The sequence below is a fragment of the Dufourea novaeangliae genome, unplaced genomic scaffold, assembly GCF_001272555.1.
Source record: "Dufourea novaeangliae isolate 0120121106 unplaced genomic scaffold, ASM127255v1 scaffold108, whole genome shotgun sequence".
Lineage (NCBI taxonomy): Eukaryota > Metazoa > Arthropoda > Insecta > Hymenoptera > Halictidae > Dufourea > Dufourea novaeangliae.
This window is the reverse complement of record NW_015374014.1, coordinates 2,945,098-3,078,507: the sequence shown is the minus strand read 5'-3', so window position 1 is coordinate 3,078,507 and position 133,410 is coordinate 2,945,098. Positions and strand designations below refer to the sequence as shown.

Below are 133,410 nucleotides of genomic sequence, written 5' to 3'. Positions count from 1 at the left end.
TTTAACTTACAGTAACTTAACGCAGTGGTAAACGCTTCGAGGATGTAGACGTTGATCGATGTCTTCTTTCGATGGAATAACTGCTTGGAAAAATATTTCTCATTATACAATACACATAGAATACATAATATGCACAGTAAATAAATCACAGTACATAAGAAGATAAATATCGAAGCCAATGGTTCTCGAACATCTGTAACATACAAGGGATTAGTAACAAGAGAGGGGACACAACAATATGCACAGTGAATAGATTAATAATATGCACAGTAAATAAATTGATGGTTGTCGAATGCCTGCAACAAACAATGGGTTAGTAACAAAAGAAAGGACGAGTACGAGACGCGCGCCCACCCTCCGCGACGGCTCACGAGAAAGTGAGGAAGCTAACGTGGTTAAATCCCTAAGACCGTTATTTATTATTCATTTCATATCGTTAAATTCGATTTTTCTCACAGGATACCGATTTCTATTACAGTATCACAAAATAATTGCAAATATGAAACTTTTTTACCTCTTCTTGAACATTCTAATTTCATAGCCCTAAACTGGGTACCTGAAAGTATTTCATTGAATTTGTGTAAAAGATTTTACTACTTCCTAAAAGATTCCGTGTGATATTTGATAGCATAAAAAACAATGTGCCGATACAGGGTTTCGATTTATTTACGAAACTAATCTGACCAGTTGCTGCATTCTTTGACACTAATTTTCAAGAAAATAAAACTTCTGTATTTCACTTAATTTGAGAGACACGTAGCTGAATATTAACATACGTTCATTATTTAATTACTTGCAATAAATAAAATTTTTGTAAGTAAATAACGTGTAAGTAAATTCATATGTAAAAATTTACCAATTGCCAGAAAGTAATTATTCGTGCGTATTAAGATTCTTACAATAGGCAGTAAAACTATTCATACTCCCATATAAATTATAAATATTTAAATGTTAATAAAAGCGGTGTATATATTCTCCCACATGTAGATTTGATAAACTATTTATGAAACTACATCTATTCTGAATTTATCTGTTACAAATATACAAATGTAAGGCAAGATATAAAAACGAATAAAACAAGAACATGTAAAAAGTAACATTAATAAAATGTCCATTAACGATGCATTTAGATTAAATTGTCTTGTAGTTAAGTGAAAAAATATATATTTTTCCGTTTCATGTTTCATGACTGTCATATTTATCCCTTAACCTTACACCGAAGCATCGGATATTTTTATTCCCGTCAAATCATATAGATACACGCAATATGAATGGAATATATAACACTTCATTTGTGCTAATAATACTCAGAATTGATGCTTTATCGGTAACCTCGGATATTGACACTAAAATGGTAGGGGGCTTCTGACGCCCTCGAAGCATGGGACAGAAAATTACATTGCATGTTAGGTCTATTCATATATCTCGTCTGTAGACTCTGGCGCCTCCACCGGGGGTTCTGTGACCCCACTTCTCACCTTACGGGGTCTCTAGCGCCTCCACCGGGGGTTCTATGACCTACACTTCAACACACGGGGTCGCTTGTACATGCCTGGGGTGCTATGACCCCACTTTTTCACACATACGGGGTCTCTTACCACACTGAACGCACAGTTTCATCTATTTAGAAGTATGTGACAATTTCAGAAAGAATTGCTATTTCTTAAAGGATTGCATAAAAATAATCAAATTACATATAACTTGAATTTTTGTTTTGATGTAGTTAATATAAAATATATAGATTATGTGTCGCGTGTAAAGAACTGTTAGGTTTCTCCACCAATCAGAAACGATCACGAGAAATCACGAATCACTGTGAAAAATCACCGTGATTGGGAACGAAGTGATCGAATCACGAGTGATTCACAAGTAGCAGTTCACGCTATCTCTACTGGGAATACCCCTTGCTCATTCGTAATTCTCACATATGTGCGCGTACCCCATCCTATCGTCCAGCAAGGAAACGAATGGATATACATATACGGTGTCGCGTTTAACTCGCATATTTTTCGTCACGGAATGTGTGGTATATATAATATTGTTTTAATAAAAGGTTTCATTACCAAATAATTTAGTTTAAATTTGATGTCTCTTTCCGCCCTAATACTTGATCAATTAGTAGAGGATTGTATGTCTTTTATGTTCTCGGAAATAAAGATTGAAGTTAGTAGAAAACAGTCTGTCGTTCATTGGTATATTTAATATCCGGTGTAAACGAATACACAAACTTCGAAGAAACACTAAACACCGTAATTATCTTTTCGGTGCTTTTGCTATAAAAAAATGTTTATTTCTTTGTAATACATAAATACAAGTAAAATATTGCAAATTTAAAAATTACTTTTTCGAGATTGTATGGAAAATCTAAACTTAAAAATACAAAAGTAGTACTTCTAACGCTTTTAAAACGAAATGTAAGTCTGAGTTACAGATTGTTTTCATTTCCTTCTTTTATATTTATGTTGGTTCACAACCTTTTACAATTAACATTAATTTGTTATATATTCCCAACCATGTTTAAACTTAATAATTGTTATTTAGTTAAAATATTATTCAATCATTATTTGTTTATGACTAGAATTGTGGATTTAATGCATTTACAGAATGCACAACTCAGTATGATACAATGAATTAAAGTAGTTTTACAAAGATCAATTAAACGACTACTTTATTTTTAATTCAATAAGGCTTTAAAGATGGAAGTGCAAAGTTTATTAAGGTGTAAACTGCAATCACCTGTAGTTTATTTCCGGATCGTGTGATGGTGAAATTATTATCAACACAATCAATAAAAATGGCAGATTTTGCCATCTTCTCGAATGTACATAGTTGTAATTTTTCTATTTACGCCTGTGGCAAGCTTATATAACAATAACGGCATAGGAAAATCGTAAAAATTTTGTACATTTCGCATTGCACGGTTCGAGTTAGCATTTAATTGGAATTTACTCAATGATAAATTAAGAGATAAGACCGTAAGCTTTGTTGTAGGTACAATGTGCTGAAGACGAAATATCTCCCCTCGAACGTCCTTGATTCTGTTTTAATAGCTGCTTCGGGAGTTCGGCAAATCTTTACATACGCTTGTCGAAACATAGTTGTTGTTCGGAAGATAATAAAAAGCAAGTGGTTATTGTCTGATGCGTTTAGTACCGAGATGGGTGCGATGAAGTTGTCACTCGCTTCACTTTTCCTGGGACTCGTGGTCTTGTCATTACAGAACCAGGAAGCGCCGAGAGTTAAGACACCTTTCGGAGCGATTCGTGGGGAGTACCGGAAGTCCCAGCATGGCCGCACGTACGAGGCCTACGAGGGCATCCCTTACGCGGAACCACCTCTTGGAAGACTTCGGTTCCAAGTATGTGTACAAAATATACAATACCCGAAAAATCAACGCTATTTATATAGAAATAGATTCTTAAGCGAAAAAACAGCTTTTTATTAGGTCAACATTGGTATGTTATGGCAGTTGTGTTAAAATGAATCCAACACTGCGGATCTTAGATTCAGATTTTTTTTAGATTGTTATATACAAATGGGAATTATACAGAAATTTAATTCTGTTTTAGATTTGGACTAGTTGAAATTAAAATGAGAATCGCAGGCCGCAAACACTAGAACTACCAATCAAGTCAAAATGACTTGTTAGTATACTTTTATAACGATGATTAAAATGGTACAATACAGTTTCTTGAACCCTTTGCAATGTTATTACGATATGAAATTGAAGGAATTAGTTAATTTATCAATTTGTGAACTTCAAAAGTTTGTCATGTTTATCGACCAATGGAAATAGACACGTTTATCGTCGGTAGTTCTAGTGTTTAAAAAACTATGTTATATAACATAGTTTTTACATATACATTTGCGAATACTATAAAAACATAAAATTTGCGGCCTGGTGATAAAATAGTTTAAATAACAAATTCTTAATGTTTTTCAAAGGCGAGTGAATCTTATAGAAGTAACCCATCTTTAGGTTTCCTACAAAATAAATATAAAGTTTGATAGATTGTTGCCTTGCTTATTGTTGCATGAAATACACGTAACTCTAGAATGTTATATGTATTTAGACTGCAGATGTTTATAGGAGTTCTAATTATTCTATATTTCCTCTAATAGTACTCTTTTATTATTTTTGCTGCTGTAATTTATTTGTAATAAAGACATATTACTATTATTATTATGTTTTATTCAGTTACATCTATCATGCATAGAATCTGCAGTCTATTTAGTTATGATTCTTTATTTTAAATATAATTTTTTAAATAGTGTTCACTATAATTCATTATAATTCTACCAAGTCATAATCTTCATTATCTTGCAAAAACGGTTGAAAAAATGCTGCCCATCTTACAATTACAATATTTATGCAACTTTATTTGTTTCTCGTTAAATTAAGAATTTATTGTAATGAATTCAAAGGTAAGTTCAATAGCAATTTCTTATAAGGTATAACAAGCAGTGTTTTACTAGTTCCTTTAAATAAAATTTAATATATATTTTTAACAAAATTAAACATACACGCTGTCGTAATAATACATTGTTGTTGTCCAATGCTTACGCCAGTTCTATTAAGGGTGGAGAAATACTAACAATAAGTTGTTGCACAATCTTTTTGAATTGTAGAGTTTTAACGATTAGAACTTATCTTAGAAAGATGATTTTTAATTGCAGCAAGATCCATCTGGATCGAGATATTCTCGTGAATAAGTTACAAGATTCTTGATCTCATATCTAACGATTTTCAAATTAAAATATTGGATATTCAGATAAAAATATTCAGATAAATTATATTGTCACTTTATTAGATACTTAAAAAAGAAAGTACTAATAAACATTGTACTGTGCTATACAGCTATATTACTGCTACTATCATTCTAATTGATAGCCACCTAAACCAGTAAAAAAATGGTTGTACGAACTACCCGCGACGAAGAAGGGTTCGATTTGTACACAATTCCTGATGTCACCACTGAACGGAGACAGAGTCACAGGTTGCGAGGATTGCTTGTACCTAAACATTTATGTTCCGTCTCGAACTGACAATAAAACGTTACCAGTGATATTCTGGATCCATGGCGGTGCTTTCCAGTTCTCTACCTTTAACGAAGTGAACGAGACGCGATTGATGGATCGTAAAGTCATATTAATCACTTCTAACTACCGCTTGGGTCCTTTCGGTGAGTTTACTGCCGACAGTACCAATTAATGCAATAATTAGAAGTAGGGTGTCCCAGAAAACATTGTAAGACCTTGGGGGGCAAAGCGAGACTCAGAAAGTGAGAGTACAACTCGTGATCTTCGCGATCAACCATTACAGTTATGCAGCTCTTCCGTTTTTACTATCAGGTTATTTCAGAAGTCTGAGAACAGAGAAATAAGTTTAATCATTAATGTAATTTTTTTCTCTGCAACAATTTCTTTTAATATACTTGGTATATTATTGGAAGGGAAAACTAACAGTTTCGGAAAACTACGAAAGTAAAATTATTTATGCTTATCTAATTTGTCAGAATAGAAGTATTCTGATTGCTCAATAACCGTGATTATTTTTGTTGCCTACACAAGCGTTAAAATTAAAGTCACCATTACGGAATCACGAAAACCAATGTATATTGGCAGTTCATCACTTTCACTACATTTTGGCCGTAAACTTTCTTAATATTTTTATTCTTAGTTTTCTGTGTAACACCGATCGCGGTACTAGACTCCTGTCGATTATCGTCTGTAGTGTTCTATACGATTATTGTCCAGGCGCGGATCCGAGTTCGGGACAATAATCGAGAGGAGTCTGTAATGTCGTTTACACACATTCTGTGGCGGAGTTGCCCGTACATCGGTACAGCCCTATAGCCAGTTTCCGACGGAGTTAAATGGTTAAACATGTAAAAATCGTACCTATTGTTAATACATTTATGAATAAATATGATTGGTAAATGACAGTTTTAATCAAGCTTCTTTTTTTCTTAATGAAGCTCTCTGTTTCTAGTCTTTCCTTATTTATCAATTATTATTCTGTTAGTTTGTCGATTAGTGGAGGAATCGGCTGATTTATAGCGGGATAGACTTCTGAATTCGCGGAAAAACCGGACAGTTCCGGAGCTAACTGGTTTTTACGCTTAAAAGACTCCATTATATCAATATTTAATTTTCAGAACTGTCTGTTTTTTACGGCTAACGATGCGGAATGTCGTCAGTATTACATCTATATGAAAAGTCAGTTTTCGCCAAAAAAAAGTGGAGCTGGCTGGTTTTTGCACCGAACCCCTCAATTTCTCTTGTATTATAATTTGATGGACAAAACTTTTGCATACGCAATATTTTCTGGGACATCATTGTATCCTGTAGATTATTGAAATAATCTGATATCCCTATACGTTTGTTATAACAAAATTTCTTTAAGGTTTCCTTAGTACTGGCGATCGTGTGGTACCCGGAAACATGGGCCTGAAGGATCAGAGCACGGCTCTACTATGGGTGTCGGAGAATATCATACATTTTGGTGGAAATTCCAAAAATATTACTCTTATTGGGCTGAGTGCTGGAGGCGCAAGCGTCCATTTCCATTATATGTCACCTCTTAGTGCTGGGCTCTTCCAAAGTATATTGATATACAATATCTGTTTAGGAGTCTTGTGATCATTTTTAATTCATAATTATTATTTCGATCGTGAAGGAGGAATATCGATAAGTGGTGTAGCACTCGATTCCTGGGTACAAACAGAACGTGCGCCCGACAAGGCAAAGAAGTTGGGTGCTCTTATGGGATGTCCCACGAACAGCACATACAGAATGGTGGACTGTTTGCGTCACCGACCAGCGCGACTTATATCACAAGCTGTTGGCGAATTTATGGTAAGTTTCATTAAAATTTTCTTATTCTTTTATTTTTAATTATTACGTTTTCTATATCAGGCTATTTCATAAAACACTGCATATTTTATTGTGTAAAGTTTTCAACGTGATAGGTCCATCTCGTTAAAATGCAAACTCCGTCTGTACATATAATTTACAATCGGTATAATTTATTTAAAAATAAACCGAAGGAATGATTACACCAAGTAGTGTGTATTTTAACGAAAGAAACCATATTATACAAGCTACTGTAAATATCAAGAAAGTTCTTTTAATATATAATGTTAGTATGTAGCTTCTAATAATTTTAGGGTGAGTGAGATGAACATTCAGTGAATAATGATTAATGAATAATGATAAATAATTCGTAAATTCAACGATTATTGATAAACGTAATAATAATGAAAAATATACAGTAGATAAAAGACATCTGTTAATTGTTTCTGATGGAAAGAAACGTGAAACGTTTATTTGAACAAAATTAGTTATTGTCGAGAAAGTGAAAATACTTCGGAAATTATGTAATACCTATGTACGCTATATTGCAGGCTAAAACTTTGGAATTATTCGATGAATTACTTACCGCAAATTATGAGCTATAAATATTAGATCTATCGGAAAGTTCTGTTGTGTTCCCCAGTCATGTCTATATTAAAAAGAAGATTTTAATGAACAAGGAGTTGAGCGACAGTCATATTGCAAGTTAAAGAAAAAAGTAAACACATTATAGCATAAGTTAAATAAAGAGAAGACCTTCCCGACAGATGTATTAAATTAGGAGACAAATGTTTCCATAATCATTCTGAAACACATGAACTTAGTGTTAGAAGAACATTTCTGAACTACGTAGTTTTCTTAAGAATTGCCGAATTATTAAAAAATGTTGGCCTCTAGTGCACATAGTGAAAATGTTACTTGAATCGTAGTTTTGGTTATACAACCCTTTCACACCGTTCGGGACAGTGATCGAACATCAAAAGTGTCCAAAACCCTTTATCACTGACAGTCCAATCGAGCTCATACGTCAAGGCAAGTTGATGGACGTGCCATGGATATCCGGAGTCGTTTCCGAGGAAGGCTTGTATCCAGCGGCAGGTATTTTATCTCTCAGAAGAATCTCGAATCTTATCTTTCATTCGTTGTAAACGAGAAGTATTATTTGTGCAGAATTCGTAGCCGACGACAAACTTCTAAAGCACCTGAATGATAATTGGGATGATATTGCGCCATATTTGCTCGACTATAACAATACCATACCGCTCAGCCAGCACAAAGACGTGGCGGAAAAAGCCCGGAAGCATTATCTGGGATCGAAAGAGATCTCTAGACATACGACGAGACAGTTGATACACATGATCGGTGATCGATTGTTTTCTTCCGACTTTGAGAAAGCTGTCAGACTGCAGGCCGCAGTTAACAAGAGCCCAGTCTGGGCTTACTATTACACATATAGAGCCACGCACAGCTTAAGCGAATTTTTGAGCAACTCCGATAGAAATTTCGGTATTTTTTTCAGAATTTTCTGCTTTTCTTTTATATATAAAACTTTATTGATTCCCTTAGGGGGATTTTCTCCTACTTTCCTCGCTCCTTAAGAACTTCGCTTACCCTACGCACTTACAGTTTCTATTTTCTTATATCTACCCCCGCATGTCCACACACACACACCCCCTTTCCCTATCTTGGACCTCCGCTTCCGCTCGTCTCACCTATTACTCTCATTTCTTCTATGCTTTTATTTTAGACGGTGTAGATATTTCAATTTGTACTTTATAGACGTACATTCTGTATTTGTAGAGTTATCATGTTTTACATATTGTGGGCGTCTTTTGAGTATTTCTTAGATATCTTTATGCTAGTTACTCTAATAGATAAAATTATCTAAAGAAGGTAGTAATTATTGCTAATGAACTTATAATTTTCATTAGGTGTCAGTCATGCCGATGACGCATTTCTCATCTTTAATACGCAGATAGCGAACACTACAAAGCCTGAGGACTTAAGGATGCAAAAGCTTCTAGTCGATTTCTATATTTCGTTCGCTATTAACGGGTAAGCATCAGATAAAATTATTTATTTCTCCGTTTTCGAGGTTCTGTAATAGTTATAAATTTTAATAACTTCATACCACATTGTCATTTTCCAAGGAGGTGGTAATTTGTTTCTATTAAAACCATTTAGTTTATATTCAATTTTTTATAATTGTGTATTCTTGAAATGTTTTTATAATAAACAATTTTTACAAATGCTATAGGAAACCAAAAATTGGGCATGCTAAATGGAAGGCATTGAACCATGAGGACGAAAGGTTCCGTTTTTTGAGGATAGCAGGCCCAAGGAATATAAGCATGACATGTAGCAACAACTTTGCTGAAAAGAAATTCTGGAATACAATTAACTTTGACGAGAATACAATTAACTATAACATTGCTGAAATGTCTTCTATCGTTGAGTCAGAATAAATAATCGAGAACTGAACTATTAAGTATTTAAGAATACTGTAATTATTTAGAAAGAATAGAAGAAGCGTATGCTTCTGACTAAACGATTCCTTTTATATTTACGAAACACTACCTTAAAATAATGGAAGTGAAATATTATTTCTCTTTTATGTGTTTATCGAATTAAACATTAATTAGTGAGGTAAGTAACAATGAAAGGGAAAAAATTTATCGAAATCACTGTGATAAATAATTATTCATTGTCATCAATTATCGAATTTGAATGTCATCTTGTAAGTTCTTCAAAAATTGTTCATACGAATCGCATCGCCGAAAAGTGAAATCATATTTGAAAAACAATTGTTAACTTGAATAATTTATATCGTTGTATCTACGAGGATGGGTCACAGAAGGTAGAAAAAGCTTGACATACAAAATCGTTTATTCATATAAAAGGACACTTTATACTAGCACGTACTGTCAAAAAACTAGTCTACTTCCGTACATTCGGTACCGCCGAGAATATTCCCGGCACGCTCGTTTCTTCGTGTATCACATATTATTATTATACGCGGCATACGATAACGGATTATGTTGAGAACAAAAAACGGAATAATTGTTACTGGTGGTCATAGATCGAGTATTAAAAGCAAAAAAAGAAAAAGAAAATGGAAGAAAGAAACGTCCGAAACAATCCATTACGAGCATCGAGTATATTTGCGTACTGAGCGCCATATTGGATTCTATATTCACTGCATGATCAATTTTAATCCTCTCAGCTCTCATTCAGTATTAAATTATTAATCGAAGGACACTGTTGCTCGAAGACTATTGGCACCAGATGAAAATTGGTCATTCTGTGCATAAATATTATATAGGTTTATGTGTGTATATATAAAGTCTCGTGGATCGTCGTGGTTGACAAGAGGCGCGTCATTTCATCAACACTGGGCCCCAGCATCATCCGTTATTAATTACATGCATCCTATGCGTTCACCATAATTAATACATCTTACGTTAGTGTTACATGTATACCTATCATATAAAACGTACCGGCGTAACATACGGATACTCGATTACTTTCAGTACACTATCGCTATGAGTGGTGCTGGATATTTAAGATAAATATTAGGCTCGACTAATTGCTAGCATCGTTTTGCCTGGGAAGAACCGATGCTATTAAATAAGTACCTAATCACGATCAGTCGATCGAATGGAAGTATACGTTTAATGGTGTTCGTGCTTATTCACGTATCAAGGAAGCCCTTTTTGTGTTGGTAACTTGAATGACTGTAAAGATGCGTGACGTGTCTCGTAAAAAAGTGATTATTTGTGCGCTTCAAAGATCGAGATTGTATTTTCTTTTTTGCCATTTACAAGTCTCTCCAACCGAGCTTATTTGTGCGTGTGACCATTCGACTGTGTGAAATGTACATTATAAACGTCAGTTAATCCGGGCGTTTGAGGGATCTAAACTGACTGTATCGATCGTACAAAGTAGACTATAAATGTTGCAGGATTGTCCCGCGAATCTTTATCGATCGGATGTCTCGGATCACCGACCGTTTGACTGAACACGAGCGTCTATTAAACTGTTACTCGTTTGAAAGAGTGGGAGATTTTCTTTTGAATTTATGTAGCAAACAACAAATACACGGGGCTAACATGCATTCTATTTGGAAGAAATGTTTCAGCTTTAGTATCGACGATGTGTATACAGGGTGTAACAAAAATGTTGTCCGACCCGGAAATGGGGTACTCGGGGGGTGAATTGGAACAAGTTTTTCCTTAGCAACAATGTAATCTGAGGCTTCGTTACCGAGATATTAACGAAAAACCCCGACCAATCAGAGCGCGAGTTTGCCAGCCAAGTTCCCGCCTTAGCGGTGGCTATGCGCTGCGACTCGTAGGCAGCGTTACCGTGGGAACTCGGCTGGCAAACTCGCGCTCTGATTGGTCGGGGTTTTTCGTTAATATCTCTGTAACTAAGCCTCAGATTAAATTGTTGCTAAGGAAAAACTTGTTCCAATTCAACCCCCGAGTATCCCCTGTCCGGGTCGGACAACATTTTTGTTACACCCTGTATATGCAAACGCGTGAATCCTCGGGACAGTGGCGGTAACAGTATGGCCGCTTGTATCACGATCGGGAGAGTTACCGTTGGGAAGCACACCGCGGTCGCGTCCTCTTCGAATTCAATTGACACAGTTTCGTTTATCGTTTCCACGTGTAGAAACACATTTATTCCATACGTATTCTCGCGACAATATTCTTCCACAGAGACGAGCTAAATCAACGAACGCGTACAAAAATGAGAAGAAGGGGGAGAGATAACTCGCGGTTCTTCTCCTTTTCGCTGATACCAGGAAGACAGGCGTTTGGCGTTGTCGTCTTCACACGAATCATAAATACAGAGACAGTATGCACAGTATTCTGTGTGACGATAGTAGCGCTCGATTCAAAATTACGCCTAAAATAGTTCCAGGTCCCGGAGTCTCGAAGCGTGACGTTACCCATTATGTACGTTCGGTTGCCCCCTCCCGTGTACGTATTCAGCACGGTGGATCTCGTATCAGATTTAATTGACTGTATACCGATAATATCGCGGCTGTCAACTTGGAGTAACTTGAATCCAAGCGGAGTATATTAGCGATCACGCGACACTTTGAGACTGGAGGAACGTGGAACGAAAATCGTTCGCCGTGGATAATTATACTTTCGTACAAATGTATAGAAACATCGTTTAAGTAATTAATTATTAGGAGGGTACAGTGCATACAAAGAATCGTATAAATGTATATATTTATATTTATATTTATATTTATATATATATTTGTATGTATATATATATGACGCCAGCTCGCCGGAGAAGCAAATTCTCGCGATCGGTCCTCCGCGCGAGCCGCTGTTTGAGCTTTGAGATACGCGTACCATTCGTCGTGTCTTTCTTTCATCATTTTTTTTTTCTCTTTTTCTTTTCTCCTCTCCTCTCTCAACATATAAATGTACCATGCACAAACACGCACTCACGCACATATGTAGACGTACGGCGCACTCGAACGCGATCGTTTTATTGCACGGATGTTCGGCCCGCGATAACAGCGACTCTTCCGTCAGGCGAGCGAAACAAGAAATACGGCCCCGTTAAGCTTCGTGGATCCGCGCCACGCAAAAGATAGATACTTAGTTTCGTGGAAGCGACGTAGTTTGCGACGGTGTTTTTGGATTTTAACCGATCGCGTCCGAGCGCGCTTGAAACGCCAGCAGACGTGAGCAAATGTGGACTGATCGTTGGCGCACAACACGTGCTAGCCAAGGGAACGATTTGGATCTGCATCGATCGCGCGTAGGATCATCGTCGTTCTAGTTTCAAACAGTGGCATTACAAGAGCAACGTGTACAGGGGCGCTTTGATACGCTCGATCGTACGAGGGACACCGGAGAGTTGTATTTTCTTCGTAAGGATAAAAGAAGAATGACGCAAAAGTTTTTTTTTGTTTTGTTTAAACAAACAACTCCTCCGGTTGTCTCGCGTACTATCCTCGATTGCTGTTACAATGTCACTGTGTGTATAAGAAATCGTGTTCGACCTGTACCAATATGATCGCATTTTCTTTTTTTTTTCATTTTTTGTTCGCTTAGTCACGTTCACCGTAACGCATTTATCGTTTGTTTTTCCCGTCACCGATTTTGTTTTCATTTTTTCGAAGTCCTAATAACAATTCCCCGAGGCGTAAAGCTCTAACGACGATGATCGTGGCCGAAGTCGGACGCGGTTTGGCTGCCACGAAATGAAAGTAGTGCCGCTGGTTTTCAGCACTGACGAAGGCACAGTCATAAGTCTCGTACGTTCGGCAACATTTTTCCCATAATCTCCTCTCTTCTTCCGCAATCGTCGTTTCTACTCGTACAAAAAATGGCGTGGAACAGCGGAACTATCACGAAATAATTCTCCACTGTCCCGTTTCTTGTTCCACCGGTTCCTTCGTTCCGTCTCACGTTTGGCACACCAGAAAACAAACCTTGTAGCTAAATTCCATTCTCGCCTTTTCTTTTTTTTTTTTAAATCGTTTAATGTCCATTTTTCGTTTCACCGTCCCGATCGGTCTATTTCTCTCGTGCTCTATCCTTATTTCCTATCTCTCTTTCCTCCTGCTTCTTTTTTTAATTCTCCTCTCTTTATATAACATAGTATAATATTATAATATAAACGTTTACGTTTTGGCCACTCAGTTCGTGTACGCCGAAGCACATTATTGTCTGTGTTCTGCGACATTTAGATAGTTTAGAATATTTCTTTTAAATTCACTTTTATACAACACTGATCCTCCTCTAGGCTTCCTCGTGTCTATTCCTCTTCAGCGGATCCCCGGGATCATGTTGGCCGGCTCATCTCCTCCTTCTCGCCGTGGCCGCCGCGATCATCTGCCTCAGCATAGGCTCCGGGCTACACACTCGTGGATCACACTTCATGTTACCATCGCCTCCGCATCTGAAAGTTAATATTCAATCGATTTATTTAATGATAATGTTTCAGAGAAATGTAGAAAAAGGGTGTTCCAATCATAACACCCAATACTACATGGATCGACAACCAGATTTTGAGACTGATCCATTATACACGTTTGTCATATCATGGTAATAAAAGTGTACTTGTGTTTTAAGGGGATAAACACAATTCTTAAGGGTATCTAAATTTTTCTAACCGTCCTCTTTGAAGTGTTAAAAACTTCAGACGAGCAAAGACTAAACGTAAGAAACCAAATCATTACCGTAAAGATCACACAGACGCAAACTCGAATGGTGAAATATTGTGAAGTCCCATACTCAAAGGTTAACTTACGTGCACTGAAGGCAAGGTCCTGATGCGGATCTAATGACTTCTCCAACGCGGTACGCTTGACCGCGGATCTGGCAGCCGCTTCGTTTCGCGGCTCCTTTGTACGCGTGAGCGTGGAAGTGTGGAGGTAACGTGGTCGTGGTTGTTGTTGTGGTCGTGGTGATGTTCAGTGACGTGGCCATCGAGACAGGACACTCGTATCTAGGACAGCAGAAGCCACTGATCGGTTCCTCGTGACAGCCTCGAATCGGTGGCGGACAGCTCTGTTGGAGGCAAATGATGTCGCTTCTGAAGCAGAAGCAGAAGTCGCATGGATCGTCCCTTGGTATCTGTTGCGCCGATACGTAAACCTTGCCGCCATATCGACAAGTGCCTGGACCGTAGATAGCTTGATCGTCTTCGTCGTAATCTTCGTCAGGGTTCAGGTAACTACCGCCATGCGGTGGGAAATGAGGATTATCCTCTCCGGACACTGGTTGATCAGGATATTCGGGTGTCAAGGTACTCGATGGTTGTTCAGGAATGGCAGGTTCTGCTGGTTCTTCGGTAGCTTCATACGTGTGATTTACTGGTTGAAGGTAATCGTCGACTCCGACTGGTAATTGACCCTCGACATCTTCCGCCTTTTCAGTCGTTGGAGCAATTTCTGATAAAGTAGGTTCGTCGGTGTGTGGTAAACCTTCACCGGGTTGTTCTTGTCCTTCTTCCGTTGATTCCGTAAGTGTTGGTTCCGTTGGAAGTTTATCAACTTTTGTTACATGTTCCTCAACGGATGGTTCAGTTGATGGATGAACTTCTTCAGGTTTCGTTGTAACATCCTCTTCTTCGTGATCTACAGGGAGTACTGATTCCACGGTACTCTTTTCTTCAGGCTTTTCCGTCGACATTTGAATTGGATGTTCTGGGGTCTCCTCTGTTTCCGGTGCTTTTTCTGCTTTCGTTGATGTCTCGACTACGGGTTCTGTGCTAGATTCCTCGACTGGCTGGCTTGGAACAGTTTCTTGCGTTGTAAGTTCGTCCTTGGGTACTACAGGAATTTCTGAACCTTCGGTCGATGATGCTTGGTCTTCGTGAGAAGTTGCTTCTTCGGCTGCACTTGCCGGTGTACTTGATTGAACTAATTCGTCTTCAGTAACTGGAGCCTCGGTCGACTTTACTTCTACTTCAGTAGGTGTGGTTGCACTGGGTATAGCTCCCTTAATAAGAACACCCTCTGTAGTCTGTGGAGTCTCTTCTTCGGATGGTAGTGTTTGCTGTTCACCTTCTACAGGTTTCTGCTCTCCAGGAACAGCTACCTCTGGTGCTTCAGAAGCTTTCTCTGGTTCTTCAGAAGATTTCTCTGGTTCTTCAGAAGATTTCTCTGGTTCTTCAGAAGATTTTTCTGGTTCTTCAGTAGCTTTCTCTGGTTCTTCAGAAGCTTTCTCCGGTTCTTCAGAAGATTTTTCTGGTTCCTCAGTAGTTTTCTCCGGTTCTTCAGAAGGTTTCGCAGGAACAGTTTCCTGTGGTACGTCAGTAGGCACCTCTTCTTCAGGTTGAATCCTTTCAGTTACTGCAACAGGTTCAATCTTTTCCGGGGCTTGGGTGGACAGTCCACTTTCAGGTGTCTCACTAGGAAGTTCTTTTTCTGGCAGTTCTGTTGTAACTTTTTCTACTAGACCTGGAAGTTCCTTATCCGGAAGTCCTTCAGCAGGAGTTATCTTCTCAGGAGCCTCGGTTGACGGTCTTTCTTCAGGCACTTCGGTTGGAGTCTCTTTTTCTGGTACTTCAGCAAGGACTGGTGTTTCTTTCTCAGGAATTTCAGTAGTCTTCACTGGCACCTCAGTTGCAGCTTCTACTTCTGGTTCCCCTGGAAGCTCTTGTTTTGGCGCTTCGGTTGGTGTTTCTTTCTCTGGTATTTCGGTCGAACTAACTCCAGGTGCCTTTGACGTAGCTTCTGTTATTCCTTGAGTCTCAGTAACCGGAATTGTCTGTCCTTCTTCCTTCTCTGTTTCCATCGCAGGTTTATCTGTTGCTTTCTCCACTGATGGCTCCTCAGTTTGTTGAGTCACTTCTGGCATGCCTTCTGATGGTTTCACTCCCATCGTAGATTCTTCAGTCGAACTAACTTCGCCTGGAGTAGCGGTAGTAATTGGTGCCTTTTCTTCCGTCACACCTTCAGACTCGGTGACAGGTTTCTGTGCTTCCATTCCTTGTTCAGGATGCATCGAAGAACCTTCAGGTGCCAATGTTGAACCAGCTACTACTGTCGGCGAAGTGGATTCGCTAGGTTGCTCTTCACCTGCCTTAGTAATTCCTTCACTTTCTGAAACAATTTCAGTCGGCTCAGTAGGTGTTACACCCTCGTCTACACTCGGTTTCTGGGTTCCCTCTTCAGGTTTTTGTTCTCCTCCAGCAGTCACTGGTCCTGTAGTTTCTTGTTCAGTTGGTGCTTCCGTTCCTTCTTTGACAGAAATACCTGGAGCTTCTGTCATTGGTTGCTCTGGAACCTGTTCTGGGGCCGATGGTTTCTCACCTCCTTGTTCAGGTGGTGTTTCGCCTTCAACTGGAGTAGTAGCTAGTTCAGTCGTTGGTTGCTCTGGACCAGGCTGTTTCTTAGTTTCTTCGGTAACAGCTTCCTCAGTTGGCATTATTGGTTCCTTTTCAGTTGGTTGCTCACTTCCTTCTTCAGGCTGAACAGGCTCGGAAACTGTTTTCACAGTGGTAGCTTCAGGAGTTGCTGTGATTTCTTCCTGAGACACCATTGATGGCGTACTTCCTTCTTCAGCTGGCGACACAGACTCAGGAGTCTGTTCTTCCACGGACGGTGTTTTCTCAGGCTGCTGTTCCTCGAGTCCAGGCTGTGAAGCAGCTTCTGCAGGCTTCATATGAATCGCAGTAGCCTGTTCTTCCGTAACTCCTTCCTGCTCTGTCGTTCCTTTGGGTTCAATTGATTGTTCAGTTACAACTTCAGCAATCTCGGTAGAACTTGGCAGTTGTTCTTCAGGCAGTTTCTCAGATTGTTGCGTGGAAACCTGAGTGACATCTTCTATACCTTCTGTAGTTCCCTTAACTACATCCTTAGTCACAGGCGTTTCTTTGGTTTGTTCTTCGTCAGAAGGTACCGAAGGTTGTGCAATTTCAACAGGTACAGTTTGTCCTTCTTCAGAAGGAACTGGTTTTTCGCTAGTTTGAGTTTCAGCCGATGGTGTCATTGCCTCTTCCGTGGGTGCTTCAGTACCACTTGGTTCTTCTTTGCCCGTACCAGGAACAGTAACTTCTCCAGACACTGGCGCTTCTGTGGTTCCCATTCCTTCAGTAACTGGTTTGCCTTCTGCAGGTTCTTTTTCTACTGGTGTTGTTTCTTCTTCCCCAACTTTAACAGCCACTTCTGGAGTAGATACTTCTACACCCGGAGACGGCACTTCAGTTACAGCTTCTCCCGGTTTAGCAGTTTGTAATTCTCCTTCTGATGGTTGTTGTTCAGTTGGTTTAGGTTCTACTTCTTCAGCAGGTTCTTCAGGTTGTTTTTCCGATATAGGAGTAGTTCCTTCCGTTTCCTCTGGTGTTTGGCCTTCAGTGACTGGCCGTTGATCTTCTACCGAAGGAGTCGATAATTCAGGCTCTTTACTCACACCTTCTGCAAGAATTGCTGGAGAAACGGTTGCCTCTTCACCCATCACAGGCATCTGCTGCTTGTCAGTTGTTTCTTCAGCCATTGGTTTTGCAGTAGTGGGCGCCGCCGCTTCTTTTCCAATTTCGGTGGAGGTTTGCTCTTCCTGACCTGTCTCTGTCGTCATAACAGTTGGTTCTTCACTTGGACTTTGTTCGCCTAGAGTTTGTCCTTCAGATGGTTGCTCAGTGGATGGAGCCTTCGTTACTTCCTGTTCTTCGGTGCTAGGTACTTCTGGTGTTTCCTTCGGTACCTCTGAAGGCATTTGACTTGAAGTCTCTACCTTTGGAGTAATAGAACTGACAGTATGTTCTTCAGGTTGTTTAGTAGATTCGGCTACGGTGGTTGGTTGTGCAGCTTCAGGCTCAACTGATTTCGGTGTTGTTTGAAGCTCTCCGGCGAATTCAGGTGCAACTGTTTCTTCGGGTCCTTTGACACCCTCGACGGGCGCCTCCGTGGCCTGTTGAGGTGGAACCTCCGCTAGAACCGGCGATACAGTCTTCTGCTCTTCCTTCGTTTCGTATTTAGGAGTTCCGTGTTCGATCATGTGGTTATCGGATTCTAATACCGCAGTAGGCGTTGAATCACATGTATACATTGGGCAGCAAGCATCTTTGCTGGTGTGGATCGGCATGCAGTTGGACAATTGGGCCGGGGGCGGAGGACACTCAACAAGATCACACTGGATGATACTACTAACGCAAAGGCACCGAAGTTGACACGGATTCGCAGGAGGAACGGCGGAGTTGTTACTGTACGACTGTCCTTCGACGAGACAGTTGCCTTCTCCTGGAATTGCCGGTGGTCGAGGAGATGGGTATTCTGATGTTGATTCTTCTTGTGGCATTTCGGCCGCCATTGTAGATTGCTCAGCTTGTTCGCTTGTTCCTTTTGGTGCCATTTCTGCTTGTGGTGTAGTTTCTGGATGTGGTTCGACCTCCTTAGTTGGTTCCATAGTGGATATTTCTGGAACTTTTTCTTCGACCGAAGGTTCTGTTTCTTTTTCTGTTGGAAGTTGTGTCGTAGCGGGTTCTTTCGATGGAATTTCTTCCGTCTGAGCTCCTTCAGGAAGCGAGGCCTTGTGTTCTTCTTCTGGACCTGCAGAAGTTTCGCTAGATGTTTCAGAAATTGGTGCGGTGGTAGATACTGCAGGTGTCTCTGTACTAATACCTTCCTCTGGTGCTTTAACATCACTTGTTTCTTCCGGAAGAACAGCCTCTGTTACAGCTTCGGTTGGTAATTCTGGTTTCTCAGTGCCTTCTTCAGGTAATTTCTCTCCTTCGTGTTCTGGAATTGCTTTAGTGGGTTCAGTAGGTACTTCTTCATGAGAAGTAGGAGCTTCAGTAGGTTTCTCTTGTGGTGCAGCCTCTGTCTGATATTTTTCAGTGGGTAAAATTTCTTCACCAGCAACGGTTGTGGGAGCCTCAGGTATTTCTTTCAAGGTCTCAGTCGATGTTTCTGGTTCTTTAGCTCCAGGTGTACTACCAGATTCTTCACCGCCAGGAATTTCAGTAGGCGCTTGCTCAGCACCTTCAGATGGTTTCTCTTCAACCATTGGACCTTGTGTGGGAATTTCCTCAGACACTGGTATCTGGCTTACACTTTCTTGAGGAGTTGTGGCCTCAGCTGGTTGCCCTTCAATAGGCTGTTCGGTGGGTTTCTCTTCCTCAGAGGGCTTCTCAGATGGTTCTTGTTCCGCAGCTGGTTTTTCTTCTTCAGCAGGTTTTTCAGTTGGTTTTCCTTCTTCAATTGGCTTTTCAGTTGGTTCTTCTTTATTACCAAGCTTTTCTTCTTCAAGAGAACCTTCAGTTGGCTTGTTCTCTTCTAAATCTTTCTCAGTCGCCTCTGCTTCTTCACTAGGGACTTTACCAGTTCCTTCAGTTGGTTTTTCTTCGGCCGTAGGCATTTCAGTTGTTACTTGAATAGGTTTTTGTTCCTCAACAGGTTCTTCTATTAGTGTTTCCTCCGGAGACTTTTCAGTTGGTTTCTGTTCTTCTACAACAGGTGCCTCGGTTGGTTTTTCCTCTTTAGTAGGTAATTCAGTTGATTTTTCCTCTACAGCAGGCATTTCTTCTACCATAGGTTCTTCAGATGATATCTCTTCTTCAGAAGGTTTTCCTTCTTTTACCGTAGGTGCTTCAGTCGATTGTGTTACTGATTCGTCGGTTGCTTTTTCTTCCTTGAGTGGTTCTTCATCTTTGGTTGGTTTGGTTGTCTCCACAGGCTGTTCAGATGGTTTTTCTTCCTGAATGGGTCTTTCAGTTGGTATTTCTTCTGCCATGGGTACTTCACTCGATATTCCTTCTTCAGCAGTTGATTCAGTGGGTTTTGCTTCTTGTGCAGGTTCTTCTGTTGGCATGGCTTCCTCACCAGGTCCTTCGGTTGACTTTTCTACCTCAGCAGGCCCTTCAGTTGGCTTTTCTATTTCACTTGGTTTTTCTGCTTCAGCTGGTTCTTCAGTCGGCTCTTTTATTTCACCTGATCCTTCAGTTGGCTTTTCTACTTCACTTGGTATTTCTGTTCCAGCAAATCCTTCAATTGGCTTTTCTATCTCAGCCGGTCCTTCCGTGGGCTTTTCTTCCACAGCGGGTTTTTCGGTGGATTTTGGTACCTCAGCAGGTTTTTCAGTGGGTTTTTCAACTTCCATAACTCCTTCCGTTGGTTGTTCGACTTCATCAGGTCTTTCGGTTGGTTTTTCCGCCTCAGCAAATCCTTCAGTCGGTTTTTCAACTTCAGTAGGTGCTTCGCTTGGTTTTTCTTCCTCAATAGGGGCTTCGGTTGACTTTCCTTCGTCACCAAGTCCTTCGGTAGGCTTTACTTCATCAACAGGTCTTTCAGTTGGTTTGTCTTGCGCAGCAGGTCCTTCGGTTGGTTTTCCTTCCTCGGCAGGTCTTTCGGTTGGTTGTGCTTCCTGGGCAGTTTCTTCAGTGGGCTTTCCTTCTTCAGTAGGTTTTTCAGCTGGCTTTTCCTCCCCAACAGGTTCTTCGGTTGCCTTATCTTCTTCAGCAGGCTTTTCTTCCTCCACAGGTCCTACGGTTGGCTTACCTTCTTCAGCAGGTTCTTCAGCTGGCTTTTCTTCTCCAACAGGTCCTTCTGTTGGCTTACCTTCTTCAACAGGTTCTTCTGTTGGCTCACCTTCTTCAACAGGCTCTTTGACTGGCTTTTCTTCTTCAACAGGTCCTTCTGTTGGCTTTTCTTCTTCAACAGGTTTTTTGGTAGGCTTCTCTTCTTCAACAGGTCCTTCGGTTGGCTTACCTTCTTCAACAGGTTTTTCGGTAGGCTTCTCTTCTTCAACAGGTCCTTCGGTTGGCGTACCTTCTTCAACAGGTTTTTCGGTTGGCTTTCCTTCTTCACCGAGTTTCACTTCTATTGTAGGTGCTTCAGTCGATTTTCCTTCTTCAATAGAACCTTCGGTTGGTTTTTCCACCTCAGCAGGTTTCATTTCTTCCACAGAACCCTCAGTTGGTTTTTCCTTCTCGACAGGTTCTTCTTCACCAGGTTGTTCAGTCTTTCCTTCTTCCGTAGGTTTCTCTCCTCCCGCCATTATATCGGGTACAGCTTGCTCTTCCGTAGGCTTTTCAGTTGGCTTCTCTTCTTCAAGAGATGGTTTCTGAGTGCCTTGTGGTCCCTCTTTCTGTTCTTCTTCTGGTTGTTTCACCACACCTTCTTCATCTTCTTTTCTTTCAGTAATAGGAGGTTTCGTTGGTTTCTGTTCCTCAAGTGGAGCCTGAGTCTCTTGTTTCTCTACTTCTCCTTCAGTAACTGACTTCTCAGTCGGTGGCACTTCAGGCATTGAGGCTTCAGTTTGAGCTTCTTCTTTCATCGGTTCTTCCGTCTTTTGTTCCTCTTGAACGGTTTCAGTGGATGGTTCTTTGGTCATCGGTCCTTCAGTCTGTTCAACAGGAGTTTCTTCAGAGGATTCCATTTCTATAGGCTTCATTTCTTGAACCGGAACGACTGTTGGATGAACTTCTACCATTAAAGTGCCCTCCGTTGGTTTCTCACCCTCTTTCGTCTCTTCAGTAACTGGTGAACTTTCGATTTCCGGAGCACTTGTTCCTTTCGGAATTTCTTCTGTAACAGGCTTCTCACTTGCTTCTTCACTAACTGGCATTTGCGATGTAGTTCCCTCTCCACCTTCGACTGCCTTAACAGTAGTAGGAGCTTGTTCCTCAGAAATTGGTTTTCCTGTTACTTGTTCTCCAGATGCTTCCCCACCTACCTTCTCACCGAGTTGATCCGGTGCTGTTGTACCTTGTTCTACCGGTGTTTCTCCTTCACTCACAGGTTTCTCTTCTGCAGTTACACCAGCTTCCGTGGATACTTCAGCATGTGGAGTTTCGGTGGATTGACCTGACGTACTTTCAGTAGCTTCCTTGCTTTCCGTACTTCCTTCTTCTACGGTTGGTTGCTCGGTTTGCTGTACTTCAGGAACAGGTGTCTGACCCGGTTTTTCAGAGGGATGTTCTATAGGTTCCATTTCTTCCTCGCTCGATTCGCCCTTGGACGGCTGTACTTCCTCACTGACTTCCTCAGACGATGTTTCTCCAGATTCATCTATGGCAAGTCCCTTCGTTGGTAACTCTTCAACTGAAGTTTCTTTTATTGATGGAACCTCGGCGGATGTAGTCTCCACGCTACCTTCTTCTGGGACCACTGGTTTCTCAGTCTGTTGCTGTTCCTGTGGGGCCTGTTGCGTTGAAGCTTCTAAACTGGGGCTCACCTCAGTACTCTGAGGAGCACCTTCAGTTACCTCTTTTTCACCCAGACCGGCTTCAGTGGCCGATGGAATCTCAGTCTTCTCCTGTTCTTCAATTGCTGGAACTTCAGTAGCCGCTTTTTCTGGTACCTGGTTTACAGTTGTCGTTCCTTCCTCACTAGATACCGTTTTGTGTTCTTCCTGAGCGACTGTTGTTTCTCGTGAAGGTGGCAAGTATGTGGTTGGAACCTTCTCAGGAGCTTCAGTGACAAGACTACCAGGTACGTGGTATTCTGGCGGTTTCATGGGGACATAACCTTCCGTTACTTGGACCTCAGTAACAGATTCTTTGTCCTCTGCCTTGCTTTCAGGTACTCGCTCGGTGACAGAAATACCGGTTGGACCCTGTGCTGGAATTTCTGGGGCTCCTTCCTCTTCGACGTGCTTTTCTGTTGCAGCAGGCTCCTGGACCATAGGCATTTCAGTGGGAATCATATCCTCCTTCTTAGGAACCACTCCAGGTAGTTCTTCAGGAGCCTTGTGATCATACACTTCCAATTCTGGTTTCTTTTCAGTTGTTCCTTCTGTAACTTGTTCTTCACCATGTTCGGGAGAGATGCTTGTTTCTGTGGGCTGTGGTTCAGAGCTGACTTCTGGTCGCACTGTCTCTTGTCCCTCTTCGCTAGGTACTACTTCAGTGCTTGGAACTCCCTGTACAGGTTTCTCAGTAGGCATTTCTGCCTTTGGAGTAGCGATTTCGTCAGGTTTACCTTCGATCGTTGCCACTGTACTCATTTTCTGTTCCGGTTCGGAAACCGCAGGAGCGTCCGTCCTCTCAGCTGTTTCTGTCACTTGTTCTTCACCAAGGCTCTTAACCGTAGACATTTCAGGGGCTATATCAGATGATGTTGTCTTCTCTTCACTTGGTATTTCCGGTGCTTCGGTAGATTTTTCAGCTGCTTCGGTTGCCTGGCCTTCTTCAGGAATAACAGCTTCAGTGACACTTGGCTCGTGTTCCAAACTTTCTTCTTCCGTCGGTTTCACTTCTTCTGCAGACTTTTCAGTACTTGGCACCTCGGTAGATTTTTCCTTTAGCGTGCCTTCAGTGTATTCCATCTCTGGGACAGCTGCTTCGGTAACTGGACTTTGTTCCTCTACCGCGGTTGTTGCTTCTTTAGGTTGCTCTTCCGCTGTTGATGCAGACGATTCTGTTTGTCCTTGAGGAATTGAAGCTTCCGTTAGTCCTTGAGTTGCCTCCTCTGCTGGCTTACCAGTCACTTCTTGAATCCTTTCCTCTATAAGAGGAGTTTCCGTTTTTTCACTTTCAACTTTCTGAGCAGGTTCAGTAGATGCGGCTACTGGAGTCGTTTCCGTTGCAGAAAGGGGACCTTCGGTACTGTATTCCTCCGAAGCAGCTTTCACAGTTGTTTCAGACACTGGAGCAGCTCCTTCAAGCGATGTGGTCTCTTCTGGTGTTTCTTTCTTGGGTTCTTCAGTACTCGGTGCAGCTTCGGTGCTTACTTCTTTATGAACCTCCGGAATTACGTTATCATAGCCAGGGAAAGATTCCACGGTCGTTTGAGGAGTTTCCTCTTCCTTTTCAGTTTCCTTTATGCTCGGTACCGTTGTTTGTAGAACGGGTTCCTCGGTAGATTGCTCATTTTCTGAGAATGTGACCAGCTCACTTTGACCATCTTCATCTATAAGATAAATGTTAACGTAAATTGAATTTCATGGACAATTAATTTTATTACTTAAAGCGGATGAAATGACGAAGACTCTTACCGCATTCGTACGTCTCCGGACAACATTTTCCTTCCGGCGGTGGTAAAGCAGTGCAATTCTTTCCGTGCGTTTCCATGGGAGTTCCACAATGTTGTACAGCGCAAGCGATAGCACCTCGGAAGCAGTAGCAAAATTGGCATGGCTGCGTCGAATGGGTCAGGTCTCCGTCTTCGTAAACCTTGCCTTCGTGGTAACATTGGGTCGATGCTCCAGGTGGCAATGTGGTGGTCATCATGAGGCCAGGCGTTGGTTCAACCGTCGTTGCAAGTTCCTCGTCGTATTCTGTTCAAGCATAAAAATTCCATAATGTCGTTGCATACTTTATGACGACCCATTACCACGCTAATTTATTTGAAATAATATTCCTTTATAATTTCTTCTTCATTCATCTACACAAAGCTTTCAATTAAACCGAATCTTCCTGCGATCCAGAGTTTTCAAAATAGTCTACTTTTTATCCCCAATGTATTTATGATTTTACAGTTTAACACCTAACTACAGACGACTCGTTTCAGAGATGAATAATCCGACACAATGAGTACTTTGTAATACTTTCAATAACCAGCTGAATGTTATTTTTCCTTACCATTTTGGAAATAGTGTGCCACTAACTGTCAATTGAAGATACTCGAACGCTAGAGCTGCCCAAATTCTCCACAAGGTTGTGACAGTCAATTTAAAATTCAGCCCTATCTCAAAGACTCGTGGTCTGTAGTTAAGGGTTAAAATCGCGAACAGTAAAATTATCTTTCTGAAATAATCCTCCTCGCTGTGCAATGTGTAGTGAGAAATTTAAAGTAATTAATTATTTCAATTATAATTTAAATTGAAAATTACTGATACAAGGAAACATTGCAAAACTTTTGACGCGTAAACTCCATTAAAATTTGTAAAATGCATCATTCGATTTGCAACGGTTTAATAAACAATTATTCAGGGTACCCACCGCAATTGTATTTGACCGGACAACACACGCCGGGTTGGTAGATTGGCCTACACCCAGCCACACGCAGTGTGCACTCCTGCATGACACAAGTGGTCCTGTTTCTGATGCAATAACACAATTCGCATGGATTCTGGGGATCGGTCGGTAATTGAGCACCGTCCGCGTAGAATCGGTCGTTGACGTTGCAACCATAATTATCGTGGAAGCCGACCGCGGTGGAACCGGAAGTCGCTGGCACGGTGGTCGTAGATGTCAACAGTTGTACTGGCACCTCCGGACAGGTAATCAAGGGACAACATTGGTCGGGACGCTTCTCGACTTTGCAATCCTGACCGATCGCTTTCGTGAAGGGACAGACCCTCAGGTAACACATCAACATTTGATTGTGACACGTGCAGTTCAGGCATGGTTCGTTCGTGATAATTCTGTCGCCTTCGTCGTATCGTTGGTAGTTGTAGTAGCATCCGGCTGGGGCTGTGAGTTTAAAAATGTGAGTTGATACAATCAAGTTTAAATAACAGCAAACAATTAGTGCAGCGATATGGTGAGAAATAGTAAAATGTGAATAATCTGCTTCTTTGTGTACTACCTTCAATTTGTATGTGATTAGGATGAGGAACTGCGTGATTAAGACGGACGTGGTTTTCATGCTTTTGTATTATGTTAGCGAATTGTAAGTGTAATACTGAAGCGCAGTTTATGCAATATAGTGTACTTCTAACATAGCCACCAATTCTTTTAATAACAAGATCTTTATAGTATACGTTTCGAAATTAATGGCCTCGAAAACACTGGTGTAGTACATTTATGTTTTGAAGAAGAAAAACAGGCTAATACTTTTACTTTTAGTATGAATAGATAGAAAATTAGAAATGACGTCACTAACGTATACAACAGTAAGATTTAGCCTTTCTCCGGATAGTCTAAAAATTTAGTCATTTATACAAATATAACAATAATAGAGCATCGGTTATCCGAACTAAAAGGAAAACAAATCCGTTCGGATAAATGGTTTTTTGAATAATCACTTCAGGAGAACCAAAGTCTAATATACATTATAAAACGATTTATTAGAAATAAAGTAAATTTGAAAGATGGTTATTCATTGCATGAAAGGTCGCATAATAGTACAAATAAATATGTCAACAGTACCAGACCACCATTTGTCCAGCTTTATCATTACATATTTTCTTCAACAAGAATAAATGAAACATATCATCTTCGTCTACAATTTTATATCTTAGACTATTTTTACTTTAAATTCGTTTAAGAGTAATGGATGTTACGTATCTTTTCCATTGCTCGTTTTAAACTAATTCTTTCAAAAAACAGTCGTGACTGGTTCTATGTTCTGATAATCGTCATTCGGGTAATCGGTGTTCTATGGTATTAGAGAATAAGCAGTACTAATATGTAAATTAATATGAACTTAATACAGTAATTTACGCGAATCTTAATAAATGGATTATCCGGCAAGTTCAACAATTCAATACGACGTGAACGCGTTCCACTAATGTAATTACTATGACACGATAATCAGCTTCCGTTGACGATGTATTTAATATTCATCGAAAGGATTGATTGAATCGCTTGTAAGTAAGGTCGAGGCGGCACGTGCCGTTCGATACAATTAACATCACGTCGGTGGCGTGCGTGTGAATTGACTAGGTGCAATAAAAGTCGGTGGACCGTGCGTACCTCCATCGTATTCCGCTACTTGCGTGGTATCCTGGTCGTATACTGGGGCTGCAACAGAAAAGAAATAAAATCTGTTATTAAACTGTATCACGTGTAACGTATTAGCGTATAACGATTTTATCCGAATCGGATCTTGAGCATAAATTATAGTAGCTTCTCAAGGTATACTTTGTTAATCATAGAAACATTGAAAAAGAAGCTTGGAAATGTTTGTTTTTTGTTTTTTGTCTTTTGTTTTTATAATCCAACGTTTCTATACTCAATCTCATTGTTTTCAATCGAATTCGTTGCTGCTCGCTATGTTACGGGACAAATTTCATCGTTGATCGATCAACGACTAAAGCTTCTATTCAATTTTTGAAACTGGAAGTCCTAATCGGGTAACAGAATGACAATACTTTTATAACTTTATTGCTGAAGAGTGTGGATAATTAATTGAGAAAACAAAAACGTGTACTGTTTTACAGTTTCATCATTTTTAGGATCATAGTGTGTATACATATATGTATGTATGTATGTATATGATAATATAAAATTAATATGTAGATAATATAAATTTTACAATAGGGTGAGAATAGAAATAGGAGACTTTTAAACAGTCTTGCAAGAATATTTATGGAAGAAAAGTTTTTGGAGTCCAATACGCAATGAGTTTTAGGATTGTGCACAAGAATAGAGGTAAGCTATAAGAATTTGATTTTATATTTCGTAATTTTAGTCTACTTACATAAAATTTCTTCTTTGTACATAAAATTCTCCCACGTGTATATACACATTTTTATGTTCTGTCCTCTCTCAAGGAAACAATCTTGTCCAAATTTATTTTATTTTCCTAATATTTCTATCTTTTGTTCATGCAATAAACGTACAATCAATCGTATTAATAAGTTTGGTCCGCCAAATATTCCATCCATCAGATCACTTTGTTCACAGATGCACGGGGAAATGAAATATCCGCCACCGGATAGGTTAACGAGCTGATTCACGCGATTCGTCGTAAGCATCGGGCTAACTCAATTTGTCAAATAGAATCGTGGTCCCCTTACCATTTCATTGTTAGACAAGCCTAGACCGATCCCTCTGCCGGAATGGCGGTCGTTGTTGCACGGCGAAACTAAACCGAGGAACTCTATTTCCAATGAAATTCGTAGGGAAACCAGTCATCGTGTCTCTGTTGGTGTATGCAGTTTATCATAGTAATTACCGGCGGGATGCGTTTGTCCGGAGGGTGAACCGGCTTTAACAACGGAGGTGAGTCAAAGCGTCATATGGCGCGAGCGTACGTGGGCGAATTCTCGTTAACACCCTCGCCCCCAGTCGAACGAATTGTATGCCGAGTGCACACGGAATACAGAATTCTCTCCTGTTCTCCGTCTCCCGCGTTCCCTCTTTACCCCGTAGACACGATACACGCGGCCCCGTAAAAACGCTCGCAGACGACGACGGGCATCCAGGCTCTCGTCCATTCTGGGGCTCTTTTCTTACGCCAGGCGTTTTTGCAATTTCTTTGGGATTGAAAGTGCTCGAGAGTGAGAATGAGAGAGAGAGAGAGAGTTCGATTGTTCCAGAAACGCAACACACGCCAGCCACCCTCCCGCGATATCAACCATTCTTTTGGCATGGACAGTAAGCTTCACTGTTCGCCGATTGGATCCTCGACCCCCCTTTGCCGTCGAGAATTTTTTTTCGACGTTTCTTTAATAAACGTAATCGTACTGGATCTGTGTATACGCATACACGGTCTTTCATTAGGGCGAGCTTTTTTCATCTTTATAGAAAACATCGAATTTACGAGAAAGCTTTTCGTTCATTTACTATAAATTAAAGTTGAATGTACGGCGATTATATATGATGTATAATTGCACAAGCTAGGCCGTGATTCGTGGTGAAACGGGGAAAGGGACGAGTGTTTATTTGAAAATGAAATAGTGTGTGAAATAGATTTTTTACAAATATTCTGTTGCTTCATTGCAGATTAGGTTTACTTCACTTGATGCCTATATTATTTTGACAGTGGTATGGTATTATTTTCCATTATAATTTTATATGTATAGATTGATGTGTGAAACGATAGGATCCATAGAGAACTGTACACAAGGTTAATAAAACTTATGTTAACACTTATGTGAAAAGAACATAGGTGAATATCGAAACCTATGTAACTGTATCGTACAGTCCTTAATTAGCGTTAAAATAAGAATACCGCATTGAATACTTTTGATAATTGAATAATTTTGCGTGTATAAGAATGTAGTAGTCCCTTTTAATATCTGCTATAGTTTTGAGAAATATTTGCTAACAATCTTTGGCAGCATTTATCTCATTAAACATTGGTTAGTGACGTTAATGTGTGTAGAACTCTTTTTGATTTTGCGTTCTCAAGCATCTTACTTAGCAAATACTCGAACACCCTGTACGTATACGATGAAAATGGAATTTGAATGTGAAAAGGGTGGGTGGTCTTCTTTCTGAAAAATTTTTACTTCAATTGTTCTTCGAAATCCGACCAGGAACTCCTTGAAATGCGCAAAATGTTTTCGTACGCGGATACGTGCACTGCGAGGCGCAGTTTTCACATGTTCAGTGTAATCTTTTCAATGAATGGACATACCTGGCAGATTTATTACAAGCCAGCGAAGATGCTTGACAAATATTTTTCTGGCTTTCATAACAAGGTTTTTCAGAAGCTTGTGAATCCTGTTTTTTTAATCAAATGGCGATAGTTTCGATTTTATTTATATTATAGTTTATATTTAGATTATATTTATAGTTTCATTTTATCATCATATACTCCAATAATAGAACATTTTTACTCGTCTTGGTTTTTTCAAATCTTATACGATTTATATCTTTCAATAGTTTCTACCTACTTGCAGTATAATATAATATTAAAGTTATAATTTTATAATAACTATCACGAAATTTCAAAACTGTGCACTACATATATAATATATTACGAAGTGCTATTGTAGGTGCATATACATATACTTGTTGAATATACATAGTTCGATTTCTGTAATTAAACAAGAGTTTGGATCCTTCCAGATAAGGAACAGCGTCTATACAAAGCAGTGCACCTTCTTTTTAAACTGTTTGCTAAAAAACATAGATTGCGTGTATGTTCAAAGCAAAAGATTCCCGAAGGAAATGAAGAAACAACCTTCTATCGCAATACAAACGACAGAATGTCTTGAAGTTACTTAATCGTTCAACACGATCACACATTACAATAAAATCCATTATTTTCAGATTGTAAAAACTTTTAATTTTTACAATCTTTAATTACTTTTATTTTACTTTTATTTTTTTTACATAATGATTCTTGTATTTTACTGTACCGTAATACTTGTTATGTTATAATATTATATTTTGTAATAGATTCATGTTTATTGCGACAAAATTTTCCCCACGTATGTATTATTCTTTAATCATCCGGTGGGCGTAACGTGTAGGTACTAACAGTGAGTGCAAGAGGATTCGTCGTCACCATGTGTCTGGATTCGTATAACTACAGTCACCTCAGAAAATGAGTTAACGACCAACCGCAATATTTCGTCAATATGCTACTGCAATAAATGCTGAACACGCTATTGAATCTCCAAAAACGTAGAATGAAACACAAAAACGTCACGTTTCACAGCAATACAACGTTTATCATTGTTCCCGAATTAAAAGAATTAGTAGGAGTGGTAACTTACTTCCTGAGGCACCTTTTTATCAAAATATCGCTACTAGTATTTAATATTCTGTGTTGTATATGTTAGACGTTAATACAAATATTTCACAATTACTTAAAAATTTAATCCAAAATAACAATACGATTATACCACGTGTACGGAATTACCCACTCGTGTAAGCCTAGAAGACGCGCCCATCGAAGGGTTAATTACGTCTGCATAAGCATGACTCCAAACCAAAACGGTACTCACTCGCCTCAAAAAAACATAATTTTTAATAAGAACACAAATAGCGTACCGTACCCTTACGTTATCAAAATATAGGCATAACAATTCTTCAAGAATTGAACTCAAAGACGCTATAGTTTTTAGTCGCCAGATGGAAAATTCTAATTGCCACTGCAATGATGAATGTGTGCATGATTGAAAATTCGTCTGACCAACAGTTGAAAGAAGGGCACATTTAGGGCCACTTTGACCAACTTCGAATAACTCTAATCAACAATTCAATTACCTACACTGCTTCTGGAGTTAACCGTTAATTAAAGTTAACCAAGGTTGTTCGAAGTGGTCCTTGGATAAAGAATGCATTGTATTATAGATAAGAATCTTCCGAATCTCTAGATACACGCTAGAAAATAATTCTGCCGATGTCCACTGTTGCGAATTTATAACTAAATTCTTTCTTGTCCCCTGTTTCGGTCAATCCATTTAAGGAATTTATCCTGGAATAGGGACTTCGATGGTGTAGGAAGAAATAAATGTTAAGAGATTTCTCGATACTAAAATCTTTACTGATTTGTATTAAATGTTTAAAATACCCGTTCGCATGACTGGTATTATAACGAGGTGACTCGACGACTGACTGTCTAAAACTGGCACCGAGCTCTCCAGCACAAACTTTTTTAAGATGCCCGTTTCCACCCCCTGTCCTCGGGGTTTTCCATGTGAAAATCCAATGCCGAACGTGTCCGGATAATTTCCCACCACTACCACGTGCTGAGCCAATTCCAGGCACCGCGCGATTTCTCCAACGTGAGAAAACGCCGGAGACATAGTCCAGACGCAACACCCCGCGATGTTCAGAAATCTTCGAAGGACAAGTCCTCGAAGATCTCTGCATTTCGAGTGGTACGTCTCGACTCGTACTTAATTTATTACGGTGACCCAAGTATGCACAGTGTGGAAACGTCCGGCTAACGTTCGGGGACAATTACTGGGTTTTCTCAACCACTCTAACAGTTTAATAATTTATCCCCGGGGACAGGAGATGGTCGTAGCGATTCCTTACGGACGTAACACCACCCAATAATAGGACCAGGTCCGAATTGTGGAGCCCATTAGCCAGCCAATCGGAAGTCGGTCCGCGACTCATAGGCGCGAGGTTGAAATGCGCGGCGCGTGCGTTTCCGCAAGGTGCTCCCGGCCAACGCGACATTCGTTTCCGTACGTGTGTTGCAGCGAGCCAAGGTATATTCGCGAATCAGCATTCCACGCCGCGGAGCACGCAGCCAGTGGCGGCGGTGGTTTCCAGCGAATTGAATTGTACTGGGAAGCACAGCCGGAGTCCGTGAATGGAAGGGCCCTGTCGTGTCTCTCCTGCGAGAGGGTCCCACGACGAACGGGGTCCCAGCCGCGTGCCTCCACGTTACACGGGCCCAGCACGTACGTGTGCAACGCTCCACCGAGACGATTCTTGTCTTGCGCGGTGCCTGCGCTAAATTATTGCGCCCGTTCGGCCAACAGGCCAGGGGCTTTATTGAGGTGTCGACGTGTCACGCGTGATTACAATCTCGGATGACTCTTCGTGTCCGGTTGGGATTAACGGCGTATACGCAAATTCACGCGAGCCGAGATCCTCCAGGATTCTGTCGGATTCTGGATTATTCGGTGCGCTTTTTTGCCCCGGGCCCGTTACATTGTCCCCGGTGCAGCGCGCAACAGGTGCGACGAAACACCTACAATTTTGTTTTTTCCTTTTCTCGTCGTTCAACTCGATCATTCGCCGTCCCCCCACCGGGGCCGGTTTCTCGGTCATCCCCGTTTTTTGCGTTACGAGAAAACTGTAATCCGTTCTTCCAGTGCATTTCCGATCGATGAATTAAACCGAAGAAATTGACAGGTGTAACGGTACCCATTCCTGTTGAACCGAGCCGAGCACTTAAACACAGTCCCGACGTACCTACAGGCTTTTAAATCGTTGGATTCCAGAGGCAATTAATCAGGGACGAGAAACCGGCCCCCTTATCGCCGCCTAACAATGAACGCGATCTCGCCTCGAGGGTACGGTAAAAATCCGTGCAATTTGCATGAACGATAATCGAGGTCAAGTCGCTTGGTACTCGCGGGGGGATTCATTATGTAAGTCAATGTGTTCCTCGATTACGCTGCCCTTTCTTCGTCTCGTTCGGCCTTCGTCGGTGAGCCGTCTTTCTCTTTCGAGACTGCACCATTGCGCTTCGCCGGTGGAGGGGGATCGAGATTCACGTCGGCGGAAAGGAGACGGTCGAGGCGAGCGGGAGCAAAGGCATCGCGTTATGAAATCATCCCCGACGGCCTTGCCACCGCGAAAGTTCATTACCATCAACCGTACACGCTCCGAAGAGCAGCTGGCTCCCGGCTTCGTGGCGCGTATCGCGTGCACGAAATTCTGCACTACCGAGAGTCCTCCAAGGTCGCGGTTTACCCCGGCGACCGCAACCACCGTGAAGGAATCCGCCGTGACGGCGATGAAAAACTTGATGGAATAATTTCGTCTCTCGTTGCGCCCAATGAAAAGGCTCATTACGACGGAATGACGAAATTGCGAGGAACTCGCAACCTCAGGAGGCGAGCCTCTAGTCATTCAAAATGGCGGACGCCTTGCGTTCTTAAACGGTGACGAGCGAATTCCTTCTCGTTGCATTTTTCTTTTTTCGAGATACTGGCGGAAGGCATGTTCAATTACTTTAGGCAACTAATTGGAGTTTCATTAGCTTTACTAATAAGTAATCCCCAGTCGTTCAAAGTGATGGGAGTCTTGCGTTCTTAAACGATGACGAGGGAATTTCTTTTCTTTTTCTTTTTACGAGAAACTGGCGGAAGGCATCTTTAATGTTTTAGTTAATTAATTGGATTTTACCAATAAGTAATCCTTTATTTCTTGACGAAATTAGTTTTTGTGAAAATCGAAGATCTTTAGTGCTTCGTGCACATTAATAATGGGTCTTCAACGTCGTACACCATCTTTAGTCGGTGAATGGTCAGGAGGATATTATTGACGTAAAGCATATCGCGTTGTAATTTAAAGGAATAGTGGATTACTTATTGATATATCTAATATACGAACAGTTATCTCCTAAACAATCTTCTCTTGTCGTTTTTTTATTCGATTTATCTGTGTCTTGAATGATACGTGACGGAAAAATTTGGAATAATTGGGTATAAAGAACTGATAAAAGACATTACAATGGATTGTAGTTTCTACGTGTATTGAGTTTTAATACGTAATAAAGAAGTAAAACACTGTGAATGTACGATCGTAAGGTCGTTTTTATGTTAAATTCAATTGAAAAATTGGTATACTTTACGATTGTTTTAAAATCGACAGACCGTTTGAAATATTTTTCTAATAACTGAAACAAACATATTTTTTCAGCTTACAAAATCAAACGCATCAAAGTAATTCTGAAATGTTGCTCATCCAATAACAATCGAAACTGAAATACTTATTATATTCAGGAAGATAACAATAGAAAAAATTGTACACAGCTAAAACAGAAATGACAACTTTATGGTGGATAGTAATTCTAGTTTTTCTAATATAAAAACGATATACATAATTCTTCTTTAAACCCGATTGCGAAAATATCGTTTCCCGTGTCGTTCCCGTGCATTTCACGACCATGCTCAACTATGTTATCTACTACTGCTGATTCAAGATACCATTCCAAAGCATATTTACACTTTTTAAATGACAATGATTGCGGGAATGATAAACGGTTATTGTCAAGTTGGGCGTGGAGAATTGAACTGCTCGTCGAAGGTAGGAAGGTATCGCCGTTCATGGACTACCAGAAGTCAATGTCAATGTCAGTGGTATCGAGGCAAGTTACGTAGAAGTCGGTCGACCGGTTCTGGCGTAATACGCCTGCAAACGCCACCAGTGTTTCGAGGACAATCATAAATTAATTTCTATTTCCAATCGAGTTCATTGCCGCCCGCTATGTTACGGGACAACTTTCAGCGTTGATTTATCAACGACTGGAGTTGCTGTTCAACTTCTGATGACAACTGGATGTCCTTATTGGGTAACGGAATGACAATGCTTTTACAACTTTATTGCTGAAGAATGTGGACAATTAATTCAGAAAATGAAAACATTTAACATTTTACAGTTGTATCAACTTCAGGATTATAATGCAAATACGTATGTGACAATATGAATTAGATATAAAATAGACAGCATAAAGTGCACTTTTCTAAGTGAAGTTAGAGTAGGAATAGAAGAGCTTCGAACAGATTTGGAATACTTATGAGTTCCATTTGGGGATCCCGCGTTTTTAATGCTAGAACTTCTTTTGTTTTTGTTCTTTTTAATCTATCAAGTTACATGCAAATTTCCGAAAAAAAGTTGGTAGTTTATAGGTTAGGGGCGTAGTCTGGCCTTTGAAAATTAAAAATAATTTGTCTTCGTTTTACCGTGTACTCTTAACGCATTCAGCGGTTGCCTGATCCGTCAGTGATACCCTGTACAATGCTTTCACACGGTGATGTAACCCACAGATAAATCATCCGACTGCAATCAATAATAATTTGCGTAGACAGTTTGACTCATTGATGTGTCATGTCGTCATAATCATTGAATACGCATATAAAAGGTTAACACACCTGTACCCATCATATCATACTCAATAAAAAAATTCTTGTATGGAATATGATCTACCTACAGACTATGTATATACCTATACAGGGTGTTCCATTTCAATCGATCCCTGCGAATATCTCTGAAATTATTTGTGACATCGGAAAGTATTTGAAACAAAAATTGAATGGTATCGAGGGGGATATAATTTGATGTCAATGATTTTTTTTGCGCATAAGTGGAAGCGTAGAGGACATATGGAGGTCAATTTTATTTTTTTAAATGGAATTATATATTTTTTAATACATACATTGATCAATGCAGCTCGTCACACTCTGTAAAAAATTATTAACCCATTTACATCGAGAAACCATTAGTTTAGGAGATATTTTAATTTCAAAATTACATGCGACATCTATGGACGTACTTATGAACCTCGACTTTGTGACCGTAAACATCGTGTCACTCGTAGCACTGCGCCAATTTTTGAATTAAAATATCTCTTAAACTAGTGGTTTCTCGGTATAAATCGTAACACTTTCCGGCATCATAAATAATTTCAGAGATATTCGAAGGGATCAATTTAAACGGGACACCCTGTTTATACCTATGACGATTAATAAAAGTTCTCGAAGCCCATCTCTCCTGTTGATCATGTTTGTGTTAGCAAAGCATACCATAAGCTATCACTAATGAATACAGATAAGCTACATAATATGTATTAACAATAAAAATGTAAGTATTTTTGCAGTCAGTTATCCACCATCCACTGTTTAAATATAAGCTTCGCATTTTCGAATCAAAAGTATATACTACTTTTGTCGCATAACTGTGCATCGTGTGCCACACTGAAAAGACGAGGATCGGTTTTCTCAGGATGGGAAGCTGGGATTCCGGGCTTGCGCAATGCCTGCCACGAATTAACACGATTATTTAAACCGTGTCACGGTGGAGTTGCACCCACGCGTTCCGTTATACCCTTCGTCGAATGACCGCCGCTGACCTCGCCACCTCTGTAAGTAGTCTCGAAAGCGAAGAGACGGATGGAGAAGAAAGGAGGGATAGAGGGAACACGCGAGTCCTCTCGCCGGGTACATACATAGTACCAGTCGCAACGGGTCCTTTCTGCAACCTCCCTGGCTTTACGAGGATTTCTATCCCATTTCGCCGTGTATCCTCGTTTACCGGCGACTTCCCTCGTTAACTGTATTCCCACGTGCGATAGATGCATAGGGTACGGGAAGGTAAACTTGTTACGAGACCACTCGAAGTGTCTGATATTTTGTTTCATGGAATATACCGATTCTTTACTTATGTCCTATCATAATTTTAAGAATTGAAAATCCAAAATGGAGATTTATGGTTCTTACAAACGAATACGGGAATATGAATTTCCTTTAAAACACACTATTCGAAGTGTCTAATATTTCTTGTCTTTAAATATACTTCGCTTTTCTACTTCGAAAGTACAACTAACCAAAAACTTATGGTTTGCTGTTACAAATTATATAACCGTTATACATGTGTAGATATAAATTACATACTAGGAAAATATGATATCATGAAGATGAGTAAATTGGGCATTATTTTTTAGCGCTCATGACTTCTTTCCAAAGAAATCACCCCTGCGTTCTTAATGACATTTTTAGTTTATTTTCACTATTCTTTTACTCATACCGGTATATTTCACAAGTAGGCTCTCTTAATAAAGTTTCTATTCTGAGAGTGAAGGATAAAACAAATTTTAATTTTAATGTCTCTAAGAACCAATAACTATTAACCCACGGGCCCAGAATGTCTCTTCTTGTAGTCTCTATAATCTAACATTTCCGTCTACCACATATAAATAAAAAAAATGATGTAACTTATCCTCGTTTCAAGTAGTATGTTTATGCTTATTGTCACAACTCTGTGTCTCAAGGAAACGAATCTAAGGACACTACAATCATGTCGCCTGTTAGTGAGATCCTCGAGCGTGACATAGGGGGAAGTCAAGCCGCGAATCTTCCATGTTGTTTCAAGGTTCCCGCGGTGACAAAGAAAATAATGATTCGAATGTACTAAATCGTTACGACCGGTAGGCTTGATTCAAGTCAATGTCCCTCATTTCTGTCGGTTCTCCGAGCGTATTCTCGGGCCACGTTATGTAACGCACGAAAAAAATAAGGCGTTAGGAGAACCAGCTAATTCTGCGGGAGTGTCTGCACAACCCATGGTGCCTGTGTACCTTTGCTAATGGTGCTCGAACCGCTACGTTTACTTTACCACTCGTTTACACGGTTCGAATTTTAAGCACCATCTGAATTCGGCGTCCACACGCGTGGCTGACGGACGACGGGACCACGAATGGCACTCGTCGGACTCGCGAAACGACGTTAGGCAACGCGGTAGTCAATTATTGCGATAATTAGCGATCATGAGTATGTGCAAACACGAGATTCGAGACGCTCCACACGAGCAAATAAACGGTACGCGTTTTCAGAAGTGTCGTTCGCCAGACAAATGTACATAATGCAAATGAAGCCCGGTAATTAAACCGATTTTAATTACTTGGAACCAGTGTTTGTAATTGATTTTGTATTATTGTTGATGGTTGAATGGTAAATATTGCAACATGTTTCAATATTAGCCTGTCGGAGTTTACCGATGGTGAATCGATACTCCATTATTTTTAAATTTACACAATAATTTAAATAACGCGGAGTTGGTGACTTTTAATGTTATATGGAACGGTGACCTGTTATTGAAGTATTACTGTATTTGAAAGTTAGCTAAATAATGTAGATACGATAAGAGTAGTGTCTTCTAGCCTTCGGGTTATCCGAATAAAATGGTCCAGAATTGTGATCTACTATGGAGGCATTAATGTATCTAAAATTTATCTACAAGATAATCTGGGCTGAATATTTAATTTAATTTAATTTAATTCATACGGGTGAGGACCCATTTTCACAATATTTGCTTCGAAATGTTACGGCACACAAATACAATGGTGTAACAATGAGGTATAATAAGATATAACAATTATAAGAATAGGATTCAGACAGATATAAAAAATACGATTGTACTCAACCTAATAATGATAATAATTATGTTACCATATCGTAGAGAACACTGTGCAATATAATAACATCGATACATTACCCCATGAAAATGACTGAATATAAAGCAAGTGGTCCAGAATATTGATCTAAAATCAAAGCATTACTGCATTCGAAATTTGTCTAATTCTCGATATATCCTTCCATAAATATAAAATATTCTTGTCCGTTGCTTCACAGTCACGATCTTAAATTCTCGCCACCGAGACATTATCATACTGTATATGTCCCTTAACCAATCTAATCTCAACAACTTTTATAGGCATTTGTATTTTACAGGTAATAAAAATTCAAAACGACTATGAGGAAGAGAGTCTGAAATTCCAGCGAGAATTTAAGACACTGGTTGGCCCCGTTAACTTAACTCGACATACCAAGAAACAACGCTCGAGTGCTGTCGAGGGAGGCTGCACGCTTCTCGGCCGGCTCAACGACACTCGAAGATAACGACACTTTGGTCGGCATTAAGACATAAATATGGAACGTCCCGGGGGTCAGGTGCGACGGCATGGACCGTAAGTGGGCAACGGTGAGGTAATCGGTCAGTGACATCCCGACAGGCAGGCCATCTCTTCAGGGGCTTACAGGTTTGACCAGAATTCACAACATCACGTGGATGCGATGCAGGTAAGTACAGGAACCGCTATTCGTGCAGCTGTGTGCCGGTGACGTGGATTTTTTTCCCCCCTCCGATCACCCCGTTCCGTAGATCGCTTCTGCGAGAATTTCGAAATCTGGTTCTGTCGCGCCAAAGAAATCAATTGTCTGTCAGCTTTTTGTCGGATTCGCGTCGGCTTCCGCAGTCTCGATTGGGAATCGACGAGCGGACGATTTAAGAACGGTCATTGAATTGACGCTCGAAATGGATTCAGTTCATCGAATTTAATGTTTCCTGGATTTTGGGAAGATATACAAGCTTGCTCCAGAAGCGAATGATCAATCTTTCGGAACTTGTTTTGCTGATTTCACGGACGAGGAAGAAGTCAGATGGTCATCTGTCCAGAAACATGCTGCTTCTGAATTTCAACATTTTTTGAGTACAGTACTGTTTGATAAGAATGTCTGGAAACTTTGTACAAGATTTCAAAACATCGCCATATATTCATTTGTTTAGGAAGAATATGACGAACTATAATGGAATTAATTCACTCGATGATACGATACTTCGACGAAGTTTGGAATGTAATGTCGGTTCTAAAAATATTAAGAATATCGTGAAATATTTTCCAAAGGTACAAGTAAAACTTCAAGCAACGAGTTTAAATAACAATGCATTTCAACGATGCAACAACGAAAGCGATTCTTCGCTGCAGGAATTACACAAAACGGTTTCGTCTCTCGATCAGAATCATTCCAAACTCGTTCCCCGATTGTGTTTTCTGCCATGGCGGGAATAATTTCAAGTGAATCGTCGAACGATAAAAAACGTTCAAGAGGACAATGTCCGCGTGCTTGCGAAGCGAACAAAACTCGCCGGTTTTTCTGAACGACGCTCAGAGTCGGCGATATGTAGGGAATATCGATCCGTTCCCCGAATGCAGACGTTTAAATCCGAACGTCGAAGAAAATCGCGCGCCAGGTGGATCGATGCGATCGAGGTGCGTCGATCTTGAATCGCACTGTTGCTCGAAAGGGAAACTCCTAGTGCAAGAAGAACGGACCGCAGTTCGCGCGAGGGACAAGATCGCCTGTCGATCCGGCTGAAAAAAGGAGGCACGAACTCGAAGAATTCAACTGTGCTCGAACCGTTTATCCACACCTGCTGTTCGGTGAATTAGCCGCGGCCAATTGTCGAGAGGGGGGAGGGGATAGAACGTGGTAAAAACGGTGCATCTCCAATGAGATCTCATTGACGATGCGACGTTTTTGCACGTTGTCGCTTTCGAGGTAGCAGACGTTGTTCCAGGAATGATCCTCGCCCCGTACGCGCCGCGGGAAAACAGGATCGATTCTCTGTGCTGGCGTTGATGGATCGTGAGAGGGATGGCCAAGGTCCAGGAAGCAATTACCAAGCTCGATATCTCTCGAAGAATTTCACATCGTGCGGTAACTCCAAGCGATACGCCGACATATATTTATATTTATAAGAAGCCCAGGCCGATTCGTATGGATTCTAAATTGGTTCCACGGTTTCGATTGAAATTCGTCCCGAGGACGTATTAACGTCATTTGACAAGCGGAATGGGAATGACTGGATCCATATCAGAAATCCGATCGTGTCGAGTGTCGAATGTCAATTTTGTGTTTTACCGTTTCGCGATTGGAACCTGAGGAAATTTGTTAACGTGAAAGATCAGAGAAGCATGTTTCTCAGGAACTTGACCTCCGGGACTCGTGTGACGTAATTTGTGACGCAGGTGAAAGTAGAGTCGGCTGTTTTCGAGCGATTTCCGATGCAACGCGTCCCGTTCACGCGGGAACGACTAATCGATACCGATGGAATACTGTCGATCGATCGGTGAAAGAACGACGATTCGTATACACGTAATTCGAAACCAGCTCGACGTGAACGGAAGAGGCTTCCATGATGCCTTGAAGAGCGTGACTCGTGATGGAGAGAAGACGGCCGCAACGGGACGACCCGAGAGCCTGAGACCCGTCAAAGAACGAATATGGTGTGCTAGATCCATGGGAAAGCACCTTGGGCCCCCGAGGATGCCAAAGGTGAGAGCATTATGAGGTAAGACCATTATTTTGTTAGGCGGGAAGGGAGAGACGAGGATAGGTTCGATGTCCTGACAGAACCCGGCTGTCTCATTCAGATATCGACTGACTCCGTGAGTCATCGTGGTAGCTTCAGACGAAATATTTTTCGAAGAATTTTGTATATCTATGTTGTACGGTAAATAATGTTGTTTAAACTGCAGAATACTTGTTAAAAGATGTCATTTAAACTGTGAAATTAAATTTATATTGTCCTATCTTTTAAAATATATTGAACGATATGTTTAGGCTTCACATTTTCATTTATATTGACTAATTGGACGATATGAAAATAGTAGTAAAATATTGTATAATAAAACTGTATACAATCTTTATTCTTTTATTTTGTATTTATCAGTATTTTAATATTTCCGGAACTGTGTCCCTTGGAGATTTCAATGACGGCACAAAACGGGTCGTCTGACGGTCAGCATTAACGTTCTAATCATATTATGTATAACCCACATAAGTGTATTTATATATATAATGTGTGATTATGTTTTGCAGTTATATTAAAACTTTTAAAGAAAGAATCTAATTTCTTGTTGAACCTATAGATTGGGGATACCAATTACTCGGCCCTGTATGTTTGTCTATTCCCTATCATAAACTTTAAACTTTCACATTTATATATCTATAAATTCTTATGCTTTAACCCATAATAATATTTGTATCATTAATCATTATTAATTACATTACACTCGCGTCGATTTCATGTCGAAACACAATGAATTATTTCCTTCAATATTAATCTGTACGTATAATAATTGAGCAGATAAAAATTATACTAATTTTTCGCGTATATAAAGTATAAATAAATTGTACGCTTGAAAATTTTCCGCGGTCTACAACTGAAAATTTGTTAACTTTGGGCAGACATTGCTCGGATTAGAAATTGAAATTTGTTAAAGCGAGGGCATTGTGATGCCAGCAGGATCGTAGAATTGTTTTTTCGAGACGAACGTACGGAGAATGGGAAGTCTAGCCGAGAGGAACGTTCTTCCTCGTCGAGACTACTTTTTCATGCTATCTCACGTACACCTGTTCGCTGCCAAATGAGTTACGTTTCGACGCGTCGGGCGTGTTAGAGGCGTCGAAGCAAGACCAAGAAGAAGATAAAAGTCTCGCGGTGGGAAACAGGTTCCTATCAGAGGGAAGTTTATCGACGGATTCGCCGGAGAACTCACCAGAATTAGATTGCGATGCCAGTAGAACAGTCAGACATAGTATAATCCCGGGTCGACAAGGCCCGGCGCTCAAGGCCGACATGTCGGCGCACTTCTTCCGTTTCCTGAAACCACGAAAAATATGCCGTTAGTTGATTTCACTTAACCGTATCATTTTATGTCCGCGTCTGTACTATTTTCAACGTGAAACTTCTAATAATAACATCTCGGACCAGACAAACTTCCACGAAAGTATATTTCAGACGACATATGTGTTGCTGAACAAATTATTTTCTTAAAATTAATATACTATTCATTTCTACAGCGTGTAACTATTGTTTTATTTTCTCAACTATATTATGTTTCCGTGAAATGAAAAATATTACCGAGTTTTAACCTTTTCGTTCTCAGTATTGCCATATGGCTACGTATTCGAAATTATGAAATAATATATTAGTAATAGTTTCCTCTAATCTTGTATAGATGGTATAGCATAAATTTGAATGTGCATTTAAAAGCTTATCGGTAGAATAAAACATTAATGGTTCTTTATCTCATTTTATGGTATTCACGTGTTGAGCATTGTTATAAATACAATAGAAACTTACAAAACTTTTATTTTCTTTCAAATATGTCGAGAAGATTTATTGATCAAAAGTAAGAACAAAATGGAGTTTTATTATATATAATAACATTATAATGAGAATTATTACACGTAACTGTGATAAAAGTAAAAATGTTGTCAAATGACAACAAACCAAAAATGGCCTTATACAGTTTCAAAATGTTAACATGTTCTTGTTAAATGTGAATCCATTGTATGTAATATAATATACACAAAAATACGACAAAATATTTCTTTGGTAATTTTTAAATAACTTGAGAATGAAAGGTTTAACGCACATAATACACGACATGTGAATTATAAATTTTTTAATTAATACAAATAACTGGATTTTTGAAAGTAGTATGGTCGAAAACCTGAAGTATTCGGTTACGTTTAAAATACGCGAATTATAAACGATATACCTTCCTTATAAATTATCAATTTCTTAAATTGCATTCTTTTCGGTATTGGGTGTAAAATTTCCAACTATGATTAAAAATATGTATGCTAAATTAATATTCGATTTACCATTTATTTCACTACCTGGAATAAATTTACCAAGTGCTGGAAGACTTTCCTTCTACGCCATTTTTTCCCCTAGTGGAAGCCGAGTTTGCTCATCGGTGTACACACATACTCTGATTTCTGCATAAAAATGTAACTGAAGAATTACTAACACAAATTACTAATCGTATTTATAAATACTATATAATATTCTTAAATCATCTAGTTCTGATATTTTCGCACTGAGCAAGATATGCTGGCGATCGTTTGAAGAGTAATCAGAAAAGAATTCCCGCGAAACGGAAGTCAGAGATCTTGGCCATCGATTAGTCATGTTTTCTATTATTATCGTCGAGCCCATGAACTCGCAAAGTGTAACACAAGCCGTTGCACGTTCTCCTCCGTTTAATGTTAAGGTCGCGTTTATCCTGTCACGTGGCATTCTAGTGTAACAGTCTATCCGACAGCTGGACGTGCGGGTAACTACGGTCTGGACGCGAGCCAATCGCATACCTTCGCACTTTGACCGGCTAGTTCTCGCGATATTCGTTCACGGTATGCAGATCAGCGTGTCTGGTGAATAAGCACGAGTGTTTCGCTGTTAAACGAGACGTGAAAATACACAGACACGGATCGTTCCTCCAGTTCGCCGAGTGAAACGGACGGACAGATCGCTTAATAGAAGTCCCTGAATACGTGTAAATTTATTAGAAGTGGGCGCGTGGGAACACGTCGCTCTGCTCGTGTGATTTCCGGTTGCTCGGAGTTCTATGGCGTGCATGTAAAGAAATTTCTGTCCTTTCAAGATTCGTCTTTCAGATCGCACGAAACTGTAGATATCCTAATGGCTTCCATTATGGACCTCGACTAACGTCCCTTTCGTTCGAAATGTATCTTCACGGGTCGTGACGCGATCTTTTTTCTTGTAACTAATAAAATAATACGAAACCGCAGAAATTCTACAAATTTTCCGTTGGAATTCATTTCACCGACCCCATGAATTTTGACAGACTCACCTTTGTCGAGACCACGACCAACGCACGAGGAAACTTTTTCATCCTTCGGCTGACACGCAGTCATCCACGGGCTCACCGAGCAAGAATTCGACAAAGGGTGAATCGCCGATCGAAGAAAGAGAAACCGTTGGAGGAACGAATTACGTATGTTAGAAACGAAACTTCATAGATCTATCGGGTGGAGGGATGAGGGGGGAAGGTGAGTCGAGGAGCAAAAAGAGGGATCGACAGGAAGGAGAAGGTGGACTTCGGTGAAGCCGGCGCATACCAGTTGCGACAGCGGCTTAATACAAAGGGCCACCGAGATAAAACAGCGTGGGTAGTTTCTCTTCTACCCGTCGACTTCATCTTTCCCCGGTCGTCCCGTGCTTCCTCCAGCGGCGGCTCATTGCGATCGAGTGGAAGGAACGTGGCTCGTGACACCTAAGCTCGCCTGTTCCCCCGTTCAAATCGCTGGCACGCCACTTGCCGTAGGATCGTGTAATGGATCCCTTCGTCCTCCCTCCCTGTAACCCCTTGGGACGAATCCCTCTCCCCCTCCCACTCGTGTTTTCGCTGCGCGAGATGGACGAGCGCCGCGGGAAGGATGGTATCACGGTTCTCGAACCGGCGAAACCTACGTGTCATTGCGTATTCAGGATACGGCCCATTGAACCGAGGAATTCGGTGAATGGATATGAACGCGCATTGACAAGTGCGCACGCCTCGGCGACTCGCTCAAGTATTCGTTGGCGAAGAGCACTTGGTACTCGACGTCGCGCGGAGGCGGTTGAATTCGCGGGATATGAAGGTCAAGCTTCTGGAATTCGATTCTCGAGGTAGTCCTGTCGCTTTGGCACGTTGTCCGGTGACGGACCGATTGAGAATGGTATGCTACGTAGGGAAATTATTGATTGGATCTCGGCGAAAGAAATGGCGGATTATTTCGATTAAAATTGGTATCGTAACTTTAACCCCCATGCACTGCTCCGGTCAATTTGAACTAAACTTAAGCTTTAACTGTATTGTTTATCGGAGAAACTTGTAAATTAAATTGGCATACCAGTGGTTTATATGCATAATCATCATGCAATAGATAAGTATATTATCTTAATTAGATTTTAACTTATAAGACCAAGTTTAATTGAAGGAAGAGTAACGCAACGATTTACTGAATAATGTACGAAGGTTAAATGAATTCAGGTTTTGCCCTTTGTATCAATTATTTTGTAATATATTATAATACGTTACTATGTTAACTACTATCTTTCTTGAATAATTTCATTATTGAACAGCAATTTTGAATCGGAGACATTAGTGAAGTTCTGAGTAAGTCTTCTTTTTGCAATAACTTCTTAACACTATACTGACCGGTAACCTATTAATAGACTTTTGAATTTCAGTACTTATGTGGTAGATAAGAAGCCTATTAATTTACCCTCAGATCATGGTTACAGAAAAATTGTTACGGTATTATATGAGAGTTCTTGTTATTCTCCACGAACGTAATGTGCTACTGTGATTAAACTGTTCAATACTAATTCCTTGGCTGTTGGTCATTGGATCTACTAAAGCTATTAAATAACAGCCAGTATGTAATACGTTAAGAAATCAATTACTATTTGCTGTGTACATAAAATTCACGTCTCAGTTCCATTAAAGAATCTCGAGACACACTTCTGACATCGTATAAAACGATAGAATGACCCAGAAAACGGAATAAAACACACTGACGTGTGGGTACCTGGGAATAAAACGGTAAAACCTAAGAACGCATACGAAGTCACGGAAGTTATACAACGAGCGGGCATGACCTACAAACAAATCCAATTAATATGATCGTTCAATACTGTCCGAAGAGTCAATTACATCCTTTCCACTGACTCTGAAGATGTTCAGTACCCTCTCAACATACGTTGCGGTTGAAATTCAATAATTAAAAGGGCCGCCAATATCTACTCGTGCCTATTTCCCTTCGACATTCAATGAATCCCCGTGCTATTATCGCATTCTCACGGGCCTCTGTGTTCGTTAACAGAACCGTGAACGCCGTTACGCTGTAACAAGTAAGAAAGGACACACCCACGCGTTGACGCGTCGTGAATAGAGAATGCGAATGGCGTTGTTTTAAGCGGAGGCGAGTATCGGCCACGCTTCGATCCGTTTCCCTTTTTTTCCCCCCTTCTCGGGGCCGATGTTTCCCTTTCTTCGGGATCCAACGGGCATCAACCGGTGCTTGATTCACCCTGATTCGTCGCGAGTCGCGTTACTTTCGTTCTTCGCTTCGGGACCCGGTTGTGGCCGCACTCGTCGAACCGCGACTAATTTCACTTGCGCTCTCGATACGGCCGTTCCGCAAACTTAAGGCCGATTTCACGAGGCGATATGGAAGATCGCCACGGAACGGGTAGCCGGCCGCGCTGCGGGCGTAATGACGCGTGATGAACGAAACACGGGTGGCGGCGGCCGGGTGAAATGGTATATTCGACCGGTTAATCGGGAATCACGGCTGATTTCACGTGTCGGAATTAAATCCTCCCCGGGTTTTATCGCATGTAACGTAGTTACACGGTTACGACCCTGGCCGGCGAAATTGAATTCTGATTCGATCGCGAACCGGCGGAGCCCCGTGGTTCCGCGCAGTTAACTGCCGCCGGCAGATGCTTCAGCCACTTAGGGCGATAGCTGAAACGAGGTTTAGACGATATGGTGTCTTGTATTAAAGGAAATATAGGTACCCGGAAAGTTAAATCAATTATTACGACTAGCCGACGTTCTCGAAGAGTTTGGAAGGAAATTTGTTACTTGGTCATTTTCGTTTCTTAAATTTGTTTTATAATGGTTTTTCGGTAACTGTGAAGTTTAATGAGATCATGGGTGTACGTAGGGTCTCCAAATTGTTCAAAAGTTTGAATGTAGTTTAAAGAGATTGAGAATGTACTTATTTCTGATTCATTTGAAATTTATGAACATTAATGAACTGGGGGTAATAAATTCTTTATACTCAGATAATCTAATAATATCTTGTCACTAATATAAGATAACGATGCTATAAATTTTGTTAGATTTATTAACCTTTCACGATGAATCAATGTTAATATGAATCAGAAACCTGAGAACGGTTTAATTTCCATAAATCAGTCGGTCAGTATGGCTTATGCTCGTTTAGAACTACGTCTTTAATTAATATCTGTGTATATTAACTACCTTATACTAGAGCCTGCGACAGGCATGTATTTATTTGAAGGGAATCCAAAGAAAACGAAAATAAATTTAACGTTCCCGTTATTGTTATTTCGTAGTAAATCAAGAAATATGTTGAAGCCATCTGTTAGATATTAGAAATATTCTAAACTGCTCATCTTTCTTCCCGTACAGGCCATTATGCTATTACCATTATCCTCTCATAAACCCTAAGACTGGGCTGATTACAAAATATACTTTCACAACGTTATTATATTCATCTCTTAAACTGTTTTTTAGACCACCACCGTATCGCCAGGTATACTGCAGGCTAATCGCGGAATTTATATTAACCAATAGGATAAGAGGACAGCTAGAAACCGCAGTTAGAAACACAACAGTCTGATAACGATCGTCGAACCGCTCCTACTCAGGATAACAGCTGTTCGCGCGATAATTGCAGCCGCATAGGAGTTTGACTCGAGTATAAGGTGCAGGTAGGTGCACCCACAGGTCCGATGAAATGGGGTGCTGGTGCCAGAGGTTCCGTTAGAGCCCGGAGGCTGCGTTCGTTCACCATTACCGTGGAACGCGGAATATGATTACCTTCACCTGGGAACAGACTGCCGGTATCCCCTCCGGAGTAAGAGACCGTGGGCGAAGTTTCCACCGCGGATACGGTGTCCCGATTCGTCGTTGATACTTGGCGATGTTTCGCGATTAGCTAAAAGACTCGAGCCTCCCCCCCTTCTTCCCCAATCCCTTGCTTCAACGGGGCCCGTTGTCTCAGTGTCAGCGGGCCGTGAGATCGGGACCGGCGAATCGAAGCGAGAAGAGGCTTCGCGTTAACGACAAACGAGCCAATATACCCGGAGGGGGCGAGGCAAGGGGGGCCCATTTACGCGTCCAGCTAATTCGATTTCACGTTGCGTGCTATGCAAATCGGTGATTCGAGGGAAGCGACTTGCGACGAGCCGACTTGCGTGCGTGCAACACACGACGCGTCTAAGGAACTGGTCGGGAAATGTTGCGCGATAAAACGCTCCTCCAGCGTTTCGTATCTACTAATTGGAACACCTTCAGTTCGGGTCCCCTCAGGACGCCGAGCATTTTTTGTCGAGCTGTTATCGTGCGGGGAACGTATAACGGTCGGTATTTCGTATAAAGTGCTTTAAACAGTGCCACGGGGACCGGTGACACGACTCGATGCGGTTACTTCCGACATGGTAATACTCCAGTCGGGTATCGTACCCGATCGGCCAATCACTAACGGACCCCGTCCGCCTCACCTAAAAGGCAGAACGGACCCGACCTGTGTCGACGCGGTGCTTCATCTTCCCGGAGGACGACGCGAGATTCCACGACCTGGGGACTCGATAATTGACAACCAGGATTATCTTAAATCCTACATGCTTGTAACTGGATGCTCGGCTTCGGTGGTGCCCATAATACGTCCTTGGGAACCTGCTTGATCAGCCGTGTTTCCTACATTAGCCGAGAAACCGGGATGGTAATTATTCACTCCGGATCGGATCGTAATTGCTACCAAAAGTGTCTTCGGATAAGATCGTTGATGGAATCTCTATTTCGAAACATCGTTATTTTAAGAACAGGCGTTTAGTATTCAACGGCGTGACTATTATAAGACGGAAGTGATATTACAGGTACTTGGGGAAAGATGTATCGAATTAACGGTGGTTTCGAAAACGTCGCGGAAAAGTAAAGTTCTTGAAGATAAATTTATCCACCGATTCTTCTCAAAAGTGATGGCAACATCGATTATCAACGAAGCGTATAGTCTAGATGTTACAGTCACTCGACAAATCTCAATGCTAACTTTCGTGTTACAACAGTATAATACAAAATACTTTGACGTTTCTATAGGGAAATCATTATGTACCCAGAATAAAAACTTTAAGAGTCTGAAACAACCGAGCTCGTGAACGGTAAAGAAGAATCTCTGTCTAATAAACGATCGAGTCGAATGTAAGAGCGGTCGTGATCCGCACGTTTCAGTTTATGGGTGCAAACGGGTTCAAAGATCACGGGATCAACATGAAGGTGGACACTCGCAGTGTAGGTGAATCGCCGGCAAATGACGTTATGTAAATTGGTGTGCAAACTGCGGTGTCCCGTGACCCTGCTACCATTAGCCTTTCCAGCCACAGATACCTCTCCGGTCTTCTTGTCCTGGGAACTATCCGTGTTATTATTTGTGGGAATTAGCATTATGAGCGCCCCCTTCCATCCGTTTCGCTTCTTCTGGACCTTGCGTGTCCCGTGAAGGAGTTTGGCCCGGAGAAAAAGACTTGTCTCACCCTTGGACGAAGGACTTCCGCATGCCGGTTACTGAACACATCCAGCCTAGTCCCCGCGGCCACCCGACAGGTTGACGGCCAGCGGCTCGTTACGCGATCATCAGCAGACAATCTCCGCACGAAAGGAGTTGCGTTTGGCCCGTTTCGAGTGATTCGAAACTGATCTGTGCCAAGAAGTTACGCGATTGAAAATTAAGCCTGGAGGGACACGCAGTGGAAGATTCTTCGCAGTACCGTTTCGATATACACTTGACTTTAACGTTTTCCGATGGTCTTCTCGTACCAGATGATAGTTATTCTGTTAATAGAAATGTATACCTAATCGTTCAAAAGAATTAGTCTTTTGTGATATTTTCTTGCAAGATTTTATGTTCAAGCAAGAACATCCAAAAGCTTCCTTTTCTATGTTTTCTTTCTATATATACTTAATTGAAAAAATATGGTAATTTAGTCGGATCAGTTAAATAGTTTTCTAACTGTTCGTTCAATGCGCTATATGATAGTGCTATTTTGTTATAGTTACTCTGACCGAGTGTGTCTGCCAACTGTGTAATGTTTTTACTAATATCAACATTTTCATTTCTGTTCTGTTGTTTGTGGAGATGTTTACATCGTTTATGAGTTACTCTTGATTGTTTAATAAAACAATTCGTTTGATAAAAACAATTACGATAAATCAATTTAGTGAAAGAATATAATTTTTATCGAAGTACTCCATCTTACCTGCAAAATGCTGATTTTTTATTGATTAAAGACAGAAAAAAAAATTTACCGATTCAGACTCGCGCTCTGATTGGTAGGGGTTTTTCGTTAATATCTCGTTAACAAAGCCTCGGGTAACATTTTCGCTAAGGAAAAAGTTTCAAATCCTCCCAAGAACCCCTCATTTCCGGGCGTCCACAAAATTTTGGGACACCCTGTATACTTAATATTACATTATATACATGTTTACAGAAATTGTTCAGATATTAACGCACGGTCACGATCGGAGAACCCCATAAATTCCTGTGCGTGCCATTTCGTGGTTAATCTAAAACGACACAATTATTCAGCTCGCAAAATGATGCGTGTAATCCTGCAGAGATTCGCAATTATCGTGCAGCAACAAGATTGAGCAATTTATATGTCTCATTTTCGATCTTTCCAAACGAGGATCGCGAGCGACCGAAGCTGAGACTGAGAGAACACTTAATAGAGTCGATAACGTTCTTTCCTCCTGCGAACGTGGTTTATGGGACCGCATTAGCCAATGACGTTGTCAAACGGATGAAATTCATACGGGGGAACGTCTTCGTGAATTCCGTGGAACCGACGGGTGTTTCAGGGAGCGTGGAGAAAAGAAAAAAAAAATGCAGAACCGGTCGATCGGTCGGGGCGAATTCCAGGGAAGCACCGAGTTGAAACGCGATTTGCGCGGCGCGAACGAACCAAATATGGCGAAGGGTAGACGCACTCGCGGCGCTGCCCCGCTGGATTCAGGTGAAGACGAGGAGTCGGGAGGTTTATCCTCGACCCCACGTAATTCTAGCTCAGGTAGATCTATAAATAGAGGGCCCCGTGTACATGATGCCGACCTGTTGCTCGAGCACCCTCGTGTGAACGCCGAGGCCCTGAGTAATCGAACCCCGTTGTTCCGACGGGTATCTTCTGCGCGCCGTGCCGCCTCACGTTCCATCGTTCCATCGTGCCCAAAAGCACTCGCCGCTTCGAGAGGTCATTAGGCGTAATGAATACCCGATAGCCCCCTTAACCAGCAATATAATCGCCACGCGGAGTTCTAAACACCGTCGGTGCGCTCGCCTCTCCTCTTCTTCTTCTTCCACGGCTTCGTCCGTGCTAATGATTCCAGCCGGCAATACTCCGCGTATCTTCGCGTTTCAAAGTTACGACTATTTTCGACGTTATTGCAAACTTCACGGATTTTTCGGAGAAGTTACTTTTAACCTGGGAGAAATCATTGAAACGATAAGTTACACGAGTACCAGAACGTGAAGAATAGTAGAGCTCGTTTAATCGAAAACTTTCAGGGGATAGGACTGGTCAGATAATTTTGATGATCAAGTAATAGGAGTTATTTGTATAACAGAAGGGACAGTATCATTAGAGAGTCACTATGATGATGTACTAGAATTGTTATTTGGTGTACACTGACGTGCAAACTCGGCTTCCGCTAGCGGAAAGTGGCGTAGAAGAAAAGTCTGTTACTACTTAGTAAATTTATTTCAAGTACTGAAATAAATGTTAAACCGAATGCTAGTTTGGCATAAATTTCAGTATCTCTCGAGATCAAGTGATAGGAGGCCCTTCCCCTACGGCACTTTTTGCTAGCGAGGGTACCTACACGTAGTTTAGATAATAGAAGTTCAGCCATAAGTTCGATCGACCGGTTATTTAAGAAATTTTCGTTCGAATAAATGGACTATTACTTGTGTTTAATCGAACTACCATACAGGTACGTTGTTCAAAGTTATTTCGAAAGGTAAACTACTGTACTAGACAAATGTGTGTACAAGATCTACCAATTTCGAGGTGTAGACACTAAACACGGCGACAAATCACTCTTACACGTTACTTTGTAGTAAAAAGAAGAAGATATCATCGTATTAATAATACATATCATGAGTCGTTATTATTAATTTTATGCCTTACACATGAGGGCTACAAAATCGTAAGTTCGTTGAACAGGAGAGGCAATGACACATTATGTAAAGTACGCGAATCAAGTGGGGCTCAATTTGTGGCAAGCTTAATCGTTTTTCCCGTAACGGCTACCATCATCCGATTTTTCTTATAGCGAACCGTTCGACTATATTGTACGAGGCTGAAGAAGTCCATCAGGGTATTCAAAGTCCCCATTTATCGTGCCCATCCTCCGAGTGATGCGTCGCGATTGAAACGTCCCCTCTGTGTCGATCGATCGCTCAGCAGCACGTAATAACAAGTATTACCGCAAGATGCGGCGATTCCCCTGGTATTATAATATCTTGTTGGAAGATCGCATCGGGCCGGGTGCCCAGAGCCTCGAGATGAGAGATACTCATCCCTTTCCTCTCCTTTACCGATCATCGAACGTTGCTCGCGTTCGCTGTATGGAAACACTTTTTTCAAACGGACACGAGCGTGAAAAATCCGCGTAATGTTACTGCCATTAAAGCACAGCGTGGTACATTCATTATGGTGATTATTAAATTCGAGCAATTTGCTCGTGGCGCGTATCATTTCTTTTAAGAACGCGGCGTTTCATCTTTCGAGCGTGCGTTCAGTTTTCTGTTCGTAACACGTTCGTTTTCATTGGGCTGAAGGGAAATCTTTTCTTCTATCTTTTAATATAAATTTAGTCATTTAACACTAGAACTACCGACAATAAACGCATATTTGCTTCGATCGGTGGATAAACGTGAAAAACTTTTGAATATTTAGAGATTTAGAAATTTACTAATTTCTTCACTTTCATATCGTAATAAAAGGTGCAAAAGATCTAAGAAAATGTATTGTCGTAATATATTAATCGTTGTTGTAAGAGTGTATTAACAAGTTATTTTGACTTGCTTGGTAGTTCTAGTGTTGAGATCGACAGTCTTTTTAAATGATATATATTTTATTTTGAATTGAAATTGAAAGTCGATTGTGTCTTCTGTAGAGGGATGATCTAGTAGATCTGCCACCCAGAAAAATTTCGTAAATAAAAGTACAATACTTTAAACGAGATAGCACCAGTGTAACGTTGTTGAATACATGAAATGGATCTCCTGGCAAATTACATGCTTTCTGTATTGTAATAGTAGATTTAATGGAAATATTGTACAATGTTCATATTGTTATGACAATGTAATGTTTTCATTCTCTTTGCTTTGCTATTTTTTAATATTTTTCACAGTAATCTGTTCCAATGTACTATCTATATCTAATGAATTAGGATAAAGTTTGTTAGACCAAATTATTTTTTCATATTTAACATATGATCAATACCAGGCAAATCATTATCTATAAGAAATAAATTTAACTGTTATTTCGACCTCGATATTTTTACGAAAAATATTACATTTAATAAACAATATTTTCTACATTTCAACAAATATTATCAGTTACCCAAAATAACAAAGGGACGAATAAAGATAAATACTTATTACCACTTATAAAATTAAAAACTGAAATATTTGCATTTTTCATCGGACTAATGGAAAATTAGAGCTGAAACGAATGTAATGGTCAAGGGTTCTTTCCATGTAACCTAGGAAGACGCCGCAAGATATTAACGTCATCCAGAAGCGGAACACGGTACCAAACAACCATTCACCGTACAATTAACTCGATTATTATTATCGCGCGCATAACTCGGCCATAAGGTACTCGCATTCTTTGCAACCTTGCCTCCCGTGTATATCTCCCATACACATCTAGAAAAGTAATAAAAGCGTAATTCCATCTTCCACCCCGGTGCCGTTTATCTCCACGCCGGGAGTTCCCTTCGAACGTTTTCTCACTTCTTCATCTTCTTACGTCTCCCGTAGCCACACGTTTTCCTTTTCCGAGGACCGTGGAAAAATTCACGTGGAACGCGACGAAACAATTTCCGCTCCGGCCCCGCGATATTATTATTTTCCCTTTCCGTTCCCGGTCGGTTTTTATGGCGGAAGTCGCTTCTTATCTAATTTCGACGAGGCGGCGCCTCCTGGCAAAAAAACTCTCTCTCGTTCACAGAGTTTATACGATCTATTAACGCCTTTGCCGATTTTTATCCCTTTACCTTTTACCCCGCCCGTGATCGACAGCCTCTTTGACAACGACTGCTCTCCCACCGATTTCGTGGGCTTTCGCGTCGGCTCACCTGTGTGTCTCAGCGTTAAAACGATGCGGAAGGGGGGCGTTAGAAGCCGCAATAAAAGCGAGACTCTCTTTTTTGTTCGACGAGAGAGCCTTTTCCACCGCGTCTTTCACGTTCCCAAGACTACCTTTTTCTCCCTACTCCCCCCTCCGGGCCAGGGCAAACCCTAGCTTCGCTGCCGAGTTTCCGGCGAGAAGTGCCTAGGCCCGTGTAAACACGAACAGGGCATCGGGAATGCAACGCGTCGCACCACGGATAATCCGTAAGTGGCTGTTTTGTGTCTGGGGTGTCGTGTCTATTCTCCGAGCAGAGTTCCTTCTGGTGTTCTGGCACGCACGCGGCGGAGAACGCATCGCGAGGCGAGCATCCTCGCGCTCCGGTTTATTCGCGGCTTCATCGTAATCTCGGGTTTTCTTCGAGCCGGGACGATCGGTGCTGCCTATCCCTATAATTTGTACCCTCGAACCCCGTTTCCCGGATGGCTGCGATTCGAGACGCGGTAATTGTAGAATTAATTTCGCCACAAAGTAGAGAACCGTAGCGCGGAACAGGTTCCCTCGCATTGGCTCCATCCGCTATCTGTAAGCGCGTGTGTGTGTACGCGATCTTCTATCGGCGATCATAGACGAGAAGCGGTAATCCAATTACGCGAGACTTTTTCCCGCGGTGCTTATAATATTCAACGCGATATTAGCGAGATACGCGGATAGCCGGCGGAGGCATCGTCGGCCGATCATCGAGGCAATTTGCACGAAATTAAAATGGCCGTGATCCACGGCCGCAAGAGGGTTGGATCAAGGTTTGGGTCCGGTAATCGGAGGCGGATGATTGCGACAGCTGTAGCCCCGTGTGTCGCGATCGCGGGAAGGGTGATCGTAGCCGAACTGGTCCCTCGTAATTTGAGGTATCGGGGCGGCAGGTTCCGATCGCGCTAGCCGCCTATCGGATCGCGTAATAACAGGAAGGCTTTCGTTGATCGTGGTAATTAAAACACGGCACGTTGTAATCTTCAGTCCATTAAAGCCCATCAATTATGCCCTTGCGCCCTTCCCTCAACGAGACTGATCTTCCGAGGCGAATCTTGCCACGGTTGTGCATAATTCAGTACGCGTTTCGCGATAATAGGAACTGGGGGTCCACTGGAATCGATAGGTTCCTGGAAAGGTACTTTAGGTGATTTAGAGGCTCGCCCATCCCCTCTCCCGTACCCGTCCGCTCTTCACGGTTCTCGATTAAAATTTTTTGTTGCCACCCCGTTTCGTCCTGGACGCGACGCTCCTTTTGTACCGGTCCAGAGCCTGGGTGTATAACGAATCCTATTATACCGAGCTGCTCTCCAGGAAATTAATTAAACGAAAATGTCAAAGATCCGGTGGATTTCGAGACCTATTTCGGTACAGTCGATCTTGCCGGCTGGCTGAATCTTCGTTGGTGGTATACGTGACTTTTATTACGAATCGCGATGGGGCAAACCCAACAGTGTATTTTATAATGCCGAATCGATTTTTGAACGGGGCATTAGTCTGGTTTCGAAGTGAAATGTCCCTGATATTCGTCGGATGAATTTATATGTACGCTGCGTTACGCTCGATTATTTTCAAACAGTCGTCAAATGCATCCAACAGGAATTCATTCTAAAGAGATATCAAACGAAGTTTACACTCCATTACTAATTCAAGAGATCTTTCTGTGGTGTCTGGACGATCATTCCATATCGACGAATCAGTTTCTGTCAGCGTCTAGAGAAAAGGAAAGAGAGCACGTTTTACGGCTGTGCCTTATCGCGGGCTCTGTGAAAAGCTAACGCGAAATTTCTCAGGAATTCACCAGAGAGGAGTCAACGCCCATTTCCCCCTTTCCCGATGTCATTATCCTCCCTCCCCCATCACACTTTCCCTCTGGGCCATAGGAGTTTAGATTTATAACGCTACTTAAGCTCTTCTTTATGCTCATCGGACGTAAAGACGAGCGTAACGTCGCTGCCAGGGTAATGTTTCTGCATTACGCGATACTTTACGCTTCCAGCAGATGTTTCTCAACTTCCTCCCGAGATACCACCCTCTTTGGCATAAAGAAACTATTTTATCTGAAATAGTTCGCGCAATAAACCAGCTTCTGATTGCTTCTAGAAGCTCGTGAAAGAATGCCTGATTATCCTGCCCGTCTTCGACCGCTTTGTAGTATTCCCTCGTGTGATCTTCGAGAGCGTTGGGCGCTTCCGTTATCAGCCATTCCCTTTTTCTTCACCGAGTTATTATTGGCAGACCTGGTCAGTTACGATATAAGGAGCGCCGGATATTGTTCGTTACGGGGAGCACCGGTGATTAATTATTATGCAAACTAGCGGTATCCGCGTTCCTGGTCCTTTAAGCGAGCCGGAGACGCCGGTGCGCGTACATCTCGCCGCGGTCTAATGGCACGTCTTTAGAGCGCCCGCCGGGACGTTTGAAAGAAATGGCCCGATGTAGACTGACATTCTTCCCGCGGTGGGTATAGAACGTTCCGAGAAGCGTTTCTTGGTCAATTGTAGGCCGGCGGCTTTGCACCTCTGAGATCCTGGCGTTTTATGACACTACGATGTAAATGGTCACTCGAAAGTGTCCCCTTCATCGATTCCAATAGAATATCACAGACTAGAATGATCCATTGAAATCTTCTAACGCTTAGAGTCATAGTTGATATCCTCGTTCTCTATTACCGGTTTTGGATGAATAGTTAAAAGCGGCGATTTAACAAATGGCCACTTACGTCAATGTCACAGACAGTATTTTAAGACTTGTATAAAGCAGGATAATGGAGTTATTAGAAACTGTATTCTAGGATTGATCGGAGGAATGTTTAAACGATAGTGACATTATAACTAATAGGATTCGTCGAGCACTAAAGGATAATGGCTAACGAATGGAACAGAATAATGGCTACAAACCTACGTTATGACGTGTTTATTTAATTCTAAAAAAAAAAAAACGGAATATTATATTCCGAGAATTATTTTCCTTTTCGTTCGTGTTCAAATTCGTTGCGCAACAGTGTTTGTCGTGAAGAATTTTATCATCGTTAAATCGATAGTCTTCGAAGTCGCGGTACGGACGAAGATAGACGTCGTGGCTGCGCAGCCGGAGAGGATGACAAACCCTCGCGAGACGGCTTCCCTGGGAGTTATACATAAAGAATGCGTAGCATCCAACGATCCCGGAATGTCGATTGGTCATGGCGGATTACAGTCGAGCCTCGAGGATCACTTAACGCCTTTTCCGAGTGTCGAACGTACAAGAAGGAGACGAAGAAGGCAGAAGAAGGGGACGAACTCAGTAATCGTGAATATAAAAACCTGGGGAATCTTGTTTGTTTTAAGTCTTGGATAATTCCAAATACTGTATAAATAATTTAACTAGTAACCAGTATGGAGAAATAATAATTATTTAAACTAGTATATCTAACAGGAGTACCTAATGACATCATTTGTGTAAGGCATTTTTGGAATGGAAAAAAAAAGATGTAATTTAGTACCAGTTTGGTGATCATGTGCATAGAAAACATGAAGGGCATGTTACTTATTCATTTGCTATCCCTTTATATTGAATAAGGGATCATTTCTATTAAAAGACCAGTTCAATTAAATTACATTCAATCTATTCAGTAAATCGTTCAATTTAAAAACGAGCTCTTTATGTTACGTTTCCAATTATCCTAATGTAAGGTCTCCGATACATCAATTATTTCGAAGTTAATGAAAAATTTCTGCTCTGCAATCGCGTGATTACTGTTTCCCCTCCATAAGATGTAATCGACAGAGAGGCTTTAAAACGCACTACGAAGATCTACCAGTTTTTTTCGCGAAATTGCAGAGTCCAGAGCCTGCATTAGAGATTCTCGATACTTCGAAGTACCGTTTTCCATCCAGAACATGCACTTGCATGTTCGACCAGCCTCTAATCAGAGTCGTTCGATAGTGTATCCATGCAACAGGTCGGGATTTGATGCAAATACGAGGAACGGCCTGGTACCGCGTGTACAAACAGGGAATAATTAGAATTATTATGGAGGCATGCTGTTCGCGGTGTGGTGGATAGAAGCAGCAAACTTCACTTCGTACTTCGGCTTGTTTGCGCATCGGGAAACCCTCGAAGTTACTGCATCGCCGTACTGTTTGCCGTGCGTTTACGTGGAAAGCCTGAAATATACCGAGTTTGCTTTGGGTGCGGCGTTTCGTGGCCGATGACCGTCTTGGGACCCTTAAGTTGAAGGCATCTCTGCCACTTAGCGAAACAATGTTGAAAGTAAACAGGAGCCTGGGCGAGCTTGATTGGTCAGTTCTCTTCACCGTGAGAACCACGAAAAATGTAGACGGCTTTTCAAACACAGATTTCTGAGGTATTGTACCTACAGAGTGATCGACAAAGGAAGATGAAGCAGCAATTTCTTAGAATTAATATTCTAGGTCTAATATTTTACTAGGCAATTGATATCACCAATTATTGTCATTAAGATTTAGTGAAACTGAAGGTATTAACGTCGAAAAGGAAAATAAATACGAACGAAAAGGAAAATCAATCTTGTATTAATGTAGAACACCTTTCGCAGAAACAACGTATCTTCTTCACAAATCATTTCTAAACCTACCCTAACCATCCGCTTTTTATTTGCTTCGATCTTTTCTCCAAAACAGTCAATAGATCCATCAAAGAATCCCTATTTCCCTATTCAAGTTTATTCAATCTGATTAAGACTGAATTAATCTGTATATACTCATCGTTGAATGATTCTTGCCTCGCGCGATGGAACAGGGTACGGGTGATGCGGCAAGAATCATTCAAGTGGTGCACCTGTGTTTGACTTCCTTGATTGTGTAAACATGGGGGCGTGAGCGATTAGACCGAAAGCAGCATGGTTATCAATAACGGTGAGTGAATCGGAGTCCAAGTTCATCAGCTATCGACGCTAGTTGAAGGTTCCCGGGAATGGCGCGGAGCGATATTCACGGTGGCCGTCTGTATATTCCCGAGCAATATCCCACGACGAGTGTCTCCAGTGACGAATCAGGAAATGACGCGGAGCAGTTGATCCAGTCACGCGTTCGGACAACCCGTCACCTTCGTCTTCCGATTCCTCGTATAGGTCGGGGTGAAGGAACCTTAATGACTGGATACAGTGAGGAGACGGGGGACGGGGAGTTGAAGAAACGGTGATCCTGTCCTCCCTGGAACAGGCATGCGCACCTGTGTCCAAGCTTTACCAAAGTAACGTGCCCGATCCCTTAGCGAGTCACGATGGCCAGTCTTCTTGTACAAGGTTTTCAGATCGACGCGACATCCCGACTAGGAAACCAGTACAAGGAAGTATCGGCGGATAGCTGGAAGAGCTTGCGCTCCTGGGAAGTAGCTACGACGAATGTACATGAGATTTCGCGGAATCGAACGTGACTCGTCGGGTTTTGCCGTCACCCGAGCCACCGGGCCATTATTGTCCTTTACACGTAGCAAAGACCACCGAATAACTCTAGGTTCGTTTCCGTCGAGAAAATGTGGAACCTCAAACTGTTGGAAATTTAAATAGACGGTTTTTGGTCATTTAAAGCTGTCTAGTAGAGATTTTACTAGATATTATTTTCATGCGCGTAATTAAATGGCCTTTAAACGCATGTTGGGTGGATTGGTGTAAAATATATCGTAAAATCAGTCATAAGAGAAGTTACCCAGACTGATAATACATGTATCTAAACAAAAGCAAAAAAGTCAAAAGAATTATGCACGGTTATTTTAACTATTTACAGAGGTGTATATTTTGACGACTTTGACGTCATGTTTCTGGAATGAAGGACCTGAATCTTCCAGGCGAGTGACATTTATTTCAATTCTTAGGAGGTCGATTTAATGTCCTATCATTATTTTGATTCGTTACTTTGCCAGATAATTATTTCATTTAAAAACCGTAATCTATAAAACGTTCTGTAAAACCTACATATTTTCTTAAGAAATAATTCAAAAGTGAAGTACGAAAACTGAAGAAAATTTTATTTAATTTTAATTTTTCAGTTGTAAAGTCATGCCAGCTATCACGCCAGTGTCATAGTAGGCACTGCCAACACGTTAATCTCCCTCCTTGTACTACAGTCAAACAAATGTATATTCACAATTTGTCTTTATGATTCCCTTAATGGGTTAACATTAGAGGCCAGTCAATCTCGACTAACATTTTATCGTTGGCGAGTCACAAAAGAGAAGAGCGAAGGTAATTATTCTCCTGGTCCAGGCGTATCTCTTTGTGGGGACGATGACATGTCTACTAGATGATTAATACTCGAGCATTGCGACCAGATCGAATAATTTTCACTGTTAATGGAACGCAGGCTGCGAGCGTTATCGGTGGCATGTAAAGAAAATGAGAATATACGAACTGTCGAGACACCGTTGTTCCGGTGGCCCCCTATAAATAGAATGGCGGAGTGCTTGATGATCAATATTCGTACGTCCGGTTGCGGAACGATCCGACGGATATTCCTAATTGAATTTCATAAGAAGTAAACATTTTGATGTATGCCTACGAACGAACCGCTTACTCTTTCTACGTTAATCGAACTTTTTCGGAAATTATCTTGCTCATCACCATGAAATTCAATTAAGTAATAAAAGTAGGTAGAGGTAATAAGAATTTCCTCTTTACATAAAGAAATTTAAGCAAAGAATCAGTAGAAGTAACAACTTCAAATCAGGAGAACATTTGTCATATTATTTGATCGAAGAATATATTTTCTTCCTGGAAATTTAGAAGTATAGCAAATTTTTCACCCGCTACATTAGGTATGTATAGAATAATTGTAAACATATGAAGCAATCCCGCGATTGAAAAGAAACGAGTGACCGTACATCCGTTCTATTTTCTTACATCACCTACTAAGATACACCTGAATTCTGGAAGGTCAGACATGTCTCATTACAAAGATAGAACTCACGAATCCTAACAGTTCTGACCACGATCAAACAAGTAAGAGTAACCAGTACACGTTCTACATTATTTCCTACTAACCCAATAAAGAATCTTTTTCATTTCTTAACGCGAATCTAAAGAGTCCCTAGAAAGAAGAGCAGGGGGCGTTATCAGGATCTCATTGTTAAGGAGTAAGAGCGCGGCTGAAACGGCATACCGTCGCAGATAGGCTCACGATCCGAATAATGCCGGTCGGTGTAGTCGAACGAGGCAGCCGGAGGTGTTAGTGGACTATAAAGAGAAGCAGAAGAAAGGTCGGCTCGTGCACGAGCCACACAGCGGGACACTGTTGTCCCCGTGGCCCAGGTGCAGGGCCACCCTCGTGCCCCCTTCCTCCTCCTCCTCCACCCCCCTTCTCACGCTCTCTCTCCGTAAGATGCAGCACGGCAGAAAGGTTACTCGTCGAGGTGGCACACCGGTGGACCGGTAAAGATCGACTCCTTGGCCCCAGGAGAGGACAAGGCGCACGGGAAATAATGTGGCGACGGTGAACCGGATGCGAGCTTGCGAACCACGAACGACGACCAGGCACAACGTACGGCCCCGTGGAGTTGTCTTACCCCGTGTAAGAACCAGATACGATCTCCATCGACTTCTGCCGCCCATTGGGGCCCACCATCGGGACAGGTTCATGCGACGACAAAACCTGTCGACGGTCTCGACACGTCAGCCTTGAAAGGATGATAATCGCCGGTAAGGACACTCACGAAACGCGACGTCGTTAGACAATCGGACGTGGTAATCGATACGTTATAAATGGTATCGTCCCGGCTAGTCGTCCCTTACTCTAGTTCCATGGCAATAGTAATTAAGTTTTACGGCCGGAGTTCTGTGGATCCGAGATGTAACCTGGGGGCGGACATTTCAGCGGCGGGCGATCTATAATAACATCCCCTCGTACCAGGAGTCTATTTCATTTTCAGCGGAACGTTCTGGGGTCGGAAATTTTAAAGTGTATTCTATCTGTTTTAGTGATCAAAACGGCGATGCATCGAAGTGCTTTAAGGTAAAGGGTTTTGAAGTTTCTGGTCGGAGAACATGTTTAATCCTCCGTTGTCACACTGGGTCAAATTGACCCAGAATTTGACTTTGATGTAAAATATCTTTGAGACATCATTAAAAATGGTACTACTGTTTAATGGTACTACAGTGTTAATGTTTAACCATGAAAATATAATCTACAGTGATCAAACTTCATCTCAGAATTTTTTGCGATTTAATTTAACGAATACTTTTTAAACAACAGCTAATTGAATATTGGTTTCAGTCAAATTGAAACAGGTGATGTGACAACGGAAGGTCAAAGATCCATTGTAATGCAAGAATACAGAGCGTTGCCTGTTGGATTGCCTAAAATAAGTAACGATCTACTTATTACTTCGTATTCTTTAACACGTTGACTGCCACAGTGAAAAAGGCCGTACGTAGCCAGACACACTTTATTTCGTTTTTTAAGTCATAAATTGTCGAAAATATTTGAGTTTAGTTAATAGAGACTGTAGGTCTTGTTTTAAATTATACTGCGACATTAATTTCATGCAAACATTTTATAACAGTGTTTAAATAATCCCGACACTTTTCAATGTACGTGTCACCCATATTGGGGTGACGTGGCAGTCAAAGTGTTAAAATATTTAACAATACATTAATTTCAAATTTTCTGATTCTGACGTAAAGGACTTGCAACACACACACACACACACACACACACTTTGAACCTGAAGTCTCTTTTAGAAACTCCTTCTACAGAAAGAAGCACAGTGAATCATTTGAAAGGAACAAAATTTTATGGTTTCTTCTCGACTCTCTTTGAATCGACTTCTTACCAATTCTAGCCAATCGAGGCGTTCAGACCGGCAAAATGTTTCATCTCGCTATTCCGTAGAGACCATACGATGCCTTAATATCAGAGAGCGGCTGGTGTCGATGGCGCAAAAGGTAAGAAAACGCGGCAAGACAGGGCGAAACGGAGTAAAACGACGAACTAGAGGAAAGCCCGCGTAGGGAGGAACTCGAGGGAAAAGAGAAGAACCAGTCGGTTGAAGCCGATGGGGAAAGGAAACGTGGCTCTCTTCCTACTCGGTTCAGATGAAACGACTGAAGTGGAGAGCATAGTCTGTTACTATCTTATTACAAGCCTCCGCAAATGGTCTTCATCAAGGTAAGACCGTGTCCCAGCAGCTCGATGTTTCCTCATCTTTCTTTTCTTTCGTCGTCCCTTCTCTCTGTACCCCCTCCCCCCCTCCCCACGCCCTTCCACCGTCTTCTTTTTTTGTCGATTATTTCTACACCGTCTAGAGAGAGAGAAAAAGAGATTAGAGGAACGAAGGTGGATGACTTTCGGCTCGTGGTGGCTAGCAAGCCGGACAGAAGAGAGGCTCCGATGAAGAAGAGGACTCGAGGATAAGAACGAAAGAGAGGTCGGTTCGACGTTATTAATCTCGGAATGGCCGTCACGCGCGACGACGGTCGTGGTGGTTTCGTCGTGGCGCATCAGGATGGATAGATACGGGAGTACTAGCGTGCCATGACTTCCAGAGTTCATTCTTCATGGTCGAGTGACTTTTGCGTATATATAGGAACGCCCGGACGATTAACGATCGTACCTTCGTTGCGCTCGTTAAGCGACATTTTCTTTTCCTTTTCGAGATGAGCAACGAGTGGGGGGGGGGGCACTGGCGCTGGAGGAGAAGGAGAAGAAGAAGGAGGAGATGAAACTGGTACACCTGAGATCATCCCCTTGGCCGAAGACGAATGATCCGGGCCCCAGGTTGGATACATTATCGCTATGTGTGCGAGCTCCAGGCTGCACGAGCACAGGGCGACACTTTCGTAGAATCGTGGATCGAGTCCGTGACGACGATGGCGATCTGGAAGAGGTTCTCGAGCCAAGGTCGTACGACTAATAATAACTCGGTGGGCAGGAATCGATTTCCACACGAATCACGACCAGACTCGAACCAGAACGAACACGGTAGGATGGCGGTTCGGTTCGCTGGAATCCTACGCGATCTTTAATTATGTATCGATAGTTTCATTTCATCGATTAGGTTGCTCCACACGGACCATATTCGAGGGCTTACGAAACGTGTCAACAGAGTCGTGGGTGTGTCGTTTGACAGTGAAAGCTAGAAATTTTCGATTGCTTCATCCTTATTGGAGCTAATTGGATTATTTTTTATAGAGCAAGGCAGGACAGTATTCCAACATTCGTTATGTAACGATTATGCAATTTGTCGCGATAAATTACATGTATGTATACTATCGGACCGCCACTAAATGAATACATGGAGGTGGTATAATAGAGTAAAATTGTTCTATTAACACAGTATTAAAGACGAATATTCAATCAAAGTAATCGGGAAAGGTATTGAATTCTGCGATTTTTAATTTAGTCGATATCTTCTCTTGTGCGCAAAACAGTAGATATACATACTGGAAAATGTGTCCAATAAAAAAGAATACGACAATGCTCTTTCATCATAATAGTTTATTGTTCACTGAGGTTGATTTCTGAGGTATTGTACCTACAGAGTGATTGAGAGAGAGAGATGGAGCAGCAATTTCTTAGAATTAATATTCTAGGTCTAATATTTTACTAGGCAATTGATATCACCACTTGTCGTCTTATTAAGATTTAGTGAAACTGAAGGTATTAACGTCGAAAAGGAAAATAAGTACGAACGAAAAGGAAAATCAATCTCGTATTAACGTAGAACACCTTTCGTAGAAACAACGTATCTTCTTCACAAATTATTTCTAAACCTTTATTCGAATTATTTCGAAATTTGTTTAAGGTCAAGTTAAATTTACCTTCACCAATGATTTTCAGGTGAATTGGAAGAATGCATAAATTTCCATTATTGCCAATAGGTTGCCAAGGTGAGATAATTAAACGCATAATTGCACACGGTTAGAAGATATTTATCCCAACGGATAACTTCATTGGGATTTATAGAAAATGGAACGTGATCGGGCAACCGTGCACCGGGGCCGTTATATAATTTTCAATTAGCCCATTGCCAACGAGTTTTTCTCTGTTCTCTTACGCAAATGATCGTGCGAATATTCTGACAACAATCGTAGGAAGTGATGGGTAGGGTATGGATGGCCATACGAAGATCCACGTACCGGTGACTGTGCCGATCGTGGGGATTTCCTATGTGTCACGGTTCCGCTCTATTTTCTGACGAAACGTGAAATTGGTGTAAAATAAAATAAAAAGTGATCTATCCTGAATGATCGCGTCGAACGTTCGAATATTCACAGATCTATCGCGAGTGGTCCGGTTTTCTATGAAATTCTGTTCCGTTATATCATCATTTCGAGTCTTAATTGTTTCGTGTAAACGAAAGGATACACCAATGGTTCGTACGAACGAGCGAAGTACACACGCAGACTATCATACGCTTCTCGAACGTACCACGAGATCGTCTAATGGCGTTAAAGCAGAAACTAAGCATCGGGTTAGAAAATTTACCGTTACGAGGAGGCCGATTACCATTCGAGATTAGTTCGCAGCTCGAGATCGTGTCTATATCTGCCCGTGGATGTTACACGCTCCTTTTTCTCCTTGCGTTCAGATTAAAACGGCCGACTGGTATACGTTTCATCAACGGTAAAGTTCCATCAATTCTCCCGGAATTTGTATCTGCCATGGCCACGATATCGTATCACGAGGCCCCTTCGTTTGACCAGTTCGTAAATCGTTGTTCCCGCGATCCACCTTCGCTCGGGAATTAACCATAAATTGTGTAATCGGACAGAATTCAAATTACGCCCCGTTAGACGACTGCCTTGCCTTTGCCAATTCGCAGACGAGATAGTAGCAAGAGCGACAGGATTATCGGGGCTACTATGCGGACATTCCGCGGAGATTGTTTCGTGAAATGTGGGAATAGTTTCGCAGACGAGTTCATTAGGAAAAACCGAAGAAATAAGTCTGTGCAAATGTGTAATAAATTCACTGAAACGTTCATATTGAAAATTTCATAAGATGCAAGTGATAAATAAAACATTCAAGTTAACTTCAAAATTTTCAGTCTAACTGATTAAAAAAATGTAAATTTTAATGTCTTCCTTGCACAATTGAATATCATATGACACAATATATGTTATTAATTGCTGTGACGTTGAATTAGTGCAATTAATACAGAACCGCACAACACTGTCTATTGAAACGACAAATCTTTTTTTAAGGGTACACATTTTGTTGAATATTTACGATATGATTGTGAAACATACTCAAAATTATCTGTCATAACCAGTACCTTCTGTGTATTGATTTTTTTGAATAAAAGATGAAGTGTATTTCTTGTAGTAATATCATGTAACTGGAGAACATAATCGAACATCAAAACTGTAGAATAAATTTAATTTTTACCCGTTACTTTGGTATTTTCATGCACAAAATTCCGTCCATTTTTACTACTGCTTCAAGTATCTTACAATTTTTCCCTGTCCCATCATGTACTTTATGAAACGGTCACTGCATTCTAATTATCAATAAAAGGAATATTTTCTACCGACATAATCTGAAATTATGGCCATTTTTTATTCAGCCTCCAGTATACGGAATCCTTAATATTCCGTTAAATCGACGATCGACGGTGGATGACGTCACGAAAAAAATTCCCGAATCATCGTGGCTCCTTGCGCCAAGTTGTTTCGCGTGGCGCGAAAAAGTCACGAGGTCGAAATCACGATTTCGTTTCTCATTAACCGAACACCGTACGGCCTCGAGCGTGCCCACGATGAGCCGAAGAACAGTACGAACGAACGGCCCCGTTGATCTGATCGCCTTCGTCTTTAATTCGCTGTATAATGTTACGCGCTATTGTACTTAATTCCATTGCTCTTACGGTACCAGCCTTCCCCAGAAACCCCCCTGCTCTGCACTCTTTTATTCCTAGCCATAATAAATAACCGCGCGCGGTCTTCGAAGATGCACCGAATATGGTAGATTCGCTGGGAATTGAATCGCGGTCGTGGTAACGGAACGATTCGATCCTCGAAACACGGTAATCATAGCTGACTGCTCGACGAGTCGAAGTAGTTTTCGAGATATTAGAAATTATGAAAAATTGAACGCGCTTGACGATATTTAATTTTCAAACGGTTTGTATGCAGAACGATATTCGTGATGAAAATATTACGCAGCTGATTAACGAGGTATTCGATACATTTTTTGTCTTTTTCATTTTAAGAGACTAATATAAAGAATTTTGCAATTATTTTCACTTTCTGATTCCTGTTTGCTTCGTGCTTTGATCTTATATTTTATTAGATTGTAATGTAGTGTTGCTTCGGTACCATTCTCATATCTTAACGAAATCGTTAGAAGACACACAACGGTAGATTCATACAAATTAGTAGGTGTTAATAAATTCAGAAGTGTACTGAATACGAAGGATGTATTCTTTTACTCTTTTGTTATAGAGAGACTACTAGAGATGGACTACTCGAACAAAAAGATTTATGTTTACTTCTGACGGACCATGAAATACAGTTGAATGCGAAGACATGTTATTTGGAGCAGTCTCTGTATGAATACAAAAATATTGAAATTTCGCGAAATTTTTTATAAAATGTATTATCAATTCCCTAGTAGCATATGGTTGGCCAACGGTATTCAACAGTTGGGAGTTAGTTGAAATATAGTTAGTGTTTTTGCCTACAAATTCCCAAAATAAGGCCTACGACGAAAAAGTTATGACAATTTGCCAACGAATATCAAATGTTTGGCTTACAATTATTATAGTTGGTTCATTAACAAGAAATTTACAATGATAATACAATATTGGCCTACCCAAAGTTTGCCAACATTTAAATATAGTCTTGAAGACGTCAGAAACGTTGCTACAACCAAAAACTTGTTATTATATTTCGAACTGATTTTTTGTTTTCTTATTTATGAATATACTCTCAATTTGTTATTGTCACGCAACACATTTGACATTTGAAATTGTATGAAAATAGAGCCAGGGGACGGATGATTGGAAATAACATATAATAATTATTTGTGATAATTAGCTACATGTATAAATTGTACATAACAAATTGCAAAGGTAACTTTGGTGGTAAAACACTTGGTTACCTGTTTAATATACATAATTATTATAACAAGTAATTATTATAAATAATATTTCCAGTGTTATACTCATTCAAATATTTTTAAAGGATTTTATGGAAGTGTAGTATAGCCAACTGTCTTCCCATTATTGCTTTATTGTAGATACTCAACAATTGGCCTTACAAAAAGAAATCCTTCGTATTATAATGACGTGGCCCTACGTTGCGTATGATCGTTGGGCCAGTTGCCCCAGGCAAAAAGGGTGACAATTCTAACTGTTGGCCAACCAATACTGCATCAAAGACCCATCAAAATCCCAACAATAATTGCTACAAGGGTTATCAGAACACGCCGATTGTGGCCCCTGGGTACCCATTATTTACGAAGGATTTGTCAATAGCCCTGAAGAACAAAACATAAAACGGAACAATCTATATGTAGTGCCCCATTACGCGGCTTAATAAAACGGCTCCGACAACCTGTTACCGGATTATTTCGGTGAATAAACGACGAACGTCGCGTGCACGTCCCGCCTTCTTTGTAGGCCGGGCAGAAAGAATGCCCAGAAGAGGAAACAGAGAGAGAATGAGAGAGAGAAGGAAAGGGGAAAAACGACGAATAGGTCACCGACCGACCGGTTGTCACTGACAATTCCGCCGAGCGACAGGTATGCCCACATTTTTAGAGGAACTAGGCCAATAGTGCAGGTTCACTAAACCACTGCAAACTGGATTGTACCTTTATTTTCGTTCCTTCCGTCAGCGAGCCCTAAAATATTTCAGGTCACCAGTCCTCTGACCGAATTATACAGAAAGAGCGTGTCTCGTGGCGGTGCACTTAGTCATCCTCGAAGGATTCTTTCCGTGCACGATCATTCTTTCTTCGATTTTGTTCTCTTTCGAATTCCTCGGCGCGAGTGAATCAGCCAATGGATTCGGTCGAAACGAGACAATTCGGAGGCAATGCTTCGTGGGCAGTGTTCCTTTTGGTGTGAAAGTGTCGGATCGGAATAATAATTGCTCTTACCGCGTGAAAATAAACGGTAGTGGTTGCGTTTTCGACTGTGGTTTCATTGGAGACTTTCGACATTACAACACTGGTTTGCTGTTATATTGGTCAAGCTTTAATTAGAAAATAGCGAATAATTCTTTGTTTAAAATAATAATCGATAATCTTTAGATGAGAAGTCAAGTCTCCAGAATACGATTAGCTTCAATATTTTCTTTCAAAAGATTGACGTATTCTTACAATATATGGTTGCGTTTTAACACGTTAACTATCATAATACAGAGAATTGTAAAACATTTTTGTAATCATTCGTGAAGCTAGACTGATTTTAGCCGTTGCTTCCTAAGCCAAAGCTTTCCTAATGCAATGAATTATAACTATTCTATCTCAAAGTACACTTCACCGTAATAATTCTTCGAAGATCAATTTCTGTAGCAATTAACGAGGGTTATGGATTTCCTTAAACGTTATTTTCTCAAACATTTACAATCCTAATAAAATCTATACGCTTCGTTAACTGCTACAGATAATGCTAAAGAAATTGATCTTCAAAGAATTATTATGCTCCAGTTCTTATATTTTTCTCCGGTACAGTACCTATCTCGATAAAATCAGCTCACTGTTATACAGTTTAAGAAATTATAGACAATAGCTCTCTAGTGCAACGGAGATGAGATTTATCAATTAATACGTAGACGATGGCCGGGACAGGGTAATGTGAACAAAATCGAGTTGGTCGATTAACGTTCTGAAACCCGTTCGTGAGCTCGTACAATACGTGCGATGAGTCCAAAGCTCGTCCCTCCGAGGCGATTCGTGCGCGCATTGAAATTCCCTCGGATCTCGGTCGGACAGAGTAGCCGATTTTTATCGAGTACACGACTGGTTACCGTGCAGAGCTCATAAACCGCATTCGACATCAGGGCACGGGCAGCCACGTAAGGAATACGAAGTATCACAAGGTAAACCCATTCGTGGTATTTCAATCGGCTGGGACAGAAACCGTTCGAAACCCGTTCAGACCCACGGACCGTACGCAACGAACTCTTGTAAAACCGTGCCGCGTGTGTTCCTCTACAACCGTCGCGTGTCCACTACAACCTCATAATAGTACTATAGGTATACATTTATTTTAATCAACGGTGTATCACACCGTTTTTCGTGGTATCGTTTTAAACTGAACTGATTTGAAACTTCGTTCCACCGGCAACTATCGTTTCGGTAAATATTTTTGTACAGAAAGTTAGTTAAAAAATCCCTTTAACGGTGAAATTTTGTTATGGAAATATGTGTATCTGCGTGCGTAATTAAAATCAAGCGATGACTAGTATATTCGTTACACACAGAGTAAATGCACCTATTGTAAATTTGAATTACATTCTAAGAAAATGGCAAATACTACGATATAGTTTACTTAAAAAAAACAATTTTATTGTTTCAAAATCCATTAATATAACAACTATTATTAATACAAATTTAAAACATTTGTAATTATAAAAATTAAAAAATTCACATTCATGAACACCTTGCACTATTTGATTCCTTTATTCTAATAAATGAAATATAGCTTTTAATTTTTACTAAAATGTCAATTTTTATAGCAAAAAGCATTTTATTTTTTCACATGACGAGTATACTCGCTAACTACCGTTAAACGATTAAGGAACTGGATTACATATTTCAGTTGAAACTTGCACGAGTAAAAAGCAGTGGAATACTAATTTGAACAGAGAACAATTGGATAGCCAATAAACGATTTCCTATTACAAATCTCTGATAAGCAATAATAACGTTTTCTGTCTGTGGACACGCATCGACAGTTACAATCTCGTTGCTTCCTTGAAATTCCATCGCGAACTCCGCGTGCAATCCGCGAAACTGACGGAAAATCGATAGTCCTCTGTTTTCCGTGACGGTTCGTGGTACCTATTTCACGTCGTAAGAAAATTATCGAACGTTTCTATTCCTGGGTCCATCCGACGAGTCAACGACCGACCGTTCGAGCACATTCTGCACGGTTCACATTCATTCATGTTTGCGTGTCCGAGACCGTATCCAAATTCTGAGATAATCGTGGGAGGAAAGACGATGTCCACGTGTGTTTCAACTGCCACACAAGATTCGGCTGCGCGGCGCTTCGAGGCGTGACGCTGAATTAGCACTCGGCCCGAGGACGTGTGCTTGGAATATTAGAAACGTATCGACGGTACCGCAAACTCCGTGCGAATAGAACCCGATTCCACGGTTACTAGTTCCAAAAAATTGGTATTCTATTCTCGCTCGATTTTGTAAAGCGGATAGCACCTTCAGGTGTTACGAGAGGTATTATCGATATTTAACACATTGATTGGCAGATGAATATCTCGCCAGAAAAGTTCTAACGAAAGACTGACTTGCCATTAAATTTTAACTGACGATCTTCACGATCCAAAAATCGAAATTTAGTGGTGGGAGTTGTTAATTTATTAGTTTGCCCGGTAATACAAAATCTGAAATTTTAGGAGATATTAGCAGCCTACTAAAATTTTCACATTATTTTTAATAATATATCAATTATAAATTTTCTATTAAAATTTAATTTAATTTCAATTAAAATTTATCACGATGTTTACTTGTTACACTATTTTGTTTATTAATTTTTTAATTGTTATAAAGAGTTGCATCGCTCATACGTCGATAACATATGGCAGCCGTAGTGTCAATCTGGGATTAAGGAAACCGTTGAGAAGGAAACACTCGTTATGAATCTGTTTTTCCAATGACGGAAAATTCTTCGAAGACTAAGAGGAAATTTTCGAATTTACGGTCGTCAACGTTTACCGCGAATGAATAATTGATCGATGCTTTTCAGCTTCCCTGGCACGGCGAATATAGAATTTCACAGGCTGATGGGCCGAGACTCCGGTGTTCGATATTTTTAATAGCTCTTTTTTCAATACCGGCCAAGCCTCTGCCCGACGAGGAAATCTTCCTTTTTGAAAGGTTATTCAGCACGTCGATGGAACGAGCTCTTTTGATGTGCGATAGGTTTTAAACAGTTCGACGCTCAAAAAGATGAGCCACAGAGTTCAACGACTGAGATGTAACAGCTCATGCTCGACGAGACTTTTAGATACAACGGTAACAATAAAATTAGACCTAAAGAAACAACTCCAAATTGATGAAACATTCGATTGAAAATAACGAGGTGAAAACACAAATATATTCCAGTTGAATTAAAATGTTATATCCCATTTCAATGGATTTGAAAATTTAAATTCCATTGATTTAACACTGATACATTAACGTAAAAGTGGGACAAGAGATACGTGAAATATGTTAACTTTATGAATCATTGTGTATTCAGATTATTAAAACATTTTCCATCAAAGACGCAGTTTTTCCGTGAAGGTATTCAAAACTTGTTTGCAAAATAGCGGAACGTTATCGCTAACAAAGCCAAATACGCGACTGACGGAGAATAAACCAAACCAGATTACTTATTCTCGCGTAAGCAAAGATTATTTTAAAAAGCATCGGTTCGTAAGGTCTGCGCAGACTGTCAATCTTAATTATGATTCTGATTTTCGAATACCGATAAAGGGTTGAAATTCAGAATCCAGAATCTAATAATTCCTACTGACTTTTCACACAACTCATATTAAAAGGAAGAAAATTGAAGAAATAATTAAAATTTAGAGCCTGGAATCCAATAATTCTTAGTGACAGTTTATTCAATTTATATCGATGGAAATATAATTTGATAAAGATTTTCAATGCTGAAGAAGTTGAAAGCACTTCTTTGTCCTTTCCCAAAAGCAGCGCGACGGTCGCCCGACCCAAATTCGTGTCATCTCTCGGGTTTTTACCGTTTCGTGTGGGTCTACGTGATCCAAACGACTGCTCGAGCGAAGAACCGAACGCACAGGGCCGTCGCCACCGCCGCTGTGCGAACATCACACAACGAAAATTTCTTGCGCAACGATTACAGGCTCATACTTTCACTACGATCGCGGTGTCTGTTATATTTTTGGTAGGAAATCGGTTGCCATGACGCTAATCGCCCGGTTCTGCATGCATCGGTTGCTCGGGAACTGGAGTAACTTTGCAGGGAACACCGAGCGAGGACTTCGGGAATCCTGTGCACGCCATTACTGATCGCGTGTCGTGCCAAGAAGTTGTGCGACACCGTTTTCAGGGCTCGCGGAATCGAACTAACAAACTACCAGCGACAAGAGAGCTAAGCGTTTCAGGAAGCAGAAATTAAAGGGAAGAAAAGAAAAATATGCCTGGCAATTACCGTGCACTATGTCCCTCGATTTATAATGGCGGACTTCAGCTCGGTTGTTTTGGAAACGAGAATTCAACTTCTCCGTTTCCTTTTAACCAATATAATATTCTATCTTCCCTGAGTTCCGCTTTACCACAAATTTGCAACGGTCGAATAATTGAAGCGACTATTAATTTGAGTATGAAGTTGTTGTTTCAAAGACTACATATCATTAATGAGAAAGGATACGTCGATTATAATCATGATATTTGCACAACATAAAACAATGTTATACAGTCGATTCCGTTTACTAATAAATAAGTACTAAATTTATTATTCTTTTAAGTTAAATAATCCGCAATTACCGTTCTAAAATTGCTAATATTTTCATTGAGATCAAAGTATTGTTATTTATGAGTTTTCGTGGTACGTAATAGCTCACGTTTGAATCATTCTGATCGTAGTTATGCAAAAATCTTTTTCCCTTTCTTCCACGATCAATTGCAATCAAGCGAACCCGGAGAATCGATTCTCCACGGTGATTGCTCGCTGTTCGCGTGCCTTGGATCGCTTCTTACTTACACTCCATTACTCTATTTCATTTTCGTTGTCCCGTCTAACGAGCACCGGATTCCCCGCAACACACGGCCAGAAGACGGTCTCGGTAATTAGCGTTTAGTAATTAGCAATTAGCCGGTTGAACCGTAGGCAAGAAGCCGGGTAATCAGCGTATTGTACAGAGGATGAAGGAAATACGCATGCAAATTGTACGCTCGTAATCGCGGAGTAGAATTTTTTCTCTTTCGAGACGATCTCCTTCCACTGATTACAATTCCATTCCGCAAAACGATCGATCCGAATAAAAGCATCTTATAACTTGCTCAGAACCATCTACGTAAATTCTAGGAAATAAGTGGAAAACCTGAATTCTCGAGAAAATCTATGAATTTCGTAGATCAGACTTCAGAAAGTATAAAAACAATAATTTATAGAATGTCCATTTTAGTGTCTGAAACGTTCCAGATCCAGCTTCATAGTGAATGGTTTTTTAAGACAAAGCTGAATACGAACAAATTATATCGTGCGTTTGCCTAGCTTTGTAAACGTATAGTTACTGCCTCGAACAAATAATTTCGAGGCACATAGCTTACCGCGGATTAGCAACTTTAGTCACTCTCTTCATCCAGAAATCGAGACCAGACTACTTTTTCGGTGTCGAAACGGTACCTAGCCCGTTATGCGCTCCCGATTTCGTCGCCGCACTAGTCTTCAACTATGCCATATTACAACCACCGAACAGGAGTTGCATCCAAATACACTCAGGGTTATCGACTCCCCGGCGTATCCACGGAAATTCCTACCGCGTGAAATAGAAACAACAGGTTCCCCGCGATAATTAATGGTCGCATAATTAATCGGTCGTGGCGTTTATAAGCCGCGTAGGTGTAGCCGAGTAAATCGTTGATTAGAAAATCCCCGGCCGTTTCCTGGCGAGGGGTGATTCGCCCGCGCACACACGTATACTGGCGCTCACGCTCTCGTCGACATGATCGTGATCATGGATCGTAATGCAATCGCGACTTCTCCGGCGTACTTCGACCGTGACAAATTCATTCTCCTCTATTCTGTTCTCTCGCCGAGCATCGCCACCTCTCCGTTAGCGGATTCCATCCGTTTCGAACGGAACGGAACGATCCGCGTTCCAACAGTGGAAGCATCGCAGCTCGTGTTTACAATTAATTCCGAGCACCGATCTTTCCTCGTCGTCGCGTCCGTCGAAAGAGATTCGATTCACCGCAGGAGTTCGATGCTCGATCACGCGCGGCGTCGTCACCCGGCGGCCCATTCCCATCGAATGGAAGAATCGTTCGCGGCGAACAGGGCCACAAAAGGGGTCCTGCTATAAGTATAGGACTCTCCTCTCCTGGTTTATATTTTTCGTTTCTGTTGCCCGCGTCGTTCACGGGGAACGATCCATTATTCTCCGATCCCTGGAATTCTTTCTGACTCATTATGTCGGCGTGCGTTCCACCCGCGGACCCTGCTTTATATTCCGGCTGGTCCAGCCACGGGAAAATCGATACAATTTCGGCTGTTCGCCCCTTCCCCTTTGTTCGGAACGAACGGAACGATCGGACCTCGGCTGGATCCGGACCTACGCGTATAACTCCCGAGGTTTCGACGGTTCGATCTAATAAACGGTTTCGTACGACGGTCCGTGTGTAGAACGGAGCGTAGAGAATTCTTTCCCGGACGGTCTCGATTCTTCTTTTACCCTTTCTCTCTCTTTTCGAAGTAATTTAGGAACACGGTCGTTAACGATACTACCTTGTTGGTATTCAGACACTGTCTCCTAATTGTACGTAGTGTTCGTGCACGTCCGACTAGGCCTTCGCGGCTGTAAGTCGACACGCATACCCTATTGTACGCCGGTTTGAATTATTTAGGCCCGGGCCCTCTTTGACTCTGTTTCACGGAGTTCGACCGGTCCATCGTCGCGTGACCGCATGCATGAACATGCGAGTTAAACGATCGGCTGCCCGCCGTTGAATTCGATTCGATCGCAACCGTTCCGGAGATCCACCGAACGCGAGTCATTTCGAATCCGAAAGAGCAGCTCGTACGCGTAACAGGTGTAATTCCGACGCGTCCGTCGACTATTGTGCACCCGACATTTCGATTTATCAATGGCTCCCGAATAGCTCACGTCGATCCCAATCCTGATCGCGATTCGAAAACGGATCACTTCTCTACGCACTATTCTCAGGCATGGAGCTAGTCGTCGGCCCGACGAATCGAACCGACTCTTCTCTTGCACATACTTCCGGTGAGAGAACACTTTTGAGATCAAGACATATCCCGTGGCGAGGCACATATTGTCACAGTCCATAAAATCCACGGGGAGTAACGACGACGACGACGACGACGAGGAGAAACAGGCGGACTTGTCCTTGATATCGTGAGCATCAGCACAGCGCAACAGAATCACTGATCTTGATCACTTGATATCACCAGTATATACGAGGAGAAGCCGCGAAGCAGCGCGCGCGTACATACGTGTCGCGTACACTTGTCCAACCCTTGTTCGCAGGGTGGTTTTCAACGCACCAGAATAGTCCTCACTGGTTTTCGAGATGGGAGACTTACCTATCCAGGACGATCGTCGACGATGGACGACTCTGACGATCCTTTCCAACGACGTGTTCTCCTCCGGGCGCACGGACGGCTCGATCGTGAGTCAAGGAAGCCAGAACCCGTGTCGCGGACTGTTCGTTTCGGGGCTCTCGGATGAACTCTCGTCGCACTTGACCGGAAGGTTCGCTCGACGGGGAAACGTCCTTCGCGTGAACCAATCTAAACTACCAAAACGAAACGGGGGTGGCGGGTGGGGGAGGACGATCGGTTACCCGTACAAAACGTCGGACCAGGGGACACACCGAAATGATTTTAGTCTTTCTCTTTCTTCCTCGCTCGCTCCTCTCTCGCACCCTCTAAACGAGCGTGTGCGAGTTCAGAGCGTGTTTCGTCTCCCGGTATCCCAGTCCCTCTCTTTCTCGTTCTGTCCCCTCAAAATCACCGCGACACCGCACCGAACAGAAGTGAACTACTCGTGCGCCGCCGGTTCACGGTACCTTAAATACCTTGGCAGTCGCGCCGCCGCCACCGCCGCCGCCGCCGCCGCAGCAGGCCACCGCCACCACCGCTGTGCGTCGTGCGGCCCCCTACCTCAAACTCGCCCCACGCCGCGCGCGCCGATTGGCGAGGGAGAGGAGCCGATGTGTGTGCCCGTCGGCTACACCGGACCCATCCTCTCTTCTTCTCTCGTGTTCCTGTTATCCTCCTTCTCTCTCTCTCTCTCTCTCTCTCTCTCTCTCTCTCTCTCTCTCTCTCTCTTCTTTTCTCCCTCTCCTCCCAGCCCTTCTCCCTTCTCGGTTCAATCTTTTCTTCATTCTCTTTTCCCCCTTCGCGCGTAACCGTGCGTTTCACTCTTTACGAACGTCTTCCTTTTTTCACCTCCCTGTTTCTCTCCACCCGAGACTCCCGTCCGTTCCCCCTTCGACCATCGGTAATTCAACCACCGACCGAGCGTCCGCGGGTCTCTGACTCCACGGCACACTCGGTTCTTCTTATTCTACTCTTTCATTTTTCTGTAACCCTTTTGTCGAAGGAATCCCAGACGGGAATTTGAAGGGTACATGTCTCGCCGTTCGGCTCGATACATTCGACCGTAGTCTCGAGCGCCTATCCTGTCGGGCGGCACGTCACCGCGCCGTGGATCCTTCGAGGGTCGGTCGGTCTCGCACGCCGGAGTCAGAGGACGAGGAAGAGTCACCGTAGAGAGCCGGTACTAGCCGGCTGCGCAATCGTGTCTGCGCAACAGCCGCAGGAGCCGCGGACTTTGCCTGGCGTCGCGCATTCGCGTTCCGCACGTCGTTGCGAGCGCATCTTGTTTTTGGTCGGAGTTTTTGACTTTTTCCGTTGATCATCCGTTGATCGTAGCAAGTTCGCGGCGGGCTACTCGATTCGAGACCATCGAAATCTCGGTACCGATCCACCAATGCTGCCTGTGTTCGATGAAAGTTTGAATCACACGTTCACGCATCTTTCTAATTTCGTATAATTCAATTAATCAGATTTCGTTTTCGATGACTGGTGTCCATGATCCAGATGTATATGTCTCGACGTAGGAATTCGACGAAAGTGCATTGAAAATGTAGAATAAGTAAAATCTTAAGGTATATCCATGATCATCGTATGATTCATGGACAGCGTATCCGGCATCTAAGGACGATGTCGAAATTATGTTAATATCTGAACGGCAATCCATTTTGACATATTTGTCCGTGGGACCGGTAAATGCCGTTGGATACTGAAATCGCTGACTCACTATTGGTCAGCACGTTGATTAACACGGGGGGGGGGGGGCGAGATTCTACGGTTCTTGAAACGAATCGGCACCGTTCGAAGTTCCCGGAACGTCTCTGCTTTGGTACCGTTCCTTGAATCTTTGAACTACGACGAATTGATCTCCGTCAGAAGTTTCCATTTATTTATTTTCTCTATAGTCCTAACCTTCGATACCGTATACTTTCTACAATTCAGAGAGATAGAAGGATCTACGTCGGGGTTTACCCCGGAATTCTCCGAAACATTTAGATTCCGTGAGTTCAGGTTCGTTCGTTGCTCTCCGTTTTGAGTTTCTCAAGCAGTGGTACTGATCGTTTCGTTTAGGTGCTTGATAAATGATACATTCTCGGTACGAATGTTATGCGGATTTTAAATATTGTACCCTTTGTTGGTAGCGAGGTAGATTAGTTATTACATTCTTAGCTGTTACAGATTTTATTCGAAAAAATTACGCACACAGACGTGATTAATTTTTTGCCGAATGTGATCATTTTCTTATAGAAGACTTCTTTCTTCATACTAGTTCTTAGTTTGCAATTATACTAGTGGATATTTTTATTATTTAAAGTATATGGTCAGTCTGAGCGTAGTTATGCTTACTCATTACACCATTACTGCTTCTTGTTATTTACTGTAACTTTTACGATATATTTGATAATTAAATCAACGGTACTTATTATGAAACGAATTCATTTATCACGTATTTGAATTTTTTCTTAGAGTTTACGAGTTTCTTTTGAAATTCATTTTATGACGTTATTAGAAGTAATCCAGTTAATGAGGACGATTTTCCAAGAAACTAGTGTCTATTCGTATTACGCATTCTTATTTTACCGAAATAGAATACAGTTAAGTTCTTTAAATCCGATCTCATTCGAAACTGTAATTACATTTATACACATGTATTGTATAGACATGTACTATAGGACATTTTTTACAGTTCGTAAGAAAAGAAGCATATTCACATTTTAAGTACAGAGATAATGCAGTTCTGCAGTAATATTAATGTCGAATCTTGTAACCTTTTCCTAGAATGCTAATAAGCATATTGCCAGCATGAATATTTTCATTAGATCTCAAAGAAAAATTTACAAAAACTATGACGAATAAAAACTTTCGAATCTTAGAAAACATTGGTATTAGTCTTACACAATACATTGAGAATGAATAAATGAAAAATAGCAAGTGTTTCATTCAATTTTATTTGCATATATTTAAAAATTAAACGATAACCTATACAAATCTTCGCATAACAACAAATCCTAATACTAACTTGACGCACATAGCAAACGCTCACGAAATTATCTACATAAATAGAAATTTCATTTCGACCTTCTATGATGATAGATTACAGACGGGGGCTCGACCGCTTCGATTTCATCGTGAATCTCGTCCTTTTCGAAGCGGCTTTCACGACCCCTCGTGAAAATGACTTGACGCCTCCGTATTCACGATCCCACGCGTCCCAGAGACGCATCTGAAAGACGTCTGCGTGCACGTCTTTTAATATATTCGCGACGCGAGGAAGTTCGTCCGTGGTAGGCAACGGAGAGAGGTTCGACTGTAAAGCAGTTCGTTCTAGTCCACCAGACAGTGGTCTCGGAGAAGATATTCGAGACGGCGCGTTTCCAGCTGGGTTCGCATTGGTTCAGTTTGGTTCACCCGGCAGATGGCAGGGATTTTGGTTCAGCGAACCGCGCGGTTAGCGACGTAACTCTTACCTGACGTGTTTGCGCTTGCTTGGCTGTCGTCCGTGGTGCCGCGCGGATCGGTGCCATTGACACTGACATAATAACTGCCCGTCAGTTACGACACCGCGCCAGCATAGTTCGTAGTCTAAACCAGACCTAGGCCAGACTAAGTCGACCATCGTTTCGCGGGAAAATGATCGGGACGGCTGCTGAGGCGAAGGGAAAAGCGAGTGATGGTAGGAAAGTGAAGCGAGAAAGAGAAGAGGAGGTGGTGGAGGACAATGTTCTCGGACAGAGTCGGTGAACTTGACCTGGATCCACCGAGCTGGGAGAAAGAATCGTTCGTGGTGGCCTCTCCGTTAGAACGGAGAAAGGAGAAAGACCGGGGATGGAGGAAATTACTTTCGATTTCGAGCTCTTCGGATCGGTTACACTTTCTCCCCCATCGTTGCTGCCTTCATCGAGGTCGTCGACGCCGCTTCCTTCTTCCTCTTTCACGGCCAAGTCCATCGTTACGTGACTCTTCCACAGGTCAAGGCCGGGGCTTTCGATGACCCCGGCCTTGCGGCAAGTTCACGATCGATCGGGTTTACGGGTGACTTTCAACTGGATCGCGTGGAATCGCATGGCTTTCTCCTTGGATGAACATTTGTAGGACGAAGTGGTAGTATCGGCTGGCGGTTTTGAGATATTCGATGTCGGACCGGAAGTTCCAAGAATCTGCCGCACTTTGCGAGCTATAAAACTTCTTTTTTCACTTATTTTTTAAATAAAGTGTAATATACTTAAATTAAATTACGCTTCTAGAAAAGGAATGGTTTCTTTGTGGGTGAATTTGTAGGTGATCAAAGAAGTGGCATCATTCGGCTGCGTATCTCGGTACTATGGCGTCAATTCATTCGGCTTTCAATATGTAAATCTCATAAATTAACATTATTATTTTTAATGCACTATTAATTATTTGAAGCATTATTTTTTATGTTTATTAATAAAAATTACAAAAGTAGTCTTACAGTAAATCCAGCTGGAGTAAACTCTTAACACGCTTATCGTGTGCAGTGATGCCTCGATGAATGCGACACGAGCAAGGGTGTTATTTTCACCACTGGGGCACACGAATGCTCTGAAGTGGACCCAAGTATATCGCACTCATTGAGACATCTCTGTAGTTGCTTTTTAAAAAAACTACACAGAATGATGAGGAATGAGCGATGAGGACTATATTTTTCATGACCAAAGCAAGTCTACCCGACGAAAATTTGCAGCGCTAATGTGGAAACGTGTAACCAGAGACAAGAATTTTCAACGGAATCGCTAAACAAATTTTCTGATAATTAAAAATTTTCTTGATTAATTAACTCGTTTAAATTCTTGATGTCCAGGTAAACACCTAACTAATGGCTATTAATATGACTAGAACTGACACCATACCGTTGTATAAAGTAACAAATCGAAAATGATACTCAATAGTCAGTCTGTGAACATTTTATTCAATACGCAGTTAGACTAACAGCATGCAATAATTACACTTACAAACTTTATTGTACGCTAGAATAATTGGGAGGAGTAATATAGTTTGAAACTGGAAGGGCATAGAACTACATAATTCTTGTTCACTAATTTTTATATAAATCAAAGAAACATGGCTTCATTTCAGATAATAAAAAACTTAATTATTATTAAACAGAGAAGAGTAAATCCCTGAATATATTTACTAACAAATATCAGAAAATAGCCTCGTTAATTCTAAAAATGAATAATTAGTAATTGTACATGTTAATGACACGATTTTCAGTTTTATTTGTGCACAAGCAGTTAAGTGCTCGTCTGGTTGCTCGAAACTCGAGCTTCGACGGGGCAATCCACCGTAAAGCTGTGACGTAACGTGACTCGCGCAAACGATTTAACCGAAACGCGTGGGTGGAGCATTAAACAACCGTGAATGCAACTTAAACAAGTGCAAGTGCACCACTCGAGTACGCCACTTTTCGCGCGAAGTGCACAGACGTGGCGGCGATCAGCCGAGTCGACGACCGACCTTGCGACGTTTCCTGCGGCTCTCGGCTGCATTCCCCTGTGACGAAGCATCGTTTACTGTTATCCGATAAAATTATCGATCCGAAATCTTGTGACATCAGCCGATCAGCATAATAACATTGCCCCGGACCGTGCCACTCGCAATGATTCACTGAATTTTATTACGATCGAATGGAATGTATGTGTCTTGGTGTAATCTACTGCAATAAAATATTATCAGAACTAATAGACAGACGTAACTGTGCAAATGAAAATGATTTCGTTTATTTAACACTTACGTTTTTTGGTAATTGAATATATGTATAACCTAAAACGAAGTATCTTTTTAAATTATACATGTAACTTCTGACTGCCAAGTTATTAAATATTTGTTTAGAATCTTAATGTTCTTTATATTTTAAATCATGCAAGTTTCTTTTACCGAATGTCGAGTTCTAGTTCATTCTGATTAATTTTGATTTTTATATAGAGTCTATTCTGTATGGATAAGATGGTTTTTAAAAGATTGCTTTGTGGTCTTTTTTTATTAATTAGAAAAAGATATGTTACAGTTTGACTTTATTTAAAGGCATCCTTCACGTGCTAGTTCGGATACACTTCTATTCATAAATATCAGGATACCTTCTTTATTCGACAAACATTCAATCTCGTATTACAGATACAGATTACATATTTGACATTATTTTTATTAGGTCATATTGGTATAAATATTATCATTCAAACTTTAGTATTCTCTGGACAATCATGAATAATCATGTAATGTTTCATCATATTTACATAACAATCAAAAAGTTATGGACAGGACTATTGTACATTAGGGTGGCCCTTGTTTATACGTTCCGAAAACATTTTTCAATAACAGTTATATGGAATTTCATAGTAAATTATTATCTGTACTAAATGGGATCAAAGTAATAAACATTAACAATATTTTCATGATTATCTCGAAAACTAAAGCCAAACGGGGCTTCTATGTATACCAAATTAGAGCCGAATCTTTAAAAATTCTATCCGTAATGTAAGTTTAGAGAAAGGTTTATTATTATTTTCGTGAAAGGTGCCAGTAAACATTGTTATATAATATTGTTACAGTAGTTACCTTTAAACGAGATTGTGGTATATACTGGTCCCGTTTGGTCGCTGCATTATCGGCTTCAGAAATTATTGTGCCACTTGAGTCGTTTATTTCCTGATTTCGTATAGAATACAGAAAGTAGCGGGAAACGTTCGTTTGGGTTTCCGGTCGGAACATTACAGCACCGTTGGACCTATAAACTAGAGGAAATATGTTCCCTTCGGTAGAAGATACGCATTCGTAACCGGAAATCCACTGGCATTTTCTGCAGAGAACAGAGTTTAAAGTGCACAATAATATTTTCATGTAATTTTAAACTGGGTGAATTTTTTCCAATAACGTATCCGACTAACAACAAAATTATTCAGTAGTTTTATTGCCACGTTACAATTTTTCCACTTGGTTTCCATCGAAGTTATACCTAAACCAACCATAACGTCATGTTTTGCATTGTTAATAGCAACATTTTACTATTATTATTAAATTTTTTTATTTCTCGAGATTTTTTCGAAAACTAAAAATATACGACATATACATATGTATATGGACCTCGGTTCCAGTATAAACTGACGTCAACATGTCTATAACTACCATGTTTCATTTATAAAGAAGCGATAAACGTTAGAGTTTACGCTACTTCGTTCGTTTAAATCTTTTTTTTTACAATTTCTTTTGTGTTTTATGCAGAACGTTTATTTATATTCTCGGGTCAAGTACGCGAGCTACTGTTTTCTATTTTCTCTGCTGATTATATCAGTAATACTGCTAAATTCTGGGAACTTTCTCACTTACTAGAACCAATTACGTTTAATATCGCGATGTAATAATAGCCGTTAATAACTGTATCCAATCGTTACGGTAAACTCGAATATTTAAATGAAAAAACAGAAGGTAAACACGAAGAACGAAAATATACTTCAGAAGAAGTAGCATAATTGATCATTATTAAGTAAATTTATTATGCAGTTTATGAATATGTTTTTGTTTGAATTTGTATCATAGTTTGAGTACAGCAACAATTAATTAAAATTATTTTATTTATATTTACGTGCTTGAAAAGTAATATTAATTTTATTAGGTACATTACTTAATATTCCAATATTATTTCCAAATTCAGTATCTGTTTTTTGGAAAATCGAAAACATAAATCATGATATTCTATTGCCTTTTTTAATGATTGTTTTCCATTTTGTACATTATTTTTACCAAGCTCAAGAACGGGGATATGTACTGATGTTAAAGCTTATTATCGTTTCATAGAAAAGATAGGGAAATACTTATTGGTACACTTAAAAGAGTATTTATTATTAGACAGCGGATGTTTATGCAGTTATAATGTGTCGAAACATGCAAAATATATACAACACATGTGTAAAATATATACGAGGATTATGTAAAAAATGTGTTTACATATCGACGAAATATTAATCATTTCATTGTTTTATTCATTGTAATTTCAATATTAGGGTATACTATAATAGTTTTTTTTTGTTATCGATTGTAAATTAATGCTTCTTATCTGGTAAAACTACTTTATACGCTGAAAAAGAGCGTTATATGTCACATGACGTTACAGAGGGATCATTAAATTTGCACTAATGATGTGCACAAATCCTCCTGTGGTCCTTCAACATGTGGGGCCTTCGATGTCTCATTACTTTTTGATATTATATTAAAATTAATGTTTCGTCGCGATACAGTTGTAATCATATGTGTTATTTTTTGTCCACAATCACCTGGTATATCTCTCAAACTTTCTATGATGATAGTCACTAAATCTTTCAATTCTGTTAGAAGTAATCTTACTAGTCAGCCGAATATACACGAAATATGCAAGACATATGTACGAAATATGCACACAGTATGTAAAGAATATGCAATATTCACAAAATATTCAAAACATATGTATTATACAAGATAAAAAAATATATTTTTAAAGTCCTCTAATGACAAAACAAATTCCTGTTCAAGTCACATTACTTTACCTACTTTCTATAAAAATATGTATTTGTATAAGCATCTGCAGTCTTGTAATTATTGTATTTCGTGGATTAGGATTGACATTACTTATGAATTTCTACTCGATGAAGTAATATTATAGTCCATTGTGTAATGTTTCCAATTGTTCAATGTATGCTCAGTCTTTCTTCACGAGAATCGATTAACACACTATAGACTCGGAGGCGTTCTACCGTTGGGAAACCGCCATTCAATCTATCCAGACTGGGGAGCGTTCGTTAATAAAGATACATGTATCCGTTTGTAAGCTACCGAGTGCAAACTATGTGTTTAGGGCCCCTAACGCCTTGTATAAAGAGTGTATATGCAATAAAAGTACATACTTCTTTAACTATATTATTTTTCAAAGCAAGAAACTTACGTACATTATATACATTATATGTAATATTGATGGTAGTATTACTGGATGGCAAATATTGAAATATACAGTTATGTATTTGATTCGTGAAGATTTTTTTGTACCGAGAAAAACTTACGAATGAACTTACAAACAGTTTGTGATAAAATGTCAAAAAGTGGAACATGGTTCCTAGTATAATTATATGAAAATCTAGTGCAATTACAATAATATATAGTAAGAATTAAATACGTAATATGTTTGTATACAGGATTTCTATATTAGTAATTTTATAGCATCCAATATGTATAATACTCAATAATTGTCTATATGAGTCTCTACATTGCTGATTTAAGAATTTACATCATAGAAAATTATGTCGTATGAAACACATCAGAGATAATCATCTTGACGATTTAATAGAAGTTTTGTTTTAACATTTTATCTTATTTATAGAAATAAATTTCTCTTTTCTAATGGTTTCTATAAATTAGTGTGTAAATCTGCTTCAACATCTGCAGTGTGATTATCATCAATATGTAACTGATTGGATTAGTGTCAATGATTCCTTGGAAAAGTGTTACTTTTCAATAATATATGTTATAGAACATTGCTTTTTAAATTTCACATTCAGGAGTGACACATATCCGTAATGAGTTCCATTAAAGTCGTTAAAAAGTCATCTACTTTAATACAAAGATAAAAGTTTTGTTAATTCTAGAAAGTTTTACTATATTCTCTCCAGTGTAACATATTATGATTTCAAGCATTTAGGACATTTCGTGCTAAATAGGTAACTTCCTTCAAAACGGAAAATTGATCATTTGTAAAAGAAGACGCTCAAAGGATACTACCTAATGGAACCAAATATTCCAATTAAACGTATAAAATGTTACAATCGGTCGCACCGTATACTTTCAAACATTACTAAAATCAGTCGCCTATTTATACCATATACAGCACTTTAAAATCCAAACTTCCAAAATATAGGAAAAGTTTTGGCTCAGTTGAAAAATAAGATAATGGCAACACTTTGGATCAAAATGTTCATTTTTTTTATGGTCCTTGATTTACGCGTAAGTCTGATAATTATTAAAGTATCGAAAAAATCTTACGTCGGACGATAAACAACTTAGATTTATTTAATATTCCTGTTCCCAAATTTGGTTTCAGAAACCTTCTCATCCTATTATCAGAAATCACGTACACTGTCCAGCCGTATACGCCATAGTATATTTTCGACCGCCGTGTTTCTTTTAAAGAAAAATAAAAAAAAAATGTTATGTAGGTACTGTTCTCATAATGTTCTTGTTTGTATTGAAAAATTTTGATCGAACACAATGTTTTTGTCACATACAAATAAATTCCCGAAAAATGCGGTATTTTTTTAATACATCAAGATGGTCTAACCCCTTAAGAACAATCTTCTACGTAATTAAAAACTGCTTAAATAAGCTTCTACGATTTTTCGAGACCAGTTCAATTGCAGACTAGAGCAACCTGTTTTAAATCGTCCGTACAACTCGAAGGACATTTCAATTCCACGATTCCTTTTATTTTCTTTCAATCTCCGTCGGGCTTCTTCCGGTCGCGCGGGGGTCGCGAGGCGCGGCAAATGTCTTGTCCTCTGACGTGACGGAGTTTCATGGACTTTTAGGACGGTTTTCCACGAAAGAGGGTAAATTCTGCGAGATAGTTCTCGCAAGGGGGACGAAGGAAATCAATAGCGTTGCTAGGGCTGGCCGGAGAGCATGGGACGATGATGCTTTTAAAGCCCAAGCATCCGGAGCTCTCTGTGTACGCAGAATGCTCTTAACACACAGACCAAACGGGACGCCTCCTTTCAAATATTCCGCTCGGGAAATGTAATTCCATAAAATCGGCATTAATCAGAGGTCCGCCGTGTCTTGCTTGGATTCCTTTTCGCGACAGTTCGGATTATACGTGTCCTCCCGCTGGTCTCATAAATTTCATTACTGGCTCCGGGGATTTTATAACGGCAATATAAGCCTAAAATTTCAAGCATCGTAACTGGAGATGGCGTATTTACGATACAGGACCTATATTCTAAAAAGGGCTGAAAAGATGGAGCGATTGGAGGAATTGTCTACTGAAGAAATTCTGGAAGCGTTCAGTTGTTTGATCGTATTGTAAAAGTAAAATAATAAACTAGTTCGGTTGTCACAAGTTCAACGGATACTAGCAAGTTTTAACAAATATTTTTCTTCGAAAAATACCCACTATAGAACATGGATGTTTCACGTTTTGTTCATATTTTATTGAACATTTTCATCGGCTAGATATTTTATAAAGACATTATAGTGTTCAATTCATACATGATATTATCTTCTTAATACATATTTGACACGTTCCTATTCAAAGGTGCCCTAGAAGTGTCTATGTAAAACCGTGTCCTGATTGAAGCAGCAACGAGGAACTCATTGTTGATGTTTCAACTGTTCCTTGACAAATTTTCCGCTTGTTGCCAAATGTTGCTCCAAGTTTCTTCGTGTTTCTGTTCCTAGAACCAAATGTAGCCTTGAAACCGAAACAAAACCCAACTGTTCCTCAGATTATGTTGCTTCAATGTGGACAATACGTTTCTATAAGTTGGTGTTTGTTGGAAATGTTTTGGAACATGCAGCAATAAGAGACGACAAGAAGTTCTTTGCTGTTGCTTCAGTATAGACATAGCATAAGGTTTGATGGAAAAAAACTGGATATAATATTCTTTAAAGAACACTATGCACACGTCAGTTATTAAGGAGAACCATTATAATACTATTGTATTTATACGATACCCCCTTTTTAATATTTGATAATCTTTTTTAAATTAGTTAAAATAGGTGTAATTGTAATGATTTAAAATGTCTATTTAACGTATTTTAAGTGATACATGCTATAAAAAATTTTATGACACAACTTTTACGACTCAGATATTTAGTAAAATTGTTAAAATATTAAACATATATTATCTTTTCCCAAATATTAAAGATTTCTCCTTTGAACTATTTATAAATGACTAATAGACGCGAAACTACAATACTTCTACAATATTTCTGATGTATAAGAAAGGGGATAAAAATAATAATATTGAACACACGGTAAATTAATCCTTTTTAGACCTAGTAGGATTAATGGTAACTGGTCAGGCAGGATTCCGCATCCTAATTTGGGGCGTAATTGGAAAATCGCCCTTCACTCCCCCTCGACTTTTTCCATTCTTTCACCTCGCCCCTGATGACGTCTCTCATTTCTGAAGTGTCACCAGCCAAAACAACACGCTCGAAATGAAAAACGACTTTAATCTCAAGCTGAGCCGTCGATTCAAGGGGTGGCCCGTATGTCATGTTGCACGAGGGTAAACGAAAGGGAACGGAGGTTGGGTTCGAATTTCCGGTGACAATACAACGACGAAATTTTCGGCAATTTATGCCGCGTCGAGAAAAAATAATTTCCACTATTGGGGATGCCTATTTCATTTCTGCCCTCCTAAGAAATTTAAATAGAAACATTTATCATTATCTTTTCTTGCAGGAGAATCATAAACAGATAATTGAGCAACCAACATGAAGAAAAAAAAGTCCTAAGCGAGTGAATTGCTTAACCTATTACGAGTTAATGTTGTTACAACCAGTGATTCTATCGAAATAAATTGTTCGAAATAATTTAAAAGTAAAATATCATTCGAGAGAAATAAATTGGCAGCATCTTCAAGCTTCTTTACGCTGTATCTCAACGTTGCGTTTAATTCCGTCGTTCTAATACACCCTACAAGGGATGTTACCAAATTTCTGGGAATTGAGTTGTAAATTTCTTATTTTATTAATTTTCGCCTTATTCTATTAATTGTATGCACTCTTCCCAGCGTGAAACTAGTTTTGTAGGCCACCTAAAGGAAGCTTTTTGGAAGTCTCTCTTATCCACTGGTTTACGACTCCGTTTACATTATTTAAATCCTGAAATCGCATACCACATAGAGGTTTTTTCAATTTCGAAAGCAGATGATAGCCGCTGGGTGTCAGATCAGATAGACTAACTTACAAAAACTACTTTACTTTTATTTAAATAATGAGCATTTCTATTTTTTTATATATATTACGCCTTAAAGGGATCGCTTTAAACACCTTTCCCCTATGTACCTGTAAGCATTAGTCATTATTCCCGCATTATTCAGCCGGATCACAATTCTCAGAACTTTGGAAACATCCCTCGTATGTGCCATTTTTTTCATTTGTATTTTGTTATTATGTTTCTACAATTCATTTTCTACGAGCTTCCACCTCAATAATTTACATGTGAAATTTTTCACCCAAGGTCATTTCAAGGTCATTATGTGGTACATATATGGTTGGATACACGTGACCTCACCTTTTTAATTGTTAACAAAAAACAGTTCATTCCCTTTAAAAAACCGTTACTATTCGTATAATTTCAAAAGATATGTGCGACGATCTTCATACACAATAACTTTCACCCGAGGCATTTGTTTGTATCGAGCGAACATTCGTCACGAGCAAGCGAACACGTCTTACTTTCGATGTACCGACACGAATCGGATCATTCAGCGGTACACACCAAACGAGCATTGAGTGAGAATGTTCGCTCGCTTGGTGAGTACACGGCTTTATGTGGGACACTTCGCTGTACGTATGTGAAGAAGATATAGAAAATAACGAAAACTCCATAGCCAATTACGCAAATTTTATAAGAAAAATATATCGACACCTGATAAGAACAACACCCATAAAGTATGCCACGAATTCTCATCAATCGAGTCGCGTGAATGGACATTTGCAACTAAAATGCTTTTTATCCTTCCATGTCACCGACGAATATATTCCAGTCGGATGACCGACGAGACGCTGCACAGACAGATACCGATCGATGAAATTAATGAGTGTATCGCACAATTAATGGACGACGGGTGTCCAGGGGTATTTCCCCTAAAATCTGACGGGCGTGCTCCGTCCGGGAAAAGCTCGAAAAATTTGCGATTCGCAGGGATCGTTCGATCGACCGGCTTCACCCTCCTCCGTCCGACCCGACGATTTTCGATTCAATACGCCCGCCTGACGTCATCTTATTCTACTCGCACATGTCCTGCCACTCCCGCGTAGGGAAGTGTCCTTTGTGATCGTTCGCTCACGGATTAATCGGGATCAATGAGCTGATGAGACAGCTGCGAGCTAAATGGGGATCCATCGTCGCGTTCCGGATCGGTCTGCGGATTTCCCGGCCGCGTGTACGTGCCATTTGCGATCGAATACGGTGAAAATTTTCCTGGGAATTAGCGGCGACGGACCACGCAGATGTTCCAAACGAGATTTTCGCGGGGACCGGGGCTAGGGGAGAGCTGATTGTGCGGGTGGATTTACGTGATGCGACTTTTGTTTGGAATTCGGATCGATCAGTTTCCTGGTAGTTACGTGTCTGTGCAGAATGACAGGGAGATGGGACCAGATATAATTGCAAGGACTACTTATTCGTAGACTGCGGATTTTATGCATTTATAGACTATAGGGCTCTGCGAAATACAATAAATGTTATGTTATTTTGAACCCAATAAGATACTTAAGAGGAAAAGTAAATTCCTACATTTACTACTGCGTTTACAAATTATTATAGGAAATTTCATTTTGCATAAAAATCCGCAGTTTACTTATTAGAACGGACAAACGTTTTTAATCGTCTATTATAGGGGTGGGCAAGTTTTTCGACAAGAAGAGACTCTAGTTTTGAAAATAGGTCATTCCTTTCTATCGATATATGGACAACTAAAAGCAATATAAAATTTCTAAATATCTTGTGTAGTTTACGAGTTACAAGCGAATAAGTAAAAGAGACGCTTTGCATAGAAAGAGTAGTTTCTTCAGTAAAATTTAAAAGTAGCACCAGTAAAGAACGGAACAATTTTTAGGTTGGTCTCATAAACAATTAAGAAAAATTATAGAAAACTCGGCGTGTATCACGTCACGAATATCCATTGTTAGCCTCTTCGCCAGAAAATATTTAAACGCTAGGTGTTCCGTAAAGAGGGTAAACGTCAAGATAAACGAATTCGATTTTTCACACTTATAATATGTACTTTTCTCGGTACAATAAGTGCGTGTGTATTAGGTGTACCAATGAGTACTCCAGTATTTCATTCTAACAAACAAGTAGAATAGTTTAAATCCAAAATATGTTCTGTTTTCCTCTTTCTTAAAAATGGTAGTGAATGGCATAGGCTTTTAATCTCCTATAAAATATATATTGAATATAACGAAAGATAGTGGATTATTTATTGGTACATTTAATACAAAACTTTCCATTTATCTGAACAGTAATTATTAGGTGTGTGCACAAGTAATACTTGGCGCAGTCAAGTTGGATTGTGGTTTAATTTTATATGACTGGCGAAGAATGTAACTTCTATCAAAAAAAAGATAGTAAAAAGGTATAGAAGTTTAGGAGTTAGAGGATAAATATTATATGAGACAGAGGCTGTAGAAATTGGTGAATATGAGTGAAGGTAATCGATTAGAAAACTGTCGTAATTCGCATATACATCTAATACATTAACAGGATATTAAGAGGGTAAATCCTCCATGAGAGCGACGAACTCGGGTCCACTTCGGATCATTCATGGCAACGCGGAAAGATTTTCATTCCCTCATAAATTTGTTTTTTGTTCGAAGCCGAGCCTCTGCTTAACTTCTGTTTACTCTGTTTTGATTGGTTCCAGAGGGAGACCCCGCCAGTGGTGGGAATAACGCCGTTGCTCGTGTCATATTCATCTAGGAATTATTATAAAAAGGTCAAGAGAAAGAAAACTATTGTTTTTAAAACAAGTATTGGCTAGATGCATCTGAAAGTCTCGCATTTCTCTTTTCAACGCCATCAAGTGTGTAGCCCTGTACCCAACTTGTAAATTACAGCGACCGATCGTCGTCGGTTATACTGAACGGAGAACGCTCGAAATTAGGTGTGTTTACGTGGTCTCAATGTTGAGTTTAGTCGCTCGACCGAGCATAGCTATTTCTTTTTCGACGTTTACGAGGAACTTATTCCTGTTAACGTCGGACCTCTGGCAATTCCGCGTTATTTTACAGTTTTCCCATAAACTCGAAACTCCACGGAGATCGCACGGTGACTAGCAGTCGAACGTTGGCATGATTTATCGTCCTGGTGAGTTGTTTACCTTAATCCATCGATGTTCACTGTATTTCTTTGCATCGTATCTGGTACTCATCGGGATAGAGCGATGAGCTTATAAATGAAATATGACTCGAAAAATAAGAACGAAGGAAATAACCCTCTTGCTCTCCATCGAACCGGGGCAAACAATAAAGTCTGTATGAGAAAGGGACTGTAGCCAGGGGTTGATACACCAGCCTGGTTCGTCTAACTCGTGAAGCTTCGTGCTCCCCTCCCTGCGTTTTAATACCTCTCCCCCGTGTCAACAGCCCACCGTCATGAAATATTCTGTGCCTCGATAAACAGAGCATCCCTGAGACTCGTTGTGATAAAACTTTCTACGTGAATCCACGCCTGCAAAGAAGTTTCAACGATCCTCCGCACCTGAGAAAAAGGAACATGTTAATTAAGTGTAGGTATAGTGCAAGGTAGACCTAACAAGGGAACATACCGAATTAACAATCGCCGATTTTGATACAACCGTGTGAGAGTATAGTTCTCATAAAAATATTTGATACGTATTTTTTTTTAGCTGTTTTTATCCACGTTAAAGGGGTGAAAAAACGACCCACAAAATTAGGGGTGTGAACTGTATGCTGTCGAATATCTCGGAACCTTTTAGAGATATAAAAACGGTATAAATTGCAATATTATGTGTTTTCTTATAAGGAATCCAGGTATATAATTGGATTCCAGAATAATCTATTTGTTTAAACAATACATTTAAAAAACACCATTTTTTGTTAAGTTTTCTTGTCACATGTTAATCGATTTTCTTGTACATTTGTATGTGAAAATTATATACCCAAATATAAAAGACGGGTAAATTGGAATTTTCATTTTTGCATTATTAAAAAAGTTATTGTATTTGAAATTTTCTCACATTTTCTATAAGATGGAATACTTGAATGCGTATAATCGAATATATAGTACACTTTCACGATTTCTATGTATCTACATATATTACGATATGTTTTGTTGGGCTATGTCGTGGCACGACCGTAAAACGAGAAAGACGTGTCAAAGATAAGTATTCCTCTTCTTTAAATAAATAATTCATCTTTTTATAAACATTGGCCTTTATTTATACACGCAACAATATTAATTAATTAAATCAAAATCAGTTTATCCAATCGTGTTCGACGCGTAACATCGTGTCTGGCGCTGACAATAAACTCCACCTTTAAGTATAGCATCTATCTCTAAGAATTAACGTAGACTTTTCGAGGCTCAGAAGTGAATCGAGTGCATCTTCGCAGTGTGTCCTCAAGGTTATTGTTAAACGACTACTTCGAGAGAACAAGGAGGACCCTTCTTCCCACGTCACGGACACGCACAGAGGCTTAAACGGTAACAGAGCGGAAACACGTCGAAATCAAATGGCAACCTGTATGGCTCCCACGAAGGGTGCAGGCAGTCGGAGAAACGTGGCGAGAGCCGCGTGGACAAACCACGAACGCATCGAGGCCTGACTCGAGCATCCACTTCACGTCAAAGGCCTCGCTTTCCTCCGCTTCCGACTCGCTCCTCTTATTCGGTAATCAACCTTCGCCCCGTTCCTGGGCCCCCTTGGCAAACAGAATCACCCTCTGAAAGACGAATCAATTTCTCGACAGCGAAAGAACGGAAAGAACGCCGAGGGGGTGATGTTCGTAGCCACTACGCGTTCGGAATTGGCGTTCTTTTCTTTTGTTTGGAGCGCATGAAACGTAAATGTGTGAAACATTGAAGTGTTTTTTTTTTTTATATTGTAATTACTTTATTAGGTTGTTATACGTGACATGGCAACTTTTTTGGGAATACACTGGTAATGTGTAATGAAAGTGTTTGTGATCACTTCGTGAAAATTGTACGGGACATCATAGTGAATAAAGAAGAAGTGTATTGTATGAGCATGGGCGTGGCCAAGGGGACAGGGGAGGTACTTCCCCCCTTCCCTTTCCAAAGTTACCAAATTTTTGCGTAATATTTAATATTGCAGTATAATTTGAAATACGACCAACAACCTCTGTTAACAAAACGAATTCAATTTCAACGATTTATGACTTTAAAAACAAAATAAAGTGTGTCTGGCTACGTGCAGCATTTTTCACTGTGGAACTCGATGTGTTAATCTTTTTGCCCCACCCCCCTGACTGATTACCTGGCTACGCCCATGTGTATGAGTAGCTGATTAATAAATGTATTTGTATAAACTTGAGAAGAATTTGTAATACTGACATTACATAAAAGTAAACGAAGGAATTACTTTTATCGGAAAATGTTTTAATGAATTCTCTAAAATTTTTAGCGAAGTATAATTATAAATGTATCACTATTGGGAAAATCGGAACTATCTGAAAATATTTCTTTAAATTTGAATGGAAGTCTGTAAATTATATTTCTGATGACTATTACTGTGTCGAATGATTTCTTTTCTACTATATAATATTTATTAAAAATGTAATTGAAGTTTAACCGCGTGCTTCGAATATTTAACTATCAATGTGCATTAGAGAATTATTCGAAATTAATTCTATCGAGTCCCTTAAATTGTTTAATAAAATCTTAAGAAATTTGAATTTATCTCAAACCTTCTCAGCGTTAGTTCTCTTTCAAACGACAAAGATTTTGCATAGGACTGGCTAATATGTCTGCTTATTACCGTCTCCTTCTACTTGTAACGAAAACCGACGACGTAGCATCCATTTTTCATCAACATAAGAATATCATTACTGTCAGTTTATATGACACTGTTGTAGAAAGGAATTCAATGCCACTATAAATGATTACAAATATTTATACAAGTAGAAACAACTGTGTTCAAAAGTAAAACTTCAGAGGAAAAAATATATTCTACATTGTCAATTTCCCTTTTCTTAAGAAATTATTTTATTCACAATGTGGCAACCTCTATACTTAACGTATGTTTTCTCATTTCCTGTTATGTGAAATACTTCTATCGAATTAATCTCGTAAAAATCTGGCGAAACAATCAAGCTTCCAACGTTCAATCAATTGAAATGGGTGTTTGAAACCCCCGCAAAACAGCGTGATTTGCCGCGAACCGGCGAGCTCTCAACTTTATCCTTCTAATTCCGTAAATTCGATATCTCGATCGGCACGCAACTTCAGTCGAGGTTTCAATTCTTGGAAAGGGCCGATCACCCGCTGCGTGTAAGTAATCGAGTCTCTCTGTTACACTCGTGGATCATCGCGTCGCCACGGTGTATTACAGGGTAATCGCGGGTTAATTTTAAAAATCGACATTCCTCTGCCCTGGAACCTAATGGCCTCTCTAACTACTCACTGAATCGACAATATTCTGAGCGATCGTCCTTTTACACCTTGCACCGATTGGAAATTCATCGCGTCCTTCAGATGGAAGATCACGCGATTGAAATGATTTTTTAACACAATAAAACGAGTTTTTATACAAACTTCCGAGTCTTGTAATTTTTACAGTGTTTATTTCTACTTAGAGATCAAAACGTTGAAAGCATTCTCAGTTTATGAAGGTTTAAATTTTTACTGGGATCTAATAATTTAATGTATAAATGCATGTGAGGAATCTACATAATTATATGTATATCATCGAAATTCGTTATTTTTGTTACTTCGTGTTCAGAAATTGTTAGGCACGGCTATTGCCGAAATAAATAGCGCCACGTGATCACTAGAGGATACACTTCAACCTACAAGTAGTGAGCATTTTTAATAATTACAATTTATCGAAGAGTTATTAAATATAGTAAGCTGGTAGGAATTAACACCTATATAAGTGTTATAATTCCCCTTAATTTACGTACGTGGATAGATTTACAATGTCTAATCTTTATTACACTATAAACATGAACATAATTTATATACATTTTGCAATTTTCGCAGGGACGGTAGTAACCTTGACGTGTTCATTTCCCTTCGATCGAATAATTACAAATATCTTCTTTTGCCATCGTTTCCCCCCCCCCCCCTCCCGCCATTAATGGTGCGCAATTTGAAACAGTGTACGAAAACAGGTTCCTTAGTAATCAACCGCGATCTACTGTTATTATTATATTTACCGTAAGATGTGGCCGCTATTCGCACTAAATAACCGACAGCTATTAATACATGCAATTTCATCGAAAAAAACGAGACACGAATAACCCATCGCGGCCGGTCGACTGAAAACGCGCCGGCGTGTCGTCAGACAGTGGTACAGAACGACGATTTAGGAGTTCAGAAACTGAATTTGAGTGTGAAAATAGGAATTTTGAAACCAAACTTGATAAGCATGCATTTAGTGTTCATATTTATTAAAGAAAATACAAAATTAATAAGAAATGTTTTTTAAGAATAATTTTTTATGAACAAAAGAATATTTTTATTCGACGGAGTTATCATTGTGAATCACAACATCTCTTATTTCATTCTGGATAAGTAATGAATTTCTATTCAAATTTTTGAAGACCTCAAAGTTACGGTTGTAAAGAATGTTTGGTTGAATATCTCGGAAACTATTAGAGATACAAAAACGGATTAAATGGCAATATTGTGTGACTGATTTGTTCCATACATTAGCCAGGAGAAAAATTTTGGAAGTAGTCCATTAATTTTCAAGAATGATATAGGAGAACTTGGGATTGACAATGATAACTCAGTCGAAAAAAAAGTATTTTTTGTTTATAAATAATTATTATTAAGAGACATTACTTATTAATTTTGTATTTTCTTTAATAAATATGAATATTAAATACGTGCTTACCAAGTTTTGTTTTAAAATTCCTATTGTTACACTCAAATTAAGCTTCTGATCTCCTAAATCGACGTTTTGTATCACTATGCGTTGCTATCATTCGTAATCGACAAAAAACCTGAAAGTGTAAAATATTATTCCAAGCAAGTCGCGTAAAAAACCTCAAAACAAGTTCATACAGTGCCCTGTAATTATCCATTTAATATCGGCGAGTAACGGAAATGGAGCAACCTCTAGCGAGGTTGAAAAAAGCTTGGCAACAAAAAATGGCGGATAGATATCCACGCAGCGGTACCGTTGCTCGGTCGAAACTGTAGTAACGCTAAGTTTCATTCATTGCTGCGGCTATTAAAGCGGATTCCCTTTTTTTTTTGCATTCTCCGAAAGAATGTTTGCAGAAGGATTTGCCTAAATTCGTAAAATTGACGAAGTTATTACGTTACAACGGTTTACACGTGTGTTTCTCGAAATCGTATTTATCCAAATGGCTAACTCGATATCTCATTTCATGTTAGGTGTATCATTACTAAACCATATGAACGATTATTTTTTTTTCCTGATTTTCTTAACCCGCCCAGCACAAAAATATCGAGACAAATGATATTCAAACTTTCAGAAGCTGCCATTTTAAAAATTATCCATAGTTTTGTTTTATGTTTGTTTGCAGCGAACACACGTGCATATTAATCAAGAATTTTTTTGGTCTTTTCCGTTTCAAAGAAGCAGAATGGCAGGAATCATATCAGACAGCAGGATACTTCTTTTTAAGCGACCGTACTAAATGACTTATAATTTGGTTAATTTTTATTATTTTCATTTAAAATGAAATATGAATTAAAACATAAATAAATATGTGTGCAAAAAGTAGATGTCCAGAAGACTTATAGTTTCTTTGTAAAAATTCCCCAAAAAACCATAAGAAAGAACACTCGAGACTACAATACCCCCTTAAGCGCGTCTCGAAAGACCGATAGCCAATTAACTTCTTACAACTAATTATGAAGCTCCTACCTCTTCGGCCGGGACGTCGAACTTTTTAACTGTTGCTGGTTCCTGACGCGGCCATGTTGCATTTTCTAACCACATCGTGATGTTTGTCGGACTACGGTACCGTTCGATCACTGTGAATAGACCTCCCCTCTCTTCTATATTCTATTCTTTGTTCTTTCTCGGTCCGTTTCTTTTTTTGCCTACGATGCTCGATCTTGGAAATATTGCTGGGTCATAAAATGAATCAAGCGAAACGGCCGGTGATGAGACTTTAACGCGAGGTCCCGTTTGTCATCCCGTGGTTCGGGGACAATGGGTCTCCAGTTCGTCGGGGAATATCGATCGACGGCTACGGTGCCTTGAACTTGAAGCCATCAGGCGGTAGTTGGTTCAGTTGGTTGGAACTATTAGCCCATGGTACCGTGCGTGTCTTCCGTGACGTTTGAGAAATTCAGATCTGTTGGGTCATCTTATAGGTACACGGTCTGTCCTAAAATTTGTCGAACTGAAATTAAAACGACAGTTATTTATATAATAATGAAGATCTTCATCGTAAAATATCAAAAATAATTTTTTTTAAAGATATATACTGTTCACAATAATTACAGAAACTCTGACAGTGGATCTGATACTTCATCTTCAAGATGCTGAAAAGGACGACGGTCGAAACTTTCGGCTTCACGAGTCATGAGTTCACAGAACATTTTCGTTTCAAAAGGTATCTGGCACTTTGATTATCCACCAATTCCGACAGTCTAAAATCATTTTGACATTCACAGAGCTTAGACAACTACTTTCACCGCCATCTTGAAACAAATTTCCAATGCTATTGCCAGCGTTTATATAATTATTATGAACAATATAGGTATTATTTCAGAATGATACTGTTATACTTCCAATAATTGCTGATAACAGGCGTGAATATCATACGAAAAGTTGTTGTTTCAACGTCAATTAGGAAACTTTTGGGACAGACAGTGTAAGTAATGCGGTTTCTCTGTGTGTATGTTAACGTAAATAAACAACTTTTTGCCAGTAATTAATAAATATAATAATATATTTGCAACTTCTGCGCCAATTCTTCAATAGTTATTGACGATTTTTGGTCAGTAGTAACCTGTAATATGTCTTCATGTAACTCTACAGAACCTCTCGACATGAGAGTCCTCGTTAAGATTTCTTCGAAATTTCTTAAACCTTTTTCAGCACTGACTTACTCTGACAATGTCACCATACACCTGGAATATGCTATTCACTGTTGTAGTTGTTTTAATTTCATAATTATATTCATATAACGTACCATATCGGTTACGTTTCTTCATTATGATTATTTTAAACGTTTGTAATAACTAGACCATAATTTGGTCTAAACTCGTGAATTTTTTATGCAATGTCGTCCGAAGGTATCTGCTTAACATACTACTTACTTTCTTGTTTGAAATTCAAGTCTGATAAAAGCCGCACAATTTAATATGACCTAATAGAAATTCGAACTGGACGTCTAAACGTACTATAGAAAAATGTTAAGATTTATTTTCCTTGCGTTGAGTGTTATTTAGTAAGAGAGCGTGAGCAGATGAGACTGATGAGTGCTTCCGAGTGACGATGATAATGACGAACATAATTGTCCGTATTAGTGTGAAAATTGCTGCACCTAATTGTTTTTTCATGTCTATACTTCGAGTTGCGAAGAATCTATATAAATATTCAAGTAGATGGCTACATATTCTAAATATTGTAGTCAGTACTTAAAAATCTTCGGATATTAGATGGTTAGAAGATTAATTAGTTTTGAGGTAATAGCATATGAGAATGAATTTACAATTGCAAGATTTGACAGCTACATCATTGCATAAATAAGGTAATCATTTCGAACGAACATTGAAAATGCAAATTTTGGTAAATTAAATTTTTTATATATCCGCAGCTACTTTATATTTTTATTGAGTAATCAACGTTAAATAAAATATAAACATAAATGTATTTCTAATGTTACAGGTTTGATAAAGTTTACAATCAAATGACAAGCTTAATTAACATTTATTATAAAATTTATAAAAAAATATAAAATCTTATTTCTTAATCTTAAATCTATTTCTATTTCGTCATTTTCTTACATGAACTACAATTTTTTTACAGTCTCGAAGTCATTAAAGATACAAGTTTTAATCGTAAAACCGAAAGTTATACACAGCTCCAGTAAGTACAATTATTTCTTTTCAATACGAAAGTATTGTATAAACTCCAATAAGAAAACAATTTGCACCGTATGAGACCATTATCTGAAATTATGAAAGCAATTCAATTGTCAACGATAAGGTCCCGCGGTGGCAGGCTATCCCGTTGAGTTTAGAGGTGCAAATTACATCTCCGACGATAAATACAATTTGCAAGGTTAATGACCGTTAAACTGCCAGGCATCAGCTGACAATTATACAGAACAACATAATTCAGCGTTATTATGTACGCCTGGCTGAATAAGAATCCGTGCAGAGAAACAAAGCCTTAATTGCCGCCCGGCTGGAGTCGGACAGACCTCACCCAGGAAGAATTGAAAATGCTCGATAGGAACATCTTCGTTCTTGCGCATCGGAAATTATAAATTCTAATGAAAATAGACGGAAATTAGATTTTCTAGCAGGTCGCGTGCAACTGGTTCCATTAAGATGATGATTGAAGTTGATATCATTATCGCAGATGGTAATGAGTTTTCTAATCATACGCTTATCACAATGTAATAAGACGTATCACACTTTCCTTAAACTCGACGTATTCGTGTTATCTTACGATACAACTGTGGAAATAATAAACATTAGTAAAAGTTTGTGGGGATACATTATGCATAACAACAACTATTTCACTATGTACTAATATCTCTTAATTGCTGCAATAATGACACAACTAAAAAGTTGCAGTTTTTCTGTCATTGGTATAGAAAAAACTGTTGTTTTCTGTACTTTTTATCGGTTGAGTCCTATGAATGAGCTACAAAATTTACATACCAGGATCACCAGGTCCACATCTGGTCAGTCACTTCAATACGATGTTCTTTTATATAATACTATTATATTGCTAAACGTAACAACCACTAATTTCTTTATACATTTTCTTTCTTCTAAATTAAATAAAAACTAACATCCTACGCATTGATTCACCTAATAAGAGTATTTCTGTAAAAGAATAGTCCAGAGATTTAATTGTTTTCTGTTACTGCTATCTATTCCCTTTTAATTAAAATGTAACGTTATTGAGTGGATGAAGAATCTCGTTAGAACTGAAGGTGGAATATTAACACTATGATAAATTACGAGTAAGAGTATTTGATCTCGTATTAATTTGTAAATACGAAGAAATAAAGAATGGAGGAATGTCTATAAAACTTCTCGAGTGTAAAAACGAACGGTTGAATTCTGTTTACCATCAGTTTTCACACTCTTCGACGCCGAAACTGTTAATTATTCGAACGATTAATGAATCGAAGGCGTGCGGCGTTTCCTTCTTATTCACGTGGCCCCCACGGCAAAATGAAGACCGCATATTCATTCTCGCGCTCGTTCGACATCGAAGATAACATCCTGCTTGATGCAATCGAAAAACGCAAGCATCTGCGGCGACGCGGTTCCCAGTAGCTTCCATTGTTCTCTTCTTTGGAACTGAATGAGTAATACTCGCCTTAACGATTCTTGAAACTGACGATAATTTTATTCCGACTCTTTTATCCTGTTCATGAATGAATCGGTTAGAAATCGTTCAATTGATTACTAAATGATTGATTGTATTTGTAATCGTTTAATCTGACATCTTCAAGTAGTTAAGCACGAGTAATTTCGTATTATTAAAAGAGTTTCGTAATTACATACACTTCGTATGTGTGTATATTGAATTATTATCAATCTTATTTTACTTAAGAGAAATAGGTATACATTAAATTATAGCATATTTCCACAATTTCGTTTTCTGTAAAATAGGCGGGGGTTATATTTAAAAGAATTTGATTTTGATCCTTAAAATCAGTTGAAGTAAATTGATTTATTCGGACCATTAAATTTATTAAGATGGAATCATTTAAAGTATTTTTATTATAGAATGAGTTTGTATACCAATTTATTAATGTAAATAGTAACTGTAGAAAACATAGTTCGTAAATAAGGAAGCTATTTTTCTTATGTATGACAACTTAATGCCACCCATTCATTTTTGCTTCAGTAATACAGCATTATGAGCAGCATTGTATGCAAATTTTCTGAAAATTAAAATGCATGTGTTATTGTTTACTTATCAATATACTTCTTTGTATGTTAAAGTAACATTCGAATTTATACGTATATGATTAATGTAACATTAAATCATTATTTACGTGATACATATTCCAAATCATAGAATAACTCTTTGTATTTGAATTTGCACGCACTGTTGCAATTGTTTGTTTAGTCTTAGTCGATCAAAAAACTGTATCAAGAGAACTAAAGAGACTAAATAACGTAAATAAAAACGGCAGTCAAGTAAAAACTTCCTATTTTAAAATGTACAGGAAATAGTGAATTTTGTCGTAACATGTCAGTATACAGGGTGTTTCGGTAATTCTACATGAAAAGATAAATCAAAAATATACAATATAACTTTTCTGTAAGTCAGTTTGTTTTCAAGATAATTTAGTTTGAATTCTGAGAAAGCAGGTACGTCTCAAACTTATTTGCTCATGCCAAATCATTACCTGTACCACCAGGTACAAGAAATTCTGTATAAATTACATTACTATTCACATGTATTATTCATAAAATAATAAGAGTTTCAATAACTTTATTTAAATACATTTTGTCTCGATAACGTTTTATACATCACAGCGTAATAACACTACTATTATAATTCATTAATTTAGTTAATAAGAAAATATGCGTTACATCCTGACACATACAATGTATTATTACAAATTTGTATGCCTAGTGTAGATCAACATTTGGCCGAAAGAATCGAACAGTTTCATCAGTGGACGGCAGATTTTTAAAGTAATTCTTGAAGACAGGACCAAAGTAGCAATTTCTTGCATTTCTTAACCCCTTGCCATAAACATCGAGTCGGACACGTGATGACGATTTCAAATTGGATTTAATAAACATGTATATTACTCATTTCCGTTGTGTAGAAATGAAATACTGTTCCGCTGGTATTAACATCTAAGAATTCGAGTAAATGTTAAACTTGCTGTAAGAATACAGTTCCTATTGTATCAGGGAAACTATTAACGACAAAGTAATTCTTGAGAGTGCAGTCGTCAAGAAATCATAAGGCAAGGTGTTAAAAAAACTGGGTTCAGAATAAAATAGAAAAACTCGTTGCAACTGATGAAAGTTTCGTCCTTCACCATATTTCACCGAGTTCTACAGACTATAAAATGCATAAAATCTGCAGTCTTATTAATCAAATATAATTCCACTTCAAAGTGCCAAGGGCTAAACACCTACATCGGCCGAAAACATTATGTTTAATCTTCAAGTGTTAAGTTTCATTGCACTGGGATATTCCACAATTACCGATGAATCAAGCTTACAATGCCCACTCGAAGGACCTTGGTCGACCGTGTCCTTCCACGCAAGTACCATCTTGTTTCTTCATACAAGCCATTCCAAGAAACTCTCCGGTCACGAATTCCTTAAAACCGTACAGCGAGCGCTTCCGATTTACGAGCATTAATAAGCACCAGCGTTTCGCGTAAAAGTGCGAGATAAAATAGAGACTTGAAAAAAAAAAGAAACAAATGAAAGTGGAGGTTGTTGGAGATCCAGTCGAATATACCGCTGAAAAGGTGCTGCTAGCGGAAGCGCCATGTTTGCACCGCGAATATCATTTGTTTTGACTCGGCGTCCACTAGGCTCGAGAAGACGCAGGTAGGTAGTCTTCTCGTCCACCTTATAGACTAACACACTTGTAAACCTTCGCATAGGCGTAGTCAAGGGGACGGAAAAAGTCGATTTCGCCTCATCCTACAAGAAAAAAATTGAATTTTTCCCCCTCTCCCTTCCCAGAGTTACAAATTGTTTGCGTAATATTTAATATTGCAGTACAATTTGAAACACGACCAACAGTCTCTATTAACGAAACGCATACATTTTCAACGATTTATGACTTTAAAAACAAAATAAAGGGTAAATATACAAGTATACAAAGTAGGGGGAGTTCCCTCAACGCCGGACATTAGCTGTATGTATATGCGACAGTTGAAATGCTAGCGAGCCATTATTCCGCGTAAGATTCAACGATCAGATTTCAACACATTCAATCGCGTGTGCACAGCTAAAGAAATCGATTCATTTTTTATTGTTTGACTGGAATTCGATGCATCGTATAAATTATAAAGTGTTACAGTTACCACTTTCCTTGGCCAAAAGACGTGTGAGTTGCGTTATTGTATCTTTTCGTAAGTACTTTCTTAATTACCTTTGTGTTTTGTGTATACAGTGCACTGGTTTTTACAAAGAAGAATTTGTTTAACGCGTTCATTGTCCCCTGGTTCCGGACAGAACGGTTTCCCCTATTGCTGGACAGTACAAATCTCATTCTTTCTCTTCATCTCCGCATAAATGATTAACTAAAGAGGAAGAAAATAAAAAAAAGAAAGAAAGAACAAAAGAAAAACGTAGGAAATAAGTTTAAGGAAACCAGATCACTGAAACCAAGAGAGAAAACAGGGGACTCTGTGTAGTGTGTTGGGAAAGCAACGAAGAAGACTGTATTCAATGTTCAAACTGCCAAGAATGGACACACGAAGCTTGTACCGATATTCCCGAGTATTCGGATAATAATATTTGTGATCGCTGCAAATTATATTGAACTGTGTCCGGTACTAGGGGCCGCTTAATGATCTTTCAAAATCATATACCAAAGTTCAACGTTCATTTAAGTTAACTATTACGATAATGTTGATTATACTGTTCCTTTATTTGGAGTTCTCATATTGTTAACTTATAAATAATGCAGAATAAAAAGATTAAAACATTATTTCTTTTTATTTGTTTAACACATTGACTGCCACAGTGAAAATGGCCGTACGTAGCCAGACACAACTTATCTCGTTTTTTAAGTCATAAATCGTCGAAAATATATGCGTATAGTTAATAGAGGCTGTTGGTCATGTTTTAAACTATACTGCGATCTTAAGTTTACGCACAGATTTTATAACAATATTGAAATAATCCTGATTATTTGCAATGTACGTGTCACCCATATTTGGGTGACGTGGCAGTCAAAGTGTTAAGAAAAACTTTAAGCGTCCGGCACTAGGGGAACTCCCCCTGCAACCTGGCTACGCCCATGAACTTTCGTGGTCCCAAATATATGTGAACCTTAATAACGATTAACTATCGCGTGTATTATTTAATACCCCTCGTGTGAGACTCAACAGAGGCCAAGAAGAGACGTGGATCCTACGAATCGCGAGACCGACTCGTTCGATCGCTTCCTGTTGTGGTTTGAATCGTCGCTACTCGGCCCTTCTCATCCCTCACCCCACGGACGATGCTCTGATAAATGAGAAATTCCCGGGGGCCGATTTTCCTCGGTCGTATTGATCCAGGGGAACGAGTTCAGGGACCCCCGACACGCTCGGTACCCCGTAACGTCATTACGAGAAACACGATCCCGGCCCAAGCGAAATTGCCAGCAGTTTTTCCAGCCGTCCAGCGAGAACGCCGCAGGCGAAACGCAACGAAACTACCCTGGAACAGAAGAGACGATCCTGTCCGGCGATTCGCGAGCGTGCAGGATCTCCATGCGCGCGCGCTTCCAACCACCGTATTTATGGACGTCTGCGGTTACGTTTCAGATGCCTCGGCTTCGAGAAAAGATCGCAGATGCGAATCTCATCGGGGCCCCCAGAGAGACACGAAAGAGGATGGTCGAGAGGAGAACGCCGAGGAGCGTGCACGGGCAGCCAAGCCGGAACGATACTTTTCCGAGATGGTGACGACAGTTTTCACTGGGCAGTTGCCCCCGCCACTTGGGGGATGATGAAAAATAGTTGAAAATCTGAAAGCAGGGATGGTAGGGGAGAAGTGAGATGATGAATCGAACACTTTTGTTTGGCACAGGATAAAAAGAAGAACTGAAGAACCATTCTAGTTCTAATTGGTGACGTTAGAAGGGTCAGTTATTTGACTGTAACAATAGTTTTGATAATAATAGGCTATTCTCTATATTTACTTTTTACAAAAAGTGTTTTTTTTTCTCTTTCGTAAATTGGCTGTACTGAATGGGGTATGAAACAAGGTATAATAAAATTTTTAAAGTATTCATATTATATTAGTCATATTATATAAATTTTTACAATTTAAAAGTATTAAATTTTCCTACTGAAATCCTCCAAAACAGAAACATGATGCAGCAACGGCACCAGGAGAATTTTTCTGCTTCGAGAAATTCAACATTCTTTACCGAAGTATTTTATTTAAGAAACAATCAATCGTGTGAAAATATAAATAATCGAGAAAACGTTTAAATAATTAGATTGTTACATAGAACGAATTAACAACGATGTGTATTTTCATAGCTTGATTGGAGAAAAGCAACGTTTTACATGCGCAAGCCCCAACACCTCGCAAACGAAGACCACCCGAGGGCCCAGAACATAAATTTCTTCAGCGGCTTAGAAGCTACGATTCAGGATCTTGATATTCTAGGACTTAGGATCTTGATGTTCCTCGTTTCTCAGTTATATCGCGCAGGTACGATCCAGTGACGTGAGGACCGTGTATACTTATGCAGGGGAAAATGAGTCATCGACGCGGCCGAAGGAAATGGGATTCGAATGTGATAGTGCGAGCGAGTGGAAACGCGACGCAAAGCGGTTGCGCGGCTCCGGCACGTGGCATTTCTATGAGGATCGGAATTGATCCAGCGACGTCTAGTGTCTGTATATTACTCAAATGGCTGTGTTTAGAACATGGATTAAAAGAAACGGCCGATTATTTGTGCATCGTTCCGAGTATTCTAAATTTAAACCTGTTGCCGATGATCTTTTTTAATGCGGCGAGGAATGGCTGGAAAAATACTTCGACGGTGAAATTACATTTAGATTTTTGTCAAACAGATTTACGCAAGATCTAAATCAAACATGATCCTTTTTATTATGTATACCAGTATATAATCCACTATTTTTCTTTAAGAAACAAGTTACATTCTCTATAAAACAGTGAATATGGCTTTGGAGTTCATACTGAATCAAGATGGTGGCGTTGGGTGTTGGATAACATTGGTCGATGTAACTCGAGTAACACAAATTGTTCATTTTTTTAAGTAAATGAATATGAAATTGAATCTGACTAATTGTAAAAATTATTCTTGGAGAGGTGAAACGAAATATTAGATATAACTCTCATTACTTTGTAACTTTTTACCAAACTGCATACAGTGATTCCTCGATGAATGCGACACCAACAACGGCGTTATTCCCACCACTGGGGGCCCCCCTTCTGGAACCAATCAAATCAGAGTAAACAGAGACTAGGTAGAAGCTCGGCTTCGTGCAAAAAACAAAATTATGAGGGGGTACTCTGAGCCGAGTACGTCGCACTCATCGAGACATTACTGTATTTATTTCCAAGAAAAGAAAAAATGTTTATATTTAACATAATTCTCCTAATAGTTATTGTTCTCCATCAGACGAACGATTTTGGATATAAGATTTTCAATTTAAACTGTATCGCTATTTTATCAAAGAAACAGTGGATTATAAATTAACATACCTATGTAATAAAATCATATTTTATTGATAGATTAATTACTTTGATCAGTTAATAAAAGTGAATAGACTAAAATAGAAAGTGAAGAAGAACTTGTTAAAAAATGTCACCATCATGAGTTTATTACTAGAGAAAAGTTTCAATCCCATTAGGGAAAATGTACGTACATATGTACTTAGATTCTTCAGGAATTAGTACACTATCGGACAAATGTCAAGCTACCATTTATCTATGCAGTTGCCTCATCTAAACCCCCTACAAGACATAGGTACAGAGTATGTATAATGGGTCTGCTGAATTCTAAGCAATCCATAAAAAAAGGAGAATTAAAAATCATCGTTACGAGAATGACGCTATGTGAATGTTGATTACCCAAAACAATTTCTTTCTAGTAATCGACGCTTTCATTATATAGACATTAAATAAAATGTGTATTGCGTAATGTATTGAACTTAAACAAAAACGAAGTCGTTTAAGTATTATGGAGTACATTTTTATAATACCTAATTGAATATTTTGGGAACATAAAAATTGATTGTTTCTCTATGTATCATTATTTAAATAACAGTATACATCGTATAAGAAACTCTTCAATTTTTTTAAACTAAAAGTATTAGTACAAACTTTAATGAAAAGAACACTTCAGAATTTCTTTTTCGTGAGATATTTATTTAAATTATATGGATTAGAAGTCAAGTAGATGAACGTGTCCAAATATTTTTGTAATTAAAATAAAGCAGATACTGCATAACTGTGTACGAAATACTAGTACACTTATAATGAATATTGGTATGAATTAAACATGTATTTGTTAATTAATTAAACAATATTTATTCAACATTTTCTATCTTAATGAGTAATTTTTATGTACCGTACAGGTCAAACACAAAGAAATTAAGAGTTCTTTGAGACAATCCAATAAAGTTTAACAAAACTATTCTAGCTCGTTAAGTCAATCTGGACATTGTCTATAAAGATCCACAGATAAATTCTATAATTGTTTCAAACAGATCGGCTTCTAACGGTACCTTTTTGGCAAGATTCGCCTCTTTTATCGATAGTTCCTCCGTATAAGGTTCTCGACGCATTGGAATGTCCGTTACATGAATTAAGCCATTATATTTCGTGCCCCATGGGGTCTACGTAGATTATCAATCCAATCATCCGGCTCGTTCGGTTTAAGAACTTCGTGGAATGGATTCCCACTGTCCTTGGAGCTAGGGGCTATCGTTTTTGGCTGCTCGAGGCTCTATTAACGAGTCACGGTATCCTCGGAAGTCGCATTGTCGTAATCTGCTATTTTCCAAGTGGCTGCACTCGATAAGTCTGTTTGTCAGAGCATTGATTGATAACTATGCTTCGATTTTGCACATACTATGATTATATACCCAGTTCAAGCTGGGTCATTCAATGGAAAATCGATAAAATTGGGACTTTTTTAACATGATCGTCACCAATTTTTTTTTTAGTTTTTTTGTAGAATCTGAGATAACTATGGGAAAAGTATTTCGGTAAAAATTTAATGTCTTGTGGGATATTTTGTCAGAATTACAGTAGTTTAAAAATCATAAAAATGGTCTATTTTCGCCTAGCAGAGGTATATTAAAAAAATCGTAACTTTGGTTATAATCTACGATTTTTTTCATTTTTAGATATGTTAATTAGCATAGTTTCAGTAGTGGACTGTAGAATTTTCAGAGGGGTATCGCAATGAGTTTTGAAGATATAAACTTTTTCATGGAGGTATGTTTGACGATCGAACTAATCCTTACACTACGTTCTTTTCTAAAAGGAACTTATTCCTCCATTTGAACTAAAACTCGACCCAGTTATTTTTCTTTATACGTTTATTCGATTTTCTATATGATTAAAAAAAACAAGCTAATATTTTTATATATAAATAAAACAATTCTTAGTATTAAATGCGAATTGTTTTATAGATTAGACATGAATCATTAATATTTGGGTGTTTTGACAGTATGTATGAAGTTCTTAGTGGAAGTAGAACAAGATTTACATTGAACTCCACTACTACCTAATAGTAATAAATACGATAATGATGTGATGATTCATGGTATAGTAATTGTGTAAAAATGGAAATATCTCATAAAGTAATGTGTTACATAATGAGCACAATTAAATGGAACTTTGAATTATTAAGAGGAAGAGATCCTTAAAGCTAAACTCTTCTCACACTGTAATAACCATACCAGCCCTCTCTAACAGATAGTTCCCCAAACCATATACAACCATAACTGCGGATTGGATAATGTTTATTTAACATATACTCATACATGTGTATACATATACATATACATATACTTCTTATCATGTAGTCTTAAACTGTATAGTTCTTAAACCATTTTTATGTCTTATACATTTAATTTTTCTCATCAATAATGCAAGCAAGTGGAAATCTTTCCACGACCGGAAAGCAACCCCTCAATTCCATCTCCTTAATTTTGCTTCGTCGAAATTACGGGGTTTCTTTTGCATTGCACCGTATAATTTCCATAGAGGGGTGAAGCAACTGACTCTTAATCGTTTTGCTCATTCATGCCAGAAAGGATGTTTACCATGAAAAATGTTAACGCGAAGCGGAGACGGATGCTTTTCCTTGATGAATAGGTTAAGTCGGTCATTATACTTTGTTGCGCGAATTAACGAAGTAGAACCGGCCTTACATTGCTGAAGTATGGTTATAGCGTGCCGTAACGAGGCAAAAGGCGACTTAACAAGGTTGTTATTGTTGCGATTACATTAATTTACTGCTATCGAGGGCGATCGATCGTAATGGTTAATCAATAAACGAAGACGTGATTGCACTTCAATGTACCTTGGGGATATCGAATCCCATTACTTCCTACCCATCAACGTTCTTTGCATTGTTTCATTTAATAATGGCTTGGATCTTTTATTCAAACTTCACTTCTAATAATTCTACGCCTGTAAGTTAGTTTCAAACTGTAATTGTTTATTTTCTGGATAAAGGATAAATTTGTTGCCTTTGACCCTTCCAGTACAAGATTCATACTTACTGTATAAATTAATATTAATTTTCAATTTATTTATAATTTCTTGTATTGTTTGTAACGCTTTTCTTAAACTATACTTCACTGTTTAGTTTTGTACGTTCTGATCGTTTTCAACCTCGAATACATACTCAGCTAGAAATTGCAATACAGGTGATTTTTCATATCTAAAATTTATTACACTATCATATTACAGTTAGATGCTTATAAGCTAAGTAACTTACGAAATGTTTCAAATAGAACACGTAAAGGGAAAGTTCAGGAAATCTTTCTTAAAGAATTACAAGGAATCCACAAGACAGCTTCGTCTAGAGTCCCTAGTTCATTTTAATAAATCATACTTAAATGAAATGTTATTTCTTTTGTTAAGGGATTTACGAAACAAAAAATAAAATAAAAGCATAGTTAATGGACTGTGAAAGTTTATGGGCAATCATATATTTAACTACAAGGACAGAAATACAGTGGATTCTAACTATATTGCCACGCGAGGCACTTTCCCTTCACACGTACTTTCGAGCACACAAATTCGTTCTCCCACCAACGTTGTGTACGCCGGCCCACCAGCACGATCCCGCTTTTGCGCAGGCGCTGAAGTCAAGGTTATGAAGATAGAACTTAGAATGGAGGGGGCTCTGAACTCATTGCCATTTTACTCCCCTACAAACCCGACCATGGCAATATAGTTAGAGTTCACTGTAGTAGAAAAATGCATGACACCGTTAAAAACTTTATTGGACTGAACGTAAAATATAAATAGTATTGAAGTTTTATTTTGTTTTATTGTGTTGTGCAAACTTGCATGTACGCTGACGTGCAAACTCGGCTTCCACTAGGGGAAAAGCTAACGTAGGGAAATGACCCCGTACAAGTTGGTTTTTAAAATTTATGCCAAATTAATATTCGGTTTAATATTAATTTCAGCACTTGAATTAAATTTACCAAGCGGTGGTAGGCCCTTACTCTTACGCCACTTTTTCCCCTAGCAGAAAAAGTGAAATAGGCGAAGAGCCTTCAACCATTTAGTTTTGGGAGTTACTGAAATTTATGCCAAATTAATATTTCGTTTAACATTTATTTCAGTACTCGAAATAAATTTAGTAAGTGATAAGAGACTTTTCTTCTACGCCACTTTTTCCCCTAGCAGAATACGAGTTTGCTCGCAAGGATATTGTAAACACCGGCAACAATTCTCACACCTGCAGCTAAAACGGAAAGTTCTCGTAAGGGGTCAAGTTCAATTGTATTTACTATCGAATTCAGATCAGGATATATTGTTAATCAGCCTGGTCGAAGAAAAGCGACGCGTGGATAATTGATAAATACAAAGAGCGCCGGCAACAGGCCGTGTCCACGGATTATTATTCATCGTGCAACGTGTAGTACATTCATGGGACATAGATATGCGATAACGCCGCAAATAATTAGCGTTGAATTATTCGTTACGCGTGAAATATTCATCCGCGCGCGGCTGCGTAACACGAACCCGCGCGCCGGTTAATTTCAAGCGCATTGAATCCTTCCCGAGTTCCGCGTGTTTTTCGCGATCTCCTCGCAAAGGGAAGCGCGGTCGCACGCGCGCTCTGGCTTGGTCCCCTGGGCAGCATAAACTGAACAGAGTTAGGTAGGGTTGCCAACCGTCCTTTTTTCGAAAGGACAGTCCTTTAATCAGCTTTCCTGTCCTTGTCCTTTTTTGAGTTTAGAAAAAATGTCAAATATCCTTTATTTCGAAATTCAAAATCTTGAAAAGGTTAGATTTAACCATCCAGTTAAAGTGTTAAGTTTATCATTTATTTTTAAGAAACTGAAAAATTTATACTTCCTGCGCAATATTTTCCATTGTCCTGTACTGAATCTACACTATATTACTATTCTACTAAGTAGTAATGTATTATGTACTCACTGGTGCACCTAAAGAATAATAAATTTATGTATTTCTGTTTCTGTTTACAAATATTCTCAATTACTATTAATTTACAAAGTATTATACATTCTTCAACGTATTATAAAATCGTTCTAAATCGACTTTACAAACTAGAATTGCATGAATCTCTTATAACAGCAAAGTAAAAAACTGTATTTTCCTTCGCAATTATATCCCAACCTTAAAAATATTTTCAGTTCTTTAAGCAACTTTACGTACTCTTTGGCTCCAAGTGAAGCTTTTTTACAAACCATAACTGACCATAACCCGGTTAATACATAAATTCACGAATAATTACAAAAAAGAGCAATTTTAACCTCTCTCAAGGGTGGGGCCATTACTTATAGGGGAAAAAAATTCAATTACCGCGAAGTACGATAAATAAATCGAGAAATTAAATTACGTCGATGAGATATAAGAAAACTATCGACAAAAAGAAATTGCATTCCGGGGTAGCATCCAGTCGTAATTAAATGGACTTTGGAAAACATTTAACGAACGCTAGTTTGTCGCGTAATAAATGTTCGGCTCCCGCTTAATCCCAGGACTAAGGGTCTTTCCGGTACGTTATTTCGTTGGGAGGGGTCGCGTTAAATACCGAAATAAACGATAATCCTGGTCTGGACCTATGACAACGGAGGATGCGGGTGAACGAGTATTGATTTTTAGGGGTATCGGCTCCGGCGACCGGTGAAATCTTCCTTCCCTATCCCGGACAGAGGCGACATTATATTGTATAAAAGGTATTCATCACGGACGTACATTCGAGGCCAGTTTTAAAGAGGAACGAGTAACATCCGGGAAAATGGATCCGGTGAATCGAGTAATAATCGAATTCGCGTCGAAGCTACCGCGAATGTTCGTATTTATGGGCTATAGAAGTAACACCTTTCCTGGAAATATCCGTTCTAGACGTCAGATTTATGGAACTCCATATTTTTCGGGGACTTCAGACACTGGGAAAGTGTCGTGTACACCGAGTTTCGGTAGAATCGAAATTCTGGTCAATTCTGGGGAGAATTTATTCCTTTTTCACGGTCCAATATTTTCCGCGATAACTGTTTGGTGATTACCTTTTCCTTTAAAATTCAAATGTACTAGGAACATTTTGATGTTATATTTGTTACTGGAATGCAGTGACAGTAATTGGAAGGCGTACTGTTTACTTTGGTTAAGGACTGAAGTTAACTACACTGCGGATGTTTATGTGTATTCACAAGTTTATACAGTAATTTCAGAAAGGCGAAATGGAATGAAAAATTATTTTCTCCGTTCAGAGTTCGATTAGATTTGATATAACGTGAAAATACCATTTAAGTTTAACAATACGTCCGACACGGCGGGTTATTCCACTCGAGAGACGCGCTCTTCAACTGTTTCACGAGTTGGTTTCGTTCATTGCATTTTATTTCGTTCATTAAATTTAACTGGGCCATCGTGTGCATCAGCTCAGTTGGGAATCGATTGTTCAAGTAGTATAAGATATCACGCGAATTTTGCTTGTATCTTGACAAAAATCACTCGGAAACAAAGCTTCGAACGCAACTTCGTTGTGTTTGATTTTCGTCTTAGTTTGGCATTTAGATTCCACCCTGTGAAAGTGTGTCTTCGGTATCACAAAAATGTCGACCAAGCATGGCTAGCACAAAAAAGTATCCTTACCCAAGAACAGTTATCTCTTACTACAGATAGGCAGACATTCGCAATGGCCGACGTTTGTCAGGAACGTCGCTTCATTTTATAGAATCTCTAGGTGTTTGCCAAATGTCAGGGTCAACGGAACCCTGGACAATAATACGAAATTCCAATGAACCTCCTAACGAAATACGGTGCGCCGGTTGCCAATTTTTCTTTAATACGTGCCAAGTCGCGGGGAAGCGACGCGGCTGAATTGTTTAACAGATAGTGGTCGCGGCGCGAACGATAAAAATAGCAGCCAAGAAGAATGCAGTGGATCTTCGTGTCGCTGGCACGGTTCCGCGAGTACGTCGATCACATTCGCCCTGTAATCGTCGAGGATCGTGTCTGAGGATGGTCTAGTGTTGTGCAATACAAACCTTGCAGTTTAAAGACCATCCCTCCATTTGATCCATCGTAGATTATCAAACTCTGCTACCATTGCTTTTCCTACTATGTTCTTATGGTTGTAGTGTAGCTCCACCGAGCAAACTTGAGGTCTCCAGCGAACATGTTGAAGCAAAAAAGGGGAAATGTAGGCAGTTGTTTCAAGTTTTTTAGCATTTCACAACTCGATACCAGACAGTTTTTGTTTCTGAAGCTTTTGGGTGTAAGCCGTGTTCTGCTGGATAGACTACTCCAATGTTTTTAAAGTAATTCCAGACAAGTTTACCAGTATAACAAGTAAATATGGTACCAGTGTCAAAATAGTTCATTCAAAAGCATATGGTTTATATTTGAAGGTAACAGTAATAAGGTAATAGTAACAAGTGAAACTGTATTAAAGAATAGAGTATTCCACTACTATAATCTATTATTTCAAGTATCATTAATTATACAATAATATGGGTTCTTTAGTCCACTTTATGGATGGCAAAAAGTAGGAGACCAGCAGACCCATTGCCTGCATTCTCCCTCTATATTTATGTATGTAACCTTTCTTCCTTTATTTACAAAAATTAGATCCTCAGCAGCTCTTGAAAACATCGACTTGTTTCACTACTACAGTCAACACGTGTCTACCTGATCTTACGGACATCTCTTTCAACCATCTATCGAGTTGCTTATTTTGAAAGTGGTGGAAGTCCACTTTTCTTTGTTTGTCTATTTATAATGTACTTGTCCTTATTGTATAACCATAACAATATATTATGAGATTTCTCAACATTTACACCACTAAATAACTCAACTGCTTGGACAGGACACATAACATTATCATTAAACTGTGACCCTGTATGGAAAATAATGTATTCGTAAGTCATTTACAAGACAGAAGTAGAAGTCGAGACCTCATTCTTTTCTTAAGGATCTTTTATCAATTTAAACTTTATCTTTTATTTCATTTTGTATAGTCCTATGTGCCATAAATGTATAGAATCTATTATCTGTTTGTTACTATGAAAGGCAGGATTGCTCTCTATAACCGTACTACGTGAACCATTCGACAGGACCAAAATAGCACAAAAACATCATACATATGTAAGGAGAACGTACGTTCCGGAAGTTCGGTACATTCGGAGGATGTTCCGAGAAGGTCCCCCCTACGTCCTCGTTAAGATCTTTAAATGTCACAGGACGATTCTATTTACAACGTGAAACGTCCTGAGGACATCCTGTGTCAACATCCTCAGAACATTTTCCGAATGTGTAAAAGTAACATTCTCTGTACTTTTTGGGAATGTTTAAAGAGTTTTTAAAAACGCTATGGTATGTAACGTTCCCCAAATTTTTTTTTTAGGGTTTTTCGTGTTTAATAAATAAAAGATTAACTTTCCTGCGTTTTCCGCACTTAGTAGAAATTAGATTAAGTTAGTTCCTATTAATAAATAAAAGGTTAAATTTCCTATAAGGAACTATAATGAAGATATAAGTCTGGGGGTATGATCTGTGTGTACATACATTGTCTTTATTTTTATTTTCGAACCAAAAGATTAATTCTCCGTTGGTTAGAGACAGTTAAAGAAAAAAAAATCACTAATTCAATGCAAAATACTGATTCTGTGCTGGTTAGAGACAGTTTAAAAATACCACTTATTCAAAGCAAAGTACTGATTCTGTGTTGGTTAGGGACAGTTTAAGAAAAAAATATTTTTTCAAATTTCCTGAGGTTTCCGCGTAAAACCACAAATTTCCTACCTAGATTTTTTTTTAAATACCAATTTTCTTTAAAGATAATAGATTTTTCATGTTTGTTGTGAATGTATTTCTATATTCTAAGTTGCTTGTTGTATAGTTCTTAGTTTAAGTATTCTACCCCGTTACAATAAATTTTTTAATGTTTTTGTACGCAGTCCCCTTATTTTTATGGGGTCTGTTTTTTACACGATTCCCTCTTTCTTACACGGCGTTTTTCACGACACGCATCCTCCGTGAAAAAAGACCCAAAAGTAAGTTAGATATCTATTATAAGTGAGTTACCCAGTATTGTAAGATTTACACCAAAACGAATATTATTCTGATGCAGTTAAATGCAAACGATCATCGGGTGAATAGATAAGAATCTAAACGTCAAGACCGAAAGGCGACAGTCTAACTTGAACGATGAGCAAACGAGCCGTGTTCCCCAGTGAACAGGTGAAAATGTGAATAACAATGTGTATTACGATCGAGTAGTGACTTTGAACAATCAGTGGATTTTAATTATTCTATAGTAGCCCCTCACGGTGGTTAGTCGTAAAGCTGGTCCGAAACAGCGGAACGCTTTTGCATGGTCTCACACACGTACCACCGGCAATCCCGATCGGATTAGACGCACCGTTGGCGAGCGCAATGTGTCTCGCATATTTTCGTCACGCCCGACCGATCCTGTGCCTCCTTGGCGCCAGCCGGTACCCCATCCCCCGTTCCACCGCGCCGAGAACAGAATCGTTCCCTTCCCCCAAGCCCATCTACAGATGGCCTCTTTGTCCTACGGTCGCGCTGTGCCAGGATCTGGTTCGATCGCGGGGGTTTAGATTGGCGAACGGAAAAATCGGATGGGGATTTAAGGTGGTTCGTGCCAAATTTCAAAGACTAGATAATTAACTAAAATTCATACAGACTGTTTATTAGAACAAAGTATATACGCAGCAAAAATTTGAGACTCGGTCGCCGATTAAATAAATAAGAAAAAAATGATTAAAAATTGAGCTTTCAACATAGCTTTTATGGCAGTCTTACGATTTCTTACTGGAAGTATAATCTTTTCTATTCACAAAAATTAGAAGTGATTATTGACTGATTGTTGATCCACGATTATTGTCCCGGCGTGGATCCGAGTTTGGGACAATAATCGCGAAATCCCTGTAGTCTATCGATCGTGTGTAGGTGGTTGTAATTTAACATCGTATTAACATATAATAGAAACCTGTACATTAAATTAAATGTAAATGTACACCAGCGAGAAAACTCGGCTTTCACCAGGGGAAAAAGTAACGAAGGGAAAGGGCCTCCTACCACTTTGTAAATTTATTTCAGGTACTGAAACAAATTTTAAATCGAATGTTACTTTGGTATAAATTTCAGTAACTCCCAAAACAAAATGGTAACAGACCCTTCGCCAATTTTACCTTTTCCTCTAGCGGAAGCCGAGTTTGCTCGTCGGTGTACAACGAACAGATTCTGTCTTCAGAATCGTCTTTCGCTCGGAAGTAGGCGGTACATTGTATCGAGACATTCCATACCGCTAGCGGGTGGCAAAAAAGGCGCGAGATACTCGACGTCGTGGTACCATACATCTACGTGAGGCAATTTGATCCTGCGTTTTTGTGGAAGCACGAGCGTTCCGCGTAATGAGCGATGCTTCGCTTTTTCCGGCGACTGTTTTTTTTACGCCCCCCCTTACTCGTTTTAAGAAACACCGTTATAATTCTACGAGGGGACCCAAGAGTACCGGTATTCACGAAACGACAGAGCATTCAATTTCGCCATTCAAGTTGATCGTCGATACGCGGAATTGGTTGTCCGAAATTTTCAAATTTCATTAGTTAGAACGGTGTCGGTTGATGATTATTTAGAATTTTGGTTTCTAGCCTTTATTAGGTTCACCGATAGGTATTATAACACATTAAGTCCTGTTAAGGAGCAGGTGTCATTTAAAAAAGTTTACCGCTTTTATTTTATTCAGAATGGCGAACGGTTGTGCAGAACATTGATGAATATTATTGTACCACACAGCCTTTTAATTTTCTGGGAAATAAATAGTAGCTTGCTGATCGGCTTTAATCATGTAAAAGCGTGGGTTTGTAGTCTAATTCAGGATTGTAAACGATTTATTGCGTTTTATTACGCAATGAATGTTAATACAACGTTATTTATACTATTGAACGTATTACATTATAGTTGTATACAGATATATTTAAGTAGATAAATGAAAAAAAAGCAAGGAAGAAATAGGAAATAGAAAAATGCCAATGGCGTATCGGTGTAGATCAGATTTACCACAGTTTCTTTGAATTACATTAGAAATATAACATAAACATGATGAATTATTCATCAGTACCTATGTCTAGGACTTGAAATTGGGGTAGTAAATATTTTATGTTTTTGAAGTCTAAATCATAAAGTAAATTTCATGTATAAAAATTTGAGTTGGAAGTTTATCCTTTGTGCATCTTCCTTTTACTATTGGGGACGTTGAAGGCCAATCGAACCCATTAACAATTAAGAAACATGTATATACAAAATTCTAAGTAGGTACACATTAAATTTAATGTCATTGAACTGAATAACTTTAGAAGACAATCGTGTTATCATAATTCGTGATTACAGCATCGATACTAATTCAAAATTTCTTTATAAATTTCTGAATGAACTACTCGCATATTTGTATTTCTTTTTATATTCCATTATACCCCAAATTGCTGGAAGCTATGTATAATTTAGTGAATTCCGCATTAAGCCGCAAAAAATATTCAGTCGTGAAATTATTCTCTTCTTGTTAAATTAAGGGTTAATAAAACGCTCAATGAAACCTTGATCGGGCAATCTAAACGATATCCACAAAAAAAGGAACATCGTTCCAGTGTTCTTAGATTGAACGCGAGGGGACCCTTCTTCTGTATTTCAATTTCCTCGAGCACTTTGTCCAGGCCCACCGGAATGGTATTAAACGCTGATTAATCGATATAGATTGAACTGTAATTGGAAATCGTTACGGTGAATTAAAAAGCACTCTACGTGTAATAGGGATCACGCGTGGTCAGCCTTGCAGAGTGAACCTTTCGAATGTCCTAGTGAAGGACGAACGGAGACCGATTTTCGATTGTCACGGCCGAAAACCCTCTTTCCCCAATTCCGTTTTTGCTCCCCGGTGCCGTTCGATTACGGGCGAACAGGTGCTGGATGAATGAAACCGGCGCGTTACATGCACTGGATAACCTCACGGACGATTTAGTTACAGCAATTGGTTCTACGACCACGGATTACGCGTTGCTCGAATCTCGTCGACCCGAACACTGTCCCTTGTATTCTTTGGATATCCATTGTATCCTTTTGTATCCGTTGTTCAGATATTGATTTGGTCTTCGAAGAAGAATATATGCAACACTGTTTGTATTAGGTTGTGTGGAAAGTTCGTAGTGTTTTGAGCAGTGTCCTTGTCGCCTTTTACACGATGAAGATCGTTTAATTTGGTAAACAGGTATTATTTCCCAGGTGTGGATTAAATATATTTGCTACATCTATATGTATTATACATGATACTTGTTGTTTTTTTTTTGTTTCCTGTAAGAAATAACGACGAAACGTATGAGAAAGTATAATATAAAGTTCCTTTTCAAGTTCTATCAAATATGTAAAAAAGTTACACTAGTTCGACTGGAAAATTTTATAGTATCTACACGATTAACACTAAGTTTACGTACATTTCTTACGTACCTATCTCTACGGACACGCGTCAACGAAACCGCAGATTTTCCTTAAAAAGAAACTTTTTTTTTTAATACTCAATTCACGATCGCGTTAAATTGACGCGTATCCGTAGAGATAGGTATTCTAGATACAGAATTTCGAGATTAGGAGGCATTCGAAATGCGTCAAAATGATGTGTCCCGTAAACCTAGCGTTAATAAAATTCTGCTCCATCCGACGATTATTCCTTTAGATCGGTATAAAAAAAAATAAAATCCATCTAGAAGCAAATTCAAGATTTTTTTTAACTGAAACAATCGAAGTTTTATATAATGTTACATGAAATTAATTGACATCTGGAAAGGAAGTGTAATAATGTAATAAATAAAAACGTGATATGAATTGGAAAATATAGATTGTATCTCTAAAAGTGCTACGAATTTTCCGTACAAGCTATATTACATAGCTGAATTGAAAATTTATTTTGTTTTATGCATTCTTACAGTAGTGACAGTCCTATGAAGCAACTTCCCTCGGCGTACGTTATTTAAAATAGTATAAAAAGAAAAGCATGCAATGCCCAAAATTGTAAAATGTAAAATTCTGTAAGTATAATTGACATTAGCGTGACGACTCTAATAAAACCAGTACAAGTCAGTACATAATTAAGTTCTCCCTCGATCGTAAACACTTGATACACACTTTACGGAGATACTTTACGTTAATAGTGAAAATATCGGTCGTTCATGATGTTAGAGACGTTTTTCTGGCGTCACCATTACGAAATGAATTTATCATTAGTCACGCTTAGGAAAACACAACCACATTCTGTTAATCTAACCCTAACGCGTCATGAGGAAACATTTTGTTCGAAAAATTCCCTGCTATGTTGATTCACTAACGTGTTTATTCACCGATCCAGGAAACTGAACTCCGTGGCTTTATGAATACGAACGATCTTAAAAATCCGGTAAACGTTCTCGATGAAAAAGGTGAAACAAGAATCGAGTCATCTTAATACAAGCGGTTGCGCCCAGTTTCTGATGCCATTACGAAATCACGATGCACGGTGCGTTCGAAGGCGATTCCGCCATTAAGTAGCCAAAGACCCCGAGAGGCAGTCTTCCGGCGAGGACAAAAAGAAAGGATGTAAAGACAGGTTCGGCCGTGATTATAATAAAATCGCAATTTATTCCTGATCAAAGCTCACGTGTCCTCCCAGGACCCCATTATTGGGACAGTCCACCTACCACAGTCGCCGTGGTTACTTCTTCCAAGCTTCGCGTGTGCTCTGGTTCGGTGAACGGATGTGTGTTCGAGAATTGAGCGCGCAAGATGGTCGATTTGAACCTCGAGATCAGATTGTATGGCCCATTGACTTTCGATTCTTACCCTACTCTCCCATCGATTATTTATTTTTATTTGAAGAGTAGAGTTTCAAAATATTCTAGGAATTTCATATTGTTGGTATGTACAGGGGAATGTGATTTTTCGTTAAAAAATTACGCGAATGTTTGGAACTTAATTTTTTAAATGTTGGGCTTTGTTTTCGAGGAAAACACTTTTGAAACTTATTGGCTACTTTTGACATTGGGTAGGATTCACAAAAGTGATACGTCTGCCTGTTACTTGCCATTTCTACTTATTGTAAGCACAGTACAATACTTATTCTATCAGATGGATTTTCAACATAGATTAGAAAACAAATTTATTCCAAGTTTTTCATTTATTTTCTCATGAGGAATCAGCTTTGCCTGGTTGTATCGTGAAACCACGCTACAGGTATATCAGTATAAAGAAAATTCAATTCCTGACAGATCTTTCTGGATGTCATACGAATTATGGGCAAAAATTTTCATATGACCGTAGATCCTACTCTTAAATTGTTCACCAGGAATGACGACTTTTATTCCAGTTTTTTACATAGCTACATCCTTCCAAAAATCAGTCATCCTTTGTTCATTTATCTGTAAATGAAATGCATTCAATTGTAATGTAATACTCCTACTACTATAAATGATATCTTATTCATGTTTATTTCACAACAGAATGTTGATTTAGTTCGAAAAATTATCCAGTTGGGAGGTTGATTTTTCTGCACCCATTTAATGCAATTGAATATTTTGTTGTTCGTATAGCACAATTACAAGCTACTTCTGCAAGTATGGTAATAAAATTACGACAAAACGGACGAATAAAATATCAGTTTACATTTCAGAGTGGTAGAAGTCATTCATGAGTGTATTACAGTGAACTCTAAGTATATTGCCACTAAATATATTGCCATGCGGCGCACATCCCCTTCACACGTACCTTCGAGCACAGAAATTCGCTCTCCTAGCACGTTGCGTACACCGGCGCACCAGCACGATCCAACTTTTGCGCAGGCGCTGAAGCCGAGGCTACGACAATAGAACTTAGCATGGAACACATTGCCATTTTACTCCCCTACAACCCTGACCATGGCAATATCGTTAGAGTCCACTGTACCTGAATTCAAACTGCAGAATCGTATTGAGTGAATTTATTAATAATAAAACAGTTTTACTGATATGATACAAAATTATTGTGAAATATTTATAACCGAATGAATCCTCATGTTTAATTTGCTTTCGAATAAACGTTTTTCACCTCGGATGCAAAGCTTGACAGCGAAAATCCCCTAAGTTTTCCAGTAATGGAGGACCGTGTCGTGTTATCGATCCCCAATGAAAACTGCTCTAAATTAGATTCAATCGTCTGGCGGTTCCGGTGCATCCGATTAGATCTGCAGCGGAGAGAGATTGCATCAGCGGGCATCTGAGGCGCGGAAATTCCATTTCCAGGCGAGTCACTCCTACGGAGCGTCATTCGTGTAACTGTAGTTCAACGGAGGAAACGTGTTAATGAACCATCGGCTGGGATTTTGACGTGCACTGTACCCATGACCGTCCAAGCAATCTGTCGTAATGAACAATTTATCGGCCCGTGATCGTCGGCTGCTTAATGACTTATCGAGAGCAAACATCTCCAGCCGGGATTAAAGTAACGTTACACAGAACTGTAAACTTTATCCGCCCCACTCCGACTCTTGGGATCACGGCTATGGTACTCCGCACGGTGTTAATATTTATTCGTGTTGTTACCGTTAATTAATTTTTCCACGCGAACCTTCTTTCATTCCGACCGTGAAGCCCCGGCGGTGGTATTTTTTTTCACGGCTGTAAATACTATTTCCATAGATATGGAATTCTTTAATTCAGTTGGAAAAATATACTATGTCCTGTTTAAGTGGTAATGTGTTATATCAATTAAGATCTTAGGATATCCATCGATGCATGTACCTATACTCATGGGCGTAGCCAAGTTATCAATGAGGGGGGGGGGTGGCAAAAATATTAACACATCGACTGCCACAGTGAAAAAAGCTGTACGTAGCCAGACACATTTTATTTTGTTTTTGAAGTCATAAATCGTTGAAATTGTATGCGTTTTGTTAATAGAGGTTGTTGGTCGTGTTTCAAATTATACTGCAATATTAAATATTACGCAAAAAGTTTGTAACTTTGGGAAGGGAGGAAGGGGGGGGGGCAACATCCAATTTTTTTCTCGTAGGGTGGGACAAAAGCCATTTTTTTCAGTCCAGGGGGAGGGGGGTTGCCGCCCTTGGCTTCGTCCATGTCTATACTTAACCTTTAATGCGTAAACATGGGCCTTTAGTGTCGGAGCTGATTCGAGAGGTATGGGTGTCTCGAAAACTAGTGGGTGCAAAGCTTCGCCTCTCCTTACCTAAAAAAGTTGTAAGTAGGTATCTTAATTTAGAATGTTTGAAGATATTATATGTATTTTTCAAATGTTTTAAAAAAGTATTACCCACTGAAAAATCCATTGGACATGAAAGACCTACGTTTCCACATTGAGGTACTGTGCATACGTTTACACAATAAGGGTTAAACAGTGATATGTTTCAAGTGTAGCTACATGACAAAAAGTGACTTACTTTTGGGCAGTATCTTCGGTTTGATAATAGTGACTTACAATTAAAATTGTGTAAACTTATTACCGATATTATTACATGTTGTTACACGCGAAGAATGATAATACTATAGCAATTTAGGTTATTAAATAGAAACCTATCTATAGATTCAATAGCATTTTTAATTCAGTAGCAATAACGGTTATACAAAAAATAAATTCTATATTATAATACAAAAGTTCTTTTAATTTTATATCGGTGCAAGCTATTGAATTTTTGTATGCAGCATGTTTTATACCATAGTAGTATTTAATGTTGCCCAACGGTGGCCAACAGTTGGAAGTTAGTTGGGATATGGTTAGTGTTTTTGCCTACAAATTCCCAAAATAGGGCCTACGACGAAAAGTTATGACAATTTGTTAACGAATATCCAACGTTGAACCTACAATTATTATAGTTGGTTAATTAATAGGAAATTTACAACGATAATACAACATTGGCCCACCCAAAGTTTGCCAACATTTAAATATCGTCTTAAAGACATCAAAAACGTTGCTACAACCAAAAACTTGTTATTATATTAACGTGCGGGACTCGTTTCAGTAGTAAACGGGAGACACAAAAATAACGAGAGAAGTTCATACAAACATGTGACTTATTTGTGGATTAGTTCACAAAACTGGGTACTTGCATAAAAATTCCCAGTCTAGTCATTAGGAATTACTGGAATACAGAAAGGGCTATACATAATTAAATAATGCACTTCTTGTTGATTTAGTACATTCAACGATAAACAACCAAGGAGTTATTCTTGCACAGTTCAAACACAGTAGTAAATTTATGAAAAATAGCAAGAACACTAACAGAATATCGTAACAATTTCTTTTTTAATCCTGATCTAAGGGTAAAATAATAGGTTTCTTATCTCTAAACACTAAAATTTAAAAGCCTATTGATAGTCTGTCGATCAGTAAAGTGTTAGTAAGTCTTTTGTGTCTTATCTGTTATGAAATCTGTTAAAATCTTACATGTTATGAAACACCCGGGAGTTTTAAAATTATTTTTCATACTTGTATATAACTTTTTATCTTCTTACATCGAATCGATTCCCTGAGACAATTAATCGCCATAACGGGTAAAAGAAAACACGGGGAGATGGAACGGTGAGTCGAGGATGGTACGTGCACGACGCATTCTAGGACCGTTAACGTACTCGGAGGATCTATTGTCAGTGAAAGCCGGCACGACCGGAATGTCATTATGTCCGTTTTGAAATTATTATCCTAACGGCTAGGTCGAGCCGGTCGTGGAATGCTTAAAAATGGGCGAAAGCACGCTGACGCGTTTCCCATATTAATCGGCGCAATCCAACGCAGGAGCACCATCGCGTTCTGTTTATCTTTAAAACTGATATCTGCGTAGAAATTTTCCAATTAATCGTCCTCCGAAAGGTTTGCAGAATCTCTGCTACCAAAGTGCAAATTTACATTGTACCTATTAATCAATGTTTGATTTATTCTTTTAGGCGTTTCCTACTGCAAATTTACATGGAACCTATTAATCAATGTTTAATTTATTCTTTTAGGTGTTTCCTACTGTAGACGACGGTCATATTGGATTATAAGATGAAGCAGTACATGTACATACAAAGATTAGGAGATTATTCAACAGTAAAGGTAATTTTAGCTTTCCATCTTTATGTTCTTATTAGTTTTCCATCTTTATATTTTACTTCTTTTACAATTAGCTGAATTATTACTGTACATTCAATTAATTACAATTTTTTCAGTTTTTACTACATAGTGACAGAGCTTAACATATTTTTATGCGAATGTAATCATGTCAGTGTAATCTACGAATGGGTTATTTCGTTTCTATTTACAAGCTATAGACCATATTTCGATAGACCAAATCTTGGCGAAAGTTATTTGAAATTGTCACACTAAAATAAGTATTACGATTGACATTAACCGATGTTCGATAACTAGATTGTAAATGTTTCTACAAATTCTCATTTTTCAAGACTGTTTTTAAGGAACATGAATTAAACAGATGTGCAAAGGTATTAGGAGGATAAGAGTAAATTAGAAATTTTTAGAAACCTTCGGTACTTAATGTTACAAATCCGTAAAATTCGTTGTCCGTTGAGAACGAATGTAGTCCAATTGATACAGTATATTTGAATTTGTCAAATGAATTGGAAGTAAAATAAATCATCATGAATTGAGCAAACGACAAACTGTGTATTCATTTTATTAAATGAATAATATTTACGTACGAACTGAATACTTTTGTCGAAGAAAATGGGAACGATCAAGGCATCCAAAAGTAAATTGAAGAATACCGAATACAGTGTTTGATTATCTCGGCGATTGAATTTACTTGCGATCTACTTATTTATGTTCTTCGAGCTGTATTCGAATTGATACTGGAATCATAGAGATCCAATACGTTCCACCGGAAATGGACTCTATTCCAAGCGATATTTTATTCTTCGTATTATTCACCGACTCGTAAAGGTTGATTAAAGAGGCACCGGTTCGCTTACTGAAAAATGTTACGAAATACCAGGCATTAGCATTTGCATTTTTTTCCGCCTTTTTGCGTTCATGTTTAACGGTCACTTCTCGGGGCGATAAATCTCGCTGGAATTCATTATAACTGTCGGGCGATAAAATTTGATGGTGAAACTAATGGAAGTGTTCTCATATCCGTTGCAGTATAACGCTTTAGTTTTTTCAGAGATCGGGAAGAATATTCTCCTCCGATAAACTAGTCATAGCTCAGCTTCTGGTTTCCCGTAAAATTACATGCGAATTGTTTTCTGTCGTTTACTGTCATTGATAATTTACCTAAGATTTATACGTAAAGTAATTTTAAATCTAAATGCAATCAGTACGAAATTATAGCAGACATTTATAACATTCTAAATAACTTCAAACGTCAGAAATTGCAAGTAAACGTATTTTCTTGAAATACTACTGTTCAGAGGATCAATTAAAATAGTTGACGAATTATTTAACGACCATTTAACGAAATCATACATTTCCCTGCCTGTCACGTTAACAATTAGTACTTTGTCTTGTACATCTCAAGACAAAATTATTATATTCGTAATAAAATAAGAAATGAGACGAAATGTTTTGCAGAAATTATAAAATATTGAAACGAATTACTAACAGAAATCAATACTTCATAGTTACATGCTTATCATATGCACATGAAAACCGTTTTTCCGTAAGAAAATGAATTAAACAAGCATTTATGCATGAAAAAATGAACATGGATTGTACTGAAACAAGTTCCAAAACAAGAACATTTTTCCAATGCATCTATGTACTCACAATAAAGATATTTTTGCTAAAGAGACGCACACGTTCTGTGTCCTAGAAGAGATTATTTTTAATCCCAGTTTATTTAAACTTCCATTCACTATTTCACTGACCTTTGTTGTTAATATTTCTTGTTAAATATTTTTGTTTACAATATTAAAAAGTTAATTGTCAACCTCTTTCTTTAACACAAAATAAAATACATTTGTTTAAGATCTTATTACATATTAAGAATATAAATATGTACGTATTTTCCTGTTGAATTGTGTATTCATTCTGTGGACCATTACTGTCCTACTCATTATATTCAAAAGATTGTAAATACTAAATACCACTGCTTGGAAGATGAATATGTTTTTCTTTTTTTTAGATCTACCAATAATTAATCCATTATTTGTTTTAATAAACTGACAACACAATTTTAATGTTCCTATGAAAGAATATTATTAGGACGTTGCATAATAAGTGTTTTTTTGATTGTAAAGTTTCAACGATTGTACAATAGCTTATTTCAAAGAAAAGTTTACTGATCCAAGTATCCATCTGATCGAACACACTTTTGTTAACAAGTTACAAGTTGCCACTTTCGTAAAAATTAAGATGATTGTAATAAACCGAGCTGAACACTGGTATTAATTATGCAACAACCTGATAGAGAAATTTCTGGCAAGTGTATAAAATAGGGCATACATCACCAATTGCAATGACCTTGATATGTGTTATAAAGGTCAATGTTCGGAATAAGTTTGTACATACATATAAGCTCAGCTAAGCAGCGGTTATATGTACATGTAAAATTACACAGGCCGTTGACATCTTTGCCACATATCAAGGTTATTGAAATCGGCGAGGTGTACTCTATTCTATATGTATAATTGTCAAATTTCGTTATATAGAGATAACAGTTTAGTACCACTATGTCCTGCGATAACATAAATTTCGAATGTTCAGTCTTTAATCAATAGTTACACAGAAACATAAATTTGTGTCCACAGACCTCAAGGTGTTAATATAATCCTTTTTGCACGAATATATAAGATTCCATATAAAAAATGAAAAATCATCTCGTATAGCAACTGATCGAGACAGTCGTTCATTCCCATGCCTAAGGTGTGTATATTGTTGTTACGTTCGTTTGCCGTTACCAAGGCGAAAATAAATTGTCAGAAGTGCAGTCACCCGCGGCTACTTATTTCGTTTCGTAAGAACGAGAGGAAACGCGACGTGTCGCGAAGCCACTGTCGTTTGTGTGTACACTACTGTACACGACAGGAAAGCAGGAGGAACCGTGGAAACGTTGTTCGTGGTTACAGTTAGCCCATTGTTAGCACCGCGGTCTACGTGTTAACACTTCGAACGTGGCGTACGCGTTAACCACGCACCGAGTTCCTCGGCCGCCTCTGCCAATGTCACGTTCATACGATTAGAAAACGTTAATGATTACCTGGCAGGAAGCAGTCTCCCGTAGCACGCGATGGTTTTTTCATTTAACGTTCACCAATAAGTAGATACTCCAGTTAACAAGGGAAGTTACCTAAATGTTTAATTAATTTTGCAAAATTAGTGGTTATAAGTTATCGGACTTGATATAATATGATAATAATTATACTCTGAAGAATATTTCTATACAACGTGGAATTGTAACTGGACGACGGATATTTATGTAAATTCCGATTTTCATAGATTACTTCTAAAAAAAGCGAAATAAAAAAATTTGTTTTCCAAATTCGCAGGTTCATTAAGGTTAAAGTACAGTAAAATTATATTAATCTTTGTTGAGGCTTTCGTTTTATCGTGTTTTACACATTGAAATATAGCACACATACATAAAATTTGTAATATAATCCATAATTTATGATGTGCTACAACAATTGCTTATTAATAATAAGTTACTCTCACTATAATGATTATTCAGAAATAATCAAATTATTTATACATTGCGTGCATGTATTTAGTTTTCACCACTCTAATAGCCAATGTCAGTTTCATTTTCAATTTTTCGGTGACTAGAAGCGATTGTGTCAAACAATTCGATAACTTTGGCAACTTCGACAATATCGTTCTCTACCATCGATGGGAAGGAAGCGAAAAGACCCGACTCACGAGCGGGCAATAAATCGACGAAAGTGAAGTTGATCGAACGGATCAGGGAGCGATGCGACGTTCCCCCTTTAGATTCCTGTTAATAGAACCACGAAATCAGAAGGAACTGTTAACGAGAGCCACGATTGGCCGCGCGAACCAATAGAACCGGCGCGGCACGATCCAAAGAAACAAGTGGTTTGTCGTTATTTGCACACAATGACCGCGTGCAACCGTGCCCGCTCGTGAGTGAAAGACGAATGGCTCGGTGCAGCGGCGCAGCTGCCATGATTTTCAGAGACTTATTGCCGTATAGTTTTGACGGGCGCGCGATGAAGCATCCACGGAACGACCTCCATGAATTGAGACACGGAATCGCAGATGAATGGGATCGCGATAGATGCCCGGGGTTGGTTACAGTTCCCCTTTGATAGCCGGTTCGGTGATGCGGAGTTCTCCATGTATCTGTTGGATTCAAGGATTTCTAGAATTCAAGGAATTTATGTTTATCTCAGGTTTCAGACCGGATGAAATGGAAATATATACACATATATGTATTGTGAATATATTTTATACAGAGCGTATGAAACCGAAAGATGAATTGAATATATAAAACTAATAAGTTGTTATACACGAAATGGCCATTCATTTAGGGATAAGTAGACTGCGCATACTTATGGAGTTATAGATTTATATTGAATAATTTACGAAAATTGATATTAAAGAGAAATTTGTTTACTCTATCAGATGTTCTATCAGACTTCAAATAAAACGTAAACCTTATTGAACTTTGGCAAACATTTTATTATACTGAGTTTCAGATAATCGTAAGTCCTAGTCTAGTGATCATATCATAAAATAAGTTAATTAGATTCTCAACACGATTCGCAATGTAAGTATGTTTGAAAAATTATTATGTAGTATTAAAATTAGAATTTTTTAAAGTGATTTTTTGCGATTCCAATCGGTACTTTGAAGATAATTTTAACTGTTATACTTCTGTTGAGGGCAATTTATGTTAAACAGCATTTTCCAAGAAATACATATTTAATGTACTTTAATTTACATTAATTAATAAAAGTAATATCTTCAAAGCAATGTAGGTGAATTTTAATTTGTTGTAGAAATAACAACCTTGCTTAATAATATTCTGTCATAAAAGTAGAATCAAGTGTGCTCGTCAGTGAAATTGACAATTCTATGTGCACCTATCTGGTATAAGGAAAGCTCACGTGATTGGCCAGAAATTGCACAAAATGTTACAATGTTAAAGTGTAGTAGGTGAATTTATTAACATAATAAAAATTTGATTAGTTTTAACGAACTTATGATGTTGGAAAAAACTTCTGTGGAATGCATCAAACAGCTGTAGTAGGGTTCTTCGATTGTCTCTCAGTATCCGTCATTCTTTCACGGATTCATTATAATTGTCAAATTTCGTAAAAATGGGGTCCCTCAACGACGTAATCATCGAATTAAAGACAGTAAGACGAACCGACAGAGACGTTCGTCGTATACCAACCGGCCTATTTAACAATTTTCGAGACGACATGGGACCCAGAGTGATTCGTACGAACGATAAGAAAGAAAGAAAAGACCACTAGAAGCGGAGGATGAAGAAGAAGAAGAAGAAGAAGAGGTGGCTTCCCGAGGCAGCCCAACGTACTCGCAGGATCTTTGATCCACGGTGACGCGGTATAAATAGAAACCCGCTCCCTCTACAGGCCAGAACCACTCGCCCTCTCTCTCTCCTCCGTTTTCTTCCCTCGTCCTTCTCTTGTTTCGCTTCTTCATCTTGTTCTTCTACCTTTTTCATCTTTCCCTCCATCGTCTTCCACATTCTTCGCCTTTCTCTTGGTCCTATCATACGGGTGCCCCGCTCCTCCCTTCTTCATTTTCCACTCGTATCCTCCCAGCCCCCGTCTCTGCTCGTCTTCGTCCTCTTTAGGGTTCTTACACGATAGCCTCCCCCGGCCTCCCGTCGGCCCCGGTCCCGCTCGAGGTAACCTGTTATTTCAGGGCTGCGAACCGCGCCGGGAGTTTTTGCGGGTTCTCTGCCGACCCACGGCACCTATAAATATCGATGTTCCTTTTGCCCGTCGCTCAGGCACCGTCCGTGGACGTTGCGTCGCCGGGCCGCCGCTGGACGCCGTGGACTCGGCGGGCCCCGGCGGGCCCCGGTCGGAATCGAGCCACCTCCTTCCCAGAAAACAGGCCCAGGCGCCTCTTCATGGCAGCTGTCGCGCGACGACCGCGGGAGACCCCTTCACAATTAGACAGGATCGCCAGCGCCTCGTACGTCTTCTTTCTCGGCTCTGGACACACGGCCCCGGCATCTCGACCGGGAGAAAAAGCTTGAGACGCGCGCCCCGGCTCCTTCGTATCCCAACTTCTGATCTGTACCGGGCCAGTCTTCTGCATTCTTGGATGAATCGTTGCGATGGCTTCTGGCGGAGGGACTGCTTTTGGCTGAAAGAGTTTTCGATGATGATCCATACCCTTTCGAATTAAGAATCGGGAAATTTGCTACGGTTCTATCTCGGTTGTACGAACTGATTGGGCGATACGGAATTAGGGCTGTCGCATGGTCTTTGTTTTTAATCGGGTAAGGTATATCTGAACTTCTAAAGCATAAGGTGGTGCTACAAATCGTAGTTTTAAAATTATATCGGGGCATCCTGTTATTTAGTTCGCCTATCTGAAAGGTGAGTATATATAATTGTTTTTGAAATTTTATT

General features: G+C 39.4%; 2 protein-coding genes across 2 annotated transcripts; one reads left to right on the top strand and one right to left on the bottom strand.

The window, feature by feature from the left end:
- Window positions 1-3,157: 3,157 nt before the first annotated feature.
- Window positions 3,158-9,320, top strand: LOC107188727 (venom carboxylesterase-6-like). The gene is made up of 8 exons (XM_015577070.1): window positions 3,158-3,358; window positions 4,892-5,183; window positions 6,407-6,604; window positions 6,680-6,858; window positions 7,785-7,953; window positions 8,026-8,344; window positions 8,782-8,910; window positions 9,113-9,320. Exons 1-8 carry the CDS (start codon window positions 3,158-3,160, stop codon window positions 9,318-9,320), a joined length of 1,695 nt encoding a protein of 564 aa, XP_015432556.1.
- Window positions 9,321-12,134: 2,814 nt separating this feature from the next.
- Window positions 12,135-77,311, bottom strand: LOC107188726 (titin-like). The gene is made up of 7 exons (XM_015577069.1): window positions 77,302-77,311; window positions 42,428-42,531; window positions 26,917-26,964; window positions 25,219-25,692; window positions 24,273-24,554; window positions 14,143-24,187; window positions 12,135-13,791 (listed from the first exon to the last, which is right to left on the bottom strand). Exons 2-7 carry the CDS (start codon window positions 42,507-42,509, stop codon window positions 13,689-13,691), a joined length of 11,034 nt encoding a protein of 3,677 aa, XP_015432555.1. The 5' UTR covers window positions 42,510-42,531; window positions 77,302-77,311; the 3' UTR covers window positions 12,135-13,688.
- Between the last annotated feature and the right edge of the window lie 56,099 nt (window positions 77,312-133,410).

Coding starts and splice junctions, on each gene's coding strand:
- LOC107188727 (XM_015577070.1), top strand. CDS start 3,158: ATGGGTGCGATGAAGTTGTCACTCGCTTCACTTTTCCTGGGACTCGTG. Junction 6,859..7,784: donor AAGCTGTTGGCGAATTTATG/GTAAGTTTCATT, acceptor CTTGAATCGTAG/TTTTGGTTATACAACCCTTT. Junction 7,954..8,025: donor AGGCTTGTATCCAGCGGCAG/GTATTTTATCTC, acceptor TTATTTGTGCAG/AATTCGTAGCCGACGACAAA.
- LOC107188726 (XM_015577069.1), bottom strand. CDS start 42,509: ATGTCGGCCTTGAGCGCCGGGCCTTGTCGACCCGGGATTATACTATGT. Junction 25,693..26,916: donor AGTAGCGGAATACGATGGAG/GTACGCACGGTC, acceptor TTAAACTCACAG/CCCCAGCCGGATGCTACTAC. Junction 13,792..14,142: donor GGACCTTGCCTTCAGTGCAC/GTAAGTTAACCT, acceptor ATTAACTTTCAG/ATGCGGAGGCGATGGTAACA.